The 121,896-nt window shown below is 55.2% G+C and overlaps 1 protein-coding gene and 1 non-coding gene across 2 annotated transcripts; both read left to right on the top strand.

The window, feature by feature from the left end:
- Positions 1-258: 258 nt before the first annotated feature.
- B3GLCT (beta 3-glucosyltransferase) lies at positions 259-75,782 on the top strand. Its single transcript, XM_075562773.1, has 15 exons — positions 259-439; positions 14,717-14,766; positions 22,496-22,535; positions 23,798-23,907; positions 43,135-43,211; positions 43,824-43,935; positions 50,094-50,230; positions 52,815-52,878; positions 55,366-55,494; positions 57,454-57,523; positions 60,954-61,067; positions 62,034-62,133; positions 63,783-63,902; positions 70,105-70,249; positions 72,942-75,782. The coding sequence occupies exons 1-15, from the start codon at positions 376-378 to the stop codon at positions 73,113-73,115; spliced, it is 1,506 nt and encodes a 501-aa protein (XP_075418888.1). The 5' UTR covers positions 259-375; the 3' UTR covers positions 73,116-75,782.
- Positions 29,972-30,058, top strand: LOC142462075 (small nucleolar RNA SNORD86). Its single transcript, XR_012787219.1, has one exon. It is a non-coding gene; the product is annotated as a small nucleolar RNA SNORD86 (small nucleolar RNA).
- Positions 75,783-121,896: the final 46,114 nt, after the last annotated feature.

The raw sequence follows: 121,896 nt of genomic DNA, 5'->3' as shown, positions 1-121,896 counted from the left end.
GGGGAGGCCGTCTGCTCCGGGAAGACGGACTGGTCGGAAACCTCCTCGCTGTGCGTCTTCGTGGGAATGGCCGGAAGGGCAGTGCGGGGCCGGGGAGGCCGGGAGCGGGGCTCGTGGGGACCCAGGAGGGGAAGGGAAGGTGCTGGCGGCCCAGGGCGCCCGGCCAGCCGCGAGCCAGGCCCCGCCCCCGTCCTCGGCGCGGCTGGAGGCGCGGGCGCTGCGCGGTCTGCCGCCAGGGGGCGCGGTCGGCCGGCCGGCGCGGAGGCGGGCGGCGGGAGGAGGGCGCCGGCGGCAGGTCGGCGGCGGCGGCGCAGCTCCGCTCCGCGGCGTCCCAGTCCCCGCGCTACACACCCGGGCGCGCTGCCCGCTGCCAGGATGCGGCCGCCCGCCCGCCGGCTGGCGCTGCCCGTGCTGCTCGAGCTGCTGGCCGGCGCTCTGGGTAAGTGGCGCGGCCCGGCGCCGGGAGAGGCGCGGGCTCCGAGCCGCCGGCCCCGCCGCGCCCGCAGCGCCCCCTCGCGGCGCCCGGCCGGGGCACCTTCGGGCCGCCGGCTCCGGCTCGGGCTCGGGCTCGGGCTCGGGTTCCGGCGCCGCCGCCCCGCCCCGCCCCGCCCCGCCCCGCCGCGCCCCCGCCCGCCGCCCCCCACCCCGGCCGGCCCGCCTGTCCCCGCGGGGAGCCCGGGCCGCGCAACTGCCAGAAACTTTTCGCTGAGGCGGGCCCGGCGCCGGGGTCAGCCCGGGGGCCGCGGCCGGGGCAAGAGGCCAGGACTGGGGCAAGGGGACTGCGGGCTGGGGACACGGAGTCCCGAGACTGGGGCCTGGGGGGCTGGGCAAGCGGGGACTGAAGGCTGGGGGGCTGGGACAAGGGGCAGGGACAAGGGGACTGAGGACCGAGGGCAAAGGGACGTGGAGAAGGGGCAGGGGGTTGAGAGGCTGGGACAGGAGAAGGACTAGGGCAAGGGGCCCAGAATCGGGGGGGGGGGGCCTGGGGTCCTGAGTTGGGGGCAAGTGGATAGGGGCTGGAGGCCAGGGGGCAAGACCCCAGGGGCATGCATGCAGCCCGCGGCAAGGAGCCTGGGTGGCAGAAGCTCCACCATTGTCCACCATGGTCATTCAGCTGCCAAGACAGAAAGTACCCCAGAGGTCTGCGGCGCCCCCCTCCCCACTCCCCCTGCTGGGTCGAGAGTAGCTGCCGCGTCCCCACGCTGAGCAAGCAGCCCTCCTCCCCCTTTCCCACCCCCGCCCCAACTCCATGGCCGAGGAGGAGGCTACCCGCCTGCTGGGCCTGGGGCCGAGGCCTTGGTCGCCGCTGCAGTGAGAAGGGAGAGGGGCCACATCCTGAAGTCTTGGGTCTGTGTGTGGAACGTGCAGAACATTTCTTTGCCCGTTTCCTCAAAAGCCAGGTCACGGTTAACGCCCAAGACCGAACTGCCTGCAGTTGGCTTTCACGAGGAAATGAGCATGGTCATGGAAGTTTGAAGGAAGTTGGCGGGTGTGGGGTGTTTGTGTGTGTGTGGGGTGTGTGTGTGTGTGTGTGTGTGTGTGCACCAGTGTTGCATTCAGGGGTTTAGAGACTGCAGAGCAGGGGTGGCCAGGGGAGGTAGTTGTTCTCATAATGCCGGGCTGGCTCACCCACCAGCGCTCCGGACCCCCGTCTTTTGTGGCTATAAATCCTCCAGATGGAGTCATTGATCAGATCTGGTTCCCGGGCGTTATGAATTAAACAATAGTGTGTGTGGTTAAGTACCAGAGGGCACCTCCCGCAGAGGTGGGTGCCCTGGATGGCAGGGGCCCGTGTAAGCTAGCTGGAGAGGCAGGTGCAGGGCAGCAGCACCCCAGAGGCCAAGGCTGGTGGTAGGGTTGGCGTGGGTGGACCTGGCCCAGGTGATTCCCAGCTGCCTCCTGGCTGGCTGACCGGAGGTTTTGGGTGGGAGCTGATATTGGTGTTCTATTTATAGCGCTGTGCTTGCTAACGCTGGGCCGGGAGCTCATGTATGTATGTGATCTATGCCAGGTGGGGGCCGAGGGGCACTTGGGCCACGCCGTGTGTCTCCGGCTTGGTCAAGTAGAAGGCTGGCGAAACAGAGGAAGACTGCCAACAAGATGGATTGACCCCAGGGCTGCAGCAATGGGTGCACCCGTCACTTGCTTTGTGAGGATGGTGCAGGGCCGGGCAGCACTTTGTCCAGTTGTGCAGAGGGTCACCGTAAGTGGTACCGACTCATGGCACCTAACAGCAACCGCATGTGTCCCCAAGGAGGCCTCGTGACTCAGTAGATTAAGAAGTGTAGGCCTGCCGGCCCCGAGGTCAGCGGTTCGAGTCCACCAGCAGCTCCGGGGGGGTGAGGGGGGGACTGCGGCTGCCTGCTCCTGTGAAGAGCAGCAGCTTCAGAAGCACTGGGGTGCAGTTCTACTCTGTCTTAGATGGTCACCACGAGTGGAAATGAACTCGATGGCAGTGGGTTTCCTTTTTTGTCTGCCTTTCTCTAAGGAGCCCTGGTGGTGCAGTACATTAACTACAAGGTCGGTGGTTCGAGCCCACCAGTCCCTCCACGGAGAGGAGCGATGAGGCTGTCTGTGTCCACCAGGATCTGCAGCCTCAGGAGCCCGGGGAGCTGTTCTCCTCTGTCCAAGAGGGTGGTTTTGAGTCGGAATTGGCGAGGCGGCAGTTTTTGCTGCTGTTGTATTTTTCCCTTAACTGCCCTTTAAGGGCATCTTCATTCTGTCCAAACTTGGTAATCCCTTAAAGGACCTTCGGAGCGAACCGAGATGGCAGCCCACTCCTCAAGACACCACCTCACAGTGGGCGTCGTCTCTTAAGACATAAAATGCAGTGAAGGGTCACGGTGGGATGTCGGGGCTGGGACCGGAGGTTGTGCTCCAAGATTGTAACTTTTATGAGAGCAGAAAGCCTCATCTTTTGCCTGGGAGCGGCTGGTGGCTTTGAACCTCTGACCTTGCAGTTGGCGATCTTAACCCTTACCTAACAGTCCCTATGGCCCCCCCGTAGGAGACTCAAATGGCCCCAGCATGGCAGTGTGTGAGAATGCCCTGTGCCAGCCTTGCCTACCTGAGTGACCCCTCTTACCCCAGGCATGTGAACCCAGGCACCCCGACCAGGACATGAGCGAGGGTGGTTTGCCAATTGGGGAAGGAGACCTGGCAGAGGCTTTAGGAACTGGGGCATGGGGTGGGCAGGCAGGTGAGGGTCTGCTGCTGGGAGAAAAACCTCCACATTAATAGCTACCAAGACGAAGACTGAACGTTCAATGTTTTGGGTAGAAAAAAAAAAGGAGCTGGCAGTCAGCAACGTGTAAGCTAATACAGGTATTGGGCACCTACGGAGGTAACGTGGGGGTTCTCGGTCTGCACAGCGTATGAGAGGATGCTTCCAGAAGTTTGGGGGGGAAACTCCACGGTCTTTCATTCCACTGTTTCCACAGCCCCTTGTCTAACGCCCGCGTGTTATCTGCGTGTAAACGGGGCGGTGGTCCTCGATTGACATGGGCAGAGCCAAGGCTTGGTGGGAGTGAGGGAAGCCAGCGGTATCCTCCTGCAGGGCGCAGAGTTGTAGCATGAAGCCACCCTGAACAATGATTCAAGGTTTCATCTGGGAGATTTAACCGGATCTCCTGCCCCAGCCCAGGGAGGTGACTTATTTTCACTCCTCGGAGAATATTTTCTGAAACGTGGACAGATGATATATTTTGGTTTACATCATCGCTTCCTGTAAGAGGCCCGAGGCCCGCGCCGTATATCACATGCCATTTATCTTCTCCAAAACCGTGAGGCTGGGTGTGAAGGGCCTTGCCAGATGGAGCAAGTTAAATGGCCTAGCCCGGTTAACTGCCGTAGTGGCCCTGTTAGGTAAGGGTTAAGATGTTTGTTTTCTCAGGCGACCACATGCGTGTCTGAGGCTCAGCCCCGGGGCTAAAAGCGAAAATGTTTGTTAAAATGAAGATACCGCCCGGGGCGCCAGCCCTTGGGTTTGGTTTTCAGGTTTAAAAACTTCTGATTGTGAATTGGATGGAGGTTGGCAGAGCCGGCGACCAGTTTCCCATGCAGAGATCCACACACAGCTGTTTCAGCTACTTGATGGCCATCCCGACGGTGCGGCGTCCCTCGACCCCTCCTCCCTGAGTCTCCTGTTTCCGCCCCACTGCCTGTACCCCCCATTCCTAACCCTTGTGAACACTGCCCATGGGCCAGTGCTGCCCTTTGGGTCTCTAGGTGGATCTGAGGTATGCGCACCTCCCTCGCGGTGTGGATTCCCTTAGAGACCTGCCTGTGGTCTGGATGAACGTGGAACCGCGGGGCTGAGTTCAGCTCCTGACCCGAAGGGTGATGAAGGGCCGGGGAAGCCAGCCTTTGGGTTAGCAGCCTGACTCAGCCCCTCGAGCTTCTGTCTTTGTGGGAAGGCCCTTCTTGCTCCCTGAGGACCCCACCTCCACACGAGCCCTTGCTGCCTGACCTGCCCGCCTGAGGAGGCCGGCTGCTCATTTGTGGGTGAGGGACACCCTGCCATGACCCTGTGTGGAGCGGCTGCCATCTGAGTGAATGAGGGCAGCAGCTGCAGAGTCCCCGGGTGGCCGGCCCTGGTCTAAAGAGGTCACACTTGCTAAGTCCTGTCCCCCAGGGGCCTGGCAGGGCCGCCCTGGGGTAGGTTCAGGTGGGGACTAGAAACTGGTTGGTTGACTGTGGATTCTGGGCCTTGGGGTTGTCCCCCTGATCCTCCCCACCCCTGCCAGTCACCACAAGCCAGTCGTCCCCCAGGTTGCCTCCCACCCCGCTGCCACATGGCCAAGCCAGGGTAGCAGTCAGTGCCTGTGGGCCAGGTATCAGGGGCACTGTGTTCAGCGTGTCCTTGCCTGCCAGGGCCACGGGGCTCCATCCCCTCCCTCAGACCCCCTCAGATGGGGGGCAGGGCCCCAGGCTGTGCACTTTCTGGGTTGGGTCCTCTTGGCATGATGGACGATTTAGTGGGGTCTGTTTAGACTAAGGGAGTCTAGTGGGGTGGAAGGAGCCCTGGTGACAGAGCAGGCTAAGCTTTGAGCTGCTAACCATAAGGTCCACGGTTCTGACCTACCAGCTGGCCGTTGGGAGAGCACTAAGGCTGTCCGCTCAGGGAACGACCCACCATCTTGGAGGCCTTCTGTGGCGTGAGTGTGCATTAGGATCCACTGGGTTTGTTTGGGGGTGGGGTTTTCAGAAGAGCCTGGTGGCCCAGCGGGGGTTTAAGCTGCAGAAGGCCTTCCGGCCACCAGCCCCTTAAAGATGACAGTGCACAAAGCCCTCCGGAGCAGCTCCAGTGTGTCCTGTGGGGCCGCCACGGTTTAGCGTCCACTCCAAAGCAAGAGGTTTAACTGCCAACATGTTTCATTGAATGCTAAGCACCTTACATACCAGGGGGCTTCACAAAATGCAGGGAAAAGTCCCAGTATCTTCTAATCCCGTTTTCCCGTGAACTTTTGTGTGCTGCGGAGGAGCCCTGGTGGTGGAGTGGGTAACGAATGCAAACGCGTTGGGCTCCCAGCTGCAAGGTCAGCAGTTCAAACCCACCAGCTGCCCCCTGGGAAAGAGACGAGGTTTTCAGCCCCTGTCAAGATCGACAGCCTCAGAGACCCGCAGGGGGCAGTTCAACTCTGCCTTCTCGGGTCATGATGAGTCGGAGTGGACTTGATGGCCGTGATTGATACGGACAGGTGCTGTGTCACCTATAGGCTTGCTGATGGCACAGCGTTCCGTTAACTAAGGCCAGTGGTTCAAACCCACCCAGGGACTCCCTGGGGGAGAACCTAATGAGCTGCCACCACTACAGTGATGGCAGCCCCGGGACCCCCACAGGACAGTCCTCGTCACTCGGGGTCCTCATCACTCGGGGTCCTCGTCACTCGGGGTCGTGCGGTGATGATATTTAACATTTCGTTGTGTTTCATGTGACCACTGTGATGGATGTCGAGGAGCCCTGGTGGTATAGTGACTGCCTGCTGGGCTGTTAACCACAAGGTCAGCAGTTTGAAACCACCAGTTGCTCTGTGGGAGGAAGACGAGGCTTTCTACTCCCATGAAGCACTGCATCTCAGAAACCCACAGGGGCAATTCCACCCTGTCCTTTATGTCACTGTGAGTCAAAGTGGGCTCGGCGGCAGTGAGTTTGGCTTCTCTTGCCCTTCTGTGATCTGTGGTTGTGGGACTGGCAGAGAAGGCAACACGGAGACGAGCCAATCGAAGTTTGGCACTAGGCGGCATGGTCACCTCTGAATGGTGTGGGGTGCCCCCCCAGTCCCTTCTCAGAGCGAGGCAAGGGAACTGCTGCTTAGAGTTGCTTCCGTGCCCTGCAATTCCTTCCTCAGATTTTCTTTGACTGTAAATTGCCATCCCAGACTGGTTGTAAAATCCCCGATTTGTCTCATGGTATAGGTGTGCTCACTAGCACATTAGTGGGCGTATATTATTTAACAAAAGGCCTTATTTCTATTGCCTGCTCTGATCTGCACTTTAAAGATGGTTCCCTGAAGCGACTCACGGGGATTGGCGGGAAGAAAAAGGGGAGGGAAGACGAGCTTGGCAGATGAGAGCTTACTTCACCTTGGGCTATGGCTTTCGCCACAGCACTTTGAAGCAGGAAGCTCCAGTTTTTAAGGATGTATTTCTGCCACTGGCTGCGGAAATTGGAAATGGTAGTGTAACCCCCAGAAGCTGGAGGGAGAAGGAACCTGCTGGGGTTTCCAACTGCCCGTCGCGCATAGGGAGCAGTGGCCGCACCCCATCAACAGGAGAGTGTGGGGGCCTGGGGACCTCCAGGGGAGTCCCGGCCCTCACAGGTCTCCCTGTGCCTGCTCCTCACCTTGGGGTGAGCTCATTGGGTGGCACTTCTCATGAACATCACCGTGGTAGCCACCATCCAGTCGTTTTCCATATTAGTGCCTGTCAGCGATGCACACCTTGATGGGTGGTGAGAGCAAAGCCGACACTGATGAAGAAGGCTGTATGCCAGCTTGACTACGCTGTGATTCTCAGCGCTTTGGCAATTCTGTGAGGAGGAGGTTTGGCAGTTCTGTGACGAGATTTGGCGGTTCTTTGTTGCTATCAGTGGTTTTTGTGATAATGAGGTGCAGTTCTGTGCTGTGCTGCCATTTGGCAGTTCTTTGATGAAATTTGGCAGTTCTGTAATGATATGATCAGGCAGTTTTGTAATGTGACCTGTCAGTTCTGTGGGGATGAGCTTTGGCAGTTCTGTGATGAAATTTGGCAGTTCTGTAATGACACCATCAGGCAGTTCTGTAATGTGACCTGTCAGTTCTGTGGGGATGCATGTGATGGTGTAGTCACCCCCCATCTCGTGGTCTGACACGGTCGTCCTCCTTCCTCAACTGTCCTCCACCTTTCATATCATGACCTGGTCTTTGGAACCCAACCGTGCTGCTGAGTGAGGAGTGGGGACGCATGAACTCAGATGGCATGTGGCAAGTTGGGAGTTGGGGGACTCCTTTCTTCCTCCTCCCGTCCCCTCAGCCCCCTTCTCAGTGTGCTGTGTTCTCGTCAGAATGGTGGAGGGTGACAGCTAATTTCTTACTCACTTGCTAATTTTTCTCACTTCCCTCTCCCAGCTCCATTTCGCCAAGTTTTGTTGGTGTGTGTGTGCGTGCGTGTGTGTGCGTCTGCTGATGATTCATTACCGCAGGATCAGGCTGATTAGTGGGCCAGCATATGCTCTGCCTTTGGAATGCTCTGGTCCCTCGCCGACTGCTTGTTTTATTTAGCTCGTGGGACATGAAGCTGGAAGCAGCGAGGACCTGGGACAGTCACTCAGTGGCGATTAGCTTACAGTGTGACTTGTTCTTAGGGCTGAAAATAACTCTGATGTGTTTCTGTGTCATTGCTGGAAAGAGTATATATTTCATATCTCTCAGGAGAAGAAAGGGCTTTTAAATTTCATAGCACGACGATGTGGGGAAATGACAGGGCCTGTTTTGGTGGGTTTCTCCTTCCTGGTTTTTTTTTTTTTAAGGACATTTTATTCCCAGGCTTGCGCGTTTGTGGGTGGACAGAGAGTGGAGTCTGCCTTCCCTTCCTGGAGTCACATGTGCACGCAGAAACTCGCCAGGTGGGTGTACAGTGGACGTGCTCGGTGCCTAACCTGGAGGTTGGAGTCACCCAGAGGTGCCCCAGAAGAAAGACCTGGCACTCTATCTCTGAAGATCCCATCCTCGAATCCAGGGGGCCACACCTGGTCTCCATGCTCCTGGAGCAGAAGAGGATGAGGGGGAGTCAGGAACAGGAGGGGCCGTGGAACGTGAGGCCAATTGCCTCTGGAATCAACTGCCTGAGACCCAAGGAAGCTGGATGGTACCCAGCTATTGTGCCTGAACATTGTGGACAAAGGCTCTGTGGAAACAGCCCAGACCCAATGGGAGGAGGTCATGCCAGGCAGAATTCCACATTACCATGGAGTCCAGACTTTCTGGAGCCCCAAAGCTAGATGAACCCCCAGAAGGGTGCCCTGATATCATCTTTAAACCTCAAGCTCAAACCACTCCTGAAGTGGTCTTAACCATTTCATTGAACTAAACCTCTACTTTAACTAGTAAAGAGTGACTCCCTTGAGCGACATGCCCTTTCAAGAACCACCCACAGGAGATCAAGTGGACGGTGGCCACTGGAAAGCTTTGGCAGAAGCTGGAAGGCCCTGAGTTGGTGTCTTGGGGGAGGAGCCACTCAGGAGAGGGGCTGAGGATGGCCGCACCCTGGGAGGTCATCAGTGCCTGTTCTCTACCCCCCCACCCCCCCCCCCAGTCCATTGAAAGAGAGTGTGTAGAGTGTGTGTTAGTCTGGGGGGGCTGGAGAAACAAATCCGGAGGCACTGCTATGTGTCTGAGAAAGAGCTTTATATCAAAGAGCAATTGTACATTAAGGAAACAACCCAGCCCAGGCCAGATCAAGCCCATAAGTCTGATATGAGCCCATATGTGTGATACCAGTCTGTGAATTCCTCTTCAGACTCAGGAAACACATGCACTGATGTCAAGTGCAGGAAGGTCACAGGCCAGTGGGTGGAGAGTCTTGTGGATCCAGTGGTGGTGGAAGCATCTCAGTGCTGACAGGGTTCTCCATGTGACTCCTCCAGCTCCAGGACTCTGGCTTCATCAGCGTAGTTTCACGTGTGGCTTGTCAACAGCAATGTGTACAGCGAGAGTGTGTCTGGTGAGCTACTTACCTCTGTCGCACCTCCCAGTGAGGTCATCAAGCTGCGAACCTGATTGACAGGCTAAACTCCACCCCTTCACTCTTAATAGTCTCACGCTGACACCAGCTTATGTAACTACAGCAGAGTGCAGTCTGCTGGGACATGCTTGGAGTCTGTCCAATGGGGCTGACCTGAGGCAGGCTAGGGAGCCACGGCCGCAGTCTTTACTGGGGCCACAGGATTTGGGGAGCACACTGACTGAGTGGCGACGTCTTCTCCAGGTCCTTCCTCCTATCAGCACTTGTAGCATCCAATAAAGACGCGAGGTGGTGCAGCCTCTATCTGAGGCCTGGTGGTGTAGTGGTTACACGTGGGGCCGCTAACCTCGAGGGGCAGCACCCTCGAAACCAGCCATTCCTCAGGAAAAAGCAGAGGCTTTCTGTGCCTAGAAGGAGTCACGTCTCAGAAACCCACAGACCCGCTTTCTGTCCTGTCTTCGAGGGCTGCCATGAGTCCAAATTGACCCAATGACAATGATGCACTGGGTTAAGCAGTAGCCTGCTAACTGCAGGGTCAGGGGTTCAAAACTACCAGCCACTTCCAGGGAGAAAGATGAGGCTGTATGAGGCTCCCCAGGCATCGAAAACCTCGAGCAGTTCTCTGCCCTGTAGGGCCATGGTGAGTCAGAGTCAACTCGTTGGCAGTGGCCATGGGATTTGATGTCACCTGGTGGTACTGTCCACTGGATGGCGGTGGGTGTGGGATATAATGTCACTGGGTGGTACTGTCCACTGGGTGGTGGTGGGCGTGGGATTTGATGTCACCTGGTGGTACTGTCCACTGGATGGTGGTGGGCGTGGGATTTGATGTCACCTGGTGTTATTGTCCACTGGATGGCGGTGGGTGTGGGATTTGATGTCACTGGGTGGTACTGTCCACTGGATGGCGGTGGGCGTGGGATTTGATGTCACCTGGTGTTATTGTCCACTGGGTGGCAGTGGGCATGGGATTTGATGTCACCTGGTGTTATTGTCCACTGGGTGGTGGTGGGTGTGGGATATGATGTCACTGGGTGGTACTGTCCACTGGGTGGCGGTGGGCATGGGATTTGATGTCGCCGGGCGGTACTGGCTGCTAATTGTTCAGCGTTGCTGTAGCACTCGGTCTTGGGCCTGGTCCCCACAGACACTCACTCTGCATTGTCGACTCGGCCTTCCAAGGGCCCAGGTGCCTCCGCTGCCACACCATTGTCCTTGGCACCCAGCCACCTGCCCTTGCTTCAAAAAGCAAGGTCAGAGTTTATTCAGATGCTTCATGAAACATATTAAATTGGGAAAGCTGTTTCCTTTGTGCACGATAAGAGAAGACATTCTCTCCCAGAGAGTTCTGTCCGTGGTCGGAATGAGAAAGTGATGGAGGGGAGGCGGCAGGAGGGCTCTGCTGTCAACATTGTGCTTGCGGTTCACCACGGTGTTGTTTCTGCCCCGCGAGTTGCCAGCACATTGTGGTTTCAAAATTCTGTGGTGCCGAGCGGGGAGCGGCGCTCCGGCCCTGGGTGGCCAGATTGCACCAGGCAGGTCTCCTGCTGCTGCACACATGGGTGCTGCGGCGAGCCAGAACCCAGTGGACGGTCCCTCCCACCACCAGCCCCAAGTGTGGCTGACAAGTTGCGACCCGTCGTGTTTTGTGACTTTTTCTCTTCAAGGTCTTGAGGGTTGTACACGTGCATCCTGCAGAGAGATGCAACACAGAAACACCAGTGCAACCCTTCCCAAGTCCCGTGTGCGTGTGTGTGTGTGTGTGTGTGTGTTTGTTTGTAAAAGTGAGTCAGCAGAGCAGAGTCTGCTGGACATAAGACCCTCCGTTTGGCGGGACCTTAGAGACTGACAAGAGTCCTGTGTCTGGTGTCAGCTGGGGCCGTCAAGCTGCGCTGGACGCATGGCGACCACACGTGGCTGACAGTGTAGAACTGCCTCATCGAGGCCCCTGGGTTGCCATCTGCACAGAAGCACATCGCCAAGTCTTTCCCACAGAGCCATTAGTGGATCTGAACCGCCAACCTGTAGCTAGCAGCCAAGCTAACCAAAGCTGCTCCCACTCGCCACAAACCCACCCCAACCAAGCCCACTGCCAGTCGGTGGCTTCCGACTTGTCAGGACCCAGTGCAGGGTTTCTCAGGCGGTACATCTGTCTGGGGGCAGACAGCCTCACCTTTGTCCCTCCGAGAGGCTGGTGGGTTTGAACCGCCAACCCTGTGGTCAGCAGCTCAACGATTACTTTTCGCTACCAGGGCTCCTGACATGCGGGACAGACAACCTGAAGGCACCGGGATCCCAGGGCCATCCTAAGCACTTGCATTTCCGCATTTCGTCGGATAAATAGGAAGAACAAGCGGAATGTAAAGAATGGGATTTTCCTGTCATGTTTAGAGGGCCACCCTGCTTGCAAACCAAATGCCTGCCCTCGTGATGCTTACAGTAAACAAATGCAGAACCCCAAATCGAACTCACTGCCACCAAATCAGTTCCAACGCTGAGTGAGCCCCTTACAGGGGAAGAGAGCCTCATCTTTCTCCCACGGGGCAGCTGGTGGATTTGAACTGCTCACATTGCATCAGTGCCTAAGCCACTGGGGGTCTGAGTGGGGCTGCTGATACCTAGGTCTGTGGTTTGATCCATGGGTTACTCTGAGGGACGAGGTAAGGCTGTCTACTCCTGGAAGGATCTATAGCCTCAGCAACTGTGTGGTGGCTTTGAGTGGAAGTCGGCCGGTGGCAGAGGTCGTGGTTTTAACTATATTCTTAAAGTCATGCACCCATTCTCACCCGTCTTTGCTGAGTGGTTCCCCCTGCTTCACCTGAACTCATTGCCGGCGGTTTCTATCTAGGTGCAAGTCAGTAGTTCAAACCCACCAGCTGCACTGAGGGAGAAAGATGAGGCTGTCTGCTCCCGGAAAGAGTGACAGCCTTGGGAAGTAACTACACTGGAGGTGACTAGACAGCAGTCAGAGGTGGCAATGCTATGGGTTAGGTGCGTGGCTGCGGACTGCAAGGTTGGTGGTTCAGACCCACCAGCATCTGCCAGAGAAAGATGAGCCATCTGTCCTGTAAAGATTTATAGCCGCAAAAGCTCTGCTTGAGGTCACTACGAATCAGAGTCTCCTGCATTGCACTCGCTTGGGGGTGTTTATGATTTGCTTTCAGGACAGTCCGAGGGGCCATTTTTGATGGAAGGGTCAAAGATCATCTCAGGCCCGTCGTTCCCAAGTGCCAGGAGGTTTGGGTTTCTTGAGAATCAGGAAGTCTGCCCTGCATTCCCTCCTCCTGATCAAGGTTCTTCTTCAGAGGCCGTGACCAGAGTCCTCTGGACATTTCCCGCTTCGTGGTGAGGCCTCTGTCCCCGTGGGGGCGCTTGCTGGTGGAGCTGACTCCCAGACGCTTTCTAACGGAACTCGCCCGGAGAAATCACACCACCAAGTAGAGGCGCTATTCTCGGTTCCGTTCATCTGCCGGAGGGTGTGGTGTACGTTTTCAGGGCGTGAAGTCTTACTGTCGTGTTTTTTGTTTTTTTGTACGTTTCCTAATGCAGAGCCTGGGCTATATCTCCAGGGATCTCTCGATCTGTTTCTGGGCTCCCACTCGAAAGGTTCCGTCATCCTCAGTGGGGGTTCCTTTAATCCCCCTCACGTGCCTGCTGGCGGCCTGGACCCCATGGGGTCCTGTGGGCTGTGGTTAGCTCTCCCAAATCTTCTTGAAGCCCCCCCCCCTTCCGCAGCCACCACTCCCACCTTGCCTAGCAGTGGGGGTCAGTGTGTGTCCCATGGGGCCTTCTGCACTGGCACCCCAGGAACGGCCCTGTGCTGAAGAAGGTGGCAGAGCCAGGATGGCTCCGGAGGAGCAGTCTGCACCATCCTGGGGTGGCGCACAGGGTGAAACGCTCAACCGCTAGTGAATGGCCGGCACTTCCAACATGCCAGAGGCGCCTCGGAAGATAGGCAGGCCTGGTGATCTGCTTACTAAGGGCCCCAGCTTTGAAAACTCCCTGGAGCAGCTCTTCCCTGCATCCATGGGGCGGCCAGGGGTCTCGGACTGCGTGATGGCCAGTCCTCATTGCTACTGGCCTCCGTGCTCACCAGGAAGCCTGGCAATGCAGTGGTCCAGCAATTCGAACTCACCAGCCGCTCTGTGGGAGAGAGATGTGACCACCTGTTCATGGAAAGACTGACAGCCTTGGAAACCATACAGGGTAGTTCTGCCCTCTCCTGTGGAGTCCCTGTGGGTCAAGATGGACAGCAGACCACCTCCACCCCCACCTGCACCACCTCCACATCCACGCCCACCTCTACCTCCACCACCTCCTCCTCCACCACCTCCACCTGCACCACCTCCACCTCCACGTCCACCTCTACCTCCACCACCACCTCCTCCACCACCCCCACCTGCACCACCTCTACCACCAGCACCACCACCAGCACGGTGCTCACCAGAAGCAAACGTGCATTACAAAACAAAGAGGACATGAGCTTGTCCGTCTGTATTTGCTGTGGGGCGCCATCAAGGTGGCTTGGACCTACAGTGCCCCCGGGCACAACAGAACAAAGCACTGCCCGGTCCTGCGCCACCTCACAGTGTTTCCCATGCCGGCACCATCGCTGCAGCCACTGTGTCCATCCATCTCATCAGGGACCTTCTTCTCTCCCGCTGCCCCTTCACTTTACCAAGCCTGATGTCCTTCTCCAGGGACCTGTCTCCTCACAGCACGTCCAAGTACCTGGGCGACGTCCACCATCCTTGTTGCTAGGTTCATGTGATGGTCCGTGGTACTCTGAGTTTTCTTTGCTGGCCACATCCTCCCTCCCACACACCGATTCTTCTCTGCCTTTTTTACTCGATGCATACAGACCATGGAGCATACCACGCCTTGGCCCAGCCTGTACTCAGCCCTGATACCACCTTTTCAGCCTGGCAGTGTCGCGGTTGCCAGTTGGGCCAATCACCCACCACAAGGTCAGCAGTTCCAAACCACCGGCCGCTGCATGGAAGAAAGACCAGACTTTCTACTCCCGTTCAGAGTTACAGTCTCGGAACCCCCCAGGGCAGTTCCATCTCACCCCGTAGTGTCGGAGTCAATGTGGTGGAGTGAGTTTGGTGTTTGGTTTTAGCACAATCACCTGGAACCCTGGGGTGGCCAGTCGGAAACTGATCACAGGGTCCTGCGGAAGACAGGTCTGAGAGCTCCTTCTGAAAGCCGCTGGAGCCCAGGTCTTCCTGCACCTGGTCAGACTGCCCCCTGGCAGGTACACCGGCTGTGAGACCCATAGCCAGTGTCCATCCGCGTCTCGTTTCTCTGGCTTGGCGGCTCGATCCCCGCGCAGGTCCGGCGCCCGGAAGTACTGGTTTGCAGCCACGCAGCTGCTTAATGATCAGCCAAGTGCTGGTCTTGTTTCCATCTAGTCCAAATTGTTGGGTGTGCAGAGGCATCTGAGTTGGTAATTTTAATGTAAAACTTGTGTTTCTCTCTCCCCTGCCCCCAGCTTCCACACTGGTTCTTGAAGACGCAGAGCAAGAGGCGGAGCCATCTCAGGTACGAACTCTAATGGCCCGTCCCTCATTTCCTATTTTCCACGTTGGGAACTACAATGGTTTCGTCCTTGCATCGCTACTAGAAGTTTGTCTTCCCCCCATGAATTAAAGATATGTCGGTCAGCATAGGGCTTGAATGTCTGACGGGAACTTAACCACACAAAGCCTTCTGAAATGGTAGACGCCAGCTTCCCTGGGTTTTAAACTCATTCTGAGAAAGAGGGTGTCAGCGCATGGAGCGGGCACCCTGGCGGTATGGCCACTGAAGCGCCTGGCTGCTTGGGAAATGCACAGCTGTCGAGCAGATGCGGACTCACAGCGACCCTGCAGGACATGGTTGAACTGCCCCTGTGAGTTTTCCAGACTGTAACTCCGGAGTTACAGGAGTAGAAAACCTCCTCTTCATGCTCGGAGCAGCTGGTGGCTTTGAACTGCTGACCTTGTGGTTGGCAAGTAATGAATGCCTGACCCGCAGGCAGTGCCCCCCTGGCCCGCTGTTGCTAGGGGAGGGTGGCGGTCCACTTTTCAGACACCGCTGCCCATGGACAAAGGAGGTGCCAGAAGTCATTGTGGGGACTCAACGTGGAGTGGGGGCTCCTGCTGTAAGCCCCTGCCCCCCCCATGCTCAGAACCCCAGCCCCCGCCTGGCTACCAGGGCCCCTGTCTCTCCCCCGCATATGAAGTGAGGCAGGTGGGCCTTCACAGGGCTCCCAGAGCCTCATTATGAGAGGGCCGGCTGGCCGGGGACCCTGTGTGCTCAGAGGTAACCCCACTTGGAAAATCCACAAGGCTGGGACTCAGGGTCAGTGCTTGCCTTCCAGTTACCTCCTGGGCTTTGTTCTGGAGCCTGGGTGTGTGTGTGTGTGTGTGTGTGTGTGTGTGTGTGGTGGGTCCCAGCATGAGCTGCAATGCCCCTGGGGGGCATTGCTGGAATAACCCACCCAAAAGCTCACTGCTTTCAGGCAGATGCTGGGCTCACAGTGACCCTACAGGACAGGCTAGAACTGCCTCTGTGGGTTCCCAGAGCCCCACACTGTATAGACTTGTGGAAGTAGAAAGCTTTAGCTCTCACCCATCCCCAAATTGCAGACGACCCAAGCTGCTGTTTCCTAAACCGCGCCTCCTGGTGCTTATGCTCCACCTTGGGGTGGGGGTGGGGAGGGATGACAAACAAACAAACAAACAACTAACAGAGTGGCTAAGCACTTGGCTGCTAACTGAAAGGTGGGCCTTTCAAACCACCCTGCGGCTCCGAGGGAGAAAGCCCTGGATAGACCTGTGGGGGTGAGGGGTGGGCCAGCCCCCCATGGCTAATCGCAGGTTTGATCGGCACAATTGTACGGTTGATATATAAAGATTATAGTAAAGTCCTAGAGAGCATGAGAGATAGAAGAGAGACTGGAATAATGGAGTCAGACACTTTTCATGGTACCAATGCTCACCTCAGCCCCATTGGTGGTCCACATGGGCCATGTGGAGATATGGGGGGAGGGGAAGGAGGACAAGGGGAAAGAGAACAGGGGAGCGAGGATGGGGGAGACGAGATGAGAGGCCAAGAGGGGAGCCCAAGAGTGCTCTTTATTGCTAGGCCTATATACCTTTGGGGGGCATGCAAGCCCCCTAATTACAGGTGAAGACAGGTGAAGACATACGTCACAGGAAGGGGTTGCTCTATAGGTTGTACAGCAATGAGAGGGGGACAATCTAGGGACATACACGCAATAGGAAGAGGAGGGATTGAGGGTATACATGTGACAAGAAGGGCAGATCCTAGATTCAGGATGGCAGCCTAATTTTGGATGTCACTGAGCAGGTTTGACTTGTTCTCTGGATCTCCATAGAAACCATTATCAGTAGGGTGTATGCAAACCCCACCTACAGGAACCAAGCTAATGGTCGCAAGCCTCTAGGGTAGGGGTCCTCAAACTTTTTAAACAGGGGTCCAGTTCACTGTCCCTCAGACCCAGTGGAGGGCCAGACTCTAGTTTAAAAAAATATATGAACAAATTCCTATGCACACTGCACATACCTTATTTTGAAGAAAAATATGGGGCAAAAATACCCTGCGTGCCAGATAAGGATGTGGCCCATGGGGCTGTAGTTTGAGGACCCCTGCTCTAGGGAGAAGTAGCCCACTGTAATTAATATCAGGGAGGGGCCCTACCTGGAGTCTGGCAACTGACTGCCTTCAGGGAGGTAGCTTGACAATCATTTTCCATTAGCTGCAAACAGTGACCTAAGTCTAACATGTGTTTGGGGGAGATGACTTGGGGGGAGAAATCTTTCTGTTTCCCACAGACATGACCGCTCCCGGTCTCTCAGGGTGGGGATTGAGAGGTTAGAGACGGAGGGGCAGAAGGAGATGAGACTTAGTCAGGAACAGAGGCTAAGAAAGATTTTATTGAGGCAGGAAAAGAACTCCGGGAAGGAAGGGAGAGCAGAGAAAGGGAGGGGTGGTGGGCATGAGCCTCCAGGTGGTTCCGATGGTTATCCCAAGTGGGAGGTTATCCTGTTTGCAGACCTGCTCGAGGGGGCTGTGAAGTTTTATTTTCCCGAGGAGCCAGAGAGGAGGTGGGGGTGCTGTCTGGTTCGGACCCGGCCCAAACAGGGATGACTGTGCGGGACCATAGCTACACATTCAAGCTTTCGGAGGAGCTTGCCTGCCCAGGCTCTTATTCAGAGCTCCGGTGCTGTGAGTCACACCGGCTCCATGACGGTGAGGAGGGCGCCGTGAGTCACACTGAAAGCAATGGCTGTGAGTGAGCTTTGAGTCTTATTAATGATAATTGTGTTCTATACAATGTAGGCCTAGGGGCTCAGCTCACGAGTGAGGCCGGCCGCCTCTCTCAGGTCTCTCACCATCACCAACCACCCCATGGGAGAAGCTGCGGCCATCTGCTCCCGTGCAGAAGCCGTGCTTAGAATCTCTGTGAGTTGGAATGGACTGGATGTCTGTCGGGGGCTGAGGTTGTACAGGAACAGTCACCTCAGGGGCATGCACACCTTAGAGTAATGAACCGCCGCCATCCGAAGGGCAGGATTGACCCAGGAGGACGTCCCGCAGGGTCCAGAGAGGAGACTGGAAACACAGGGAGGACGTGAGAGGAGGGACGGTCGTTGTGGGGATGGCCGTGGATGCGTGGAACAGAACGTGTGTCAACCGGCGATCGGCTCTGTGAACCTCCGGGCTGTCAGAGGCCCCAATAAAATGATAAAAAGAAATGACAGCTGAAAATACATAATATTATAACTGACATTGGAATAAGTTAAAATAGAAAGGGGGACAAAATGCCCATCTCAGAGGAGACTCTGAAACTTGCTCTTCAAAAAACACAAGCTGTGTCGGCGGCTGACTTGGCTGGGCCGTTCGCTGACTCAGAAGACATCATCGGCCCTCTGAGGGCGGTCCCGTTGGCCTGGAAACCCAGCCAGGCGCACATGGTGCTTGATGAAGACGCCGAGATCCCGGGGCCTGCGGAGACCATACACGCAGCACGAGGGCGGGTGGCGGCGGAGCTGGACACGTTCGTGGGGCCGATCACACGCTCTAATTTTGCTCAGCTCACGGGGAATGATTGAAGACCCTTTTCTGCTGTCCCTTCCCGTTCACCTACCCCGGCCGTCCCCGGAGCATCTTGTACGGTTTAAAATTGAGCCATTTGTTGTGGCTCACTGGCTCCTCACTGTTGTGTCCGCTGATCTGAGCGGCCGCTGCCCGCAGAGTGCCCCCCCTCCCCCCAGATGCGGCCTGGGGCTCCTCTTTGATGTCACAGACACCAGGTCGGAAGTCGGGGTGGTGGCCCAGTGTGTTGAAGCGGCTCAGCCTGCACCCCACCGCCTTCCGATGTGTTTGTCCTTTGTCCTACTTGCTCTTTTCATGGTGAACGTTTTATGGTGAGCCGGGTGAAGGCTTGCGGCGCAGATCACCAGCTTCACGGTCAACGGTTCAGGTGTGTTCCTTTGTTGCCAGGTTAAAGAGAACCTTTCCTCTTATGCAAGGTGAGAGAGATGAGAACTTGCGTTGTACGCCCTAGTTTGGAGGAAAAAAAAGCACGTGTGGTGTGTTTGAGGAAGCCACACAGCAGTTAAAGTTCCCATTCAACAGCTTCTGCACAAAGTCGTTCCGTGGCTTTGGTGGGGGTTCTTCCCCGTCTGCGCTTTCTCCAGATTGCCATTCTGTAGTTCCATTCCCTTGCATTCAGTAGCCCTGCTCGCTTGCCTTCCCAAGGCCCTGGCAGACCTTTTGGCCGTGCACAGGTCTCTTCATGATTTTGTTGAGGCAGTGGGGTATTTAGCCGCATGCTGATCTTGGGTCAGTTTGGGTTCCAGGTCTGAGGGCTATTTCAGGGCAGTCATCTTGGGGAGTTCTCCGTGCACCACCGGTCTGCTAAGTTTGTTTCTGTTTTTGATTCCTTCAAGGGATCGGTGGTTCTGTTCCACATTTTTTCTCTCGGTCTAGCAAGCTAAGCCCGGATCAGAACCATCCATAATGGTGGCTGGGGACCATCTAGTTCTTCTGGTCCCAGGAGAGAGAAGGCCACCATCGTAGTTCCCCCAGACTACGCCAGGGCCTTTGTGCGGATCATAACAGATCACGGATCACATGGCACACGTGGGAATCCAGAACACCTCGCTGTGCCCGCGTGGAGCCTGCACTTCGAACAGAGTGCCCTCACGTCAGCGAAGGGGTGTGTGACAGGCTTGCACCCTTCCACCGTCCTTATTCAATCTGGACGCCGCTACCGAGCAAATCATCCCAGAAGCCGGGCTGCTTGCAGAAGAACACAGCCTCAGGATTGGGGCGAGGTTCACTGACAACCAGTGCTAGGCAGGGGACACAAGCTGGCTTGGAGCACGTTAAGGGGACCCAAGGATGAAGATCAAAGACTGCAGCCTTTGATGTGGGTTCCACTTGAACAGCGAAGGGAACAAAGGTCCGCACAACGGGGCGAGTCAGCGACGACACGGCACATGAAGAAAATGTGGACATTTCAAAGGTTTCGCACAGACCCACACTCAGCACACGTGCCAACAGTGGCCAGGAAATCAATGGGCTGACTGCACTGGGGCATCCGCAGCACAAGGCTTCCTCAAAACGCCAAGGAACAAGGATGTCGTTGGGAGGACTGAGGTGCGCCCGAGCCAGATGTTGGGGCTTTCGGTCTCCGCGTGCACATGCTAAGCTGGTCAATGAATTAGGAAGGCCAAAGAAGAGCCAATGCTTTTGAGCGACAGTGTTGGTGGAGAGTGCCGAGCACACCTTGGGTGGCTAGAAGAGACGGCATCTGTCTCGGAAGAGGTACGAGCAGAATGCTCCTGCTTTTCACCTGCTCCGGCCGGGCTACCTGGAGGGGCTCGTCCCCAGAGAAGCACACCATGGCGGGTCAGGTAGAAACACCTAAACCAAACTCCCTGCCACCAAGTTGAGGCTGACTCGCACCGACCCGAAAGGGCGTGGAGAACCGTGCCTGGTGCCTTCCAAGGCCGTCACTCTCTTTGGGAGCAGAACGCTTCCTCTTTCTCCTGCGAAGTTTCAGTCCGCTGACCGTGCTTCTAGAAGCCCAGTTCATAGCTGCATGCCACAAGGTGACAGAGAGGATCAGGGAAAAGGGGAAGACCCTCCACGAGACAGACTGACAGACGCAGTGGCCGCAGCCACGGGCCCATTCATCGCATTCATTGTGAGGGGGTGCGGGGCCGGGCAGTGGGCTGCTGGCCACGGAGTTGCGACGAGTCAATGTACTGAGTCCGTGGCCCTGCCACCACGGCCACCACCACCACCTCCACTACCATAGCCACCACTGCCACCACCAACGCCGCCGCCACTGCCACCACCTCCACCACTACCATAGCCACCACCACCACTGCTGCCGCCGCCGCCGCTGCCACCACCTCCACCACCACCACTGCCACTACCACAGCCACCACCTCCACCGCTGCCACCACCAATGCCGCCGCCACCACCACCGCCACCACCACCTCTGCCTCCTCCTCCTCCTCCTCTTCCACCACCATCGCCACCGCCACCACCACCACCACCACCACTACCACTGAGGTAGACGTTTCTCTGTGTCTAGCTTGCTCTCCCTGCCCTGGCCCTGTCCTAGTCCCGGTCCCTGCCCATGGTCATGACATCTTTGTCACCCTAAGAGGACACATCTGTGTGTCGCTGCGTGCCGGCTTTGAAGCTCTTGTTGACTTTGTCGGCAGAAGGTGACAACTGCATCTCTCACTGCGGATCTGGGAAGGAACGTGACAGACAGTCACCACCATGCAATCGTCGTAATTACAGCTGAAGGCTGCTGGACAGGGAAAGGGGCAATCAGGGGGAAAAGTCCCTGTGAGCGTGCCAGAGCCCACAGTGCAGGGGATGCACTCAGCGGCTGGTACTTTGTGCTTGGCTGGAGAGACCATCGGAGAGTTCCTCCCTGATGGGCCCAGGCGCAGGTGTTAGGTGCCCATGCCAGGTTTCTGCCAGAGAAGAAAGTCGGCTTGGAGATGCTGGGAGGTGGGCAGCCAAGGGCCGCCCACCAGATGGGAGAGGATGTCGTGGTCACTTGGGACAATGTGCCTGAGCCCAAAGATGATACAGTCCACTCATCAGTAGAGGTTAACTTCCTGAGGAACACGATGACAGATGAGTGGATGGATGGATGGCAAGTCGATGGATGATAGATGATGCCTTGATAGATAGATGATTGGTCGTTAGCTAGGGAGAGATGGTAGAGATCTTGACAGAAAGGTAGGTAGGCAGCTAGGTAGAGATAGAATCGATGATGTGTGGATCGGTGATGAGAAGTAGGCAGCCGGATGATGGAGGACAAATAGATGTTAGGTAGGTGAGTTTGGGGCGCAACAAGCAGGGCAGCAGGACAGGGTGGGGTCACGTTGCCTTCTCAGTGGCGGTCCAGGTGCACTGTCACAGTGGGCAGCATCCCTGGGAGCAGCTTTTCCGGTCCTTTCCTCCCCACTGCATGCAGGTCCCCGAGTTCTTAAAATTTCATCCTTAGATAAGAAAGTAATCATCATTTATAATCTATCAAGGGGTCACGAGGGTGGGAGGGAGGGGAAAAAGAGCTGGTATCAAGGGCTCAAATAGAAAGTTAAATGTTTGGAAAATAAATGGCAATGTATGTTCACATATGCCTGATACAGTTGATGTATGGGTTGTTGTAAGAGTGCCCAATAAGATGATCTTCAATAAATAAATGTAACACCTTGAGAAAAATCGTGTAAGTTAATAAAAACAGTTTCATCTGTTAGGGTAGAATTAGAATGCCAAGATTGCTAAAGTAGACAAACGACTAACAGGAAACCGGGAAGATCTTGAAGAGCCTCTATGTAAATAACTGGGCATAAGAAACTTCTCAGAAATTAAAAACAAGAGCAGTAACCAAGCTTCCTCCTAGGGAGTCCCCCTGATTGTCCTCCGTCCCCAGAGAAAAGCTGTCCAGATGACCGATGGGACCTCCCCAGACACCTTCCCAGCCAAGCCTCTGCCTTGCATTTCGCTGGCCCAGCAGGTCCCTTTGGAAGTCACAGCTGGGGCCCCAGAGGTGTGGCCAGACACGTTTGTTTGCAATAAACCCATGCATGTCTGACCTGGGACCCTAGTCTCAGTGTCCTCGGACTGACCCAGTCGTAAATGAAACACGTTTAGGAAGGGCCTTGTCAGCTCCGTGTTGTGACGAGATCTGTCTCTTTTTTTGTCTCTTTTATTCAATATGTAGCCTTTGGAGAAAAGTGGACTCTCGAGAAAAAATGGCGTAGGTAAGTAGTGGATCTGATTTATTTTATTTTATTTTTACTAACCCCCCCCACCCCACCTTGCTCTTTTAAGTTTATTATGGCCACACTTCCGTAGCACTATTACCAAGACTCAGTCTGTACGGTGCTGATGCCCCAGTAAAACTCTCGTGCAAAACGGTTTTTTTGACAGATCATTCCTGTCCCAGACAATGAGACGGTCTACATATATTATTAAGAGGAATTATGCAGTCATCCTTCACCACAATGACATTTCATCATTCTTGTGCCTGTGATGATTGGCTTCCCCTTTCCCCAACCTCCTCTGCCATCCCCCTAAGAACCTCTTCATCCAGATCCTGGCTCTATTGTGCTTGTGAACTTGAGGATGCACCCTGATGTATTTCTTGTAGAGCATCATGTTCAGGGAGTGTTGCTGTCCGAGCCTGTGCACTGACGGAGCACATAGTGACCTCTCAACATCTAGTGAGTTGCTGGCCAGCCCAGCCTTTGTCACTGTCCTCAGGACGGCAGTAGGAGAGTCCCTGGTCGTGGGTGTCATAGTAACTCTGCAGGTCAGCAGTTGGTAACCCACAGCCTTTCTGGGGCAGAAAGATGGGCCTGCCTGCTCCCACAGAGATGGACAGTCTCAGAACTGCCCTGAAGGGCAGGGTCACTGTGAGTCCCACTGCCAGCCAGAAGCACTGAGGACAGTGAGCTTTGCTGTGGGGAGCCGCTGGCCAACCTGAGCTGACCCTGGCTTGTCCCAGGTGGGTGGTTCTCAGCGAAGGCGGATACTGTTTCCCAGGAGCTGATCTTTGATCCAGCCAGGCGCTCTCTTGTGGCTGGAGGCTTCCCAAGTTCTTCCCAGCCCCCTTAGATTCCGGACATAGGCAGTTGGCTTCTTAGGCCTGCACTCACCAAAGCAGCCCCTGGTGGGCGGCTGGGCCGCAAGAACCACTGTTCTCATTCTGGGTCTCGAGGCTTTGGGGATCAGCACCCCTCATCCCTGATGTGGCCCCTCTGTGTCTGCATGCAGGAAGGGCCCCGGTGACGCGTTGGGGAAGCTCTGGGCTGCTGACACAGAGGGTCGGCAGTTCGAATCCTGCAGGCAGCGGCTCCACAAAGAGCTGACGAGTAGGCACAGTCTGGAACCCAGGGGCAGCTCTCTCCCCTGCCGTGTCTGCGCCTGAAGGCTTGCCCCGCAGCTGTTGCGCCTTCCTGGTTTTCAAGGACTGGAGTGGAGGAAAGACTGGTCCCAACGCTTTGTGCTGCTTGTTTTCCAGACCTGCACAGAGTGGTGTTCGTCGTCCAGAGTCAAGGCCACGCCTTTCATGTGGCGCGGGCAGAGCGGCTGAAGGAGGACCTCCTGCAGCAGGCAGCAGGGCTCCGCCAGGTACCTGGGGCTCTGGGGTCTGCGTCAACGCGCCTGGCGTCACACACGGATGTTTCCTGGTTGGGAGAGGGTGCTTTTATTTAGATGAGGAGAGCCTCTCCTCATCCTTGTGCTTGTTTATTAGAGACTCCTTAGCTGGGCGTCGGTGCCCTCGTGGGGCAGTGGCTTATGCTTTGGGCTGCTTCCGCAAGGTCAGTATTTGAACCCACCAATGGCTCCGAGGAAGAAGATGAGGCTCTCAGCTCCTTTAGAGAGTTGTTAGGCTTTTTTGGGGGAGTGGGGGTGGGGTGTGTGTTTTTCCGTGGCTGAAATCCAGGATAGGTAAATCTGTAGAGACAGTAACTGGATTGATGGTTTCTTGGGGGTGTGGCAGGGGAGCTTGGGGGAAAACGGGGAGCTGATGAGTATAGAATCGAAGAAAATGGTGAGGAATTGATTGTGGTGATGACTGTACAACTCTTCCTAATATGGCAGAACTATTGAAATGTATGATAGATGATTGATAGCCCAATAAAGCTGTTTAAAAAAAAGTGAGAGTCTGAGAACCCACAGGGGCAGTTCTACCCTGACCTGCACGGTTGCCGTGAGTCAGAATCTTCGCTTTGGCAGTCAGGGGGAGTGGTGTTCCGCTTGGGGCATTGGGTTAACGTGGGGCTGCTAACTGCAAGGTAGGTGGTTGGAAGCCACATCCGCTGCTCCTGGGAGGCCGTCTGCTTTCTTAAAGACTACCAGCCTCTGAAGCCTTGTCCCTGTGAGACAGAACTGGATTGCGGGCAGTGGGATTGGTTTTTATTAAAAGTACAAGAGTCCTGGTGGGGCTGTGGGCTACGCTCCAGGTTGATGACAGATAAAACGTAAAGATGGAAAAAGGAGAAAAGATTTGCAGCCTTGAAAACCCTCGATGGGTCAGTATGAGTCAGAGTCTGATTGTCTGCAGTGGGCTGGGTGGGGTGGGGTGGGGTTTGCTAACCACAAGGTTAGGGGTCCGAACCCCTGCAGCCTCTCCATGAGAGAAAGACGAGGCTGTCTGCTTCTGTGAACATTTACAGCCTCGGAAACCCGCAGGGGCAGTTCTACTGTGCCCTACAGAGTAGCTGGGAGTCAGGATGAGGCTGCCTGCTTCTGTGAACATTTACAGCCTTGGAAACCCGCGGGGGCAGTTCGGCCCGGTCCTGTAGGGTTGCTATGAGTCAGACGAGACTCGTAGCTGTGGCATTTGGGTTTGGTATTTATTGCTTAAGATGCTCCAGCTAATTTCCCATGCTCCAATCCCCAGTGGAGCCCATCCTGACTCACAGTGACCCTGGGGGGCAGAGTGAGCGGCCCCTGTGGTTCCCAAGCCTCTGGATCTTTACAGGAGCAGAACGTCCCGTCTTTCTCCTGGGGAGCAGTGGGTGGATTCAAACTACTGACCTTTGGGTTAGCAGCCCAGGGCGTGGCCCCTGCTGCACCAGGCATGACCTTCCTCACGCAGGAGGCATGACACTCTAAATAATCCATACATGTACATTTAAGGATTCATAAGATAAATATGTTAGGGTATGCTTCTTATAAAGGAGAAAAAAAGAAAAGTGGTTTTTCACCCCAAAAAGAAGAGGGAAAAAAGACAGGATTCCTTCCTTCCGTGGAACTGCCGTGATTTCCTCCCGAGGTGCAGATCAAAAGAGGTAGAAGAAATAACTTCTTCACCACGGGGGTGGGGGGCTGGGGGCGCTTACCAAGAGTGTGGATAATTAATGTTTCAGGATTTTGGTAACAAAGTTCCGGGTCAATTTCCATGTTGAAATAACATTCTCATTAACCTCCCCGCGGTGCTTCCTGGATGCGTGCCCCTTAATCTGCTCTTTAATTGGGCGTCATTAATTGTGCTCTGGAGTTGATTTATAATGTGAGGCCCAAGGACACTGAAGGGGAGGGAAGTGAGAGCTTGCAGGTCCATCTCCGGAGACTGGACGCAGGCCTGTAGGTTGCCTGCCGCGCCCGGGAGACTGGACGCAGGCCTGTAGGCTGCCTGACGTGCCCGTGAGGCTCGGCGCAGGCTCGGGGAGCGAGCCGGAGCTCTGTCCCTGCCCTACATGGAGGGGTCCGGGAAGGAACTGTGGTAGTACCTTGGGTTAAGCATTGGGCTGTTAACCATAAGGTCAGCAGTTCAAAACCGCCAGTCACTCGTTGGGGGAAGGATGGGGCTTTTTGCTGCTCTACAGAGCTGCAGTCTCGGGGCAGTTCTGCGCTGTCCTGTAGAGTCGCTGAGTCGGACTCGACTTGATGGCAGCAGACTTGGTGTTTGCAGGCATTGTATATATGTGATGCAGTACATTCGGTACTGGTTTGCTAACCCACCAGCAGTTCAAGCCCACCAGCTGCTCCAAGGGGGAAAGATGAGGCTGTTTACTCTCGTAAAGAGTGACAATCTCAGAAAGCCGCAGGGATAGGTCTGCCTGTCCCGTAGGGTCCCTGTGAGTTGGCATGGACTCAGTGGGTTTGAGTTTTTATAGGAATTGTACCTGTGAGGGAGCCCTGTGGCGTAGTGGTTACACGCTGGGCTGCTAACTGCAAAGTCAGCGGTTTGAAACCACCGGCCGCTCTGAGGGAGAAAGATGAGGCTCTCTATCCCATAGAGGGTCACAATCTCAGAAACCCACAGGGCAGTCCGAACCTGCCCTACGAGTCAGCATCAATTCGATGGCAGAGAGAGAGAGAGAGAGAGAGAGAGAGAGAGAGAGAGAGAGAGAAAGCATGTGGTACCTATATGGTGCAGTGCATTCAGCCCTGGGTTGCTAACCCACCAGCAGTTCAAGCCACCAGCTGCTCCACGGGGAAAAGATGAGACTGGTCCCACAAGGACTGACAGCCTCAGAAACCCACAGGGGCAGTGCCACCTTGTCCTGTGGGGTCGCTGTGAGCTGAAGATCAACTCCAGGATGGTGGAAATGGGACAGGGCAGAGCAAGGGACGGGCAAGGAGACAAAGCAGCGGCCTCACACGATGTCAGGGAACCAGAGGGAATCAGTTTTAATTAGTGACCCACATTGGTTCTGACTCTGGGACCCTGCAGAACAGGATAGAACTGCCCCGGTGGGATTCCCAGGTGATCCATCTCCACGGAAAGGGCAGCCTCATATTTCTCCCTCGGTGCAGCTGGTGGGTTTGAACTGCTGACCTCTGGGTGAGCCACCCAAAGTGTAACCCACAGTTCCCCAGAGAGGCTCAGTTGGGGTCCAAGGCTGCCCCTTTGGAAAGGCCGCCTGGAGGGCCTTCCTGCCCGCACCCTCAGCAAGTGTCCCCTGTACAGAGCTTCAATCACTGCCCCCTGGACAGGCTCCCCTCCACGTCACCATGGGCAGCACCCTTTCTCCACATGGTTGTGTCCTTTGCCTCCCCCTCCCGGCTGGGGGATGCCTGGGTGTTTCTGCAGCCCCCCTCCACCCCTGCTGTCAGCCAGTCTTTTCAGATGCCTTCCAAGAGGAAGGGGAGATTGTTCTGCACCACCCCCACCTGCCTGTTACCCCCAGGGGCTAAGTGGACAGCTGACCACACACAGTGTAGTTGTTCTGGGCTGCCCTCAAGGTCACACGGATGCATGTCACCGGAGTCCAGCCCGTGTGTGACAACAGAAAGCTGCCCAGTCTGTGCCCTGTTCAGGGGCCCTGGTCTGCTCAAGCCCCACTAGGTGGCGGTGTTGGTTTTATATCTGATGGTGCTTAATTGCACATCCTCATTAAGCAGTGAGCACCCCCCCCCCCCAACCTGAAGTCTGTGATAATAGGAGGGAGGGGACTTCGCAATGTTGGGGGAAATAGGGACTGAAGAGAGAATGGGATTTGCCCGCAAACGTTTTGAAGCCGGAAAGAACCACCGCCCCTTCGGTTGTCGGGAGTCCTGTGTTCATCCCGACACTGTCATCAGAAACGGCTCACATGGTTGTGGAAGTGGATCCGTCCAGTCCAGGGTCAGGTGTCAGCTGGAGGCTTCTCCTGACCCCTGTAGCTGCAGGGGCTCACGGACAGGGAGCAGGGAGATGGAGCAGGAAGAGCACAGGCTGGTGGATGCTGAGCTGAGTGAATCTGAGGCCGGCCCAATAAGTCCAGTAAATCCCAGGTCGGCCAAATGAACCCAAGGTTGACAGCTCCTGGGACCAGCAGGTGATCCAATAGGAGGCCAACGAACTCCATGCAGGATCCAGATCCAGGCCTCCCCCACCTAACCCCCCTACTTTCAGTCTGTACCAAGAGTGGGCCATACCCCCTCAGTGGCACCCTGGGAGAGCGCTGAGGCTGAGTCGGAATTGAGTTGATGGTAGCGGATTCCTCAGTGATCCTTGTAGAAGCCCACTGACAGGTCTCCGTGAAGCGGTTGGGGGAGTTGAACCGCTGCCCTTCCAATCAGTAGTGAAGCACTTACCCACTGCCCTCCCAGGGCCCCCTGTGGGAGCAAGGTGGCAGACTGTGAGGAAACAGCCTCCGAGCCTCCGTGGGCCCCGGGAGAATGGACTGGCTTCGTTAAGGACAAAGGCCAGTTCTGCGGTGGGCAGGTGGGCGGGCTGGCGGGTGTTTGTACCTGCATTGGGACCCATGAGGTGGCCAGGCTGCAGGCCTTGGCCCTCCACACCTCTACCCTGCATGCACACTTACACAAGGTGCATGGGGAGGGAGGAGCCAGTCGTATGATTGATCATGGGACTTTGTATCTGCTGGCCCTCCTACTGGGCTGCCAGGTGTGAATTTACCTGGCCCCCTCTTCAGGTAGCAGCCAAAGCAAAACCTGCCCAAAGGAAGGTGTAAAAACCAGAATGGTGTCAGACGACCTATCAGCTCTGGCAGCCATTGTCGGGGCTCGGGAACAGGGGTGTCTGGTGTAAGTGGAGCAGGCTTCTGGCCTCCAGGGAGCCGGAGCAGAAGCTTGGCTTGAGCCGTGGTACTTATTGGGGTTGCTCTCCCCTTGCTGCCTGGAACAGTCGGAGGTCTCTTCTTGAGAGTCTTGACTTAAGGCCCTTCGAAACAGCTGTGATGTTTCTCAGGAGCCCTGGTGGCACTGTCGGGGAAGCGTCAGGCTGCTAAGTGCGAGGTCGGTGGTTCATACCTACAGGAGAAAGAGGCGGCTGTCTGCCCTCGTGAAGACTGACAACCTGGGAAACCCCAGCGTGCATGCCTGCTCTGTCCTGAGTGATCACCGACCCGGTGGCAGTGTGTACATGTGTGCGTGTGTTAGGTCGTGATGAAGAGTCTGATGTCTCAGATTCTGTATCTGTTTCTTTCTGAATCCTGGGGTGCAGTTACCAAGGGGACCCTGGGCCTATCATTTGTTTGTTTGTTTAGTTTTTGTAATTGCAGCTCCAGAAGTGGAACATGCCTCAACACTTGGGTGCTTAAAATTAATGGCAACTATGACTGTTCTCCGAAGGGATTTCAGAATAAGATCAAGTCGTGTCTCCGGGGAAAGGAGGCCGTTGTTCCTGGAGGCAGTTAGCTACACAGCCCACTTCCTCCTCCCTGCGTGCCCGACGCTCCTGCTCCCTCCTTTGATCCCCGTGGATTGAGAACAGTTGCGTCTAGATGACTAATTGGCAAGCTTCTAAGACCCTCGGCAAAAAAACATTGGAGAGCAGAAGCCGTAAACATGCCCTGAGGCCAATTAACTGGCAGGTCCCATAAAATCATGACCCTAAACTTTTAAACCAAGGAACCAAATCTCATGAGATATTTGGTGGGGTCCATAAGAAACCTCCCCAGTGACTTGCTTTCTTTTTGTCCCTTGATAAATACGTCCATCACATACGCCCCAAACCAAATCAAAAGGCCAGCTTTTTACAGGTGTGCAACCAGTTGGCAGCCCTTAACCATAACCACCTGTGGCTCACTGCTTCTGAATAACTGCCTCCTTCTCCAGGAGGTCAGCAGAGCTAGATGGTGCCTGGAGACCATGACTGAATGCTTTGATCAAAGAGCCTGTAGGAGAGTCTTGCTCAAAAGGACGGAAATGGACAATGGGATGTCACTTTTTAGTGGGCTCTAGACCTTCTAGAGCCACGGGAAAGTTGTATTAAAATAGTCTTTAAAAGTTAAATCTTCACAGTGATGGCCAGCGAGGGGCCCCTGACCCATACAGGCCTCTGCTATGGGAGTGATGGGCCAGCCCTGGTGTCTGAGTGATTCCAGGGCCCAGCAAAAGGGACCAAGCTTCCAGAGCCCTGAAGACTAGGGGATACACCCCTAAATATGGACTCATTTTCCACTCCACCTTCACTGGCCAAGCAGCTGCAAGAACAAAGGCCGCATGTCCCGATACCTGGCAAACAAATACAGCATTGCCTCTCGGATCGGTTGTTTCTGAGGTGCCCACAAGTGTACTTGGGGAAAAGCTTCTAGAGCAAGTCGAAGGGCGACTCTCCTTCTAGGAGACGGGGGAGGTGCCTCGGAAGAATCTGGACGTGATGGAGGAGGCCACTGAGGAGGTGACAAGGAAGCTGGAGAAGCGGGAGACAAATGCTTGAAGAGGCTGCACTTGCCCTTGCGTCTCAGGAAAACAGCAGTGCTCCTGAGGAGTGTGAGGTCGCTGGGCAGGAGACCCACGAGGAAAGGCCCCAAAAGAAGAACAAGCAGAGGGCCCAGGAGGCGCCACAGGAAAATGGATTTGAAGACCCCACTACCTCTGCTCTCCCCAAACCCATGAAAAAGAGATCTAAGGAGGAACTGGTCAGCAGGGATCCGAAAGGGATGCCTCTCCCCAAGAGGAAGAAACTGAAACCTCTCCCCAAAAAGGAGCCTGCATGTGACCCTCAGGAGGCAGCAAATGGCGGGAGCGTCCCAAAGAAGAAGAAGCTCTCCGCGAATGGGGAGCCCGCCAGCAGTGGACCCGAGAAGGTGGCTGCTAACAGCAAGAGCCATAGCACGAAGAAAAAAATTTAAAAACCAGCCCAGAAAGATTAAAATGGACATTCCCTGGTGTGCCCCAACCCTCTTAATAAAGAAACAACTCCACAACAGTTTTAAAAAAAGTTAAACCTAATATAACCCCTGTGTTAGGCCGGATTAACTAGAGAAACAAATTCATTGACACTCGTGTAAGAAAAAGCTTTATATCAAGGAGTAAATGCGTATGAAGAAAACATCCCCGCCCCGTCCAACCCGAGTCCCTAAGTCCGACCCTAGTCTGTAAATCCCTCTTCAGATTTATGCAGCCACATTCCGCGAGGGAGAATGCAGGACAATCACAGGCCAGTGGGGGGGGGGGTGAGTCTTGTGGATCCAATGGCCGTGGAAGATCCCAAGGCTCTGGCAGGTCTCTACCTTGCGGCTCACCAACAAGAAGGTGAAGCAGAGGGGGGGGTGTGGCCCACTTCCAGGAGGAAAGGAAGAGTCTGGCCTTGAAGCGGTTGCCCCCAATCAAGCTAGGACCTGATTGACAGGCTAAACTCCGCCCACATGTTCCTACAGGAGCTACGTTGGCACAAAATCCCCTATCACAGTTCCTAAGGTCTTCTTAAAACCAAACATTAAATTTGTTTAATTAGTAATGAATGTCTGCCTCAGACCATGTGCTCTTTTAAGGTCTGTCAATACGGGATCAAGTTGACAACATTGACAACAGAGATTGACAGGAAGCTCCGGGGGCAGCGAGTTCCTGTCTAGTTGGGGCGGAACCACCCAGAGGAGGAGGGCGGGGAGGGCTGGACAGCTGGAATGTCATCAGTGTCATCGAATGGTGTGTCCGAGGTGTGTGTCGAATGGTGTGTCCGAGTTGTGTCTGAGGTGGTGTGTCCGAGGTGTGCCCTAACCCTGATCTCAACAGCAACACTGGAAATACAATGCGAACAGGTCAAATGAGGAGCAGCCATTCGTGCCTGCTGGAGCGAAGACAAGACAGAGCAGCCTGGTTCTCAGAGGCTCTGCGCCAACGAGCACACTCCCGTTGCCACAAGTGTGAACTTTAGCCTTGCCTGAAAGCAAGGGTAAAACCCTTGGCCAAGGGATTGCTCTGGATTGGGAGCTGAGCAGACCACTCCCATAGAAGGATATCTGAGGGAAAGGGGTGAACATGAAGGTGGGGGGGTGTGATGGATAGACCCACCACAGAGAAATCACGATTCCATTTTGTACCCCACCTTCCCTCCACCCTCCAGGGATCCCCACTCTCACCACTGGTCCTGAAAGGGTCATCTGTCCTGGATTCCCTGTGTTTCCAGTTCCTATCTGTGCCAGTGTACATCATCTGGTCTAGCCAGATTTTTTTAAGGTAGAATTGGGATTATGATATTGGGGGAAGGAAGCATTTAAGAAGTAGAGGAAAGTTGTATGTTTCACCATTGCTACCCTGCATCTTGACTGGCTCGTCTCCTTCCCGTGACCCTTCAGTAAGGGGGTGTCCAGTTGCCTACAGATGGGCTTTGGGTCCCCACTCCACACTGCCCCTCATTCACAATTATTTTTTTTGTTCTTCAATATCTGATACCTGGTCCCTTCTGTACCTCATGGTCACACAGGCTGGTGTGCTTCTTCGATGTGGGCGTTGTTGCTTCTGAGATAGATGGCTGCTTGCTTATCTTCAAGCCTTTAAGACCCCAAAAGCTATGTCTTTTGATAGCTGGGCACCCTCAGCTTTCTTCACATTAGGCTGTGACTCTTGATGGGAGTAGAAAACCTGATTTTTTTTCCCGAGAAATGGCTGGGTTCAAACTGCTGGCCTTTTGGTTTGCAGTCCAATAAGTAATCCACTCTGCCACCGAGGACTGTTGCTGAAGTCCAGCCATAGGGTTCCATAAACAAAAGCAAGAGAGGCATGGCTTTGATTCACTGATACCCCCGCCCCACTGCGGCCGCTGGGGGACCTCCCACTCAGAGTGACTCTCTAGTCCAGGTGTCCTCAAACTATGGCCCACGGGCCACATGCGGCCCACCGAGGACATTTATCCGGCCCACCAGGTGTTTCTGCCGTTTTGATATTTTTTTACTTCAAAATAAGATATGTTCAGTGTACGTAGGAATTTGTTCGTAGTTTTTTATTTCTATAGTCCAGACCTCCAACGGGACTGAGGGACAGTGAACTGGCCCCCTGTTTAAAGAGTTTGAGGATACCTGTTCTAGTCCATGGTTCTCAACCATCCTCATGCCGAGACCCTTTAAGTCAGCTCCTCATGTTGTGTGACCCCCCCCAACCATAACATTATTTTCGTTGCTACTTCATCACTATCATTTTGGTACTGTTGAACTGGGCGACCCCTGTGAAAGGGTTGTTGGATGCCTGGTTGAGAACCGCAGCTCCAGAGGGTTTTCCGAGGCTCTCAGTTTTTATAGGAGCAAGACCGTCTCATCTTTCCCCCATGGAGCGGCTGGTAGGTTTGAACAGCCAGCCTTCCAATTTGCAGCTGGATTATTCCCCACCCCTGACAGCAGCACCAGGGCTCCTTCCTTCTAGCCTCAGATTTGACCCCGCCTTTGGGCTGGGCCACTGCATTTCTTAAATGTGAAGTTGGGAGCGTGTACCTCTTCAGCCATCTCTACGTGGACCGCTAGGGACATTGATGGCTCTTGGGGAGGCACGACCATTCCCACCCTCCCCCTCAGAGTTCTTCCTCCTCCATTAACAGGGGGACAATCACTGCCGGCAAGGTGCCTCCCTCATCCTCCGGGCGGCCTTGGCTCCCTGCTCCATAGATTGGGCTGAGAACAGCTGGGTGCCCTTGGCAGACTACCCATTTGCTTATTTACTAAAGAGGCCGAGCTATGGTCACGTTTTAAGGAAACTTCTGAGGTTGTTTTCCATTGAAGGCTTAATGGCTTCTCAGGGCACTGGTTTCAGGGGCTCGTCCAGAGTTGATGGTCCCGGAAAATCCGGATCAGATTTCTGCTCTGTGTTTTCTTTGCCCCCCTCCCCCTTTGGTGAGGATGCTGCTACAGAATGGTTGATCAAACATTCTGTCCTGGCAGCCAGGCGCCATCTAGGCACCGTCCAGCCCCCGGGGCAGCAAACCGGCTCAGGGGCCATCTGTAGAGATGGAGTAAAATGGAAAACGAACCTAAAGCCACCCTAGTTTCATTTCTAAAACGTGTAAAGGACATTCTTCAGATCACGGCAGTTGCATATGTTTGTAAACATGTATCAATGGCTCTCGAATAGTTTTTTAATTGTGAGGGACAGGATTGACTCTTCCATCTCGAACGTTTGCCTGCCCCTGAACTGGCCAGTTCATGGAGACAGTGGCCACCCCCCATTCCCTGTCCACCTTCTGGTCCTGACTCCCCTGCCACGTCTGGCTCCCAGTGAGTGGAGGCCAATCATGCGCTTCCGATGTCTGCAACCTGCTGTATTTTTACTGTTGTCACAGAAATGCTTCATAAACCTGTCCTCCCGTTTCTACCAGATAAGCCCTGTAAGGTTTATTGGGGTGCAAAACAGAACCAAAGATCCAATTGGCAAAGTTTTAGAAGCAGGCTTTATTGAGAAGCTTGCGGGCGGGTTCAGCAACTCAGGGTATTGAGCTATTGAAACCACGCTGGGGGAAAAAAATCCTGGCAGGGTTTTTATGCCCCCTGCTGGCAGGCACAGCTGGGGAGGATCAAAGCTGAGGAGGATCTGCGCACACAGGTGCTTCAGAAGGGAGAAGGTCGTTAATCTTATCTATATGTCAGGGACAGGTGGAGTGACCATATCTTCAAAGAATGTCCTGGCTCTGGGGATGTTTGGTTCTCAGAACTTGCGGTTTTCAGTGAGGGGAGGGGAGGCCAGCAAGGGGTGGGTTCTGAGAGCTAAGGTGGAGGCACTGAACTCAAAATGGAGTCCCTTGTGCCAAAACCGGGCATACCAGACTCTGCCTTATAGTGAAAAGGGGCGGACTTTGTCTCTTCTATAGCTGTTTCCTGCTGGTAATGGGCGAAGAGTTCAGAAATGGGGGGTTTTCAGGCAGAGTACTGGGATTTCTGGCCTTGCACAGGGCAAAGAGGTTGGTATTGCTGTAACATCATCTGGTGGACTGCTATGCAGATGATTTCACATAATTGACTCTGCGAGAGCTGGATAAGGCAAGGGGCAATTAAGAGCAAAATTATAACTAAAGTTATGGGCCCTAATACGGGGGCTAGGAGGAGTACGGAGAAGAGTTCCACCAGGAAGAGGGTCCGTCTGTTCTGAATCTGGTATTTTGCAGCTCACGGTTTAGCTTGTTGAGGGTCTGGACTCTAGTTTCCACAATTCCCGACTCATGGACATAAGAACAGCATTCCTCCTGGAGGAAGAGGCAGGTTCCTCCCTTTTCAGCCGTGATGAGGTCTAAAGTGCGGCGGTTCTGCAAGGCAACTTGGGCAACAGAGGTTATTTGACTCTGCAGGGAGGCTAGAGACTCGGCAGAGGCATCGACTGCCAGCTGGAAGCATGCGGTTAACTTGTCTGCTGTGATGATAGTGTCCAAGGGCTCCGCCGCTGAGTCCTACTGCAACTGCTGCTGAGACTAAGGCGATGCCCACTGCTGTCGGGAGAAAAACTGTTCTTTTAGTACGGCGACTGTATACCTGGATGTATTTGTCCTGGAACTCAGCCAGAGTGCATATAGTGAGCTGCAGAGCCAGAGTGACGGGCAGGCACAAAGGGTAGAAGTGGGACTGATGTTCAAATGCTTAGTGAGTGTATAGTTGCACCAAGAGAAAAGTTCTTCTGGGGCTGTTGGTGGTTTGGAGGGGATTCGGGTGACATTAAATGTCTGTGTAGATGCATTGGAGTAGAAGAAGGGCACTTGAGTGTTTTCTGGTTGGAGTCTAAGAAGGATGCGGAGCAAGGACAAGTATGGAAGGTACGAAGCTAGCGGAGGGCAATCAGTTGCAGGAAGAGGCGAGAAAAGGAAAGGTCGTCGTAGAGTGTTTCGAAAGGACTGAGGCCCGACGGCTCCCGAGGGGCCGTGCGAAGGCGAGTAAGAGCAAAGGATAATAGTTGAGGCCAAGAAAGTTGCAGTTCTAGGGAGAGTTTGGTGAGCTGTTGTTTTATGAGACCATTAGCTCGCTCAACCTTACCAGAAGACTGGGGGTGGTAGGCTGCGTGGAGTTTCCAGCAGATGCCCAGTGAGGCGCTAACTGCCTGCTGCACCTTAGATATGAAGGCTGGGCTGTTGTCCAACTGAATTGAAGCAGGCTGGCCAGAATGAGGAATGGTATTGAAGAAGGTGAGTGGCGACTGTGCTTGCACTCTCAGAGGATGTGGGAAAGGCCCGATCCATCGCTTTTCGTTGAGGAAGAGAGCAATACTGGGTGTTTTCCTCATCAGTGTAAGTTGGAGATAAAAAGCATGCTGAGCTAGGAGCGGGAAAGTTGTTGGGCTAAGTCAGTAACAGGATCATGCCACGTGAATGCAAGCAGAAACAGTCTGGGTGAATAGGAATAGTAAAAAAAGCATTTTGAGATGCAGGATGGTAAAGTGGGTAGTGCTTGCAAGGATTTGGCAAAGGAGAGTGTAGGGGTTAGAGACCACAGGGGTGATGGGGACCACTGCAGCCTTGGTTAGGCAGAGATCCTGCACGAGGCGGTATTGTCCATTAGGTTTCTGTACTGGCAAAACATGGGTGTTACATGGTGAGTTTACAGGGGTGAGCAGACCTTGTTTCAGTAATCTATTATGGGCTTTTTCCACTTTGCCAGAGGATTGTGGGTGGTGTGCAGTGTGGAGTTTTCACTCAATGCTAAGGGAAAGAAAAAGAGTGGCCAGTGGATTGATGATCCAAAGGCCAATTTCATTTCCAAAGTACAGCTTTATATATGAATGAGGCAAGGGTACATAACATAGCTTGCATAGTGTAACAATAGCATCCTGATAAAATTGCTCTGGGCACAAACAATTCCTTGGGACTAATTTTATTTTAACAAGGGCAGCTGTGTTCTCAGTTTACTCATTGCGTCTCGGAACTTGGGAAAACATAAAGACAGAGTGTCTTGAGAGAGTCACCAATACACATCAGTTAAAACTTAGTAATTCTCTATAATCCCCCCCCCCCCCGCCTTTTTTTATTTCATAGCTAACACTGAAGAGTTAAAAGGCAGCTATCTGCTGAAGCTGTGGTTTCTCCAACAAGCTGTAGGGCACTGAAGCAGAACATTTGGTGTAACTCTTTCCTTACTTCTGCTTGGCTCAGCCTAACAATTCCAGTTTTGTTTGCAATAGTTGGTGGGTTTTTGAAATTGGAAACTCGGGACGGGGATGAGGTTGTGGAGGTGGCCCGACTTAAGAGGGCGATAAAGGGGAGAGCTTTGCTGGAGAAGGAGATAGTAGCATGTAACTTGGTTAAAATATCCCTTCCCAGCAACAGAGCAGGGCACAAGGGGATAACTAAAAAGGAGTGTGAAAATAGAGTTTTGTCAAATGTGTAAAACATGAGGAGTGTTTTCCTGGGGCTTGAGGGGGACCCATCAATTTCCACGACAGAGATCTGGGAAGGAAAGGTAGGGCCCTAGTGAGAGGGGATCACAGAATAGGTAGCCCCCGTACCCGCTACCTGGAGCATGACGCTGGGCTTGGCGAGGATTACTGAAGTCGAGGAGCCAGGGCCTCTTCAGTCCATAAATTCCAGCAGCTCCATACCTTGCAGCTTTGTGTCTGGAGTTTCCTGGATCTCAGTGCCTCGGCTTTGCGGAGCTGGGGGCAGAGCCAGGGTCAGGCAGTCTGACTTCCAGTGGCCCAGCTGTTTGCACTGGGGGCAGAGCTTGGTAGGAGGAGGCTTGGGATTGGGGCAAACTTTTGCCCAGTGGCCGTCTCGGCCACATTGGAAGCAGGCTCCTAGTGGTAGGTGCTGGCTCCCCTGGGGAGCGTGGCGATGGACGGGATTACCTGCCGGCCTTACAGCTGCTACCAGAGCTTGGGAATGGAGGTTAACCAACTATCGGACCCTCGCCTGGTGAGTGGCCTTAGCCGTCTCCTCCCGGGTGTTGAAAACTTTATATGCCATTTTTACCAGATCCTGTATAGGGGTTTCAGGGCCCTCCTCAGCCTTTTTCAGCTTCTCTCTGAAGTCAGGGGCTGACTGAGAGATGAAGTGAGAGGCCAAGATAGAGGCCCTGCTTTTAGACCCTGGGTCTAAACGAGTGTACTTTGTGAGTGCCTCCTGGAGGCGGGTAAGAAAAAGAGCAGGGTTCTCATCTGCCTTTTGAGTAACTTCTCTCAGTTTGTCATAGTTGACAACCTTGTTGGAGACTGTTTCCAGACCTCTAATGAGGTACCTGAGCATGAGGTTTCTATGAGGAAGGTCAGACCCCCGGCTGGGCTGGTAATTCCAACCAGGGTCCTCTAGTGGGATGGCATGCGCCCCCAAGGGGAAATTTGAATCAATAGCGTGGTCTTTGTCTGCTAGCTGGTGGCCTGCATCGTCTACCCACGTACATTCCTCAGAGGTGAGGGTGGAAGCAAGGATCACTTGGATGTTATGCCAGGTTAAATCATACGTTTGGGAAATGTAGGTAAATTCTTTAATAAACTTAGAGGGGTCTGCCAAGAAAGAGCCCAGGTGGGTCTCTATCTGTGACAGGTCCTGTAGGGAAAAAGGGACGTGGACTCGAACGAGTCCTTCTACACCCACGACTTCCCTCAGCGGGCAGAGGGCATCAGGAGGGCTGTGGGAGCGGCTATGAGAGGCAACCGGTGAGGATAGGGGAGAGCTTCGGACGAGCAGTTGGGTGGCACAGAGGGTGGAGGCGACTGGTAAGGCGGCGGGAGCGGCGCGCTGAGGAGCTTGGGTAGTTCCTCAGGGGGTTGAATGACAGGTTCCTTCTGTGGGGAAGATTAGGCTGACATTATTTGACGGGTAGAGCAAAACCTGCAGAGGTTGGGATGGGAACGCAAGTCCCCAAAAAGCTTGCACATAGGGGACTTCAGAATCCTTACCAGTCCTCCTGCAGAAATTGTCCAGGTCCTGCAGAACTGTGAAATCGAAAGTACCAGTCGGAGGCCAATGTGACTGGTTGTCAAACTGGTATTGGGGCCAGGCAACTTGGGAGAGAAAAACACGTCTTTTCTTTCGCAAGGTCTGAGTATACCCCAGGCTAGAGAAACATTTTTAAGAGACAACCCAGTGGAGTGGCGGGGTCAATCTTGGATTGTCCCGCGTCCATGGTGAGGGTAAGGAGGAGGAGGAGAAAGGGAGGAGGACTTTACAGGCACTTAAGGAGCCTGAATAGGAGACACCAGGCCAAGTAAAACAGACCCAGGCCAACCCTCTGAGGGTTAGTCCAGTCGGCAGGAGCGGCTGCCGCTAAACCTATTGCCAGCAGTCCGGCTATAGGTAGAGGTACTATAAGGTAGTGGGGAGAGCAAGATGCAAAAGGCTACATGTGAGGCAAAACACAGGAGTGGTGGTGAGGGAGAGATAAAGGGAGAGAGAGAGAGCTCAGAGGCGAGGTTTCGGGTTCTGGGTGAGCAGGTCTAGGCAGGAGGCACCCAGGCGTCCCCGAGTGAGTCCTGCCTAGGACGGCAGCAAAGGAGGGAGGGATAGGGATTGGCAAGACGTCTCAAAGGCAATCACTCTCCTGTGACCCTGGGGTCTACGGAAGGAGAATTCCCAGCGTGGCCACGTCTCCGAAGGGAAAACTCCAGCAGAGCTCGAGAAACCCGAAACCAATCTTGACGAGATAGGAAAGGAATGCAGTTAAAGGAGACTCACCAGGGCAGCTGCCGGTTGGTCTTGAACACGCTTGAGAGTTGAGGCGAAGCACTGCGCCCGAAGGTCCTGGAGACTTTGGGGGAGAGGGGGGGCTCTCAAGGGTGACCCCCAAGGATGGGGGGAGCCGCACGCCCTCCTGGGTTTCGGTACCAACAATGTAAAGTTTATTGGGGCATGAAACAGAACCCAAGATCCAACTGGCAAAGTTTTAGAAGCAGACTTTATTACGAAGCTTGTGGGCGGCTTCAGCAACTCAGAGTATTGAGCTATCGAAACCGTGCCCGGAAAAAATCCTGGCAGGGCTTTTATGCCCCCTGCTGGCAGGCATACTGGGGAGGATCAAAGCTGGGGAGGATCTGCGCACACAGGTGCTTCAGAAGGGAGAAGGTCATTAATCTTATCTATATGTCAGGGACGGGTGGAGTGACCATATCTTCAAAGAATGTCCTGGCTCTGGGGATGTTTGGTTCTCAGAACTTGCGGTTTTCAGCGAGGGGAGGGGAGGCCAGCAAGGGGTGGGTTCTGAGAGCTAAGGTGGAGGCACCGAACTCAAAATGGAGTCCCTTGTACCAACACCAGGCAAGCCTGTTGTCGGCCTTTCCACGGAGGTAGTCAGTCTAGGAGTAAGAGGCGTTTTCTCAGCTGCTACCTGTTGGTCAGGTAAACCCTGCTCCTGCCGTCAGGCCAGCTCCGGCCAGGATGGAGTGGGACTGCTGTGGCCGCACAAGGCTGTACATCTCTACGGGAGCAGACAGCCTCATCTTTATCCCACGGAGCTGCTGGGAGGGAGTTTGGAGCTGCTGACCTTGCCGTTGGCAACCCCAAAGACAAATAACTCACCGCGCCACCAGGGCTCCTCGATGCTGAGAGCCTGTTGATGGCTCCTGTGTTTTTCCTAAAACTGGGAGGCACAGTCCTTGTGGCTGTCCGGTTTTTGGCGGTGCGTGAACTTCCCCTCAAGTGATTCTTTACTTCACTGCACTGTTGGTAAACTCGGGAGCCCTGGTGGCTCAGCAGCTGGACGCTCAGCTGTTAGTGACCCAAAAGCTGGCTGCTGGGAGCCCACCAGCTGCTCCAGGGAGAGAGGCCTGGGGACACGCAATGGCAAGAAGGCAGCCTGGGGAGCCCTGGGGGAGGGGCTGACTGCTCTGTCTCTCTTGAGTATGGGGTTGACCAGAGATGGGGGTGACTTGTGGGCACCCAGTGATGATAGGTGAACAGCGTGTTTGCATGACACTGGGGATTTCTAAGCACCTGTCATGTTCTCCCAATTCACCTCAGCTCCCTTTGTATCTCTGTCCACCTGCGAGTATTTCATTTAAACTGAGCCTGCCCCGCCCCCCTCCCCTTTCACAGAGATACTTCTGTGCTTAGAATGTCTTCATTGTTGTCATTTTAATGAGAAACCCTCACCAGATGCTCTCTGCTGTGAAAGGGAACTCCGCCCACCTGCCCCATGAGTCTGTCTTGCCTCATCTGCAGCTACTTTTTTCGGTCCAACAAAACTGTTGCAGTCTTTCTGTGGGTTCACGGCGTCCTTCGAGCTGATTCTGCGTCCTTTGGAGCCTGTGTGCACATGCTCCCTGGCGTGGGTGTGATCGGTGTCGGAGGACAGTGGGGACGACTGCGTCACTCTGGATCCCCGCTGGGAAGCTGCATTGTGCACACGCCTGGCCTGGCACTGACCGCCCACAGCCTACACTGGTACTCCTTCCACCCCCGTCAGGTTGCCGGCTGCCTTGGACTGTGGTGACTGTGCTTGTATTTCCTAAGTGGTTTAGAACTACCTGGCGGTTTTGAAATTTGAAATCAGCATTACAGAAAACAAAGCAAAGAGGTCTATTTAGTTGTCAAGGGATACGTGTTTTTGTTTTTAAAACCGTTGCCATCCTAAGTTGTCCACTGATGTAAAACTCTTTGATGACAGTGGAACCCTGGCGGTGTAGGGGCTACTAACTTCCAGGTCCACGGTTCGAAGCCATCAGCTGCTCCATAGGAGAAAGATGAGGCCGTCAGTTCCAGTACACAATGAAGCCTTTGAAAACCCTGTGGGGCCATGCGACTGTCCTCCAGGGTCACTACTGAGGCACTCCTGATGGTGAAGCATTGGGCTGCTCACCTCAGGGTCACTGGTTCAAACCCACCAGCCATGTTGAGGGGGAGAGATGAGGCTGTCCCCATAAAGCAGTGGTTCTCAACCTGTGGGTCACGACCCTTGGGGGGGGTGTTGAACGACCGTTTCACAGGGGTTGTCGCCGTATTCATAACAGTAGCAAAATGACAGTTATGAAGTAGCAACGAAAATGATTTTATGGTTGGGGGTCACCACATGAGGCACGGTATGAAAGGGTCGCGGCCTGAGGAAGGTTGAGAACCACTGCCAGAGGTTTAGACTAGACTTGCAAATGCTTAAGGAGCAGTTCTGCTCTTAGGAGTTGATCTGAGTCAGAAGGGAGTTGATTGTGTAGGTTTGATTGCTCGGGATGGTGACCCTCTTGGCATGGTGGTTAAGTGCTTGTCTATAGAAGGTCAGTGGTTCAAATCTACCCGGGGGCTCCATCTGTTCCCATAAAGATTAAGAACAAAAACAACTCTCCCTTTCCCCCCAAAGCCCTGCTGGAGTCAATTCTGGCTCACGGTGAACCCATGTGACAGGTTCCCACAGCCCCATCGGAAGTTTGCAGGCTGCTGTCCTTGTGGTAAGAAGCCCTGGTGGCATGGCGGATCAGGAGTTGGGCTGCTAACTGCCAGATCAGAGGTTCAAACCCCACCAGCCTCCCCAGAGGAGAAAGACGAGGCTGTCTGCTCCTGTACACGCTGAAAGTCTTGGAGACCCTGTATGTGCTTGTTGCTGGGGGGTCAGCTGTGGGTTTGAGTGTGAGTTTAATCTCTATGGTGGCAGGTTGTCTGAGTTTTCTACCTGCAGGCAGCTCGCTCCGCCTTCACCCTGCCGACCCTTTGGTTAGTAGTGTGAATGGCTGCCCCGTCAGGCTCCCTGACACGAGACGAAGAAACAGAAACCTGTGATCTTCCTTTTCTCCTACCACGGCCGGCGAGTCGACTGGCTCTTGGCCACCATACAAAGGGTTCTGAGACAGTGAAACTTCCCGAGAGCTTGGGTGGGTTGGAACTGCTGACCTTGAGCTTCGCAGACCAGCCCGCAATGCACAGTCACCCTGGGGTGCTTCACCCTGCGGGTGACGGCCTCTCTGGAGCTGCTGGACTGCCAATCAGGGACTGACTGGGCAGCAGCACCACATGACAAGTTAATTTTAAAAAATTCAAATAGTCATTTTGTATTTTTACCTATTTCTCCATGACGTATATAAAAAGGCAGTATATGTATGTATGTATACACACGCACACACACACTAACCAAATTCATTGCTATCGAGCTGATTTTCACTCAGAGTGCCTGTGGGACAGGGCAGAACTGCCTCTGTGAGTGAGTTTCTGAGAAAGCCTCTTTTTTGTCCTGGGGAGCAGCAGGTGGTTTCAAACTGCTGCCCTTGTGGTTAGCCTCCCAGCATGTAACCTACTCTGCCACACATACACACCTGTTTTGTGCTTTTCCCCTCCTGCCTCTCTCTTTCTTCCCCCAGGAATATCCCAGAGTTGTCCTTCTGCATCAGCTGGCGAAGCCCGAAGGCGTGTGGACCATCCTCCCGGTGTTACCGCGGTACGTCCCCTGTGGAACGTTGCTTCCTGGCACTCTTACTTGGAGGAGGCGCCATCCGGAAGTCAGGGAAGTGTCCCGATAGCCCGAGCCTTTCGATTCTGATTGCATTTCTGAGGGATAGATGGGGTCCTCGTCACAGTCACCCGAATCTCTAGACCCGAGTCTTTCTTGAAAGACAGGCCCAGCCATTCTGGCTGGCGTTTGCAAGCGCTGTGCATTTCAAAGGGGTGCTGCTTGGCCGTAAGGTGACCAGATTTTGACATTGGTAAAGCGGGACACAGCGGGACACCATTGATAAAACTCATATGCTGGCAAAATAGCCACATGGCAGCTGAAAACCATATATCCTAGGTTGTCGTGCATTCTTTCCCAAAATCGGGACTTTTATAAAATGCCGTGGGATGCAGGAAAAATTGTTAAAAATCGGGACTGTCCCACCAAAAGCGGGATGTCTGGTCACTTTATGCTTGGTAGAGAGCAGCAGCCCTCCCCTCCCTGAGAGAGATGCAGGAGATGTCACCCAGACCCTGGCCAGGCCCATGGGCATCCTCCCCGACTTGCACGTTTGATAGCACCGAGGCGACGACGAGGCTGATCTGTTTCCTTTGTCAGCCTTTCCGCAAGCTACGGCGGAAATTCATCCTGGATCTTCTTCTGTGAAGAGGAGACGAGGGTGCACCTTCCCAAGCTCCTCAGGGCCCTCGGGAGGCACGACCCCGCCAAGGTGAGGAGGGCCCCCATGGGAATTGCTTTCGCAGGCAGGTGGGTTTGATGGAAAGGCTTCTGAAGCCAGGTAAAGCCATTTGGGAGCCGGAGTCGTCAGGAAGGATGAAATCACCCTGGACTCCCCGGAGGCTGTGCTCCGTGGCTCCTCCCTGCACACCACTCCGCTCCGCTCAGCATGGAGCAACTCCCCTGGAGGCCTCCCCTTAGGGGGAGGGGCTGCCTGTAAGGAGCCAATTTCCACTGACACGGATGTGCCTCAGCAGTTTGGGAGGGTTTACAAAAAATCCCGGCAGTGTAGCTTTCGGAAGCCTTTGATGTGGGTGGGGAAGAAGGATAAGCTGACGCGTCCTGGTAACAGACAGTGGCCCCACTGCCCAGAGAGCAGGGCTGCCTGGTCTCCCCCGGGCAGCGGGCAGAAGTGACCATCAGGCCAAAGTGAGAGGGCAAGTGGGCCATCTTACAAGAAGTGGAGTAGAAGGGGCTGTGGGGCAGGTTTGGGGCTGCTGTCAGCAGGGTGCACACACACCTGCCACTGTGAGGGAGCAAGAGGAGGCCAGCCGCTCCCATCAAGATGGAGAGTCTTTGACATATTATTACTCCCCCTCCACAAGGGGGACGAACAACAGAAAGGTGGGTGAAGGGAGACAGCAGACAGTGTAAGATATGAAAATAATAATAATTGATCATTTATCAAGGGGTCACGAGGGTGGGAAGGTGGGGGGGGAGCTGATACCGAGGGCTCAAGGAGAAAATGTTTTGAAAATGATGACGGCAATGTATGTACAAAGTGCTCAATACAATGGATTGCATGGATTGTTATAAGAGCTGTAAGAGCCCCAGTACAATGATGTATAGTTTAAAAAAAAAATTCCGCAGAATAAATACACTCTTCTGGTTAAAAAAAAACAACAACATTAAAAGATGGAGAGGCTCGGAAGCCCTCCGCAGGATTGCCGTGAGTCGGGGTCCATGCCATGGCCGGGGCTTTGGTGTTTGGTTTGGGATACGGAGCCCTGGTGGCGAGCTGGGTGCTGACTAGTCGGGCTGCTGACCACACAGTCAGCACCGGGAGCTCTGCGGGAGGAAGACGAGGATTTCTGCTCACGCAACGATTTGCAGTCTGGGAAGAACCCACAGGGGCAGGCTACCCTGTCCTGTGGGGTTGCTATGAGTCCGCAGCGCCTCAGTGGTGGTGGGTTTGGTTTGAGAGAGTAAGTATTCATTTCCCAAGGAGCCCTGGTGGTGACGAGGTTAAGCATTCGGCTACTCACCAAAAGCCACCACTGCCTGTTTGCTACCCGGGTCAAACCCAGGTGGTGATGCAGTGCATACTCCCCACCTCCACCCCCATCTCTGGGTCATTTCAAACCAGTTCCCGCCCTGCTTACAGCACTGGAGTGGCCTGTGATTTCTCTTCCCGCTGTGGGCTTCTGGGAAGGCGCAGCTGTCACTGGAGAAGACGTCGTGAGGTTAGAGAACATGTGTGTCTGGTCGCCTCTGCCTTTCAGCAGGTGCTCGGGAGCCGGCGTTTCATGCAGTGCCTTTTTGGTGCTTCCTCTGGACCTGCGGGAAAGGCCCAGGGCTTTTCCGTCCGCTCAGGAGGGCGGCCTTCTGGTGTACGCGGTGTCCACCGGCAGGCTGCCTCTCTGCCATCCTCAGCTCTCCTTTCCACAGAAGGTGGTGAGTCACCGTGCTTTCTCATCACAGTCAGAACAGTACGTTTTAAAGTTCAAAGCAAGTTCATGAAAAGCAAGGATAAAAACGGAGGTAAATTGGGGTGGGAGTGCCCTTGGCTCCCCCCCTCCATGTGAAAACCGTGTTAAAACAGCAGACACACACACTCTCACTCGCTGGCCGGTTGAGTTTGACTCAGAGCGACCCATACATAGCACAGGGTCTCCGAGGCTAAATCCTTATGGGAGTGGACGACCTCATCTTTCTCCCCAGGTGCAAGGGTGGATTCGAACCTCCGACCTTGCAGTCAGCAGCGTACCTCACTGCCGCAGCAGGGATCCCTAAGAAACAAAGATACTTCCTTTCTTTTGAAACTAATTGGAACCAGCGTGTTCCTCCCATCCTCACCCTCTTGACACTTTAGAAAAGCAAATATCGAGCTAGCCGGGCTCTGACAGTGACAGGTGTAAACTCCTTTACAGTAATACATTGTTTCTAGTGTTGAGAGTCGTTACAGTAACATTGTCTCTGGTGTTGAGAGTAGTTACAGCAATACATTGTTTCTGGTGTTGCATCCGGGATTTTGCCTTCAGGGTGCTTTCTGTCCATTCCAGTGTCTGGTTTGAAGTTGCCTCTGGCCACAGGGGCTTTTAAGCGTCCATTTGCTCAAGTGGTTTGACTTTGGGGGTTTATTTTTTGGTCAAGGTGAAATCAAAAGAAAATGCAAACCGGCTGCCCTTGAATTGATCCAGCTTGTGGAGACCCTGTTGGAGAGAGTAGAATGGCCCTGGGGCTGTCAACCTTCACAGGCACAGACAGACCTCCTTGTCTCCTCTCCGCGGGGTGGCTGGTGGGTGCCAGCCCATTGTTTAACCCGTTGCACCACCAGGAGTAACTGTCGGAGGTCAATAGACTGTCTTCTGAGTTGGTCTTTACAAGCTCATCGTCATGGTGACCGCCCTCCTGTGGCGGTATCTGCGCTGAGGAAAGATGGCGGTCCACCTCTTCTCATGGTCGTGCATCCGCTCCCCACAGTAGCTTATAGTATCGCCTTGTCCCGTAAAACTATTTGAAAACCAGTCATATGTTACCCTTAGATAATACTTAAAAAGCACGTGTCGCCGCAGGACGAGAACAGAAAGACCAGCGAGGACTCGCCACCCGTACCACAGTACATGTGCTTTCTCTGAACTAACAGGTACCCCCACTGCCACCCAATCAGTGCTGACTCAGAGTCCACTGCCCGCCGGGGCTCCCGGGCTGTGCTGCCCTGACAGGGTATGAGCTACGTGCCTGCCTGGTCTTCCCGAGAGGCAGCTGTTGGGCTCAAACCACGGACCTTCCGGCTGGCCACTTGCCCACCGTGGCACCAGGCCTCCCCCTCGTGGGAAGAGAACCCAGATGTGGGGCTCCATGGGCGAGCCTCGGCTCCTGGCCCCCTCTTTCGCTCTTGCTGTTCTTTGGTGCCTACCATCCTCCACTGTTTCGTTTCTCCAGCTTTGTGGGGAAGGGGCCCTGGTGGCCCAGTGGGTTAAGCATTGGGCTGCTCACCAAAAGATCAGGGGTTCAAACCCAGCAACTGCTCCGCAGGAGGGAGGCGAGGCTGGCCGCTTCTGTAAAGATGGTTAAACGGCCTTGGAAACCCTAACGGGGCCCTTCTGCTCTGGCCTGAAGGGTCTATGTGAGTCGGATTTGACCTGTCAGCGGTGGGTTTTCTTCAGGGCGGCGTGAAGTCTCCCCTCCATGGGGATCCCTTCCCAGCCTCCCACCTGTCACGTTGCTGTGGGTTCAGAAAACTGACAGCTACTATAGGGTCTTGAAATTTAGAAGAGTCTCTGATTTGGTGAAAACGGGCTGTGAGAATCTAAAAGCCACTCCTTGATTCCAGTCCCGAGTGGACATTTCAGTCCATCTTTAGAGGTACAACTTACTGTTCGTTTGCCTAGGACTTAAGTAAGGGTGGACAGAAGCGGAAAGCAAAATCAGCGTCATCATTCCTCAGAGGCACTGAGCCTGTACAGGGTACAGCCTTGATGATACCGTCTCCAGTTAATACAGTGAAAATGGTAATATCCTGGTGACAGCAGCAAAAGGAACTGTATTAGTCATGACAGTGCTCTGATCTCGAGAACATGCAGTACATTGCAAGATCAATCACTCCTGGGACTTTCTGAGATGGGAGGGGGAAGGAGGCAGGTCATTCAGCGGTCAGCAAGATGGCGTCACCATGGCGCGTGCAAGTCTGTCTCAACATGCGCCCCACACCCAGCATCCAGGCACGTGAACTTCTCTTCTTCCCCATCTCGGACTTGGCGCAGCAGCCGGGGAGGCTCACCCCCATGTGTTTGCGTCCCTGCCCCCTTGCCCTTATTCAGTCTGCCAGGGTCAGGGGCTCCCTCAGTTTCCCTCTCCTTTCCAGGGTGGTTCACAGGTAACCCTGTGTCAACATCACCCTGGCACATCGCTCTCGCTGTCTGAAGTGACCCCCTCACTTGTTTGCTTTGTCTCCCTCATCACAGTGTAAAGAGCCTGGGGGTTGGTCCGGTGGTGGAGTGGGTTAAGCCTTGGGCTGCGCACCCAGAAGGCAAGGCCAGCGGTTCAAGCCCACCAGCTGCACCAAGGGAGAAAGATGAGGCTGCCTGCTCTGGTCAAGATTCACAGCCTCAGTCTAAGACAGCCGTTCTCAACCTTCCTAATGCCACGGCCCTTTAATACACACAGTTCCTCATGTCGTGGTGACCCCCCAACCATCAAATTATTTTCGTTGCTACTTCATCACTGTCATTTTGCTACTATTTTGAATCGGGCGGCGACCCCTGTGAAAGGGTCTTTCAAACCCCAAAGGGGTCACCACCCACAGGTTGAGAACCGCTGCTCTAAATAGAAAGCCTGGTTAACAGTCTGACCTGGTGGAACAAAATCCAAATGCACTTTGAATCATTTTCATCAGTTGACAGAAGTCCAAAACGAGCTTTGTCATCACTCAGCATTTCACCTTTTTTGAAATGGGAAAACCACTCATACACTTGAGTTTTTTTCTGTAACACTGTCCTTGTCAGCTGTGTTCAACATCAACATTATCTGCAGCATTTTTTCCTGAACAGGATCAAAATTTCACAGCTGCACACTGTTCTCTTAAATCAGCCATCACAAAAAGCGAGGTTTGAGCAAAACAGCTGTTACCAAAAAATTCACTGATCAGAGAGAACCTTCCCGGGTGAGGCCACTGGGTGCACTAACTCAGAGGAATTGCCTGATGTTCACCTGGGGCAGGGAAGAGGGGGTGAGTGTACTATGACAGCTCCACCCAGGGGAGCTTTTTTCCCTTTTTTTTTGGTGGGGGTGTGGGATGGGGGTGTTCTCTCATGATTGAAATGAATTTGCTTGTCACTAAAGACTCCACGTTCATTTCAGTTTTACTCTCCCCCCCCCCACTTTTTTTTTTTTAGATTTAGGTCCGAGGGACAAGGATCTGGAGAGATTTGTTGTTATGAAAGAAAGCACACTGTATATAGTTACACAGCTCATCCCAACAAATGACATCACCACCAACATCCTGTTAGACCCTCCAGAAATGAGCTTTGCTGTCTTCCCCGGCACCCCATTTTCCATCCCTCCTTCCTCAGTACCCTTTCCTCCTCTGCCCTGCCCCTGCCCCGCCCTGGGTCTCCACAAAGTCATTAATGTCTTGTCTTTTGGTGTCTGAACCACATTTCTTTCTCTTTGTTTTTCCTTATAACCATGACGTTATTGGTGTATATCCTGGTAGGACTGCTGATTTTGCTAAGCATCGTGTTCTATGGCTCTGGTGTTTAAGACTTGTCATTGTTTATTATTGACACATCCTGTTACATTGTATGAATGTTTATCCCTTCCTCTGTAATCAGTGTTCTCTAGATACAAAGAGAGCAGAGCTGCTGCATTCACTGTCACACTGGTGTCAATTCTATTTTCATGCTGATTCCGTTACAGATGTGTGATCCATGCAAATCTCTTTTACCTGCAGTACAAAGGAAGCTTCCAAACATTTTGGGGGAAATGAACTGAAAATCCGAATTATATGCCAATAAAATTGTTTTGAAAAAAAGGAAAAACAAAACAAAACACAAGAAGACAGGCTTCGTGGAGGGAAAGAGGGAGGTTGGGGTGTAGGCATCCCCGGTCCTGAGTCACAGCCTGACTACCGTGGTGCGAGGCACTGCACCAGTATAGTGAGCTCCCCTGTGTCCACTAATGACGTGTCCCAGCCTTGGTCATTCCCACTGTGCAGTCCTAATGACATGACGCCTCTCGGCATTTCCCTTGGGGTGGAAGACGGCATAGATGTGCCCTTATTTACAAAGAGAGAAAGAGAAGGTACTGGCGGATTCTCAAGAACCTTTTGCAGCCCCCTGTCTTAGTTAAGGGAAGGCTGAAGCTTTGTTTTCAGCCTCCTGTGACTCAAGCCTTGGGGCCATGTTGTTTTTATCTTTTCCGTGACAGGAGTGGTTTTTGGGGAAAGCCCTGCATGATGAGGAATCCACCATCATCCACCACTATGCCTTTTCTGAAAACCCCACGAGCTTCAAATACCCGGACTTCGCCGCCGGCTGGGCCCTGAGCATGCCGCTGGTGAACAAGTAAGTGCCACAGAGCCTCTCTCCAGCCTTCCTGTCGCGTCCGCCCTGGAGGTCGCTTTTCAAGGGACTAGAGGCCTGGGGAGTGTGGGGTGGGCAGCCTCACTCTGACACTCCTCAGAACTTCCTCCTGTGCACCCGGAAACTGAGGCAGAGCAGTGCTCAGACCTACACGGATGTGACCTGGTCACTACTGCCGATGGCCCTCGTTAGCAGGCACATCCCTGGGTTTGTCTGTGGGCAGGGTGCCGGGGGTGGTCAGCTGCCAGTGTAGTGCTGGGCGCCTTCTCAGTGCCTGTCCCGCCTCTCAGGTCCCCACCTACCCCCATAGCAGAGAGCCGCCCACTGGCCGTCCTTGGCTGCCATCTTTATGGGAGCAGGTCGCCAGGCCTAATCTTGGTTCTTGCTTCACCCCTGCACTCCCAAAGGGCACCTTTCTGAATGAGCACAGAACCATGTGAGACAAGTTCAGTTCTATGTCAGGGCAGAGCTGCCCAGTGGTTTCCTTAGCTGCCCTTTGTAGGGAGGCTGATTGCCAGGAGCCGTCAACCAGACTTGATCCGCTGCCCTTTCCCATAGCAGCCGACACCCAGGGCACCCTTTGTGCATGTGGACACGGGGCTCATACCCAAGTCTGGCAGGGGTGTCACTCGCCACGCAGCCCCACGCTGACATCAGCCCTCTCGCACGATCCCCGCCCGCACTGTTGGAGAAAGAAGAAAGTTGGAGCTTAGACCTAGAGGGGGAGGCACCCTGGTGGCGCAGTGGTTAAAGCAGCCAGCGGCCAACCAAAATGTCGGTCGTTCAAAACCAGCAGCCACTTGAGGAGGGAGGAGGCTTTCTGCTGCCATGAAGAGCTGCAGCCGTGGGAACCCCATAGGCAGTTCCATGGATCCTGTTGGACTGCTAGAGTCTCACAAAGAATCAGGCTTGAATCGCTGCAGCCCTGATGCGGGGCTCACAGGGACCGGTGGGGGTCCGACACTGCAGGGCCTTTTCTGTGGTCCTCCGTGCTGCCAGCCACGGCACTTCTTCACGAGTACCCACTGTTACCTGCCTCCCCTGGGGAGAAAGCAGCTGTGGCCCAGCCAGCCGAAGAGGCAATTAAAAAGCCAGTGGCCAAACTTGCAAACGGAGTACTGCACTTCCCCTTAGCCATCGCTGTCCTGCCGTGCCCTGAACCTGCCATTAAAAAGCAGAACGAGGAGGGTCCTCAAGTCGGTCCTGTCTCGTGGGGACCCGAGGGGTCAGTGTAGACCTGCGCCCCGTGGGGTCTCAGGTGGCTGATTTGGGGAGGGAAGGGGGTTCCAGGCTTTCTTCAGAGGTTCCTCTGGGTGGGCTTGGGACCCTCCACCTGTCCAATTGGCAGCCGGGTGGGTGAACAGTCTGAGCCCCCATCGATCTACAGTCGGCTTTAGGACGCTGGCACGCAGCTAGTCTCCAGACTCGTCATTTGTACAGAAGTGTCTGGTATTGAGGGGCCTGGTAGCAGAGCAGGTTAAGCGTTGGGTTGCTAGCCACAGGTCCACAGATCAAACCCACCAGCTGCTCCGTGGGGGAAAGAGGAGGCAGTCTGCTCCCATAAAGACTGACAGCCCCAGAAACCCACAGAGGCAGCCAACTGTGTCCTGCTGCGGCTCCATGAGTCAGTCGACATGGTGGCAGGAAGTTTGGGCTTTTGGTGTGGGCGTGGTCTTTCAGTAAGGTGTCCTGTGGGTGTGGGTGTTTGAGTGGGTGACCACCAACTGTCGGTTTAATGATTCAAACCCACCAGCATCCCTGAGGGAGGAAGATGAGGCTGCAAGGAGCCCTGGTGGTGTAGTAGGTTATGCATTGGACTGCAAACCACAGGTCCTCAGTTCAAACCCAGCCTCTGCTCCACAGGGGAGAGAGGAGGGCACTTTCTGGGAAGCCCACGGGGGCAGGTCCCCTCTGTCCTTGAGGGTCGCTGTGAGTGGGCATCGACTCGGAGGCAGTGGGCAAGCATTTCGGTCATCAAGTCGACTGGCTCAGTGGCTCCACAGGCCAGGGTAGAACTGCCCCTGTGGATCGGTCCCTGAGACTGCCAGTCCTCGTGACAGGAGAAAGCCTCACCTTTCCCTTTGCAGAGACGGTTCATTTATGGTGCTTGCTCGTGCTGAAATGACGCCATCGCCTTTCCAACAAGGCCTTTGCAGCAAGGATCTGCTGGCCTGGAAGTGACCTTTCACTCTCTAAGCCACAGGTAGACAGTAAGCACTGGGCTGCTCCTTGCAAGGCTGGCGGTTCAAACCCACCACCCGCTCCAGGGGAGAGCTATTTGGCCATCCGCCCCTAGAAAGACTGAGAGTCGCAGAAGCCCCATGGGGCGGTTCTACTCTATCCAGTGTAGGACGGCCAAGAGTCGTTGTCGGGGGACCATAGTGAGCTTCGTGGGGGTTGCTTTTTGTTTTTTCCCCTCCCCGAATTGAAGTCTTTTGGCAATGAAATTTACATATGTCTAAATCTGTTTTCAATATTTGAGTGTTCCAAGAATGTGTACTTCTTCTTTTTCGACACTTTTTCTGTCTTTAGAGGACCCCAGACTCACACCGTCTCCCCTTTCCAGGCTCGCCAAGAGACTGAGAAGCGACTCTCTGAAGTCTGACTTCACCATCGACTTAAAGCATGAGGTGGGTGGCCCTGCTTTGTCTGGTTGAACATTGTGACCACCAAGAGTTGATGGCGTCTGACAGACACGGGGTTGTAAATTATCCCCCGAAGAGTGCCCTTTCCAACCAGCTCCCGTCTTCTCTCTGCACCCGGGCGGGCACCTGGGGATTTCCAGTCTGTCTTACATCACTCCCTGCTTTTGAAGTCCAGATGTCCTTTCATGACCTCTGATGGAGCCACCAAGTATTACAAATGACACTTCAAGGGTCAAGGGTCCAGTCTTTCTCCCTGCTCCCTCTCCACCTATGTGTCTATAGTGCCCAGGTAAGCCAAAAGTATTGCTGCACAGTGATAGGGAAAAACAACCCTCCCTGCCATGGCATTGATGCTGACGCAAACGGCGACCCTATAGGACAGGGCGGAACTGCCCCTGTGGGTTTAGGAGACTCCTGATGGGAGTAGGAGCCTCATCTTTCTCCCAGGGTGGGGCTGGTGGTTTTGAACGGCTGACCTTGAGGTTGGCAGCCCAAGGTGTAACCATTAGGCCACCACACAGATATCAGACTATGGGGCCGTTGTTTCCCACATGCCTCACGTCTGGGTCTCCGCACGTCTGCAGGCGGTGTTCCCATCTCTCTGACCCAGCACCCCAGATGGGCACCACACCAAAGCCGACTCTTTAGCGGCCCCGGGAGACTCAAACTGTGTTCTTTGGAAATGTTCCTGGGGTTTTAGGAAGTAAAAGACGTCTGAAGGGACAAGGTCAAGGTGGTCCTGCAACCCCAGTGGCAATGCATTTCGATTTACCCTCGTGTGGGGTTTGTAAGTCAGGCAGCATTTCCATCTTCAGTTCAAAATCGGACTGCCTGCCATTGAGTCCACTCAGACTCATGGTGACCCGATAGGACAGAATAGCACTGCCCTTTGGGCTTTCCAAAGCTGTACATCTTCTTCAGAGGAGCAGAGAGGCTGACTTTCCTCCTGAGGAGCAGCTGGTGGTGTGAACTGCGGCCCTCGTGGGTATCAGCCCAACACCTGACCCGCTGCATCACCAAGGCTCCTGTTTCCAATTGAAACCCAAGCTCACTGCCCTCAAGTCAGCACTGACCCCTCACTTCCCTCTGGGACGGGGAGAACCGCCCCTGTGAGTTTCCAAGACTGTCACTCTTGACGGGAGTAGACAGCCCCTTCTTTCTCTCACAGAGCGAATGGTGGTTTCGAACTGCTGACTTTGCAGATTGCAACCCCACACATAGCTGTGGTGACACCAGGCCTCTTTGATTTCCACCTCAGAGAGGCGTCAAAAGACAAATACTGCAACAGCAAAACCCACCCACCCACCCAACAACAAAGCAGCAAGGCAGATTCCAAAGAAGAAAGCGCTTTCACAGAATTCCGCAGGTTGTGGATTAGAGGCCGGAATCAGATGAGTCAGACCATTTGTGGTCAAGCAGGAGTCCACACTGCTTTCTGCCGGACAGCAATTAATCACTGAGGGACTGACTCAGAGACAGAGCTTCTCGCCTGACCTTTGTCATTTCAATTTGTCAGCAGGAACCACACATAGATAATCTATAAAAGGACACCATGCCCACCCTGAGGCTGTTGTGTGAATCAAAAGTGACTTAGAAAACCAATTTTCTCCAAGCTCAAGATTTTAAAAGATCCTCTCAGGGCGATGACCTACGGAAGTCACCTCATCCTCCATCAAATCCCAGAACCGAGATTCCACGAGATTTAAAAACTCTGCCCCACTGAACTCCAAATCACCAGGCTTACAGGAGTGATGGAGACTGGAGGCCCCTAGTTACTCTTCAGACTTGACCTCGCCCCCTGCCCCAATGTTCACCCAAACAGCACAGTCTTCAACAACACCAGGGAGGCACACACCCCTCCGAGCAATCCCTGTAGGCGACCAGAAGGGCAGCGTCTCCCATGAAGAAAGCTTAGAGGGCAGGAGGAGGCAGGCAGGAAGGGTGGAGGGAACTAGTGAGCCCTGGGAGGAAGGGCAGTTACAGTGTAGGCATGGCAGCCAGGGTCACACACCAGTGTCTGGGAACTGTTGAATGGTAAACCAGGCTTCTCGGAAACTCACTCAAACCACAGCAAGACATTTTCTTAAAAGATCATTCTTATAAGGGAAAAAAAAAGAAAGTTGAGTGCTCCCGGATGGCCGGAGTTCAGCCCAGTTCTTTTGTTGAGGGTGTCTTCTCCTTCCCACTGAGATGTTGCATGGGCCCCTGACCATCAGTGGTGCTCTGGCGGGATCACTGGACTGCTAACTGCAAAGTCAGTTGTTCCAACCCACCGGCCACTCTGAAGGAGGAAGGCGAGACTGTCGGCTCCAGGAAAGACTCACAGCCTTGGAAACCCACAGGGCAGGCCTGCTGCTCCTGCAGGGTCACCACGGGTCAGTCCACTCGATGGCAAGGGACTAGGGGTTTAACGTTTACTCTGCGATGCTGACCGAGTTCCTTCCTTCCCTGTCCGCCTCTCATCTCGCGCAGATTGCCCTCTACATCTGGGACAGAGGGGACGGGCCGCCCCTGACCCCCGTGCCTGAGCTGTGCACAGAGGATGCCGCCCATGCAGGCCCCCACTGTGCCACCACGTTCCAGTCCCTCCTGCCGCTCTGTGTAAGTGAGAGGGGAGACCTCCTCCTGTGCGCCAGGGAGAAGGTCGGGGCCCTGTCTGACCGTGCTGGGCTGGGTTCCCCAGAGGAGCAGACCCAGCGCTGTACACCCGACAGAGACTCACATGGTTGTAGAAGGGGTTACGTCCAATCCAGTTGAGTCCATGGATCAACCAGGTGTCTCCCAAGGCTGATGAATCCAGAAGCAAAAGGAGGAAGCAGGAAGACCACAGGCTGGTGGAGGCAGAGGCAGATGAATCCGAGGCCAGCAAGTCAGGCTTGCGGCTGCAGAGTCTAATGAATCCAGGGTCAGCAGGCAGGATGGCAGACCTCCCATAGCTCTCAGGGCCAACAGGTACTAGGGCAGGCCATTGGTTCAAGTCCAAGGACCCCAGAGGGGAGTGCAACCGATGCAGGATCCAGGCCTGCCAGAACATAGACGTCTTCTCACAGAGTCTGCTTAATGAGGAGTTGGCCATGCCCCAGTACACTTCCTGTCGCATGTCCCAAGGCTGTAGCCTGACAGGGAATCCCACTCCTCCCTCAACCGCTTGGCTGCTCACAGAAGGACCCCAGGAAGAAGTTGATCACATGATGTTAGATCCCGTCATGGGAGGATCCCAGCCCAGCCGAGTGGACACTAAAAACTAACCATCACAATATATTCTCCCAGCACTTTATCTCCTGAGGACTCAGGGCCCCCACTGATGTGTGAAGACAGCCCTGCCCTTCACTGGCGAGAAGAGAGGCATTGAGGCGCCCCGTCCCGGCTCAGAGTGGCACGGGGAGGGGAGAGAAGGGGTAGGCCTGCCCCCACCTCTCACCAGAGACTGCACCGGACAGCCTGCCCCAGCTCTGAGCAGTTCATGCCCCTGAGGGCTTTCTCTGTGGGTGGCGTCTGTGGCTGTGTCCTATGACCACTCGGCCCCGTTGCTGGTAAAGGCTGTTCCAAGCATGTCCCTTGGAACCCGAGTCTTCTCCGCAAACCCACTCCCCTTGTCCTCACTGAGATGCTCCACAACTTTGAGTCTGTGCTCATTTGTTCCTGCAGACCTGTGGTCCGACCCCCTGAAACCCACCGTGTTACACGATGGTCTCTTTCTGTCTCTGTTGCTCTGAACTTGAGAACCAAACCCTGTCCTCGGGGTGGAACTGCCCCTGTGGGTCTCCGAGACCGGCTCTTTCTGGGAGCGGACGGCCTCACCTTTCGCCCAAGGAGCGGCTGATAGTTTCAAATGGCTGACCTTGCGGTTAAGAGCCCATCATGTAACTCTGGTGCCAGCCTGTCACCTCAGTCTGGGTACCATGTGAAAACATCAGTTTTATACATACATTGCATCTGTGGGGTCGTTATGCATCAGAACTGGTCGGAGGGCAGTTGGCTTATCACGTGTAGTACAATCAATACAAATCTGCTGCACACGACCTCTTTCCTCAGAGCAGTGGTTCTCAACCTTCCTCATGCTGCGACTGCTTTACACAGCTCCTCGTGTGGGGGTGACCCCCAACCATAAAGTTATTTCCATTGCTACATCATCACTGTCATTTTGCTACTGTTACGAATCGGGCGACTCCTGTGAAAGGGTCGTTTGACTCCCAAAGGGGTCGTGACCCACAGGTTGAGAACCGCTGAGTTAGAGGCCTGAAGCGCAAGGATGTTACTTTGCGGACTCAGGCGGCCTGACCCAAGCCACGGCATTCTCCGCGGCATCCTGTGCACGGGAACGTTGCCCACTGAACAAGGGAGAACGTGGAGGAGTGTTGACAGGAACGTGGACTGCTAAAGGGACACACTGACCTGAGTTGGTAGAAGTCAGGCCGAGTGCCCCTCAGAGGCATCGCACCTGCCACGTGGGTGCTCTGAGGCGAGATGGGTCCTCGGCAATGGGTGCACAGAGGATGGGGCATCTGACGTGTGTGAGTGAGTGTGAACATGCATATTACCCTCTTCCTCCTTTTCCAGGGAAATCCGGTGAAGAAGGAGGATATCTTTGTTGCTGTAAAAACGTGCAAGAAATTCCACGGAGACAGAAGTATGTTCTTAGTTATTCGTACTCTTTGAACTTGGGAAAAGTCGAGGCTGCCTTTAGTAACAGCAAAAAGCCCAAGCTAGGCATAAACTTGGGGTAGGTACGATGGCAGTTGCAGCAGTGTTTACGTGGAAGCAGGTTAATCCGTCTCCAAGGTCACTTCTGAAGGGCAAGTGTGGGTTGACGGGTGAGCACGCAGGCCATGCCTGCTAACGGGTTCTGACTCTGAGCAACCCGGCACAACGGAAGGAAACACCACCTGGTCTTGCGCCATCCGCACAGTGGTGGTTATGTTGGGGCCCGTGGTAGCAGCAGGAGAGTCTGCCTTTGTTCACTGACCCTTGGCTTTACTGAGCCCCGGCGGCATCGTTGGCTGCACACACTGAGCAGCTCACTGCAAGGTCCGTGTTTGCAACCTAGCAGCCCCACTGCGGGAGGACGAGGCTGTCCCTCCTGTACAGATTGATAGCCTCAGGGACCCAAAGGCCCTCCAGGGCCACTGTGAGTTGGAATTGACTCGGCCGTGAGCTGGTTTTCCTGCTCCGCCAAGCAGTGTCCTCCTCCAGCGACCAGCCCTTCCTGAGCCCGTGTCCGAAGGACGTGAGTCCAGGTCTCACCGTTCTTGCGCTTCTTCCCGCACAGCTGTGTGTTCCTCCGGGAGCCCACGGGGCTTTCCGTGTTCCTCTCCAGCACCGCATTCGAAGGCCTCGGCTCTTTCCCGGCCTTCCTCGGCCACAGCCCTTCTAAATGGCGCTCCCGGCAGTGTTTGAAGAGGAACTGGGGAGGCCCCGCTACGGAGTCTCTCAGCTTTGTAAACCCACGTCCTGCGAGGACCACCTGGCTCTGACCGGGCACAGTCTACACACCGTGTGAAGCCAACTTCAGGGGCTCCAGCTTAGAGCGTGCCAGGGGAGATTTTTTTCCTACCTGCCCTTTGAAGTCCCTCCTCTGGTGCCCTCTCTGTGATACGAAATATTTTACGAGCGGGGAGTGAATTGGATTCAGCATTCCAGCAACGCTGAGAAAGCAGACCAGCGTGTGAGCCGTTGGTCTCCTTGAGACTTCCGGATGGACCCTGAAGCTGGAATAAGACAGAACCTTCGATGTGTCTATCGCTGGTTTTAGGGGAACACTCTTGGACTCTCTCCCTCTGGCAGAGAGGTTCCGGTTCCGGTTCTGGTTCTGGCTTTCGCAGGTCGGAGTGCCCTTCGCAGGTTACGACAGGAGTTACCCAGAATTCACTGTTCTTTGTCCTTTCCCCAACCGTCTTATTGGCATGTGGTGCACACAGCTCACAAGTCAACAGCTCAGTCACATCGAGAAGGGTTGTGTATCACCACCACACTCAGTCCGAGGACATCTCTTTCACTCTCGGCCTTGTCCTTCCTAGCACCCTGTTTCCCCCTGACCTCCCTGCCAGGCCCCTAAGGAGCCATCCATCCCATTAACTGTCTCTGCAGATGTGCCGCTCCTAGACTTCACAGGCCGATGGCAAGAGAAACAGTGAGACAGATAAAAACCTGGATAGAAAAGAAAGCAGAAAATGTGAACAACTAGCACAAACGTAAGCAGACGGCGAGGAAGAGCAAAGAGAGGGGCTGCATTCTAAACCAGCTGCATCTCTCCGGCCTGTCTGAGAGCCACAGCTCCTAACGCACTACAGAGGAGGCACCGTCGTGCCAGTGTAGGGAAACAGTGCTTGCCTTGTAGGGAAGCACAGTGTTTGGTCTCCCAAGGCCTGCATGGCATGTCGTTTATTTTGATCTGCACAGGGAGAGGGAAAGAGAACTTCAGGAAGATACCGGCCTCTTCTAAGAACCCGGCACTCTCTGATACTCACCTTCCCGACACAAGTGCCGACGACAAAATGGGTGCATAAGAAAATGTGGTGAAGAAAGCGGGTGGTGCCCAGCTATCAAAAGATACAGTGTCTGGGGTCTTAAAGGCTTGAAGTTAAACAAGCGGTCATCTAGCAGGGAAGCAAATAGCCCACATGGAAGAAGCACACCAGCCTGTGCTTTCATGAGGTGTTGACGGGATCAGGCATCAAAAGATCCCAAACAAACAATTATAGCAACGTGAATGAGGGGCGTTGGAGCACATCTGTAGACCTGTAGAAAATTGCCTCCCCCCAGAAGGTTTACAAGGAGGGGGGGAACCCATCACAAGATTGGATCTATAGCACCCACCAGGGGAACGAATAACAGAAATGTGGGTGAAGGGAGACAACGGACAGTGTAAGACATGAAATAACAACAGTAATATATAACTGATCAAGGATTCACGAGGACGGGAAGGAGGGGAAAAAAGAGGAGAAGATACCAAGGGCTCAAGTAGAAAGAAGAGGTTTTGGAAATGTTGATGGCAACCTATGTACAAGTGTGCTTCATACAAGTGAATGATGGATCGTCATAAGATTTGTAAGAGCCCCCAGTAAAATGATACACAAATAAAATTAATTAATTTTATAAAAGAAAAGACCAGCTTGAAGATCTGGTTCCGAGTGGAGATTCTCCTTTCAGGTTGTGAAGTCAAGCCAGGGAGTTCTTTTCCATGGAAAGCAACAACAGAAACCTGCCCTTCCCCTTAACATGGAGACGGGCAGTGCTGGCATTCGCTTCTCCATGTGACTGCTCTTGCTGTCAAGTTCTGTGCGGCGACAACAGAAGGCAGTGCTGCCTGGCCCTGCGCCCGCCCAGTCCACTGCCCTCGAGCCCATTCGGCAGGGTTCCCGAGGCTGTCAGTCTGGACCGGAGCAGGCAGCCTCCACTCTCCCTGCAAGCAGTTGGTGGGTTTGAACCACTGAACTCGGGAGTAGCAGTCCAAAGCCTAACACACTGCACCACCAGGGCTCCCATGCACCGTCCTAGTCCCTGCTTCTTGCCCGTTTGGCTTTCTGTGAGTTCGGCAATGTGGTTTCAATGCAGATGTTGCTCACCTCACATAGCTGGTTTCTTGCTGTCACCATGTCCCACATCATTGTTGGTTGTTACCGATCATCTCTTCTTGAGCCAGATTATCTATGACACTTGACCCTAGGTGCACACTCCCAGCGACGTTGTGGGACAGGGCAGTTCTGGCCTTTTCCCCCGAGGGCAGGCAGCCTCCTCTTCCCTCCAGGGAGCAGTTGGTGAGTTTGTACCGTTGACCTTGCAGTGAGCAGCCCAGCCTGTAGCCTACTGTGCCACCAGGCCTCCTTTGGAAAAGAGACTCGCATGTTGACGCGTGTTCTCGTGGGCACAGTGGTCTGAGCAGAGGAGCATGCTTCCGCATCACCGAGAAGGGGCTTCAGCCACACGCTGTCATCAGCCATTCTTGCCCTTGGGCGTCTCCGCTGCTGCGTCCCTCTCCCTGCGTGCTCTGCCCGTCTGGGCTGGAGGGTCCCTGCAGAGCTGTGCACGTGGCCACACAGCTGCCCCCTTGGCTTTTCCAGTTTCCATCGTCAAGCAGACATGGGCAGCGCAGGCCGGGCTCATTGAGTACTACAGCGACCACGCAGACGCCACCATCCCCACTGTGGACCTGGGGGTCCCCAACACAGAGCGAGGTGAGTCCTCCCCGCTCCCCGGTCAAAAGTCCGAATCTGCACATCCTCCATCAGATTGAATTGTATGGTATTTGTATTATATGCCAATAAAACCGTGTTTTTTAAATCACAAACAGAACCCCAAACCAAACTCACTGCTATTGAATTCTGACTCAGTGACTCTATAGGGCAAGGTAGAACTACCCTGTGGTTTTCCAAGATTGTAACTGTACATCAGTAGAAAGCCTCGTCTCTCTCCCTTGGAGCTGGCTGGTGGTTTAGAACTGCTGACCTTATGGTTAGCAGCCCGGCACGTGGCTACTGCAGTACTAGGGCTCCTGTTGTCCATCAAGGTAGGGTAGAAATGAAATGTAGTGTTAAGACACAAAAATTTCAAACTAGACCTGAATCAGCCTGTTCAGCAGATTCCGACTCACAGCCCGCCCTGTGTACCCAAGTAGAACTGCCGCTGTGGGTTTCTGGGGCTGTCAGGCTCTCGGGGCAGCCAGCTGCGTCTTTTTCCCAATGAGTGACTGTGGGTTTGAACCCCGACCCCTGATTAGGAGCTGAGTGCTTGACCTTTGCGCCACCAGGGCCCTACTATAGAGATGGCAGGCTGGGAAACCCTGTGGGACTGCAGTCCTGTCCCCCGGCTCGCCGAGAGTGGGGATCGACAGCAATGATCAGAAAAGGGAATTTTAAAAATGCAAATTATTAAAACGCACACTGGCATTCTCAAACACTTATAGCACACAGCATACACACAAGTATCTAGACGCACATTAGCATTCAAGCACTGATAACAGAAAACACACACACACAAGTATATCTTTATCAAGGTGCACATTTGGCATTGAAGCATTTGTGACAGAAACCCCACCCACCCACCACACACACACACACACACACACACACACAGCACCAGTCGGGACGGGTGGCATCGTTTCAGGGGAATAGTACAGCGAATGCTACCCCCTTGCCTCCCAGGCCACTGTGGGAAGACGTTTGCCATCCTGGAAAGGTTTCTGAATCACAGCCGTGTCAGGACCCCGTGGCTGGTCCTTGTGGACGATGACACCTTGATAAGGTAAGGGGCCTTGCCACCCTCGCTCAGCTCTCATCGGCTCTAACCTGTGTCCATTTTAGCACTGCGCTTCTGGGAAGATGGGGTGCCCGGGCCCAATTTACCCTCATGTAGTAGCACCTCCACCTGCCCGGCAGGACAAAGGCCTGTAAAGGCCTGTAAGACACTGCACCTGTATGGTTGGCAACAAGAGACAGTGACCTCGGGCAGCAACAGGGAGGGCTGCCCAAGCCTGCTACAGGCAGCTGGCCCAGGAAGGGGGGTCCGGGCGGCAGCTGGCAGACTGCTTCCAGTAGAGAAGCTGAAGCTGCCCCGGGGCTCGGTTTTCAGCCCAACAGCAGACAGGCCTGTAAGGGGACAGTCACACCTGGGAGGGGAGCACCTGGGAGCCCTCCACCATTGAGATCTGAAGGGCAGCATTGTCCCAGGACAGCGCTCCGAGGGTCAGGAAGTGGAGGGAGGGGAGTGTCGGAGACACAGGGAGGCAGTGGGACATGTGACGGTGCTTTGGAAGGATGGCAGGCAGTGACATAGACCCAGCACAAGGACATTGTTGGGTCAGGTGAGGAAACTGGAGCAGGGTGGCCGTGTGGGTGCTGGCATGGCGTCAGGGTGGACATTCTTGATGAAACTGGCTACTTTGTGGACATATTTCCATGGACACACACAGCTCCTCTCCCCGGGCAGCACCCGAGAGTCCAGTGGCCGAGTTAGACAGCAGGTGTAGGGGTAGCTTTTCACGAAGTGCATATTGGCATCATCTGTGGTGAAGGTGCTAGCCCTTCTAAGGATATGGGCATCGAAGGATTGAGGCATGAAGGGCATGGTGCATAAACCCTGCTCCTAAAACAAACAAGCAATCAGAAAGCACAACTCACTCATATCCACCCTACAGAGGGCAGGGTGGGACTGCGCCTGGGGGTTTCTGATATGTCACTCTCTGTGTGAGTATAAAGAAAGCCCTGTCTTTCTCCCTCAGAGCTGCTGGTAGTTTCAAACTGCTGACCTTACGGTTGGCAGCCCACTACGCCACCAGGGACCCATTAGAGAAAAGACGAAAACACAAGGAGTCTCCTAAAAGTTCCCAAAAACATGGAATTAAAAGATATTGGAATTTTCCCACAAACTTTTAGAAGGCTGTGTGTGGGGGGGGGGGGGGGGAAGAGAGAGAGAGAGAGAGAGAGAGAGAGAGATCACATAAGGGAGTTAGAATATAAAAGAAATGAGTCCAAACACCAAAGGTGGGTGAATCTGGGCCAGGGGCACCCGGGAGTTCCTTGTACATTTCTTGTGCCATTTCCTACAATAATGGCTTTGTACGCCCCCCCCCCCCAGCCCACTGCCTGATTGGGACTCACAGCCGCCCTGTAGGGCAGAGCAGGACCCCATGGGTCTGGGAGGCTGTAATTCCCCATGGAAGCAGCCTGCCTAATCTTGCACACAGCCGCTGCCTACGGTTTCGGAGGCTGTCAATCTGTACCGCAGCCAGCAGAAAGCCTCGTCTTGCTCCCTCGGAGGCGTTAGCGGCTTTGAACCGTGGACCTTTGGTTATGAGCACTCCGGGGGGTGGGGGGGCTCCGTGTGGGGATGTAGGAAGCGCAGCCCTTTGATCCTGGAGCCGGTCTGAACTGACTGCCCCTCTGGCCTTCCAGCATCCCCAGGCTGCAGCACCTGCTGAGCTGCTATGACGCCCACGAGGCCGTGTTCCTGGGAGAGCGCTATGGCTACGGACTGGGCACTGGCGGCTACAGCTATGTCACCGGCGGAGGAGGGTAACTATGGGGCCGGCCTGGTGGAGACACCGCGCATGCGTGGCGCGCACCCGGAGCGCAGAGCTGGGGTGGGTCTGCGACGTTGGGATCTGGTAGGAACGTGATCTGGTAACGATGTCGCTCGCCCAGTGGACCCTGGCTCACCCACGTGACAGAGTGGAGCTGCCCCAGGTCAGCAGTTCGAACCCAGCCACGGGCTCCAAGGGAGAAAGATGAGGCTGCCCGCCCCCATAAAGACGGACCGCTCCTGAAACCCCGTGGGAAAGTTCTCCTCTGCCCTAGAGAGTCTGACTTGGCGGCGGGTGGGGTGGGTAGGGTGGGGGTTAGGTTTTGTTTTGAACAGCCAACGTCTCCGTTAGCAGCAAGCACTGAACTGTTGCACCTCTAGGGCTCCTTGTTTTAGTTTTTAAATGAAATTTCTTAAAACAATTTAAAAAAAAGTTTTATTGATCTAATTTGCCTATCATGCAATTCAGTGGTTTACTCATATTAATGAGTTGGCATTCACCGCCACGATTGATTTGTGAACATTTTTTCTTTCTTGTGCTCACTGCTTTTAGCTCCCCATTCCCAACTCCCCGCCTACCTACCCCCCAACCTCCCCTGCCATACCTGCAGGAAACCACTAATCTGGTTACTGTCTCTGTGGATTTATGTATCCTGGATTTCATAGACAGAAGAACACTTAAAAACCCAGTGTAACAGCAGTAACAAAATTACACAGAGAAGAACCTCAATCGAAGAGAAAGCAGAAGATATTAAAAACTAGAGCACATTTAAAATGGGCCAACAGTTCCCACTTAAATCGGAGCACCAAGCAGAAGCTGCTAAATTTAAACCTACCCGCACCTGCATGGCCCCCCTTGCCAGTGCCCTCTGCCAGCAAGGCTTCGGACCTCCCTGGTCAATGGCCAGACAGGACTCCCAGAGCGTTCATCCATGTGGGGACCCTGCGGATGGCTTTGGGGCTGTCCCTGTCATCCGGAGCCTTCTGCAAACCCCGTAGGGCCCCTTCTCTCGATGGCAGCAACCCCCATAATATGAGAAAATTGGCTGATACTTTAGGAAATGTTTAAAAATGCTAGATGTGAGAGGAACCCACAGTAAAGATGGTGCCAGCCATCGTGCTAACACGCACGGCAGGGTCCCTGTGGAAATGTCGCTGTACTCACACTGGTGTCTCGGCAGCTGTCTCCAACCTCTTGTGCTTCAATAACAAAAATGCCACCAGTGGGGGCTTTCACACACAGGCAGCGGCTCTCGCCGTGTGAGAGACCGGAAGGCAGAATTCAGGGCGCTGGTTCTAGGGGCAGGCTCACTCTCTCCTCTCTGGGGAGAAAGTTCTTGGTTCTTGAAGAAACCCGGGGCGACCAAGCTCTGGGCTGCTCACTGCGGGCTCCACGGTCTGAACCCACGCTCTGCTCTGCAGGAGAAGAATGAGGCAGTGTGGGCCTGTCAAGGTGTACCATCTTAGAAACCCTGCAGTTAGTGAAGGGCTCAGCACTTCACCCACAGCGCCACCAGATCCCCTACCACAGGCGTGGGGGTGAGAACCCCAGCGAGACACAATCTAGCTCATTAGAGCCACTAGTTAGTTTCGATTGTCTGTTTAAAAGAAAAACGAAATTGGACATCGATTTTAGTTTCAGAGAACGGACAACCCATTAGACTTTTAAATCATTCAGTCTTTAGTAAATCCCACTTGGGGCAAGACTTGCCTGGTAGCTTAGATTCAAGCAATTAAATCTAATTTATGTCTAATCTCCATGATACTCATGTAGGATTTATAGGTTTAAGGAATAGTTAAGATCAATGTTTTTACATGAAGCATCTGTCTGGTCTCCTGTGGGAAAAGACAAACATTTGATTATGTGGGTAAATCAATGGAGCAGTGGATCGGTTCTCTGCCATTCGAGGGGATCTTCATTTGTTACCCACACTCTTGTCCTTGTCATCCGGTGCCATCAAGTCCTTGCCCACCCACGGGTTCACCCCAGGGTCGCCACCAGCTGGGCTCGAGTCGGCAAGAATGAGTTGGAAACACGTGACAGAGGAGAACTGCCTTCTAGGTTGTCCTAGATAATCACCTTTCCTGGTGGTACAGTGGTTAAGTGCTTGGATGTTACCGGAAGGTCGGCGGTTTGCACTCAGAAGAGTTCGGTGGGAGAAAGATGGGGGGCAGTCTGGTTCCATAGCATGTACGACCTTGGAAACCCTGTAAACTCACTGCCACCGAGTCCACGCCGACTCGCAGCTACCCTGCAGGACAGGGTAGCACCGCCCCTGTGGGTTTCCGAGACAGACGGCAGCTGCTTACAGGAGTAGAAAGGCCCATCTTCCTCCCTTGGAGCCCCTGGTGCTTTTGGACTGCGGACCTGGTGGATTGCAGCCCAGTGTATGCCCACTGGACCACCAGGGACGTTCCACGCTGTCACTCGTAATCGCTGTGGTTTGGTGTCTTTCTGGGAGCAGTCCTCTGGGTGTTTCTCGTGGGGAGTTGCCGGGTGGGTTTGAACCGCCGTCCTCTGGTTCGCAGCCACGCGTGTCATGGTGGCACCGCCGGGGCGCCGTGTCAACCCATGCAGTGGGCTTAGTGGGTGCACAGGTGTTTGCTGAGTGCCTTCTCCGTGCGAAGGACCGTGCCGCGCCCTGCGCTATGTCCTGACGAGCTAAGACGGTGTGCCTGATGTCTCGATGCGGTTTCTGATCAATATGGAAAGCGCCAGCCAGTGTTGACGCATGCTTACTGCCCCGTCTGTCCGTCCACGCCATCTGCGTTAGCCTCATCCACTGACCAGTGTTGTTCTGTAGCCCTTTCCCCTCTGCTTCGCTCTGTGCACACACAGGTCCCGTCGACCCGTCTGGCCGAGTTCACGGACCGTTTTCCTTTCTTCAGTGTCCCCCACACCATGAAGACCTCTCTGTGTTTTCAGTTCAGATAATAGAATGCTGTTTGTTTGTTTGTTTTTAAATAGTTTACATTTTATACTGAAATTTCTCCGTGTGGGTATCCTTTCTCTTTCGCCTCCTGTAAAGTGTCAGGGTCTTAGCTATCTGGTGTTTCTACAACGGAAATACCACAGGCGAATGGCTTTAATGAACGCATTTAATTTTCTCAGGAGGCTGGGCGTCTGAATTCAGGGCCCTGGTTCTAGGGGAAGGTGCCTGCTCTCTGTGTGGGCTCTGGAGCTGGTCCTTGTTCCTCGCTCCCTTAGTGATCTTCACGTGGAGCGACGCCTAACACCCCATGTGTGCCCCTGCATGGCTTCTTTAGCCTCTGCCACATTACAGAAAGAGATGGCTTACGACGACGCTCTTGCCACTGCTCACATCTTATTACTGTCACAGAGAAAACCCACCCCAAACGGGCTTACGAACACAGGCTCAGGCGACATTTTAATATCTCTATTGTAATCGTTGAAGTCTGTGTCTTGTTATTGTTGCTGACAATATCTGGTCCACCCACGACTCTGCTTCCGTTGATGGCTGCTCTTGACTGGAGGGCTCGTTTGCATCACATGTCACGGGCTTTTAATTGCATAGCAGAAACTGTCTGTAGACAGAGTACGAAGACTACTGCAAGGTTCCTGTCCCCCCACACGTGTGAACGCTCCCGTTTCCATTATCCAAGGCGAGGGATGGCCACTCAATCAGACACACGTTTGTCTGCAACTGGCCCCTAGTTTTAAGCCATCTCTACTTAAGGACCCTTCATGACACTGCCGGTTGGGCACTGGGCTGTGAACCAGAAGGCTGGCGGGCCAGACCCAGCAGTCACTCCGGGCGAGAAAGACGAGGTGACTGCCCCATAAGGACTCAGGCTTGGAACTCTCACGGAACAGCTGTGCTCTGCCCTACAAGGTAGGTACACGTGAGCTGTAGCAGTGGGCTGGTGTGGTCCACTTCGTCGGACCCACAACTCCCCCGTGAGCAACTGCGGCCCTGTTAAAGGATGAACTCTCTAGAAGGCCTGCCAGTCCACCTGCTTCCTCCAAGCCCAGTTTTCCTTTGCTGCGCATCTACGCAGTAGCCCCTTCTCGCTTCAGCCCTGGTGGCACGGTGCTTAAGCACAGCTTCGTTGGTCCCCTGGGGGGCCTTCCGCCCAGCCTGGCTCCTCACATCTGGTCTATGATGCCTTGCCCATAGTGCACCATGCACACACCTGTGTCTCATCTCTCAGTATATCCCCACCTTGTCCGGAGCGGCTGCTTTATGCAGCGCAGAGTTACGTGAATGAATGCATGCAGGAACACTGAACAGTCACGTGGCACAGCGGCCCCTGCTCTTTCACAAAGAGGCGGGAAGCTGCTTCAGGGGACGAGAGCTTCTCAGGCCAGCCTCTGGTCACAGCTGCAGGCCCGCGGCGGTCAAGTAATTCCCTTAGTGTTTCCGCCGCAGTTTTGGGTGCGCCCGCCCCAGACCCACCCTGCGTCTCCCCCAGCAATCCAGGATCAAGGCCAACATTTAGAAAATCACAACCAGAGAGAGGCCGGAAGAGAAGAGGAAGTATCTCAGTGCTGCCTGTGTAGTGAGCGGGGTGGTGCTTGGTGTAATTTTATGTTGTCTTGTGTACATATGCACAAGCAGAAAAATTTAAAAACACAATATGTGTATGCATGTGTGTATGTGTATATCTGTGTGGGCTTCAAACTTTCTTGGAAGAATTCCATGAGCTGTCAATTCCATTTTCCCGCAAAGGTCTTGAAGCTGCATCATGTATGTAGGTAGGCAGGTAGGTAGGTATATCTGCTAACTGTAAGTCTAGGGGCTTGAACCCACAAGCCACTCTGGGGGAAAGAGGGAAGCTGCTCCCATAAAGATGTACAGCCTCAGAAAACCTACACAGGGTTGATACGCTTGGAATCGACTTGATGGTAGTGAATATGTGTGTGAACATATGCACATATGTGGATATACAAATATACACACGCACACATGTATGCATATGTGCCCATACACACACACATATGCACACACACATAGGAGCCGTGGTGGTGCAGTTGTGAAGCATTCAGCCTCTACTGAAATGCCAGTGGTTTAAAGCCACCAGCCGCTCCATGAGAAAGATGTGGCAGCCCGCTTCCGAGTTCCAGTCCGTTACCATGGCTCTTCCAGCCGCTATCCCTGAGGCGAGAGGTAATTCCCGGTTCCACACGCCTGCGGCTGGGTCCCGCTGTGGAGGGCATTCTCTGCTAACAAACAGGAGTGGGTGAGACTGAGCTCTTCGTTTCATGGCCATCTTCATCTTTGTTACCTACAATGAATGTAAGCAGTGATTTGCCACAGGTGAGGGGCACAGCGCTGCTCTGGAGGGGCCTGTGGAGAAGGCTGGCTGAGTAAGGTGAGGAGGAGACCGAGGCCTGCTGGACGCATCCTGCCAGAGGCCCAGGGCCCACGTGCATCAGGAGACGCAGTCCAGGTGGAGAATAGGTTCCTGCATTTGGGTGAAGTTTGATTGCACCATGCCACTCCCACCAAACGACCTCTCCCTGCATGCTCCTGGTAAAAGGTGGGGAAAGATACTGCTAGGATGCGGCTATGCGTAATTGTGCCCGGATCCCCTGTGATGCCGTCATGCTGTGTTAAAAAGCAAGCCCACGGAGAAGCACAGGGTGGGATCTCATCACCAGCAAGAGCCAGGGGTGGGGAGGGCGTCCTCTGGCCTGCGTGACCTTTGGACTGAAAGGCACCCCCACCCCCACGTGGGACATCTTGACCTTTTGTGAGTGCTGTGGGCCGCTGCAGCAGACGCGAGGGGACAGGCTCGACGGGGGCGGCGGGAGAGAGAGCAGACTGTCACCTTGTAAGAGTTGGACTTTGGGGATATCTTTTTTTCAGTCTCCAACTTCCTGGTACCATCTTGGTATGGATTCTTGTGGAAGAAATGATTGCCACAGCTTCCTTGACGGCTCATGCTCGGGTCCATGCGACTGGGAGTCAGCAAGACTGGGAGCAGGGTGGTGGTGGTGGTGCGGGGCTAAGTGCCTGGCCACTGCCTGAAACGTGGTCGGTCCGGATGAGGCAGGCTGCTTCAGTGCAGATGTGGGCAGTTCTCTTCTGTCCTGCAGGGTGGGTCGGAGCTGCCCCGACTCAAGGACACAGGACACCAGGAAGAGCGCACTGCCAAGTGTGGCAAAGCACTCTCCTGTCAGGGTCTTGTGTCCTGAGGGCCCCTGTCTCTGCCCCTCTGCTCTCCCACCAGCATGGTCTTCAGCAGGGAAGCCGTCAGGAGGCTCCTGGCCAGCAAGTGCCGGTGCTACAGCAGCGACGCTCCGGACGACATGGTTCTGGGCATGTGCTTCAGTGGGCTGGGGGTCCCTGTGACACACAGCGCTCTCTTCCACCAGGTGAGACGTGGGGTGGGCCGGGGAGGGGGTGCCGCCCCTGATTTGGGGATTCTACGTTTTTTCCTTCCACTTCTTCTTTCCCGAGTCGCCTTAAGAGCTGTGTTGCCAGGCCCTGGGGTGCATCCTTCAAAGACACCGGTCTAAAGGGCTGATGCTGCACCGGGTACCTTGTGAAGGTGGAAGGAAGCAGCCCCTCGACTGCGAACTGGCACTGGGTCAGAACCATCGCGTGCCGGTCAGAACCAGTGTGGGTTCAGGCAGTGACAAGATGTTCCATCTGTTCCCTTCCCTTTGCTTCTCGATTGGGGAAAACATGGATGGCCTTTAAAAATGACCGACGCTGCTTAGAAATACGAAGAGACTTCACCGAGTATGGCAGGCTTGGAGTTCTACCCTCCCACACATGTTTTGAAGTCCCCTCTTGGTCTGAATTGACTCCATGACCTTAGTACCAGACACGCACCTTCACTACTTTCTTCGTGCCCTGGAGCTACCCCTGCAGCAGGCGTGGGGGATGGTGATGGGGACTTGGTTGCAGGTAGGTGTTGGCTCACCCTTCAGTGAACCCCACCCTCCCTGCCCCAGCCACCCTAGAGGACAGAGTAGAACTGCCTCTGTGGGTTTCTGAGATTGTCACTCTCCATGGGAGCAGACAGCCTCCTCTTTCCCCCAAGGAGTAGCTGGGGGATTTGAACTACTGACCTTGTAGTGAACAGCCCCGTGTGTAACCACTACACCAGGGCTCCTTGTTAGTGTCAAAGGGAGGGCCGATTTAATCAGATTAAAGGGCAGGGGAGAATTGTCAATAAGTCAGCTGTTCATTACCAGGACTGTCCCTGCAGTCACATATCCCTGGGTGTCTCGAGGAGCGCTGGTTAGCCAGTGGGTTAGTGCTCAGCTTCTCACTGGAAGGTCGGAGGTGTGAACCCACCCAGAAGCCTTTTGGATATGTTGTCGGGAGAGACCGGCCCCTGAGCAGGACATCACGCTTGGTACAAAAAGAAGGACAGTGAGAAAGAGGAAGACCCTGGACAGGTGGATTGGACCGTGGCTGCAACCATGGCCTCCTATGTAGGAACAGCGGCTTAACCTTGGGCTCTTAGCCACCAGCGTCGTGCTGGCCAGGGCTGGCGAAGGCCATTGCTCCATGGTCTTTAGGGCCGTTTCTGAAGAATCCCGTCAGCGAATGTTCTCGTGTTCTCGGAATCACAGCAGATACAAGGACTAAAAATAGCCGCATTGCTGGCCCATCTGATGCCCTTCTTGAAGAGATTCAGCGCTTCTTGGAACCTGACATATATAAACGCGTGCTTCTCTCTTGTTGAAAGCACGATCTTCGAGCTTTATTTAGTCAGCAGCGACAAAGGCTCTTACACCCATAGAGAAGATTGCGCACGGCAAAAATAGCGCTCTAGGAAAAAAGCCTGAATGGGCAAAGTGTTTGCACTATTAAAAATCTTCATCATAATAGAAGCAGACTCCATTTCCACCTCCTCAAAGAAAGCAAGCAAAGCTGGAAATAGACCGTTAATAATGAGAAATATGTGAGACACTGACGGAGCCCTCGCCCCTATCCCTACTCTCTAAATAAATAAATAAGAACTCACTGCCCTCAAGCCCAGTGTGACTCAGAGCCATGCTGTATCGGGTTTCCGAGACTGTCCGTCTTTACAATCAGATAGCCTCATCTTTACCCTGGGTGGCAGCTGCTGGGTTTGAACCAGCGACCTTGTGAAGCAGTCCTCAGTAGGTGCAGTTGTTAAAAACCCGGCTGCCAACCTCAAGGTTAGCTGTGTGATTCCACCCAGCTACTCCCCCTGGAAAGCCTGGTGGCCCTTCCCCTTCAGGAGGACAGCCTGGACAGCCCATGGGCAGGTCCGCTCCACCCACGGCGTCACTATGAGTCAGGACTTAGCGGTCAGCAACAGCACGAGAAAGGTGAAGCCAGTTTCTCAGGATCAGTTGGGAGGCACTTACCTGCCTCCTAAGCCCTCGAGAGGGCTCCCGTCCAGGTGCCTGTGTCAGGATGGCGTCACATAGAAAGTCCTTTACTCGGCTGGTCGTTGGTCCATCTCACCATGGCCCACCCAGAGGAGAGGGCGAGCATTCAGACCATTAGACTGTATGCAAAGTAACCTGCGGCTGGGCTGGTAGTAGGAGGAGCAGCGTCTTCGGTGGGGGGGGGGCTCATAATCCCCGTTTGCTGACCCCTCCCCTAGTACATTCCTACTAGGGCCCCACTCCCAGCTCCACCCCTGCCCAGCCCCCATGATGAAGGTTCTTTTCTTCGCCCTCCTGCATCCAAACCCAGGGGCCCAGGTGAGCACTTTTTCCACCGCGCCTCGCCTGTCTGCACACGTGGGCCCCAGACGCAGTGCATCGCTGCTGGAGGGTGCCACCGGACAAGTTGTTGGCTGGCGAGCCCACCAGCCACTCCGAGGGGCAAAGATGAGGCTGTCTGCTCCCGTAAAAGAGTCCCAGCCTCAAGAACCCCATACTGGGTCGAGATGGGTGGCACTGACTGGGTGCCAGTGAGCATGTGTGTGTGTGTGTGTGTGTCATGAGCTGGAGAGTCCCGGTGAAGGCATGGTCGTCTGCCCTTCCCGTCCAGATCCTGAAGGAAGTATCTTGCTGTGGCATCCATCGGGGGCAGCCCACGGACCGTAACCATGTCTTCCCCCTCCCCCCACAGGCCCGGCCAGTGGACTACCCGAAGTCCTACCTTGCTCACCAGGTCCCCATCTCCTTCCACAAGCACTGGAACGTCGACCCCGTGCAGGTGTTCCTCACCTGGCTGGCCCCCAGCGAGCAGGACCGAGCCGGGCAGGAGGCGAAGGCGCGGGCGCGCTCCCGGGAGGAGCTATGAGCCCGAGGGTGGACACTGGGGAGGGACGGGGGGCGGACCTGGCTCACCTCATCCTGTGGACTGCACCAGACCTGCTCCCTCACTGTGCCCTGGGCAGGGACGCCCACTGGCTCCAGGGGGGTTGGGGGGGGGCAGTACCTGTGGCATTTTCTCTTTTTTGTCGAAGGGAGGAGGACAGGAATTGCTCTTGTGAGCTGGCAGGTCGCTTGCTGTCGGTCCAGCAGTCCTGGCGAGAACGCAGCAGCAGTAACTGCGTACCTTCAAGCTGGGTGGTCGGTGGGCGCGGGGAGCTTTAGGACTGTCGATGCAGAAACGACTGGTCCCAGAACCCCCTGCTGCATCATCTCTGTCCACTCTCACGAACTCTCAGCCGGCACGACTGAGAGTCATTCTCCTGAGGGAGGAAGAGGAAGGGGCAGTCCCTTGGCCTTCTCGGAGCTGGCCGGGAATTCTGGGCAGGCCACAGGTCCCTGGAAGAACTCACAAATCTGTCTTGAGGAAGCCCGGCCAGAATGCGCCGGGGTGCCACCCCACGTGCTTCGGGCATGTCCCTGGGAGCCCCCGTCTCTGGAGAGAACATCTTGCGTGGTAAAGGAGAGGGTGATGAAACAGAGAGGCCCTCGGGGAGGTGGACGGACACAGTGGCTGCAATGTGGGCCCAGACACCGCAGCCTTGGTGAGGATTCTGCTGCGCGTGCGCATGGCTGCTGGGCCCGCGCCTGCCGGGGGCACCTCGGAGGGGCTGTAGCAGCCCGAGCTTTTGCAGGGTCTTAGTACCGGCAGCTGCTTCCTGGGGCTCGGGGGGACTCTTCAAGCATCACGAACGCTTAAGGAGCAAGGCCTCTGCCCTCAGCTGGTGGGTTTGTCTGTCGTGCTGCGGCCCGTGCCCCGTCCAGAGAGGACCAGAGCTACTCCACAAGAGCTCCGCCCCCCGCCCTGGGGGCTTGGCTGTGTCCGGCTCTCCCCGCAAGGACCCCCTCCAGCCTCCTTGTGCGACCACTGTGACAAACAGCGCCCTGCGGGTTTCAGAGAGACACTCATCACACAATTCAGTCCTGTCTCGGAAAGTGACCTGACTGACCAGCGAAACTCTGTCCTCCCTCGTAAATCACCAAGCTCCCCACGAGGCCCTCACCCTTGCGGGATGGACACCGGGCCTCCCTGGCAATCCGTGGGCTCTCGTGGAACGAGACGTGCACGTGGCACAGGGAAACCGCGCCGATCGCCACCTCTTGAGCCCGGGCAGCCCGAGAGGGATAGGACGGACGTCCAGCGTCTGCACCTCCTGCACCTCTAGGCCAGCCCTGCGCTGGGAGGTGCCCGCAGTGATCCTGATCACCGAGGTGGCCACAGCAAGACCTCCCGCTGCTGCAGGGTGCTGTTGAAGATGCTCGAGTGGACCTGGGCGTTCCCCCTTCACAGGTGCATTTGTAATGCACAGAAAGGTGCCCTGCCTGCTATACCCCAAGCAACCAGTTAATTGACCTTAGATACGAGAGCTGTGCCTCACTGTCCTAACTCATGTCCAAATTTAACCCACAGGCAGATTTAGGAAGGGACTTCCCTTGTGATAGGGGAGCTGCCTGTACGTTAGCCACCCTGCACCCACGCAGTGGCCACTTGTAAAAAGCATCCCGTGTATCTCCATGTGAGTGTGTTTCAGGATCACACAATTCAGTTTTGTAAAAGCATTTGCATGGGTTTGATTTCCATCTCCCTGGGGGTGCTGCGTTCAAACGCTGGGCTGCTAGCCAGAAGGTCGGTGCTTTGAGCTCCCCCGAGGCTCCGGGGCTCAAAGACGTGGCCGTCTGCTGCCTCCCGTGAAGCTGGCAGCTTCGGGAAGCCAGTGGGGCAGTTCTACCCTGCCCTAGAGGGTTGCCACCAGACAGGGTGTTCGATGGCAGTGGGTTTGGTTGCTAATTAAAAATGCTTTTCATTCACTTTGCTAGAAACACTTTAATAACCAAGCCAAGGGTTTTACAGCCACGCCACTGAAAGTACGCGCGTGTTTCCTTCGCGATACATACACACACCACACTGCTAACCGTAAAACCACAAGGTGGGCGGTTTGAACCCAGCAGTTGCTCCGAGGCACTAAGCTCAGCGGAGGCTGCCTGCCCGTCCAGATATATAAAGAGGGCGGCCTTGGAAGCCCCGGGGCCAGTTCTGTGCTGCCCTCTACCGGCTGCTATGAGGTGGAATCCATTGGCAGTGCGGTTTTTTCCAAACTAAGATTTGACTCATTTCTAAAGCGATGTGACAGTGTTGGTCGGTGTTCCAGCTTAGCAAAGACCAGGGTGCATCGGCACGTCTGGGGTAAGGCGTTCACTTTGGGGAAGGTGGGCTCTGTGGCCTCCTGACTGGCTCAACGGAGGCTCCATGTGGCTGACTGGCTGTCCTAGCTGGGGTGGGTTGCTTACTCAGCAGCCATGCTTGGGGCCGGCCTCGGGCTCCTCATCCCGCAATGGCCCCTCCTGCCACTCGGTGTCACCACCCAGCAAGCAGCCAGCGACGTGAGAGTGTCTATCTGATCCCTCGCCACACTCCCATCTTGGTTAGGCTCAGTGCCTTCTGACCCCGGAGCCTCTCCTCTGGGTCTTGTAGGTGTTTCCTCGATCATGTTTACTGTCTGAGGCTCGCTGTAAGCCTAACCATGAATAAAGAAAGTTGCCTAAGTTTCTGATCTCTCCAGTGGTGGGTTCCGGCCAGCGGCCGGGTGGGGAGGCCATCTGGGAAATGGATGTGGTGACACCCGGAGGACGGCGTGCCGGGAACGGTGCCAGGAACTGACCTGCAGGCACACACCTTTATAAAGGAAGCCCGCAGATGCTAAAAGCCCCTTGATACAAAGTCTGGACAGTCCTGCCGTCATCGTCACTGGCCCTTTAGAAATGGTTCCCACACAGTTCACCCGTGAGCTAGACTGTGAGTCTGGCTTCTCTAGAACAGGTGTCTTCGACGGTTCTCTGAAGAAGCAGCGCCAGGACACTTGTGATTTCTATAGACACAGAGACAGACACAGCACAAAGGAATGGTCCACACGGCACCTAGTACACTGGGAGCCCTTTACAGAAACTTAACAGCAGAGGACGTCCAGCTTGGGAAAGTGGACGGGTGGTGAAAAACCCAAAGCCCAGCTGTAGACAACTGGACATCCCCTCACAGAAGGGTCACAAGGCAGGGCCGGGCCGGCCAGGGCGCAGCACAGCACCGACGAAACACCCAGCATCCCTCTAGTCCAGTGGCTCGCAGCCTTCCTCCTGCTGCGACCCTTTCACACAGTGCCTCCTGTGGTGACCCCAGCCGTAACGTTATTTTTGTTGCTACTTCATCACTGTCATTCTGCTAGTTATGAATTGGGTGACCCCCGTGAAAGAGTCGTTCGACCCCTAAGGGGGTCATGGCCCGCTGCTCTAGTTCTCTGATGCTTCCATGCCCATCCTCACCCCCCTACCCCCACTATCATGACCAGGAGCATAGGGGGAGGATGGAGCAACTGATCATAATGATTGATGTATAACCCCCCCCACTGAGGGGGACGAACAATAGAAATGTGGGTGAAGGGTGAAAACAGATGGTGTAAGATATGAAAATAATCACAATTTATCAAGGGACCACAAGTGGGGGAGGAGGCGGGGAAAAGGAGGAGCTGATACCAAGGGCTCCAGTAGAAACTTTTGAAAATGATGCAGCGTACGTACAAATGTGCTTGACACAATGGATGTACGGCTTCTGGTAAGAGCTATGGGAGGCTCCCGATAAAACGACCTATGAAAAGACAGGGAGACCCTAGACCGGATGGGCTGACACCGTGCCTGCAACAGTGGGCTCCGATGGGGGAGCCAGGACCGGGAGGTGTTTGCTTCTGTTGCGTGTGGGGTGGCTGACGACTGTAGTGGGGTGACATGGGGACTGAGGGCCCCGTTTGGACAGAGTAGAGGTGGGCTTTCTGAGGACGTGCTGTGGAATCAAACACCTGAATGACCAGCCAGGAAGGCAAAGAAAGGTTCACGGGCAGGTCCTGTGGGCAGGAGGAGCCCCGGTGTCTCACTGGTCCAGTGAGCGTCTTCTAACCAGACGGTTGGTGGCGGCAGCCCACACTGCGCTCCCCGGAGGACAAACTGACCATCTCCCTGGAGCATCCTCCTGGGAAGCTCTGCTCCGTCATGTGGGATGGACCAGAAGATACCCGGGGCGGCACAGCAGGCAGAAAGAAGGGCAAGTGTGAAGGTGCAAGAGGAGGAAGGAGGTCACGAGTCTGAGCAAAGGCAAGGACACGTGTGGCTGTGGCTCAGCCCTCACCTGTGCCTCTGCGGGACCTCCAGGTGATGCCAACCAAGTGCCAGGGGAGAAGTCAGGCCTGGAGCGAAGAGTTTGGAAGCCAGAGGCTGGGAAATGCCAGCGCTGGACGAGATGGCCCAGAGGGAGAGAATGGAAGGCCAAAGAGCAGCGGCACAGGCCAGGTAGGAGGGTCTCTAGAGAGCAGGCCGACGGGGGGCGGGGGGGGGGCTGAGGACGAGAAGTTCCCGGAGGGGGGCGGGGGCGGGGGGAGGGTGGAGACGGGCGCATGCTGCCAGATCTCCAGTAAGGAGCAGAGACATCTGTGGTTGTGCGAGGCCGCAGAGACTTGGGGGAAATGCCCGGCAGCGGAGAACAAAGCTAGCCTGGGTGGACGGGGCTTTGTGATCGTTGGGTTTTTGGAAGCCATGGTCCCACCTTTGGCAGTTCAAATGGACCCAACCTTGCTGTGAGAGGAAGGACCAGGTGGCCTGCTCCAGGAACATTCCAGCAACCAGACTCCCTGCCACCGAGTGGATGCCGACTCACAGGGACCCTATAGGGCGGGGTAGAAGTGCCCCCTTTGGGTGGCTGAGACTGCCTCTTGACATGCTCACAGTCCATGAAGACGAAGCCTCGCCGCCATCCTCCCTGTATTATTTTTCGCTGGGACTTAATACATAGATCACATCATTCCAAATTGTACTTCCAAGGAGCATCTGACTGTCCTTTGTCCGGCACAGATTTGCCTGTTCTTCCGGCAGTCCGTGGTCATTTTGAGACCCCTCACCCCAACCATCGTTCAGAGGCAGCACGTCCTCCCCGTGCTCCTGATCCGTCCGCCAGTTTTCTGTGCATGCGCGGCCATTGAAAATGGCTTGGGCTGGGAACAGCCTCCACCCACAACATCTCATCTCTGCGTTTCCACGGCGATGGAGGACTTTGGCGGCAGGCTCGTCCGATGCCGTGTGTTATTGGGCTTCTTCACTGTTGCTGCAGTGGGCCTTGGTTATAGATCCCGATATGAAATCCTGGGCAGCTTCCACTTGGTATCCCAAGATACTGTTGATTGGTCTAGTCATGAGAATTCCCTTTCCTTTGTATCGATTTGCAATGCGCACCCTGAAAGCTGTCGTCTTTGACCTTCCTCATCAGTAAGTGCATCGGGTGCTCTCTGCTCTCAGCAGCAAGGTTGTGTCATCTGACTGTTAACCATCCTTCCTCCAATCCTGGCGGTACATTCTTCGCATGGTTTAGCATCTGGGGTCAGCTGCCAGGTGTGCAGATTGAATGAGTCTGGAGAAGGGATACCACCCAGCCCTCCCCTTTCCTGATGGTAGGCCACACGCTGGCTTCACATTTCTGAATCCTTCTGCACACCCGCCGGAGTTTCTCAGGTCTTTGGAGCATTGAAAGAAAACCAGAACTCCCGTTTGGCAGCCGTTGCGAATCTCCAGGAAGTTACCCAGTGTTTTCTGTCTTGTATAAAGGGATCCTTAAGACTTCATGCCAAGAAAAATTTTGTTATCTTTTCACAAATTTTTTGAAGCGCCTCCCCCCTTCATATTGATCCATCGACTCCACAGCCCGCGCCTTGCCCCGTCAGATTCCGTTTGGTTCCCCACATTCCACGAACACCATTTCAAAGGAGTACAGTTTGAATCCCTCGAGGATTTCCGAACTGCCCTTTTGGGTGGCTTGTCTTGCTGATAGCGCGGAGTTCACGGGGAAGGCTTAGAGAGAAGGGAGCCCGGCCTTCATAAGCATGTGCACTTGGATGGAAGCTGTGTCGAAAAAAATAACAGCGTCACGTTGTGATATTTTTGCTTAATAAAAATTTATGTAGTTTTGCATCAATACGTTCGCGCTGTGGAAACAGAACTAGTGCAATATGGTTTTTGCTGGGCGTTCCTGTTCAAACTGTAATTCGGTTTTTAAATCCTTGGGAAAACGATGGATGGGATTATTTCTTGGAAACGGCTTGGAACTCAGTTGTTTCACAGTCGCTCCTAAACGCCGCTCATTGGGACGTGATAGAAATGGCCTGTGACCTCATCCACCAAGCTGCCCCTTACTTCTAGTCCCTAACAAGGAGCCCGGGTGGCACAGTGGTGACACACTCAGCCACTAAATGAGGGTCACTGGTTTGGTCTCATGCGCTTTGGGCGTATCGTCAGGAGAGGCTGGTCCCTGGAGAAGGGCATCGTGTTTGGTAAAGAAGCAAGGCAGCGAAGAAGAGGAGGACCTTTGACCCTGGGTTGGCACAGTGGCGGCATCTCTGGACTCACACATAACAGTAGTGAGGACAGTGAGGGACCAGGCAGCGTTTCGTTCTGCTGCACAAAGGGTGGCTATGAACCGGCACCAAGGACGGTACCTAACAATAACAACAACGGGAAGAGGAAACGTTTGTCAGCAGCGTGGGAGATTCAAGTGTTTTTAGATCTCTCCTCCTTGCCCCGCCCCCCATGCACAAGGAATGTTTTAATGGTACCCACAGGCGGGGTGGTGCCCAGGCGCTCACATCCAGGTTTGAGGGGTTCTGGGAAATGTAGTTCTGTGATGGGCTCCAAGCATGCACTGCTCAGATCTCTGCCATCACTCCCTTGCCCTGTCTGACGCTCCTATTCTTACTGTGGCCCATTGGCCATGGAATCGGTCCACCAGGAAACTCAAGGAGGCCAGTGGGCCCCCTGCTAGTTGGTTTGTTCAGCAGTGAAGATGCAGAATCCTCATGGTGGGCTCTGAGTCAGTCTGGGTGGGCTAGAGAAACAAATTCATGGACATGCATGTGAGTATAAGAAAGAGTTTTATAGACAAGAGCAATTGAATATTGAGAAAACACCCAACCCACTCCAGATCATGCCCATAAATCCAATACTAGCCCGAATGTCCAATACCAGTCCATAAATTCCTCTTCAGACTCATGCAGCCGTGCAATGGTGCCGAATGCAGGAAGATTGCAGGCCAGTGAGTGGAAATGGAAAGTCTTGTGGATCCAGTGGCGGTGGAAGCATCTCAGGGCTGGCAGGGGTCTCCACGTGGCTCCTTCAGCTCCAGGGCTCTCGCTCTTGTCATCGGTGTATCCGTCTGGCTTCCAGTGAGCTATTTATGTCATGCCTCCAAATGAGGTCATCAAGCTGCAACGAATGGACAAGCTAGACTCCACCCCTTCACTGTTAATGGTCTCAAGTTGGCACCAGATGATGTAACTACCACAGGCCCCTTTGCACAGAAATCAGCACACATCACTATGGCTGGAGCTTCCTAACAGCACCCGCTCCTACTCTGACCCAGGGCTCCAGGGAACAAGCAGACTGGTAGAAGTGAGAGGGAGGGATGGGAGGAGCAAAGTTGGTCTTCGTATATCTTGTTTTTCACGACGTCCAAGTGGGACGGTGAAGGAAAACAGCCCACGGTTCTGAAACAAAACTCACCCCACCCATGCCCGGGGAGCCAACTCTGACTGCACTGCTGGGGCTCCCCGCACCTTCTCCTGCCTTTGTAATTGGCGTTGTAGCTCATCAAGGTCCGCAGGAGTGACCCTGCCTGCCTTAGTTGTCCCCTGTTAGAAGTTGGAGACTCGGGTGATCTTTGCTGAAAGCGTTTGGGTGAAGCGGAGTTAAGTATATTCCTAGTGAAATTGGTGGAGAGCGGGTTAAGGGTTAGTAGGCTTTTCTTTATCTTAGAACGATTTGTTTTGGGTCCCTAAGTGGTAAAAATCAAACCAGATGATTAGTGTACAACCTCTGCCAGAGACCAGGTGTGTTAGGTCAGGCTGACTAGAGAAACAAACTCGGGGCCACTCATAGAAGAGCGTGCTTTATCTCAAGAAGTAATTACATATAAGGAAAACATCCCAGCCCAGCCCAACTCAAGTCTAAAAGCCCAATACTCGTCCATAACTCCAATTCTAGTCCGCAACTCCTCTTCAGACTCATGAAGCCACGCGCCACGATGCACAATACAGCACCATCACAGGCCGGTGGGTGCAAAGTCTTGTGGATCCAGTGGCGGTGGACGCATCTCCAGAGTGCTCACAGGTCTCCATGTGGCGTCAACAGGAAGGTGAAGGCAGAGAATGGGGAAGGAAGTTCCCAGGACCCTCCCTAGGAAAGGAGCAGGCCCACTAGGAGGCACCATCAGGCTGTGACCCGATTGACAGGCTAGACTCCACCCCTACACTTTTATATCTTCACGTTGACATGAAATTACATAACTACCACACCGGGGATGTGAGTTAAAGAGTAAGTAGGCTGAAGTGTGTTATTCTGAGTTCTCAGGAAAAGCAAGATGGGGCCTTCCACAGTGCGGTCACCACCTAGAGCATCTATAACCCGTAACCTAGTTCCAAGATTACCAAGGTTTCTCTCCCAGAAGTCCTCCACCTTTCTCTACCAGGAGACGGTTTCCATTGTTCCTCTGGACCCAGCCTCTGTCCTTGAATATTGATATTCCATAAAGTGCTCCCATCCTGCACCTGTCTCATCTCAGGCAGCCCGAAACACTCATTTTGTGTGAACAATACCACAGGGCAGAATCGACAAACCTAAGAGTTTCTAAGGCTGTAAACCTTTACAGAAGCAGACTCACACACACACACACACACACACACACACACACACACTTGGCGGGGCTGGTGGATTCAAACTGTTGGCCTTTGGGTTAGAAGACCAGTGCTTAACCCACTGCACCAACAGGACTTCCCTTATCTCCAGGCCCATAGACTGTCCGTTCTAGGGTTTTCGGTGGATTTGTAAAGCAGATTCTAATTTTATAACGGAATTCTTCCATTCTGTCATCTATCTTCTGAGCCATCTTTTTTTTCTGTCGCCTATTTTATCTTTGAATAATCAGTTATGTCCTGTACCCCCTCGCTTGAAATACCTAGTAGGTTTAAAATTCAAGGCTGGACATCTTGTATGAGGTTGCATAAGACCTAGGTGATTTTGTCTTCTCACCAAGAGGATGTAGTTTCTCCATCGCCCTCAGGTAGATCTAGAGCACAAAGTCTGTTCCAACAAGGTTTCAGCTGATCCCATGGGAGTTTCGGGCTTTCTGATTGGGGTCTTCCCATTAAACCCTTGCTTCCAGGGCTTGGGGAGTGAGTGTCACATAGCTGCCGAGTCACCCGGGTGCAGCCCAGGTGACACAATCCTCGCTATGGCAATGATCACCGAGCACAGAACTTCCTCCCACCCATCAAGAATATCCTACGAGGGCTTTGCTTCTCTAGGCCCACACGCAGCACCCAGTTCTCTGCAGACTGATGTTGCTCCTCCCCACCGTTATTTCATACTACTGCATTTGCATGTTTTCATCTGCAGTAAGTTCTCAGAGACGCTGGTTTCAATCATGTTGTTGACCTGAGGTTGAATGATATTTTAAGTACACCCTTCCCTCCCCCACCACACAGCTGTTAATGAGTCTATTCTGACTCACAGCGACCTGACCTGGGGTTTCTGAAACTTTTTACCTCTTTGGGGAGCACCCAGACTCATCTTTCTCCCACAGGGCAGCTGGTTGGCTTGAGCTGCCAACCTTGTCGTTAGCAATCCAACACTTACATCACGACCAAGGCTGCACATGCACACACGCACATGCACACGCACACACGCATGCACGCACACACAGACATACACACATAAATTTGCAAGAGGCAACAGTAACAGTTAAGCTCAGATCCTTAACCAGCTTCACCAAGCACTCCACATAGAAGCTCATCCAGTATGATAGGAGCCCCCTTTTCTCAGAGAGGATCACAAAGAAGGCCGGATTTCCAGGAAGCAATATGCACGTGTTCTCGGCCTGCAGAATTGATTTTGCAAAGCCTGATGTCTACGTCCGACGGGAAGGCACCAAAGGAGGCGCATTCTTGTTGGCGAGCCCTGCTTTTCTGTTGAGTTCACTCGGGGGTCCCTCTTGGGCTCGTGGGTCGGGTCTAGCTGATGGGTTTTGGACAATTGTAGACACCTGCGAATGCCTCAGTTGTGAGGGGACATCGCTCTGTCCATGCTGATGGTCCGGGATAATGCACTACAATCTTAATGCATTAGATCCCGGAGCAATCCTTCTGGAAACCCATAGCCACCTGCCCCCTGAAACCAGGGACCTCAGCAGGCATACCAGCTCACGTCTTCGGGAACACTGCGCAGTGCATGGAGCAGGGCCGCCTGATCGGCACGTGCTCCGTGAAGATCTGCTGTTGACGGATGAGGCTGGCTGTCCTGCCGACTCGTGTGGAGCAATACGGAGAGCCGCTTGCTCACGCATCAGAGCCACCGAGGGGAGGAAAGGGGCTCGTCTGCAGGTGAGAAAAGAGGTCCCCTCGCTGTGATTGCTCTCCAGGTAACTGGGAAGAAAGATGCTGTTGTGAGAATTCTACCACGGAAGACCTCGAGAGTGAGCGCTGTTGGCAGCAGGAGGGTGTCCGAGGCACGGGCATGGGTCACGCTGCCCACGCTGAGGCACAGAAACGTGGGCTGAGCTACCTGGGAAAGCGCCACGGTCTTCCTTTGCCTTTCCTGCACTGACTCAAAAAACTAACCCTGCTCTTTGTTTTTTTTTAAAAAAAAATCATTTTATTAGGGGCTCATACAACTCTTATCACAATCCATACATACATCAATTGTGTAAAGTGTAAAGCACATCTGTACATCCATTGCCCTCATCACTCTGAAAACATTTGCTCTCCACTTAAGCCCTTGGTATCAGCTCCTCATTTTTCCCTCCCTCCCCTTCTCCCTTCCCTCATGAGCCCTTGATAATTTATAAATTATTATTTTGTCATATCTTGCCCTGCCCGACGTCTCCCTTCACCCACTTCTCTGCTGTCCGTCCCCCAGGAAGGAGGTCACATGCAGATCCTAGTAATCGGTTCTCCCTTTCCAACCCACTCTCCCTCTACCCTCCCAGTATCGCCACTCACACCACTGGTCCTGAAGGGATTATCCGCCCTGGATTCCCTGTGTTTCCAGTTCCTATCTGTACCAGTATACATCCTCTGGTCTAGCCAGACTTGCAAGGTAGAATTTGGATCATGATAGTTGGGAGGGTGGAGGAAGCATTTAGGAACTAGAGGAAAGCTATATTCTTCACTGGTGCTACATCGCACCCTGACTGTCTCGTCTCCTCCCCTAGACCCCTCTGCAAGGGGATCTCTAGTGGCTGACAAATGGGCTTTGTGTCTCTACTCTGCACTCCACCCCTCATTCACTATGGTAAGATATTTTGTTCTGATGATGCCTGATACCTGATCTCTTCAACACCTCATGATCGCACAGGCTGGTGTGCTTCTTCCATGTGGGCTTTGTAGCTTCTCAGCTAGATAGCCGCTTGTTTATCTTCAAGCCTTTAAGACCCCAGACGCTATACCCCAGACGCTATACCTTTTGATAGCCGGGCACCATCAGCTTTCTTCGCCACATTTGTTTATTCACCCATTTGTCTTCAGCGATCGTATCATGGAGGTGTGCACCCAATGATATGATATTTTGTCTTTGATGCTTGATAACAGGCTGGTGTGTTCTTCCATGTGGGCTTTGTTGCTTCTAAGCCAGATGGCTGCTTGTTTGTCCTCAAGCTTTTAAGACCCCAGACGCTATATCTTTTGATAGCCAGGCACCATCAGCTTTCTTCACATTTGCTTATTCACCCACTTTGTCTCCAGCAGTTGTGTCGGGAAGGTGAGCATCATAGAATGCCAATTTAAAAGAAGAAAGTATTCTTGCATTGAGGGAGTACTTGAGTGGAAGCCCAATTTCCTTCTGCCATCTTAATACTAAACCTATAAATATATGCACATAGATCTATTTCCCCATCCTCATATATAAATATATTTCCATATGTACATGTCTTTATCTAGACCTCTACAAATGTCCTTTGCCTCCCAGCTCTTTCCTCTATTTCCCTTGACTTTCCTCCTGTCCCACTTTCATGCTCAGTCCCCGCCTGGGTTTCAGCAATACCTCTTGGTTACATTACCCTTGATCATGCCCTACCAGGCCTCCCAACCCCCTCCTCACCACCAGTTTGTATCACTTGTTGTTTCCTTGTCCCTGGGTTTGTTAACACCACTTCCTTTCCCCCCACCTTGTTGAACGGTTTTATTGGCACCGAATCCACGTATCACACCATTCAATAGTTCAAGCACACTATTAAGAGTCGTACAAGCATCACTACAAACAGTTTTAGAACAATTGCCCCTCCCCCACCTCCCCACCACGGTTCAATCACTTTCAAAATGGGTTGTGTAGTCACCATCTCCCCTCTCTTACATCCATTGTTTTCTCCCCTCCCCTCCCTCTCTTCCAGCCTCCACTCCCCCACACACAAACCTTTGCATCAGTTCTTATCTCTAAGCACCTACCCTTTCTGTGCTTCACACATGGGGGGACCCTACAGAAACAGTACAAAACACAAGAGAAATTAAGTGGTAAGGATAAACTAATAACAATAATGCAAAGATAAAAAGACAAGTAGCTAGTAAGAAAGGATCACCGTGAATGTTTAAATGGTCGGGGAAGAAAAATAAATTTTTGGTCATGGGACTGGCAGGAAATACTTGCACCTAGAAGAATGTCAGGGTGGGTCAAGAGGGAAGCCCACTGGTTTTCAGTGGTTGAAACCCCTCAGCCATCGATCCCTGGACTCTGGCACAGCTCAGCCCTCTGAGCTCTTGCTGTGGTGTAGAGCCAGTGCGTAATAACTGCCCGGCCAGAAAACAGAGCCACGGAGAGCGAAGGACACCGGAGTCTTGGAAAGGTAAGTAGAAAATCGGGCAGAGGGTGCTCTTGCTGCTGTTGGGTGCCACCACGTCAGTCCTGACCCGTGGCAACCTTAATGCACAATCCTGTCAGGCGCTGTTCTCCCCATGGCTCCTGGGTCCAAGCACCCTGCCATGGCCACATGGCAGTCCATGTCCTCGAGGGCCTCCCTCTTTGTACCCGGCCCTCTGCTTCACCAGGCAGGGTGTCCTGCTCCAGGGATTGGCTGGCCTTGCCAGCCTTGCCTTTGATGAGCACCCTGGGCGGTACGTCTTCCGCGACAGACCCGTTTGTTCTTCTAGCAGCTAGGGTGCTTTCAAGAGCCTTTTCCGGCACCACCGTCCTCGGGTCCTCCGTATTCAGTGTCCGGCTTTCACGTGCATGTCGGGCGATGGAGACCACCATGGTGTGGGCCAGGCGCACCGTAGTCCTCAAGGGAATGTCCTTGCTCTTCAATGCTCTACAGAGGCCTTGTGCAGCACACCTACTAACAACGGATGCGTCCTTTGATTTCCTGACTGCTGCTTCCGTGAGCACCGACTGTGGACTCGAGCAAGACACAGGTCCACACAGGGCAGATCAGCTACATCAGGGTTTTCCACCTTCCTCACGCCACGGCCCTTTCACACACTTCCTCCTGTGTGGTGACCCCCAACCACAAAATTATTATTTTTAAAATCATTTTATTAGGGGCTCATACAACTCATCGCAATCCATACATACATCAATTGTGTCAAGCACATCTGTACATTCATTGCCCTCATCCTTCTCAAAACATTTGCTCTCCACCTAAGCCCCTGGCATCAGCTCCTCATTCCCCTCCCACCGCCCCTCCTCCCTCATGAGCCCTTGATAATTTATAAATTATTATTTTGTCATATCTTGCCCTGTCCAACATCTCCCTTCACTCACTTTTCTTCTCTCCGTCCCCCAGGGAGGAGGTCACATGTAGATCCTTGAAAATCGGTTCCCCCTTTCCAACCTACCTTCCTCTCTACATTCCCAGTATCACTGCTCACACCATTGGTCCCGAAGGGATCATCTGCCCTGGATTCGCTGCATTTCCGGTTCCTATCTGCACCAATGTACATCCTCTGGTCTAGCCAGATTTGTAAGGTAGAATTGGGATGGTGATAGTGGAGGAGGAGGAAGCATTTAGGAACTAGAGGAAAGTTGTATGTTTCATCGTTGCTACATCTCATCCTGACTGGCTCGTCTCCTCCCCAATTCCCTTCTGTAAGGGGATGTCCCACAAAATTATTTTTGTTGCTACTTCATCACTGATTTTGCTACTGTTATGAATAATCATGTAAATATGTGATAGGCAGGATGTATTTTCATTGTTACAAATTGAACATCACTAAAGCATAGTGAAGCATCACAAAAATGGTATGTCATTATAGATTGTGAAATATTCATTTCTAATGACACATAAATGAAATTTTGCCTTGAAGCATGGTGTGGCATGGGTAACAGTCTTAATAGAACAACAGTAAACGACATTGGTACATTTCACGACACTGCGTAAAAAGCCAGCTGATCAGTGCCAAGGTTGAGAGCTTCTTTCTCACCAGATCAGCACATCCGCATGTGGGCGGACCCGCCTGGAGACGGATAGAGTAGCCACTCCCCACGACCATCAGAAATATGAGTTTTCTGATGGTCTTAGGCAACCCCTGTGAAAGGGTCGTTTGACCCCCAAAAGGGTCGCAGCTCACAGGTTGGGAACCGCTGGTCTACATGAATCATGGCCTCATTTACCTGAGACCAGGGCCTTAGATGGTGCCTGGCTTCCAAGACTGATCATTCTGATCAGGACCGCAGTCAGCTGGCTTTGATTGGATGGGAGAGAAGGGTGGACTAGAACTCAAAGCGCTTGTGGCCTACCTGCAACTGGAGCACTCCCGGAGCCTCTCGCCCGAGATGCTCTTTAATCCTTGACCCGAAACCATCCCCGAGGCCAACTGCTCGGGAGAGAACACATGGGCACAGAAGAGAGGCTCGGATCTGTGAATGCGCCACCTGATGCCAGACCTCTGAAGCCAGGAGGAGGGGGCACGGAGAGCTGACAAGAACATACCCAGAAGGCAATCGAAACAACGTGGACTCGTGTGGAAAACCTGTTGCCACCGAACCTCTTGGATAGACGTTGTCAAACAGGAAACCCATTTTGCTGGTGCCGAGAGCACCCTGAAATAGTATCCTTTGCAAACTTTGCTGGGTCACCCCAGTTCTCTGTCCCCCCCACCCCCCACCCCCGAGGCCTGCCAGTACGATCTTCGGTTGGGGTGAGGGCAGAGAGGTGGGGCATGTCCGTTTCTACAGGGTGTGGAGGTGGGGGTGAGGGTCGGGGTGAGATTTCCACCCAGAGGTGCTCTGCCCATGGCCACCCGGCCCAGTCAAGTCACCCACACATGGGCCCGACCGTGACTGTGGGAGTGTCCTTGCCAGCACTTCTGGCTGACAGACCAGACCGTGAGCCACAGGGGGAGCGCCATCACAAGTGGTCCTCCGTGGCCCCGACGTGGTGCTGGCCGGACGCAGAGGGGCCCACGGTTCCCCGTCTCTGCACTGTGTACAAGGATGCTGAGGGTCTTCCCTTGTGGTTGTCTAGACTAGAGGTGTTTATTTCACCGCAAAGAGGTCAGCGTAAGCTTCCCCACCCACCCCACCCACGATCACCCTGGTAACAGGTGGCCAGTCCAGAATGGCTAGCCCAGAAATGCATCTCATCGCTGCTCGTCTAGACAAACGTTAGGCTACAAAGGGAGCCCGACACGGGCTGTTCTGAAGCCCAAGCATGCTCAGCAACCCCCCAGACCACACTCTCTGCCAGCGGGCTGGTTCTGAGCGCCATGCCATTCTCCCTAGGGGAGGCTACCTTTGCAGGGACGAGCCCAGTGCTTCAGCCACAGCACGGCCAGGGCTCCCTAAAGATACCAGAAGGGGTGTGTGTGTGGGGGGTGAACCCTCCGTGAGAGCCGTGTGGGCTGGCAGCAGCAGATCTCTCACACAGCAAGGCCGGTGCAGACTTGGGGATCTAAAAAAGCTTAGGGTGCACGGAGGTGGATGTGCAAGAAAATGGTCAGCCCCACCCTCCCCACCCCACTTCCCCAAAGCCCCGAGAGCCTGGCCCTGATATTGGCAGGTTCAGCTCTGCAGCCCAGGGTTTTGGGACTTCTGCAGACCCATTCCAGGCCAGCCGAGACCTGCGTTCACACGAGCCCATCCTCTGGAGGAATCTGCAGTTCGTTTGAGGCATGTCGTTCGGGGTGGGGATAGGCCTGCGTGTTCGACCGGGTTTTCTAGGCACGCAGAACCAGTGACATTTATATAGGAAAGCCACATCAACAGAGACACTTCTATAAAGAGATCAGTTCACAGAGCCGCAGAGCGAGCAAGCCCCCGGCAGCAGAGATCAGCCTGTTTCCAATGCCAGCTGGAGACCCTTTCTGACTCAGCTAGCTGCTGGGGTCAATGAAACAGGAGGCAGGAGAACTGCCGGCTGGTAGTGGCAGAGTTGCGTGGACACAAGGCAGGCCACATGGCAGCTCCCAAGGCTGGCAAGCCACGTGGCAGGCCACCAGGCCAAGTCCCAAGGAGCCAGACCCAGGACCCAGGCCAGAAAGAGGAAGAGAGAATCCTTTCTCCATTGTCCTCTTAGAGATAGGAAATAGGGTCACCCCCTGCCCACCCACCCAAGATGTCGTCATCACACTGTGATCTCCTCGCGAAGGCAGCCTCGCTGTCACCGTGTGAGGATTTGGCCCCGGCAGGCTGACATGGGACCTCACCGTCAGTCCAGCGATCTTGCTTCTGAGCACAGTCAGCTCCATTGGAATGAGCACCCTTGTTCTGACTGGCAGAAGCACCCCGCACCTGGTGAAGGTTTGCCCGCTCACTTTTCTGGAGCACTTGGCCGTCCGCTCAGCCCTTCGAGCTCAGGAGCGGAGGAGAGGCACCCACACCTGCTGTGGACGAGGACGTGCGGCTGTCACTTCCTCCTTTCTTGAAGCACGCGTCTTTAAAGGGCAGCGTTTACCCAAGGACAAGGTTCAGAGGGTTGGGGAAGGAGACGTGGAGACAGGAAACGGAAGGGGGAAGTGGAGGAGGCAAGGTTCCCTGAGGGCTCCCCGTGGTTGGGCTGAATCCGAAGCTATACGTGGATCCCGCTGAATGTAAAAGGAGACACTGCTTGGTAAAGCTCCCCCCAATTCGAAAGCAAGAAAACAAAACCTATTTCGAGTTCCTAATAAGAGTCAGAGGACCCCTGGTGGCGCAACGATTAAGCGCTCAACTGCTAACTGTAAGGTCGGCCGTTCACACCCACCCGTCAGCCCCTGATCGGCTCCCAGGTAGCGACAGCCTTAGAAGTCCCATGGGGCAGTCGCTCTCTCTGCACATGGGGTCCATGGGTCACAACAGACCCCAGAGAACCCAAGGTCATCCTGTGTGTGTGTGTGGGGGGGTGAGAGGTGGGGGGACTGACACTGGAGCACGTGACGATTAAGACAATGAGATTCTGCACCCGCAGGAAGCTTACCTTCCAGAGAGGAAGTGAAATTCAAGATGTTATCCTCCCGGCCCGCCCCACGGTCTTCCTCATTTGCATGAGAGAAAATCGGATCATGCCGTAGAGAAAGCATTGCGGGGACGTGATCAGGGCCCGCCTCTATGATCACGAGATCAGAATGGGCGGGGCCCCAGTGCGCCCCACAGAAGGCACCGCCTTTGTCAGAGGAAGAAAGGCAGCCCAAGCGGCCTTCACGGAGACAGTCGAGAGTGCGGAGACGGCACCTGCACGACGAGGGGTCTTCACGAAGTCCGTAGGAACCTCCCGTGACCCTGTACTTCCACTCGAGCCACACGTTTTCTTGTTGTTAAAACCCTGGTGAGAAGCCCGAGAGGTCAGGGCATGGTTGTCTTGTTCAGGGGCCGACACAGTGCGGAGGGCTCAACATGTGTGAAAGAGGTGATTGAATGAGGAGCAATAAGATCCACGTGGTGCTCCATCCCTGTGAAGGACCCGCAGCATGCACCCCGGCAGCAGATGAAGCAAGATGAAGGCCCGGGACAGGGCCGAGAGGGCCAGTGTGGCTGGAGCGGGATGGGCCAGGAAAAGCGGATAGGAGACGTCGTGGACACCAGGCAAGGTTGGGTTTTATTCTGGGTGTCACGGGAAGCTACGGGCAGGGGCTGTTCAATGTCTCACTCTTTGTGCATTTTTCTGTGACTTGCGTTTTTAAGACGTCACCAGCCCGGTTGTAGAAAATCACCTGGGAGATGGGGAGAAGAGGGCAGGGCGGGTTTGGAACCTCTTGCGGCCATACGAGTGGGTCCTGGAGTGACGGTGACAAGGCTCCTTAGCTGATCCAGGATGGGCACCAGCTCCGTGCAAGGGTCAAACCTCCCTGCTTAAGCCAGAGGGGCCCAGGCAGCATGCCGGCCGCTCACCTCAAGGCCAGCCGCCTAAAAGCACCATCGGCTCCAAGAAAGATGCACGACGCTGTCTGCGCCTGGAAAGAGTCACAGCCTCGGAAACCCACGGGGGCGGTTCCACCCTGCCACACAGGGTCTCCGTGAGTTCAAATCCACTCCAGGGGGTGGCGTGTGATCTGGTCCGCTCAAGCCGGGAGCCTCCGTGGACGGCATTCTCTTTCGTATGTGGCGTGTGACGTACGGATGGCCTTTGCACATTTGTACAGGACCTGTTTTCAAATAGCAACGGCAACAGGCCAGTGTTGGTTGTCTCCGAAAACATTCAGTGCTGGGATGCTGTGGTTGTTCCATCATCCGGTGTCCATTTGGGGCTTGAGAGGATTGAGAGTGAAGGGGTGGAGTCTAGTCTGTCAATCGGGTCACAGCCAATGAGGCCTCTGTGTGGGCATGGCCTTCCGCTGGGAATTCTGGGAACTCTGGCATTTTCCCGCCTTGGAGGCGGGAGACACCGTCTCGCTCTGCTCACGCCCTTCGAGACTCTCTACAGACAAGACTCAAGACTGAAGACTCACTCCCCGAGAGACACTCTCCTGACAGTACACATGACACTGTGCTGGGAGACGCCATGCCCTGGGAGCTGGAGGAGCCACGTGGGGACCCCTGCCAGTGCTGAAATGCTTCCAACACCACTGGATCCACAAGACTTCCCACCCACCGGCCTGTGACCTTCCTGCATTCGGCGTCACTGCATGTGTGTCATGAGTCTGAAGAGGACTTTCTAGATTGCTATCAGACATATGGACTAATCTCGGACTTAAGGACTTGATCTGGGCGGGGCTGGGATGTTTTCTCAATGTTTGGTTGCCTTGTCTATAAAGCTCTTCCTTATCCACATGTGAGTGTCCATGAGTTTGTTTCTCTAGTCTACCCAGACTAACACAGATGCCAAGTGAAGAAGCGCCCAAAGGTATTGGAGCGTTGGTCATTTGAGTGCCCTGGAAAAGAGGCTGCGTTTCCACGTGGTACTCGGTGGCACACACGGTTGAGCCCCAGGTAACTCACTGACAGGTTGGCAGTGTGAACCCCCCAGAGGCATCTTGCCCAACAGGCCTGCCTATTTGTTTCAGAAAAGTCATTGTCTTGAAAACCCCACAGAGCAGTTCTACGCTGTACACGTGGGCTGGCGGTTGAGTTGATGGGTCAGACGCTAGGCTGCAGTCTTCTCCGGACCCAGGTAACAGCCAGGCTCGATGAGTCGGGCAGCAGGAAGACCAACCAGGAAACAGCAGAGACCACAGGCTAGTGGACGCAGAGGGGAACGGCTTCCAGGCCAGGAGGCCAGGCTTGTGACTTCAGAGTTCAATGAATCTAAGACCGGCGTGTCCAAGGGCAAGCTGCTGATGGCTGCCTGGGCCAGCAGACCGTGTGCCGTGCTGTGGGCTCAAGTTCAAAGCCAGGAAGGTTGGTGTGCCTGATGGGGTGTGTGTGTGTCCAGATCCAGAAAGCAGCAAGGACACTGTCCAGTGTGGGACCGAGGCTGCTCTCGTGCAGAGACCTCTTTTCCACTGCCTCAGGGCCGCCTTCACGTCACCCCAGTCTGCTTTCAACTGCTCGGCCACTCCTCCCTGGCCTTCACCACCAAACCAGCTGCAATCCCGGCCCAGACACGTGGGCACGGCGTGGCCCAGTGGGATGACGTGGGAATGGGTAGCGAGAATGGTGAGGAATGTAATTAGTGTCCCAGAGTTAACTGGGGACCTGGAGGTGGCCCCCTGGCATGCTTGGCTTTGTGGAGCCCACCAAACCTGCTGCCACGGATCTGATTCCAATCCACAGCCACCCCACATAGGCTTTCTGAGGCTGTCGATCTTTAGAAGAGCACACAGCCTCATCGTTCTCCCTCGGAGCAACGGATGGGTTTGAACCACCCACCTTGGGTTTCTGCACATATCCTTGGGGAGAGTCCCAGTGGCATGGGGGTTAAACCCCGGGTCACTAAGGAAAGTCGAGAGAGACGAGCCCTCCCCTCCCATCACCATTTCAGCTTAGGAAACCTGGGGTGGCCGTGAGTTGGAATCCATCAGCAGGACCCTAACATTAATGAAAGCACCTTGTGGAGATGGAGGATAGCTTCCCGATGTGGTGCAGTGAACACGGATGCTCTTAATTTTACAAAAGGACACGTGCAGCGCGCACACACACACGAGAAGGTGTGTGTTACACGGTGGTGGTGGAGACGCCAGTTTGACTTTAGCGTGAGGATGTGTTATTGTCTTACGGTGACAATTGGCCCTTTTGTGGGGAAGGAAGTCTAGTTTCCAATCTCATCATTTCCAGCTGTTTCAGACACACGAGGGGCAGCTGGGCTCAGCGTCGCGTCTGAGTCGGAGCCAGAGTCTTCGGGAAGGAAGACAGTGGGCTTGGAGCCCACTGAGGCTGCTGGTTGGAGCAAAGTCGCCTCAGTACAGTGGAGATGCGCGTTCTTTTCAAAGCGACGACGCTTTCCGCCAGAGAGTCGTCGGCGCGTCTTGCAGACTCCCGCATCGTCGGCAAGTTTCACACCAGCCCACACGGCTCCTTGGGGTCTTGAAGCTGCGCCCCATCCGGTGAGCGGGTTGAGTTAGACTGTGTCCTCTAGAGAAGTATGACCAACGAGTACCCCCCTCTCTTGATGTATACGAGGACCCGCTGGTGGTAGAGTGGTCATGGGTTGGGCTGCCAAGTGCAAGGTCAGCGGTTCGAAACCACCAGTATCATCATCTCTGTGGGACAGAGCTGGGACGTGCCCTTCCTGAAAGAGTGACAGCCTGAGCTCACCCGGCAGTTCTCCCCTGTTCTATAGGGTCACCATGAGCGTCCACTCGGTGGCAGTGAGTATGGTTGTGTGTGTGTGTGTGTACACACTCAGAGATAGAGAGAGAGAGGAGAGTTTATATCAAGAAAATAGCTCGCACAATTCTAGCAGCGGGCAAGCCCAGTCTGGTTCAAGTCCGTGGGTCAGACGTTAAGTCGGAGGCTCCTCCCAACCCAGACATCCGCAGAGACTAACAGAGCAGGAAGCAGGGCGACCGCAGACTGGTGGGGGATGCATAGGTGGATGAATCCAAGGAACGCGGGTCAGATTTGTGTAGAGCGCAGTGAATCCGAGGTGGGCATGCCAGATGGCAGGGCGCTGATGACTCCCACCGTGGGCGGGTACTCTGCTAGGCCATTGACTCCAGTCCAAAGAACTGGAAATTGATGAGCCCAAGGAAAGATCCAGTCCACCTAGCAAGAAGTAAGCACGCTTCCCCGGGGTCTGCTCACAGAGGAAGCAGGGCATCCCAGGCGCTGTGGCCCGAGTCCAGGAGCTGCCTTCAACCCTAAGCTTCTTGCCACTGGCTGGCCGTTCATAGCAGACCCCATGGGGGAAGTGATCACACTGTGTTGAGTTTTATCATGGGGGATTACGAGGCCTTAACCTGACAGAGCGGGCACTCAGGAGGGGCAGTGGCCAAAATGGCCCGGTTGAACGGACCTTTGTGTTGCTGAGCCCATGCAAGACCTCCATGCGACGGCCACTTGTGCAGCACCCGCTGGGCAGTGAGTGGTTGAAGATGACCGGGGTTTCCACAGAATGCGTCACCACAGCCACTTGATGGTTGGTACCCTCGAATATCCCCTGCACAGGTAACTCGTTGATGAGCTTTCAGTTGAGACACAAATAGCTTCGCTTGTGGGAGGGGCCCGTCCGCAGAGATCTAGCCACACCCCTCTTCCCAACCCCTCCTGGTCCACCATTTTCCAGCCGTGCCCCGTCCACAGCCCTGGCTGTCTCGCCAAACCGCTCGTGACAGCCTGTGAATCGCTGTCCAGTCACACATCTGGCCCTTTCCTTCCAAGCCAACTGAACTACCAGGTCACTGCCAGAAGTTCTGCCCACTGGGAGGATGTCATCTCCCACTCAAAGCCGGCAGCGTTTCGAGTCCCGCTCCCAGACCCGGAGTCAGCCACGTCATCAGCTCTAAGGCACAGCTGGGGACCGTGAGCCGATTCCGATCACACAGAGCACAGCTGCCCGTCGGGGCTCAAGGCTGTCATCTTTGTGGAAGCCAACGGCCTCGTCTTTCGCCAGCAGAGTGGCCAGTGCGTTGAACCCCTGGTGCCTCTCTTGTCCTTCCTGATGCTGTGTCAGATCCGTGTGCAGGTCAAAGACGCTACCCAGGCTAGGTGGCTGCAGTGGCAGGCTGCTGCAGAGGAAGAAACATGCCGAATACCGACCTGCCAAGAACCACCTGACCGAGCCCGTGTGATGCTGAGCCTAGTGAGAAACGCCCGGCAGCCAATGGACATGGTCCGTGTAAAAAGAAACACCGTGGGTGCACAGCCCAGCCCCCAGGTCACCAAAGGAGTTGTTGCTGCGTGGCCAGAGTGGGTGGATGATCCCGTGGCCCGTTAGGAGCACCCCGGGGCTCACATTGAGAATCTGTCACTAACGCCACCGCGTGGATGCAGTGCTTGGACACCGTGGGCTTGAACTTGCCCCGAAAGAGCTCCAGAAGTTAAGGAACCCTATTCGAGGCTGGCACCGGCAGTGTCTGGCAGCTGCCCCCTGCAGGGTGAGAAATGGCACTCACTCTGCGTGGGCATCCCTGGCTGGTGAGGCTGGTGCACGTGAGCCCGGCCACTGTACAGCTAGAGGATGAGGGATGTCAGAGTGGCAGCCATGTGGCGAGGCCAGCAAGCAACATGGCCGACCTCTGAAGAGGGAAGCGGGAGCGGCTTTGTCACCGAAAGGGAGAGTTGGGCTTTCACAGACTGTCAGGCTCTGAACCACTGCTGACCACGGGGAGCTACAGCGTCCCGGACAGCTGTCCGTGGTTGAAGGTGTAGAACACGTAGACGGTGCCGGCTGTTGCACATTTCCATCGGTGCATTTGAGCAAGACAGCAGTTTTGTTTGTTCATTGGCCTCTCTCGGTGGTGTGCGTCTAGCCTTGCAGACAAACCAGGCCGGCTCCACCAGCCACGTCGGACTTCAGAGCCCTACTTAGACAGACTTCATTCTCAGCCACCCCCTGGGTCTTCCTCATCAGGTCCGAGGGGTCTTTATGGGGCACTTACAAATGGACGCGGCGACACCAAACATGTGCACCTTGTGGGCTCTACATCTGACATGCGCTCCATCAATCTTCGGCTAAGTCAGAAGGGAAAACCAGTTTTCTTTTGTTTTTTATTTAAAACGGAGAAGTGAGTGAAAGTGAAGGCAGGTGGGAGTCTGCCGCGCCGAGTCTCCCAGGGAGGGAAACAAGGCCCTGTCCTCGCTGCCCATGTTCCCTTCCCTCTCCGTGGACAGAGGACATGGCTGGCCATGGAAACAAAATGGAAAGACCTCTAAACTCCCACGGTATAAACATGACCCTCCAAATCAAACCAGCTGCCACCAAGTGGATCCCGACTTGCAGTCCCCTTATCAGAACTCCGCACTCACTGCTGTCCAGTTGACGACCCTTCACAATGACCCTATGGGACAGGGCAGCACCGCCCTGGGGGTTTCCGAGATGGAAACTCTTTACAGGAGTGGAGCGCCTCAGCTTTCTCCCGGGGTGGGGCGGCCCCAGTGCATAACCACGAAGTCACCGGGATAACGGGGGAGGGGGGGGAGGGTGAAGAGAGAGGCGGAAACAACCAGCTTCTTGAACTCCACCGCTCCCCACCTTTGAACTAAAGTTGGCGAGGCTTTCGCGTGACTGGGGGTCACCGCCAATGCTCCTTGAGGTGACTGTCGCCAGATTAAACGACATCTTGCACGGTCCCAATGCATCCAAGGGCAATGATGTTGCCTTGACGACTACGGTGCACCTGAGCCAAGACGCGGTGTCCACCTGTCCCCTCCAAGGTATGCAGATGCGGGGCAGGGAGCAGGGCAGGCCGGGGAACAGTCAATGCATTTGAAGAATATTCAAAGTACCACGGACAGCTGAAAGGACAACCCCATCTTCCTTGGGAGAATTGGTAAGGCCAGCGTGCTCCTCAGAGGCAAGGAGGGCAAGACTTTGTCTCACATCCTTTGGACATGTCATCGGGAGAGGCCCGTCTCTGGAAAAGGACATGAAACTAGAGGGTCATGGGAAAAGCTGATGTTCCTCTACAAGACAGAGTGACACAGCATGGCAGAAACATAACCTACTGTCAACTTGCGGAAGGGTGGACTCCAGCCTGTCAATCAGGCCGCGGCTCGATGACCTCATTTGGAGGCATGAAGGAGATTAGATAGCTCACTGGAGGCGGGACACGCACTCCCTGCGAGACGTTCCTGTGGACAAGCCACATGGAGCTATGCTGATGGAGCCAGAGCCCTGGAGCTGGAGGATCCACATAGATACCCACGCCAGCGCTGAGACGCTTCCACCGCCACTGGATCCACAAGATTTCCCACCCACTGGCCTGTGATCTTCCTGCATTCGGCCTCCTTGCACTTGTTGCATGAGTCTGAAGAGGAATTTGCAAACTAGTCTCAGACAGATGGGCTAATATTGGACTTGTGGACTTGGTCTGGACTGACTTGGATGTTTTCTTAATTACAGTTGCTCTTTGATATCGAGCTCTCTCTGACACACGTGAGCGTCTCCCTAGATTTGTTTCTCTAGTCCACCCAGACTAACACACACGGTGACTGCAGCAACGGGCTCAGGCCTGGGGACCGTGGTGAGGGTCGCTCTGAGCTGCAACCGGCGTGATGGCACCTGGAGCGGCAGCAGCAGGTCGGTGTCCTGTGCACAGCGGCTCACCGGAGCGTGCTTAGGGTCGCCTTCCTCGGTGAACACTCACTAAACAAACAGAACACCTGGCTGGCAGGTAAAGCCAGGAGCCTGGAATGTCAGTCATGACCTTGAAGGACCACGGGCCCCTGCGATCAAGAGGATGCGCTCTCTTGGGAAGGAGAGGGAATTACAACCCCATGCATGTGGCTTTCACTGGGATCCTGCCAGTCACATTCCTGTTTCTTACTCTCCGGGATGGGTGGGGGTGCCCAACTCTCGTCCCAGGATATTCTCACCAGTCTCTGAAGGCCTTTCATCTATCACGAGCGGGCTTCAAAGGGTTGTCAGGGGAAGCGGAATGAAGCGAGCATGGTGGGCATTCCCCAGCGCCTCTCAGCACCCCCTTGTCCCCACCCATCACCCACCCCCTCCCCGTCCTGATTCTGATTATTCCAGAGGTTATGTGTGGGGCTGCTAACCGCGAGACCAGCAGTCCGAAACTGCTCTGTGGGGGACAGATGGGCCTTTCCCTTTTTCCTGCCGCCGGGAGACCCCCTCTCAGAAACCCACGGGGTCAGGGTGTGGGGTGGCATCGCCTTGCTGGCAGCGAGTTCTGAGTTTTGCGAGCAAGTGGGTGGGCACAGGCAGGACGTCGTGTCCAGACCGGAGGAGGGAAAGGTGGGTGGCCCCTGGGGGCACCGGCCACGAAGTATCCACCGGCCACTCTATGCCCACACCACACAGAGAGGGAAACAGGGTCTTACAGATGTGGGGCCCCTCGGCTGCCGAACTCCCCTGGCTTCAAATGCGTGTGCAGACACGGAGACCTTCGAGAGTCGGGGCACATTCTCCACGTGAGAAGTCACGGGGAGGCCGACTGTGGGTCCAGAGGCCCCCAACACGACACGTGAAGATTCATGGACCCATCAGCCTTCTCGCTGATCCCTGTCCCAGGGGTGCAGTCACCCTCTGGTTGTTTCTGACTTATCTGAACCCACAGCCACGTCTCACCACCTCTCCCACGGCCTGGCGGCGTGGTGCTTCTGCGCTGGGCTAGAGTCGACAAGGTCGGTAGTTCGAAACCACCAGTCCCCCCCCACCCCCCGTGGGACAAACACAGGGCTTTCTGCTCCTGCGAACAGCGACAGCCTGGCAAACGCACCCGGCGTGGTCTCGCCCTGTCCTCTGGGGTCACTGTGACTGGACGCCAACTCGAGGGCCAAGAGTTCTCTGTCTGTCCTGTAGTGTTCACGAGCCCCCTGCGCACTCAGGCCGATGTAGCCAAGGCTTAGCATTCGTTGATCCTGAGCCCTGAGCGCTGGGAGCATGTATCATACGTTGCCTTCCCCGTTTCTATAGAGCAGAGGTCTGTAGCAGATACAATTTGATGCCTGACAAACCTGCTGCCACCGAGTCGATTCCGGACTCGACGCCCAGAGCCCCTGATCCAAGGGTTTCAGAGACTCTCGACCTTCACAGAAGCCCGACTGCCTCATCCTTCTCTCAGGGAGCGGCTGGTGGGTTCAAACCACCAACCTCTCCATGTCGTTCTTTATAAGAGGCCCATTGCTCGAGACAGGCTTCCCTCAACAGTTGAGCTAAAGGATTGCCTGGCTTGCTGACGACTTTGGGGCTATTTTTGGTTAAAGGTTTAAGGGAAACGGAGGTGCAGACAGGTTAGGTTTCTCTCACCCACAGTCTAGTTAGACGCCAGTGCTGGGGCAGGGAGGGGTGGGGCTTAAAATGGACGGAGAAGTCAGGACACCCACTCAACACTCCATCTTTGCGCCCACGCGGAGTCACGGGTGTCGGAGGGGATGATCCAAAAAGAACTGCACAAAGCACCACCAGCAAACCCAAACCCCGTTTCCGCAGCACATTCACCAAACAGTGTTGCTGACCTGTAACTCACCCCTCAAACCATCCAATACTTCAGCCGTACTACAAGGCGCCGTGGGGCCGTTGCCACAAACAACCTAAGAACATTTCCTTCTTTCTGTGTTAATTCGCTCCCGCACTTCCCTCTCATCTCCCAGTTACTGTCTCCAGATGCCCCCCTCTCCATTCCACATAGAGGGAAGCATGAAAAAAAGAAGACAAAATCCAACAGCAGCAAAATAAAGCAGGGAAAACCTCAGGCAAAAAGAAAGCAGAAATAAGAAAAAGATGTGCATGCATGCTCACCCCACCCCCCCAAAGAGCAAGCAGAAAATATTAAAAACTAGACCCACTGGACAATGGGTCGGTCATGTGGGAGGGCAAGTGATACGGTGGTTCCATTTTCACCCAACTACATCTGCCACAAAGAATCCACTTCGCAATGCTCTCTGTCTGCGGCAAGGCTAGACCCATCCCAGGGTCAGTGGCCAGAAGGGGATCCACCAGGGACTTCGTCCCCGGGGGGTGGGGTACCCCAAACTGCAACTAGACTGTGGACTTCGTGTTTCAGCAGGACTCTACTGTTTTCTGTAGAAGAATCTTGCTCTTGTCGGGGGGGGGGGGGGTGGCCTGGAGGGCAGCCGCACCAGCCCTTGGCGAGACAGCGCTGCCTTTTGCCCAGAGTTCTTCCCGCCCGCAGTGTGTGCAGGATGCCGTCTCTTTTCCACACGGAACGTGGCTCTTGCTGTGAGCTCCTACCCGGCCCTCCCAGTTTCTCAAGGATGATTCCCTTCTCACGTGTGTGTCTGTAAGTTCCCTGGCTCATCATTCTAGCTAGCTCTCCCAAAGCAGAGATGTTTCAACCACGGGCAGCTGCTCTTGCTGGGGGCGGTCCAGCCGATTCCAACACACGTGGTAAAGTAAAAGGGCCCTGTGGGGCTCTGCAGGTGCCACCGCTAGCTGCTGGGGTGGGTGGCACCTTGGTTCCTGCTTTGCAACACTGAAAGAAAGCCCGCGGCAGAAGCACCTTTGTGAATCCACACCACTTCTATGAGGGAAAGGGAATTCTCGTGTGTTACAGCCTCAGTCAGGGCACACCATCTCGGGAAAGCGTGCAGGGTCACATGGCGGAGGGCGTGGGGGGAAGTTCGCTGCTGAAAATGGTCGTTTCAGGGGAGTGTGGAGAAGACACATGGAAGAAATACCGGGACAGGAACCGGGAACACACGTGCGGAGCCAAGGGCAGGAACCAAGAGCAGGAATCACAAGTGAGGCAGCGGCCCGAGCAGGCCCGCAGGCCCGCGTGAGCCCCACGCGTGGGAGGAGCCTCGCCCTCTGCTGGCAGCGCACGCCTTACCATGAGAGAGAGAAGAAAAGGGGCGGGCGGGCCACCTGCCCACAGCCGGCTTTTACCCCCTCCCGTCCCCACTGGCTGGGGAGGCGTGGTTGAGGGTAATGGCTGATCTTACTGGTTGAGTTTAGGCACAGTGATGTCAGGTCACTGGTGCCTTGTCTGTGCGCCCAGGTGGACTTCCCACATGGGCCTCGGTGACTTGGGTCAGTGCATGCTCAGTTCTGGCTTTTTCCATAAGTGTCTCATTAGTGTGTCGGATTCTCCGCCCCCCCCCCGCCCCCTTATTGTGGCACCCACAGCTAATTTTCGTGTAGCGTAGGCATTCGGGGGGAGAGAAGCCCCCTTGGTCCCTAATCCTGTCACCATCTCTCCGGAGCCAGCCACTGTTGTTTCAAGCCAACCACCTGTCTACCTGCCGGTCAAGCAAGCAACCACACTTCACAACCTAAACCCCTCCCCGAAACCGCCCACAGTCCTCAAGGAGAGTTCGACTCACAGTGACCCCATTCAACACAGCAGAACGGCTCCACACGGGTCCCAAGGCTGTTAAGTCTCCTCAAAAGCAAACAGCCTCATCTTTCTCCCCCGGGGCCGGCTGGTGGGTTAGAACCCCTCACCTCGAGGTTCGCAGCCCAACCCTGAGCCCACTGCACAGGGGCCCAACGGCTGGAATTCTTGTATTGCTTCTGTAGTTGGACAGCCTCCAACATAGCCACGGCCCCGAGGATGGCCCAGGGCTCGGCAGTTCTAACTGTGCCATAGGGTCACGGCCAGGACCAACTCGAAGGCACCGGGCAACAAAAACAACACCGTCGAAGGCCTTCTTCGCTCCGGATGCTTTGCTTGAAGTTCACGGTCCTTGATGAATTTCGTGGCATTGCCCTGGGCGGGCACGCCAGAGTCTCCGTGTCAGAGAAGACCCTCTTGACCATTCAATCCCAAATGGCACGGCCCCCCCCCCACTGCTATCGCCCACATTTTGCCCCTGGTGGGTCTTGTTGTCATTTACAATCATCATCATCATCATCTTAAGGGTTAAGACTGTGCGGGTATGCACGTGTGTCCAACCTCGCAGTACCTCCAAACGCAGGTCCCCTAAGCACAGAGTCTTGTGTGAATCCACACGCTGCAGGGATTCAGCAAGTACCTGTTGAATGAGTGAAAGGGTGGGGGGACCAGAGAGATGCAGGGAGAAGATATGAAAAGCAACCACATCCCCCATTTCCTCTCAGCACACGGAGCTCATGCGCCACCAAGGGACATTCCTAGTGTCTATACTATTCTTTGCTTTCTCCTTCTCCCCCCCTCCCCCTATCATCCCCATTCCCAACCCAACAACACAAACCTATTGGCGATTCGGAGAGCCTGGGAATTTTACTTTTCATTTCACTGGAAAAGCTAATTCTGTTCTTGGCGCAAACCACTGAGCCCTGGTGTTGTCACCTGCTACCCCGGCAGGTTATGTGCATAAAGTGACTGAGGTGTGCGTGCGGCTGGTGGGGAGGGTGACCGCCCAGCCCAGAAAGAATCACTGTGTGCATCGCAAAAGCAGGCGCTGGGGACCGGAGAGCGATTCACGAATCTCATATGACAACTCAAACAAATGGCCCTGGACACGGAAGTTTCAGGAGCTTCCTGGTTGGTGACAGACATTGGAAACCTTTCCAGCGGTTCTTAGGAGATGGGAGAAAGAAAGGACATCCGAGGGGGAAAGAAAGCTAATGGCCAAGGGAGTCACCCGGCAGAGAAGACATCTTTAATGGGCTATTGTGCCCCGGCTGGTGAATAAAGCCAATATTGACGGAACTGGGAGGGAGGCTGCGATACAGTCAGTGCTTTAGAACATTGGAAGCATTTAGCAGGAGTCCTTGCCATCCCCGCAACATTAAAGGAGCCTGAGCGGGTCTGCTTGGGTCTCTTTTGATCCCCTCCAGTGGGAAGAATTCAACAAGCAAGAAGGCAAAGACCAGGAGTCACCTGGCTCTTGGGTCAACATAGAGTTTGAGGAGGGTCTGGGTGTTTCGGCCCAGCTCGGGCCTCCTCACTCTCTCAGGGATAACAGTAAGATGCTCAGGGCGGCAGCAAAGCAGTTTCCGAGCAAGGCTCTTGCCCAGGAGCACCGGTTTCAGGCACACCGGTTTCAAGATCCATTGATGACCCCCGAAAGGGGGTACAGTCCCAGGGAGAAGATAAGGCCGCAAGAGTAGCTGTGGCCACGTTCGATGAAGACCATAACGTTTACGTGAAGTGTTTGCGTCTCTTTTATCCGAATGTATTTTGGGGATGGACTACGCGCACGCGTGTGCGTGTGTGTGTGTTGGTGCTGCCTGAAGCACAAGGTCCTTATGTGACGGGCAGATTTGGGCGTACACCCCAAAGCCCGCCCACACATGACGGCTGTGCTGTGGGATCGGGGCCTTGTCATTTGAGAGAGAGCGCCTACCTGCAGAGTGAGGTTTTGGTAGCGACTCCCACCGTGACGGAAGGACAGGAAATCATCTTGAAAGCTGACATGCCCAGGACTTTCTGGGGCATCAGCAACTCACTCATTGTGGGGGGCGGGTGGAGCCCAGCAGGATTCGACAGACAAGAAAATGGTTTGTACGGGAACGTGCTTCTGGGGGGTGGGTGGCGGGGGATGAAAGGAGGCCTTTCTTTACCAACAGAGAGCCTACCCCTGCCCCCAGGACCAATTTGGGAACCAGTGGAGGGACAGACAAGACCCCGTGTCACGTGGGCAGTGCCCCGCCCATAGTGGCCTTTTGGCCAAAGGGCGGCTTAGTGTGTGGATTCAGGTGAAGGCAAAGCTCAGCACTCTGCTACAAGGCTGTCCGTCTGTTGGCGAAGGAGGTCCAAACACGTTGGCCTGGGAGCTGGGTTGTGTGTTCTCGGCCAACCTTGGTTCTTGTCTCCAACTTGTGGGCAACTGGAGACTGGCCCACAAAAGAAATGATCCAACCAGGCACCCCCACCACCCGTCTTCCACGTGTTTGTCCAATCAGTGGGGCTTTTGTTGCTAGGATTATTCTAGAAGAGCCATGCATCCCCGCCGGAGCTGCAAGTGGTAGCTAGGTATCCATAGAGCTTCAGACTCAGGCTGGGGTGGGGGGGGGGGATCGGGGGAGAGAGGTCTGGTGACCCAATTGTGAAAATCAGTTGGTGAAAGCCCCACTGGCCGCAGCAGAGCAGTGCCCCGCCCACCCCTCCCCCGAGCCAGAAGGCACTCCCACGTGCAGTGGCGGGGACGGAATCTCAGGCAGGTCAGCCGCAGTGGGAGGGTGCAGCCCCCAGGACACGCTTCATTGTGTAATGGGGGGGGGAGGAGTCCATTAAGCAGCAAATCACCATGGGGGAGGGTGAGTTGGTGACCTCATGGAGCTCCCTCCAAGAATTTGTAGGGCACTGCTGAGGGGCATGCTGGTGCCCCCATCAGGGAGGGCCCTGAACTGACAGAATAGGAGCTGGAGTCCCAAAGTGGAAAGGCTGGCATGGCCTGCGCATGCTTACCAGTTGGGTCTGCAAGATGAGGGGAAATAGGGGAGGTGCAGAATGCAGAGAGGGGCGGGAGCATCCCCTTTCTGCAGCCCCGTCCCCCCAAGGCACAGAGGGCCCATCAGAGCGGCACTGTCTGCCATTCAGGAATACGGGGCCTACAGGTGGCTCTGGGACAGACGCCCGAGCCCAAGGAGGCCCAGCAGGGAGCTGGAAAGTTGGACCCGCGTTGGTGGCTTTCTCATGGATTCGCCTGCCCTTTGCCTCCCCCGTGGTGGGCGAAAATGCACAGGCCGTGAGAGAGGCTCTGGGGGTCATCCATCTTCAGTCTGAGGGACCCGCGCCGACCACCTCATGGGGCTCCTGAGGGCGATGACAGGCTGAGGGTCCCGGTGTTGCCGCGGTGAAGCTCTTGGCCACTAGCCAGGACGTGGGTGGGTGGGTGGGTGGGTTTGGGTCCACCAGTGCGTCTGGAGGAGGAAAACCTGGGGACCTGTAGGGAGGATCCCCTGGGCACCCCGTAGGGCCGAGCCCTCGTCCTAGAGGGACCAGTTAGATCGGGTTGGAAGGCCATGGCTGCTTTGGGGCTGGGGGGTGAGGCCCTTTCCTGGTGTAGGAGAGCCCCATCTGGCTGGCTGAGGAAGAGAGACCAGACTTTGCCGGGCTCCCTGACATAGGGCTTCTTGTGGTTAATTCGGAACATCAAAGAGGTAGTCTCCCTCCATCTCCGAGCTGGGTTTATTTAGAGACTGGTACTGCCGCCCTCCCGCGAATCTCAGAAGAATGGCAGCTGCAAACAGAGAACATCGCAAAGACGCGTCCTTGGCGAGCCCCTTCAACTGCATGGGTCAGTAACACACGGAGACAATACACAAGCAGGCCTCTGGGTAACATCGCGGAGAATGGGAAGGCCAGAAGCCTCGTGGCGGGCATGGAGCCCCAACCCTACCCCCCGGCGGCGGCCACGCACACAGAACGAAGGAAGGCAGTCTGGTTTAAAACCGGGAAAGGTGTCAGCGCCACGTCCTTTTACCCACTGCACCCAGGCTGGGTGTTCAGCTTGTGTCCAGAGAGTGCGGGAGGGTGTGAGGGAGGGTGACCGGCATCCCTCCCAGGACAGCTCTGGCGCACACTCCCATCCGTGGGCAGGCAACACTCCCTGTTTGCTAAGAGCAGAGAGGACAAAAGGGGACTTGGACCTCAACGCAGCAACCGGGACAGGCCCAGGTAGCCCAGGTAGCCAGCCTCAGAACACAGAGAGACCCAGTCGCCGCTCGAGGACCCTCCATGGTCGTTGGATTCATAGTCAACGTTCACAGAAGCAGCAGCGCTGCTGCTGCCGCCGCCGCCACCACCACCACCTGGACAATGGCCGGGACCAGGACCACCATGCTGACAGCCCATGGTGGGTCGGTCGGGTCAAAGGAAACTGTCTTGTGCCCCCTCCTACTGGGTGAGACCACCCAACGCTTGGTGAATGCTGCCTCGCCGGGAGAGGGAGGGCCAGCGTTCAGGGGCCAGCAATCGGCTTTGCTGTCCACCCCCGGATTCCCACAAGTCAGCCATCAAGAAGCCAGACAAAATGTGGGCAAGGCTTGTTTCAGGCATTCAAGAGCTGAGACGTCACTTTGAAGACTACGGTGTCCCTGGGGGTCAAGCGCTGATATTTTTAACCACATGCCCTGGCGGCTGTCCTGGGTATCTCAGGGTTGCAAACTCTGGGGCTGGGGGCTGAGGGGTGTGGGGTGGAGTGGTGGGCAGAGATCAGGCTATCCACTCCCAGGAAGACTTGCAAAGCTCAGGAAACCCCGCATGGGGTCGCCATGCGTGTGAGCCAGCTCCGTGTCCCTGGGTGTGGGTCTTCCCGGTGTGTTAAGGCCGGAGCATCAGTCAGGATGTCCCGAGAGGAGACCCGGCACCCGGGGATGCAGTGCTGACGAAGCACATGCCAAAGTCGGGGTACGGGGACTGCCAGAAGAACAAACCCATCTGTCTCGGAGGAAGGATGGGCGGGACACCACTTAGCAAAGCAAGGACGGTGAGACTTCATCTCACGTACTTTGGACAGGTGATGGGGGTGGGGGCATGTGGTCCTCAGTCAGGTAGAGGGACAGCAAGGACGTGGAGGACCTTCCACAAGATGGGTTGTCCCAGGCAGTGTGCGTCTCTGGTGTGTCGGGGTGGGGAGCGTCCCTATGATTCAGGGTCTGCTAGGTGCCACCTCACCGCAGCCATGCCGTGTCTCAGAGAGCAGAGGTGTGGCTGGGGTCCAGGGCTCCCCACCCAGGCGTAAGATGCCCATTTGGGAGATGTCGCCAGCGGACTCTGTAGATGGCTAACGCCCGCCTTTCTGTCCTGCGAAGGAGCCTCGTGGATGCGGTGGTGGGGGGACAGGTTTCTGTGGTGCCTCCAGACTAAGTCGGGCTGGGAAGGCGGGGCTAGTGGGGCCCTCCCCAAACTCGGCCAGTGAAAGGCCCGGGCATCCTTGGTTTCACCGTGGGCAGAGTGGCTTTGAGGGCAGCCCACCACGACAGAGGAGCCTTGTTGGCTCAGTGGGGCCACACTTGGCTGTTCACAGACAGGCTGGTGGGTGATTTCAAATCCGCCGGCCAATGCGCAGCACAGAAGGCGGCCTATCTCCACAAAGATGGCAGCATCTCAGATGCCCTGTGGGCCGTGCCACTCTGTCCTCTGGGGCGGGCCTGGGTGGGGATCCGCTGAAGGACAGTGGGGGCTTGGTTTGGGTTCCTAACTCTCACCACCACCCACCACTGTCACCACTGCTACCCAGTCTCAGCTCCTGAGGAGACCCCGCTGTTCATGGTTGGAGGGGATCATGTATATATCGATGTAGCCCCTTTCAAAGCATCCCTACCCTGCTCCCCACTACTCCCCTCTTCCTGGTTGAGGAGGCTTGCCCTGGTTTCAATGGGGCCAATAGTTTGAGACCCATCGCCAGTAGCGGTCAGAAGTGACTCCCTCACCTGGCAGCAGCTGTGGGAGATTTAAGTTATGATGTTTGGGGGGGCAGGGTGTGGAGGGGAAGGGACAAGTGTTTCCCCACATAGCATCTTGAGAGACGGGCCTTTAAAGGGATAACTCTGGACTTTGTTCCCGGGCATCCGTCATTGCACGAAAGGAAGACGGCAGACCTGGACGGGTGTGGGTGACACTGAGCCGCAACTTCCTGCTGTTTTTCGTGACGTTTACAATGTAATGGGGGTGTGTGTGTTAATGTCACTTCTCCTCGCAACGTGGGGGGCCTTGTTCTTCAAAGCGGCCAGCACACTGCCAAGTGCCAGCTGGTTTAGCCTCGTGGTGTGAGGCTGGGCCCCTGGGCAGCGTCCTTTCTTCTAGAGACCCACTCTCACTCTCAAGCTGAGGGCTTTCGGGACCACCACCTCTCCCGTACCCCCATGCTCCCTGCGCATCCATGGCCAGCCCAGCACGGGGTTTCTGACTTCAGATGGCGTCAATCCCGCCCACCCTCTGCTGCCTCCCGGGGGACTCCCTCTGCTCACGAGGACCCATGCACACCCCGCGAGTTCCAGCAGGTCCCCCCCCCCGCCCCCATGACCGCATCCTCAACGCCCAGCTCTGCCATCCTGCTTGGCTACTGAGGGTGGTGATTTTTTATGGAGAAGGACCGTGAGCGGGTGGGTGTTGTGGGATCCAGTTGTGCCTGCCCACTCCCCTCCCTCCAATGAGGTGCAGGGGTTCTAACCCTTGTACGTCTGTGACCCCCCTGTTTGGAATAAGCGGGTCCCTGTGTGTCGTCCATGTGGGCATCCCCAAGCAGACCGTGCAAAGCCTCATTGCTTCCAAATAATGAAAAGACCAAAGGAGACCCCCTCCCCCGCCCCCACACACTGGGGTGCAACAGACACCAACGAATGCCAACGAGCTTTGGGGGAGGGGGTCTTGTCCACTCCCCCCAGAGCCGCGTCCTCCAGCCGCCTTCCTGCAGGCTGAGGGAGCCCTGGAATACCCTCTCCAGCCCACTGCCAGAATCCACACTGGGTGGCATTTCCCCAAATATTCCCCTTTACCTGAGGGGCGCCCCAAAAGAAGTGGTGTGAACCGAATTGACTCCAACCCGGCCGGGCCCCGGAATCCATGTCCAACACTGGAAAGCCGCCACCCCAGGGTGTGTCGGTCGGTGGAGCATGACCACACAAGCACGTTCCAGAATGAACCACCAGGGCAATGAGCTGGCCGGGTGACCCATCGTCAACCATAGGCCTAGCCCATCTGCCACTTCAATATCACGCTAAGGTGGTGTCCAGTGCCCAGTGGCTTCAAGGGGCCCCCCTCCCTTGTGCCATCCCCCCAGGGCTTTTATCACAGTGCATCCCCCGTGCCCGAAGGTCTGTCTGTTGGCGTTCACCTTCCTAAGGATGCAAGGCTCAAGTGGGCCAAGAATTGGGCACAGAAATGTTAGGTCCAATGGCTGAGCCCCCCAATGATGCTCCCAAGGAGCAGAGCGCGCGGCTGGGTCCCAGGAGGGGCAACAGTCAGGGCATGAGGGGTCAGAGTCTGCTTGGCAAAGAGCTTCCAACACTGTGGGGCCATTCCCAGAATGATCGGACCAACCACCCCGGTCCTACGTGGGCGCACCCGAGAAGGCATGACACGCGTCTCACGCAGCATCCTCGGGGGTGGGAGGTAATGAAGAATGGCATGCTGCTGGGTTCTCAGTGCCACGGGGGGGTCTTCAGGGGTCCCTGCCTCTGGGTGGGGCTGGAGGAGGAGGCCTGGAGCCAGAACAGAAGCAGCCCTGGAGTCCTCTCCACACACATACGCCTAGAGGAAGACCAATTTCACTTCCCTTTGTGACTCGAGGGCACGGGTGTTGTCGGGGCACACTCCGAAGGTGCCCACCAAGTGGAGCGGAAAATGAGCCCAGGCGTTTGTACAAGTCTAGAGACCAAAAGGAAGGAAGCCTCCCGAGCGCTCGCCAACGTCCCTGAGGAAAGTCAGGGACTCCACAAAGTGTGTGACACACAATTCAAAATCACCCATCACTCCAGCTCTGGCAGTGGGCAGCGGGCACGGTAAGGAGAAAGATCCCTAGAGCCCTGGCATCCTTGGCAGAGGACTTACAAAGTGCGTCCATTGGCCATCTATCTTCAAAGTGTTCCTGGAGGGTCTGGGGGAGCCCACGTGGCCAAATGCCACACCCTGGACCCGAGGGGCTGAGGCTCCCGCAGAAGGTCGGAGCCGCTCCCCTGCAGCCCCAGCCTCACGGTCCCAGCCCCGCAAAACCAGGTCATGTTGGCTCGCTCCTCCGTCAACCAGGGAAGTATTAGGAGAAGCACAAAACCAGCCTCCCATCCTGCTGGCGGCTCAGCAGGGCTGTCCATCTAGAATCATGCAACCGTAGAAGAGAGAAGAATGCAGAAACACCCAAGTCCCCCACCCCCTGCCCCGCCAGGGGACCAAACTGCCCCTCCTTCCTGAAGCACCCCTACTCCCACCCCCACCCGTCCACCACTCCCAGAACCTTCTGGCCAGAAGTTCCTCCGGGGCTCTGGGTCCTCTGCCCACTGTCCACTGCCCCATCGAGTGCTGGCCCTGGGTCCTTTTACCCTTTCACTCTACGGCTGGCCCCTGGGCCTGACCATGCAGGACTTCACGTGTCATCTGCATGCTGAGGACCCCAGGCCTCCTTCCCCCTGCCCCCCGGCCAGGACTCTATTCCACCGCCTTGGCCAGCAGAACCCCCTCAATGTCTCATTAGTACCTCAAAGTCAGCATGTCTGAGAAAATGCCATCATTCACCCTTAGCGCCCAGAATACAATGCCATTCACCCTCACCACTCACTCAGCTCCTGCCACCCCACCTGCCACCCCACCGCCCCAACTCACCCTCTCTCTCTTTGTCTCCCTGCCACCTTCGGAGGGTCAGCAAGGAGGTCTGGGTCTCATGAGGTACTCTGGGAGGTGCCCCGGCCTGGCCCATCTATGGACAACTGCCTGTGTTCCCTGCGGCTCCTACAGTAGGGGACCTGGCCAACAGGGATCCCAGGCTCGTGCCATTTGGCACGTGGCTGGCCCCTGCCCTGCCCTGCCTGCTGGTGATCCGACAGCTTGCCTCGGGCCTTTCCCCTGAGAAGCCACGTGTTTCCTCAGAAGTTCCCAAGCTGCCCGAGGACCTGAGGATGTCAGTCCACGATCTCCCACCGCCGTTGGGTGCATGGACGCCTCGTGGGATGGCTCTCCCACCCGTCCTTGGCCATGGCCTCTTGGCTTCTGGGAGTGCAGACTGTGCCATGGCCAGCGTGGAAGCCTCTTTGACAGACACCCCAACGTTTCACTAGCTCCTGGCCAACCCTCAGAGCCCCTTTGCTCTTTTCCCACAGGGGCCGCTTGTCTTGACCCGCTTCCCAAAGGGTCGTTGCCTTCCCCAGGGCGGGTGCACTTTCTCCCTGCCCCCCCCCAAGCCCGTGTGCCACGCACAAGATTTGAGTCCTAGGACACATCTCCTCCGAACAGAAAGGTCAGCTTGAGTTTGAAGTCGATAATGTGTTTGGGGGACCAAGGGTTTGCTTTTAAGAGGGGGGCAGCAGTGGGTGGGAGGAGGAGGACCGCCCAGTTAAATCAGACATCTGTAGGCCCTTTTGATCCAGGGCCTGGGCTGTGTTTTTGGGGGGCTTCAGAAGAGTCCCAGGGGGATTGCCCAAGTCATTTGTCAGCACCGTGGTCCCTTCTGCCCGCTGGTGGGCTGGGGCCGCCTGGGGCACTGCCTCCAGCCTCCCAGTGCCTGGAGAGAGCCAGTGTTTGACTTCGGGCTGGGCTGGGCTGCACACCAAGTCACTTGGGGTCACCTGGGGCCCTGTCTTTGGAGACGCCCCTCGCCCTTGCCCACTCTCTTCTTGATTCTAGCCATCTGTCCTTTGGAGCTCGCCCTCGTGGCTAAGGATTGCCCTAGGAAGGACCCACAAGTCCCTACTGGCTGGGCCTGCAGAGCAGTGAGACCTGGCCTGAGACCCACCACTGACACCAGAGCATCCGCCTTCCCACCCGCCGCTTCTTCTTCCATCCGCCCAGAGGGCGGCCGTACCAACCAGGATCCTGGCTCCTGCCCACACGCCCTGCACACACCTGCCCTTGGGCTTGCCTGGCCCATAGGGGCTTGCCGTCCTTGGGCGCCCTGCTCTGCCCTTGGGGGCTTGCCTTGGGCCGTTGCCCCTCCCTTAAAGGATTTTGAAACTCCCTGGGCGGCAGTTTTGCTGCAGTAGCAAGTGTCCCACCCTGCTCACTTTTCCAGCCACGCTGCCCTCCCTTGCTTCTCCGGCACCCACCCCGTGGACTCCAGAGCCCTCGGCTCCCCGATCTGATACTTCCCTTGATGCCTGTTTGGACACGACGAGACCTGGGCCGGCAGGCTGGCAGGCCCTTTCTGACTCTAACCAGCAGGTGGCCCTTTGTGAATCTGGGGGGTGGGGTAGGGATGGGACCCTCTTGGGGTCCAGTCAAGGGCCTGACCTGCTTTGTTCCCTTTTTCTCTTTCATTCTGTTTGGAAGAGGTTGGTGGGGGTTGGGTGGAGCAGGGGAGGTTGCTCAGCAGGGGCCCTCTGTGGGGAGGAGACTTCAGGGCATCCCTGAAGGGCAGTGCCTTCTCTTGCCTCGAATCCACTCTCTCCACCCGGGTGAGGGCCACCCCGGCCTCTGGGGAGGTGAGGAGGAAAGCAGCTCTCACGCCTTAGCCGCCCCCCCCCCCCCATAGAATTTTCCTCTCGAAGTCCCTGCAATTGCTCATGGATTTAAAAGCACAGGCTGGTGTGTGCTGGGAAACCCTGGCAAAGGGGGAAGGTGTGTGTGTGTGTGTGTGTGTGTGTGTGTGTGTGTGTGTGTGTGTGTGTGTGTGTGTGTATGTGTGTGTTGGGGGGGATTGAGGTTGGGGAGAGCTGTTGACCGAAGAGCAAGAGGTTTTTCAGGCATGTAAGACTCGGGGGTGGGGGTCCCCGTGTGAAAGATTCACCTTGCCCCCACCACCAGGGCATTCCTCTCCCCCCTCCTGCTGCTCCCCTCCCTCCTGTTTCTGCCTCAGGACAGCGCTTCCTGAGAGCTCACTGCGCGCGAGCCGGCCTGACAGAGGCCCGGCCCAGGTGCCCACAAGCTATTCAACACCTTGGAAGCACCCACAGGCAGGCAGATGTCCCAAAGACCCTGGGGGCTGGGGCTGGGAGGAGGTGGACCCTGCCTGCAGCCACCCCCACACAGTGGACAGCCCCAGCTCACCCAACTTGGCACCCAGTGGCCCCTTGTCCCGCGAGGTGAACCCTGGGGCACAGATGGGCTGGACCCACAGACAGTCCCGGACTCGACTCTTGGTGAACAGCCTTCAGTGCCACCTGACCAGAGTCTGAGGGCCGGGGGTGGGGGGTGGGTGTTCGGGGGTTCCCTGCCGTGTGGCCTGGGACACCTTTCATTTTACAAGAGATAAAAGAGAGCTGGGGCAGGCGGGGGAGGGGCCCAGGGGGGAACCTACTGCCACCAAGAAAGAAGACCTGGGAGCAGACAGCACATCCTTGGGACCTGGGAAGGGTGATGCCCAAACACATGGATATCTCCAAGGAGCGCCATGCTCCTTTTAGAACCTAGTCCAGACCTAGCTCAGGGAGACAAGGAACTCCCCCACCTCCACCACCACCACCACCCAACCTGCTGCCTCAGGCCCCTGTCCAGAGCTGAGAGGGAAAGAATGCCTTCCCTCCAACTGGCACTTCTAACCTTGTCCCCCTACCATGTGGCCCGCTGAAGGTGCCCGCTTGCACCCCTGCGCGGGCCACATGGAGTCTGTGCCCTGCTGCACTCTGCAAGGCGTTGGTGTTCTGTTTGCTGCCCTCGTCTGGATCCTGCCCAGTGGCTGGCCGCTTGGACTTGAGCTTTTTCCTCCAAAAGCCTTTTTCTTATATAAAGGGTCTTGACGAGTCAGTTCCTCCCTGATCCCCTGCCCTTCCCTCACCCCACCCTACCCCATCCCTGTCCCAACGCCAGCCTCAAGCATTCGGAGGACACGGCCCACTTCAATCTCCCGTTTTGTCTTAACATCCCAGGCAGGTTAAACCCGGCACCACACGGACCACCCTGCATGGTGGGGTTCCAGTGATGATCTCCTGCCCAAAGGGTTGGGGGGCTTGGAGCTGCCCTGCCACCCTCCTGGAGGGACAAAGACCAGGCCATCTGCTCTTGCTTGGGGCCAGCCTGCAGCCTCAGAAGCAAGCGTGGCAGGGCCCCCACCCCGCTCTGACCGTCCTTCTGGGTAGGAAATCGCAATGGACTTCTAGGGCAGAGGGCCTGCTCCAGCCTCAGAAACGCCGTCCTGGGGAGCAGCGCCCCTCTGCTGCACAGGGGTCAGTCCCCCAAGCCACAGTAGACTCTCTCAGTCAGTCATTTGAATCCACTGGCTGCTCTGCAGGAGACAAAGCCCTGGTGGTCCCAACTCCCGCCTAAGAAGGACCCTGGGGAGGACCTTGCGCCCCTCTGCCTGCCTGACAGCTGTTCGGTGGGTGTGGAGACCCACTTGGTGTCAGTGGGCCTGGCTTGGTCACACTGGCACTCACCAGCCAGGTCAGGATTGGCTAGCTGTCACTCAGCCGGAGAAGGCAAATGTCCAGACAGTGAGTGGTTTCGGCAGTGAGAGCCGCCACATCTTTAGGGTCGGGGGCCCGATGTGTGAGGGTGGGCGGGGGATGGGGAGGGGAGTGTCCACTCATCCGTCCCCATGACCCCAGGGTCAGCGTCCCAGCGGAAACAGGCGACTAGATGCTTGCACACAGCTTTGCCCTGCAGCCTGGTTGTGTGGACGATGGACAGACACAGGTGGGGGCCCTCCCCTGAGCTGGGTGCCTACAGGCCCCTGACCTTCTCAGTGCGGCCACAGCTTCTGCACAAGGGGCGGCAGGGCACCGCCTCCCCAGCTTCTTCAGTTGACGCCTCCAGCGACCAGCACCTCTATCTGACCTCAGCATGACCCACAGGCCTGTTGTCTGCCCGACACCAGATACCGGTGTCGGGAGGACAGGAGTTCAGCCTGCCTTGCCAGCAAGGCTGAGTGGGTCGCAGCAGGAAATGCACACATCTGACCCAGTGTTTTGTGATCGTCCCTGACCCTCTGCCACTTATGACTGCCTGGAAACCCTTTGCTGTTTCGGATGGTCAGGGAGGGAAGCAGGGGCGTGGCACTATAGGGCCTGTCTTATGGCCCTCAGGGGTCTGAGGGCAACAGATGGGACCCTTTGGAGGGACCATGCCCACAGACCCCAGGGACAGAGAGTCCGTGGCGGTCACCTGCATCCCCCAAAGTCCGGGCCCTCTGCCTCTGCCTGTCTGTGCTTCACAAGACAAAGAGTGGACCAAAGGCCTAGAGGCACAGCCCTTGGCCCTGGGGACAGTAAGCTGTCCACTCTGACTGCCCAGGGTTATTGAGGCAGTCACTAGCCCTGGGGCACAGGGATGACAATGAGCATCCTTTGGGGGGTAGACAGGTGCGGGCACAGGGGAGCAGGTACCCAGATGCCCAGCCAGGTAGGCAGGCTCGCTTTGTTAGCTGGGACTCCCGCCAGTAACTCTGCTGACTGATCCGGCTGCGGGGTGTTCTCAGGCCAAAGGCTTCCAGTTGGTTTTCCTTCCTTGATACAAACAGCCTCCACACATGGACCCCTACCCTCCCTGTCTCTTCTCCAGGGTTCTCAAGACAACGTGGGCCTGAGGTCGGGGACCTTCTGCCTGCCTGCCTGGCCCCCAGCATGTGACCTCGGGGCAGACTCCTTCACCTTGCTAAGGCGGTTTCTCCCTCTGGGTGGTGGGCACAAGAACTTCGGGAGGAGGAGTGTTCAGGCCAGGGCCACAGATGGAGGGGGCCAGGGGCCAAGGTCCTGCAGCTGGTTGGACGCAGGGGGAGGGAGCCCTGATTCCCAACTGCCTCTTGCCTCCTTGCCCTTGGCTGCTGACCTAGGATGCTTGGTGGGTGGGGAAACCCGTAGCACAGGGGAGAACAACGAGGCCGTCTGTCCCCGTAAAGATCAACAGCCTTGGGAACCCAGGGAGGGGGGCGGGCAGTTCTGCTCCCTCCTGGAGGATAATCCGTGACTTTGGTTTAGCTTCAGTTCCACATAGAACCCCCTGTTTTAGCTTAAAAATTAAAATTCGCCACTAGCCCTCCCCCAGTTAGCACCCCATTTTCAGAGTCTTGAGGAAGCAGCCCTGGTGGCCCGGAGGGTTGGCTGTTGGGCTGCTAACCACAAGGTCAGCGGTTCAAACCCAGCTCCTTGCCTGCCCACGGGAAGACTGACCGCTCAGAAAGTAGAAGAGGGGTGGGGGTGGGGTCTTCTCTGTGTTGTGGAGTCGACTCCGTAGCAGCGGGTTTGCTTTTATTCTCCTTCGAGTCATGCCTGGGAAACACTGGAGGGCAGGGGGCTGTGTCATTGTTTGACTGCTGATAAATTGCTTGGTGGTTGGAACCCATCAGCGGTGCCTCGGGAGAAAGAAAGATGTCTGCCCGCCGCCAAGGTTGAGCACCCCCTGGGGACCCCCAGAGATGCCGCGTGCAAGTCGGACAGGACTCCAAGGGAACAGCGGGTCTGGCATTCTGTCTTTTAAGAAAACACACGAAAAAGCAAGTGTGCACCGTCTGAAACGTGCTTGCGAGGCCCCTTTCTCACGCCCCCCTCCGGCTGTCCGCCTGTCCCCCGCCACGTGGCAGTCTTTCCTGGCCTCTCAGCCCTCTCTGTCCCTCTTTCTACAACCCACGGACCCAGCTGGGCCTGGCTGGCAGAGTCAACATCCGCTGTAGTCCCTACAGGTTGAGAACCAACTCCCCTCACCTTTCTCCCCTTCACCCACCTCACACCTTGTTCCGAGTCCAATCATATGCACATGGGGCTGCACTGCTCCCTTTGGTGGGGTGGGGGTAGAGTGGGGGGGTCACTCGGGGAGGATGCTGAGTCTTACCCCACTGTCTCGTACTTCCTTGTCTCCTGCCCATCTTTCCTATGTCTGCCCAGAAGCTAAGTCCTGGGGACAGGGACACGCTGCTTCTCTGTAGAGACCTTGGAAATTATCTGTAGGGGGTTCTGTGTAAACTCTTCATTCGCTGCTACTGTCCTCCGGCTTTGGACACCCCCCCCCCGCCCTGTCTTGGGCAGGGATTTTCCAGTTTGGTTCCCTCTTGGTTGGACTTTATTCTGGACCAATGACCGGGTTTGGCTCACTGAGAAGAAGCCGGTCTGTTTCTAGCCCGGGCAGCTCTGGAAGGATGCCCTAAAGGTCAGTGGTTTCAAACCCACCAAGTGCTTCCTAGGAAAACGATGAGGCTGTCTGCTGCCCTAATGACCGACTGACCGTCTGGGAAAGCCCTGCACAGGGCGCATGACATCCACTCCATGGCAGGGGCTTTGGAGTTTTGTTATTTAAAAACAGCATCGTCCGCCTCCCATCCCCTGTCCCACACCCGATTCTCTTTTAACTCAATGCCTCTCTGAAATGGCCACGGTGGGCAGGAGAAGAATCTGTGTGTACTCAAGGGGCAGTCTTTGCTCTTTGGGGATGGGGTCCTTCTAGGGAACCTGGGGGGGGGGCTGGGGATTCACCTGTTATGGTACCCTGATGCCACTCAGCACACATCCAACCCCAGTCTTCCCTGAATACATAATTCCACTGGACTCCATGCCTTCTTGGGCTTCTGAGCTGCCTGCAGCTGGGCCCTAGTACAATCCCTGCCTGGACAATGGCCCGGACGGGCTTCTCTGTCCTATCCCAACATGGGGGACTCGCCAAGAATCCTGGCTGATGGTTGGACCTTTTGGTACCTGTGTCCGGAGCATTTCTAGGACCCCCACCCCCACCCCGGCCGCACCTCAGACCACACGAGGTGGAAAACATTCAAAGGAACAAAGCCTTGAATGTCAGCAAATGTGGAGCGAAAAAAGCTCGCTGAAGGTCGGTCTGTGCAAGGTGGCCGTCTTTCTTTGGCATGACAGTGAAAGTGGAGCTCTCTGCCCGGCAGCTCGCCCGTTGGCAAGCCTCGTCTCCCTCAGTGAATCACAGTGCTGACTTCAGAAGTCGACTGCGTGTCCAGACGCCAAAAAACACGTTTCCTCTCCCTCCCAACGGCCTTACACAGAGCGAGTGGGTGCTGCTCCTGCTGCGGGCCTGCGGGGAGGCTGGGGAACTGACGAAGCAGGCGTGGGCGAGCTCAGCAGAGCTCAGGGCACCCTCTGACGCTGGGGCAGAAGGACGCTGCTTGTGCCTGCCCTCTATCACATTGTCAGGACTGACTGAGCCAAACCAAACGCAGACAGACAGACGGACGGGGGGGGGGCGGGGGGGGCGCACATTATCTCCTCAGTGAACCAACCCCTGAGAGATGCCCAGCGCCCCCGCCCTCCATGCTCACCGGGAAAAGGCAAGCTGCCTGGAACTGCAAAGAAGACTGCGTCCTAACCGGTGGTGGAAGGGGGTGGGTGGATGGAGACAAAACTGTGGCATGGCTTGCACTCCATTCTGATGGGTTCTAATGCTTGGCCCGCCACATTGCGGTGGACACGTGTGCCACACCGTCCTAGCAGGGGCAGCTTGCTCTTCAACCCACGCCACGCGTTTTGTTCTTAGGGGTGTGTGTGTGTGTGTGTGTGTGTGAAAAACAAGACATGCAGGCAAAGTCAAGCTTGGGTTAACCGGGGCGGGGTGGGGTAGGGTAGGGGGTGCCCTAGGGGCCGAGGGGAAAAGGGTCAGGAAAGGTGGAGGCCAGAGACTGTAGAACAGGACTGGAGCCACCCCAGCTTGCCCAACAGAGCTCTACTACAGAAGAGCCGAGGGGGTGCTGGCGCAAAGACGTGGGGCGCTGACACCGTTGGAGGGGAAGCCGCGGCTGGAGCCCGCAGGGTCTTGCAAACCTGGAAAAGCAATTTGGACTTCATCCTCAGAGCAGTGGAGGGCAGCGGAGCCATGCGAGAAGTGACTGTGTTTCCATCAGAGAGAGAGACATTACCTGGCTTGCATGGTCGCAGGGTCGAGAGACAGGGACAGCAAATTCCAGAAAACCAAACTCAACCGCCGCCGGGCCCATTCCGGCCCAGCGCCACTCTCTCCGACAGAGTAGAACCGCCTCGAGGAGTGTCTCCTGGATCCCGACCCGGCGCCCACTGCACCACCAGCTAGGAGACTCTTAGCAGCCACAGGGGGAGGGAAAGACGAGCCATCCCGCAGCACCCACCTTTCTGGAAATCATACAAGCAGGGGAGGTTGGGCGGCAGTGGCGGAAGTCCCCTTTGGTAATTGAAACATCGATTGTGAACCCAGGCTGCCCAGGGGCACCGTGACCTTTCCTGCTGGGCCATCGGGCTGAGGGTTTCGGGGTGAAAAAGTGAGTCAGGGGAGGGGGTGATAATCTGCCTAGCCACCTGGTTCAGCACCTTAGGGCCAGCGTCACCCACGCTGATGTCTCCTAGGACGTCCGGCTAGCAGCCAGCCTTAGCCACCGTGGGTCCTCACAGTCCCCAGAGAGGGACCCGTGGCCGGGAGCCTGGGGCTCGCTTGCTGCCTTGCAAATACTTGCATGCCTTCCTGCAGCAGGACAACCCGCTTCCACACCAGTACGGCCTTCTCTCTCTCTCTTTTGCCCTCTCTTGAGAGTTTGGAAGCTACCAGCAAGGAATACGAGGAATGGTCGCGCGGAGGGACGGCAAAGGTGAGATGGGTTTGTCTGGGGTTGACGGTGGGTCTTCTTGCGGCAGGAGGAGGACACCGGTCTTTACCAGCCCCACCCCCTCCTTCACCCCACCCAGTCTACGGGCCTCACTGCTCGTGCCCCACAGTGGCCTGTGGACGGTCCCGGCACATGCTCCAGGAACCCTTGGCTGACAAGGCTCGACACAGCGCTGCCATGGGACACGTCCTGCTTCAGCACCCCTGCCTGCCTTCCATCCCCCCCCCCCCGCCCCCGTCTCCCAGGGAAATCCCCGACAGGTGAGTTTCCTTTGATAAGGCAGAAAAACCAAGACAGCGGAGAATCTTGGCACTTAAAAATCATCCAGCAGAGAGCACACACACACACACACACACACACACACGTTGAGCCCTCCCCGCTGTATTAGGATCTCTGCTCTGCTCATTTTCATAAACTCCCTCCCCCTTCCATCATTGAATCGCACAGCTTTCTCACCCACAACGAGATGATCTTGCTGGGTTCCCTCTAGCCCTTGACGACTTCACTCTCCAGAGCGGGAGCTTCAGGCCTCCCCCACCCCGTTTCTTGGCCCTTTCACGACGCTTCCCGTCTCTTCTCGGAAAGAACTGTGGTGGCATTCTGGAAGGAAAATGCCCCCGGGATCTGGCAGTCTTGGTGGGTGAGTGGGAAAGGGAGTTGCCCCTTGGCTCCTGCCAATAGCAGCCAGCAGCTCGCCTCCTCCCCTCCCCTGAGCACTGCAGACGGTGAGGTCCACCCAATACACAATGGGAAAGGGCCCACCCTGCCCGGGGTTAGATGAAGCTGGCATGGAAGGGCAACATGGAGTCGGGGTGCACATGCTTCAAGGGGGTTGGTGCCACCACCCTTCTAGCCAGTACACGCTGCGCCCAGCAAACAAAAAGTTGTGCGGAGAAGAGCCCAGGTGTGCCAGGTGAACGCGACATGTGGACAGGAAATGTAAGAGCCGTTCTGATTGCCCCAGACTGCCCGCCAACAACTGCTGGGGGAATGAGAGGGAAACAAAGGCAAACAGAAGCCACAGCTGGACACCAGTGAGGACGAGTGGAGGAGGCAGGTGTCTTCTGAGCAGGAAGAGGGGGCTGAAACAGGTCAAACTTTCTGTTCAGGAAACTGTGCTCTAGAAGAGGAGGTTCCCCAGAGCAGAAGAGTGGGGTGGGGGGAGGGGGGAGAGGGGCACGGAGGAGTAGGCGTCGGCTCATGGTGCACAGGCTCCAGAGAGGCTAGTGGGAGGGAAAGACACTGGAGATGAGATTGGAGAGGAAGGCTTGGGCTGATGGCCGAGGGCCATGATGACGTCCATGCCAAGGACTTTGGTCAAACTTGTTGACTCGTGTGGTGGGGGTGGGGGAGCAGCACGCACCATCTAAGGTTTTGAGTGGGCTGACGTCCCACCACCTGTTAAAACATACCTGTCCCTTTATTAAATCAAAATAAAATGCCAACCAATCCAAAGAGAGGCAAAGCAACCCAAGACCAGGCAGCTCCTGCGGTCAGACAGGAGGGGCCTTGTCCTCCTTGGAAGCCAGGAAGGGCTCTGGCTGGATGCTCTTCACGGCGTCAGGGGAGATAGTACAGGGATAAGAAATCGCGGGAAGGCGCCCTTCACCGAAAGGAGGGAGGAATCCTGGGGGCTTCCTTCTTGCAGAAGTTCCCAGTGTCTTGGAATCCAGACGGGTGCGGGCCACAGAAATCACAAGACATTGTGAAATGAAGCCGGAGTGCTCTTGGGCATTGTAGACGTGGCCGGTCTCACAGGGCACACTGCCTGGGAGAGAGTCCGCTGGGGTCTCAGTCCTCATCTCTAGTTACTCTCTCACACTCCCATCCCTGCTGGGGGCCCCCACCTTTCCACCACCCTCCCCCAAATCTGGATGAAGGAACAAGTCTAGAGAGTCGGGGGGGGGGGGCTTGCCAGAGGTACCCACCCAATCATGGCACAATAGGAACCCTTCCTCAATGCTATGGTGCTTCTTTAGCGATGAGAACCTCAGGCCCAGGGACTTCTGTAGCCCCTGAAACCTGAACTTGCAGACTCTAGACCTGCCTAGATATGGACCGAAGAGTGTCTACTTTTAACTTCCCCGGGGGCTCTGGAGCTCGAGACCTTGATGACCCCC

The sequence above is a fragment of the Tenrec ecaudatus genome, chromosome 11 (assembly GCF_050624435.1).
Source record: "Tenrec ecaudatus isolate mTenEca1 chromosome 11, mTenEca1.hap1, whole genome shotgun sequence".
Taxonomy (NCBI): Eukaryota; Metazoa; Chordata; class Mammalia; order Afrosoricida; family Tenrecidae; genus Tenrec; species Tenrec ecaudatus.
Note: the sequence above shows the minus strand (reverse complement) of the source record. Positions and strands in the feature narration are given on the sequence as shown.

Bases quoted from the DNA above. Each gene is read 5' to 3' on its own strand.
- B3GLCT (XM_075562773.1), top strand. From the start codon at position 376: ATGCGGCCGCCCGCCCGCCGGCTGGCGCTGCCCGTGCTGCTCGAGCTG. The intron at 43,212-43,823 runs GTACGTCCCCTG...TTCCTTTGTCAG, and splicing joins ATCCTCCCGGTGTTACCGCG to CCTTTCCGCAAGCTACGGCG. The intron at 70,250-72,941 runs GTGAGACGTGGG...CTCCCCCCACAG, and splicing joins ACAGCGCTCTCTTCCACCAG to GCCCGGCCAGTGGACTACCC.